Here is a 121,896-nt window from a genome sequence, read left to right on the forward strand (position 1 = left end):
CTTCAACAAATCAAACAAAACATTAAATCCATTTTCAAACACAACATCAAAAAAACCAAAAGGCTCTAAATTTGACATGCATTGGGTTATTTGGAAATTTCTCCTACTACAAGGTTTTATCACTGCCATGTCCCTCATCGATCGCCGGCAATGGTCACTCAACGACACTATTTTCCCGTTGTTGTCACTTTACGTTCATCACTCTTCTTTGGAACTGGGGCTTCTTCAGTTATGAGCTTCATTTGGCGAGGTCAAAAGCAAAAGGAGAAGAATCTGGTTTGAGATTGTTAATTGGCTTGGGTTTGGTAGATGAAAGAGAAGATGTGTCCAAGCCATTCTTACAACCAAGGGATGATGAAGTGCTGCAGTTGTCATCTCTGTCGCGTAGTTGCTTTTGATTTTTTAAATTTAAAATATCTTTTTATGAAATTACCCTCATATATTGACAAGATACCAAATGGAATACAAACAGCAGGAAAAATCTTTAAAATTATGGTTATATTTTTTATTTAAGTGTTAATACGTCAAACCTCATGGAGGTCCCTAAAAATTATCCTAAAATTAAAATCACCAACGCCAGGGAATTTCCCATTTTATAAAATTTATTTCTTCTACCCTCAACACCCATTTTAACTTTTTTTAAAAAAAAAAAAAACCGAATGACTTATTTTTTCTGACAGAGACCCTTATTTCCTTAACTCTTCGTGGCTCATATATTTTGTTCTATGAGGACGAGTGAGAGCATTGAAAAAGAATCTTTGACAGTAGTTCTGTGGGAGATTGGCAAGGATTGTGTCCCCTAGTAAAATACTTTTTCACGTGGGTGAAAATGGCTTTTTATTATAGGAAAGTATGCTTTTAATTAAAGATTAATAATCACCAATAATATAATACAACACACAGGTGTAAATATAAGATTATATCAAGTTTAAGTACAAAATATAAGGTAAGATTTAAGATTCAAGTCTAAAGTAGGACTACTTGTAACAACAAACGTAATTACAAACCACATAATTACAAATGGAAGAGAGAAAAAATTGATGGCGAAAATAATTTAAGAAAACCTTGTGTGACCACTAAATTAAATCTTCAAATATTTTAACTGATGAATGGACAAGTTGGTTTAATTAATTAGCACCTGGACGCTGAACAGCTTATTCTTCAAATTAATCTTAAATAAAGACATACCGCGGTAATCATAGTATTTTTTTTCTTTTTTTTTACTATTAATACTCTTTAATCTTTCCACTACTCTCAAAGTTAAGCAAGATTATGAGGGTCGTGGTTGAGTTTTCATAGGCTCAACCTCCCTCAATCAAGTAAAAAATTGTGTAGAGTTAATTTGTAAGTCTTTCTCCTTACGAACGAAATGCGAGTGGAGTTGGGACATTCCTTATTTGTGAGAGTTATATGTCTGGGCATATACTTCATAAAATTAATGTAATAATGTAAATTTTAATTATATATCTGATTGTAAATATCATTGTAATATATACTTTAATAGCAATTGTAAATATATGTATAGTACAGTAATCTTATTTTCAGTATTAAAAAAAAAGAGTCTTCAATCTTTCCATAGTGTCCATGACTACGAGCAAGTTTTTTAATTGTTCTAACTTCTATTTGAATAGATAAAAAAAAAATTGGTGATCACGGTTGGAAAATTGTCTTTTAATGTAGAGTCTGGTTATATTAGGACTATTTTGCGTAGACGATGATTGTACAATTATATAAATAAATATTAAATCTACATTTAATGTTATGATTTAACAATTATTATCAATACTACCGGTGAGCAACTCCACTGTAGCCATTGCTTTGTTTTATCATGTGATTTAAATAATCACGGTCTGTGAGAACTTGGCCATTTACTTGAATGTACAAAGACCTTATTAACTTTCAGGAAATTAAAATAGGGACCCTTGATGTTTCTAGAAATTAAAACGAGGAGGGATCATTGTAGTTGTCAAGACGTTTGGGCTAAAAGACAAAATTAACCCTACAGGGAAAGAAATAATATTTATAGACTATGGATTCGGATGTCTATTTATCCTCCCATTTTTTTATTTCTCACTATGTCATACTCGTACAATACTGCAAAGTACCACTTGCTCTACAGTGACCAACTCAAACGATCCAAGTCTACAAATATAAAAATACCCTCAAAAGTTGTTTTATAAAAATAATTTATAATTCTAGAAATTTATAATTCACATTGCCTGATTAGCCTGAATTTTTTCGCTATAAATCGGTTGGCCAAATTATCATTTGTAAGAGATGACATATTAAATTTTCTTGAAGAAATGTTAGCCGTAGCCACTTGAAGAAATGTTTGCTTTACACAGTTAATAATAAGTTCAAAATAAACTAAGAAATGGACAATTTACAGTGGGTATGGGGTTTAGGTGGAATTTCAATATTCGCTGAGTGTATCATTTCTCTAATTTTATATTTTCTTCCTGTTGGTAGACGAGATTGGTGCCAAATCAATTTCTTTACAAAAATCTAGCTTTAGAATCTTTCCAGTAGCCCCCCAGTTTCTTTTGTCCGCCACTCGTCGCGAGCCGCTGGAATTTTTTCGCAAAGAAGGTTAACTTGGCCCCCAAGGTGCGCTTAGAAGCAAGCCAAGGTGCCTTAAGCAATTGTCTGCCCAAGTCTCCAAGTCCACGAGCCTAAATTTGAGCCCAGGTACGCTAGCTTGTCCTGATTTCAGAAATTTCCACCACAATTAAATTATTGTCAAAACTACTACAAATTCTCTCTAATATTAAAGTTTTGATCTAGTCAGTTCATTGAACTTTATTTAATCGAGTTTTTTTTTTCACTTTATGTAATTATGTGCTTTAAAAAGAAAAAGATATGTCTAAACATTATTAACCATATTCTAAAAAATAAAGGGTAAATAAAACTTATGTTTATTTTGGTTATTATCTAAGAAACAATACGTTTATAATTAAATATACCAAACGCATTTACATTGTTTTTCAAACTCATAGCAACCTTAACAACACAGTTTATCAAATACCAAGCTGCTTCTTTAGTCAACAACTTATTACATCCACAAAGCAGAATCAGCAATCGCAATCTCAAGCTAACCATGTGTGAAAATGTATGCTTCGCATGTGTAGGATAACTATAGGATAGTCTTGATTGATATTTGATTGCATTTAGCTTGAAATGGATGTAGTACGTAGGGCGCTTTCAGCTTCAGTAAAAGATTTATTGATTCCTTTCATATAACCCATGAGAGACATTTAAAAGTTCGACATTTTAAGAGTGAGGATTTCTGATCAACATTTCCTCCATAAGCTTGGTCAATATCCTTGAAATCAATTTCATCATTTTAAATATAACAACAATTGAGATTTGATTATGAGATTATTTGTGGGGGGTTCTAAGAGCTCCACTCTAAATCTTATAAAAGTAATAATATTTAGCCATTCAAGTTATTTCCTTCTAAAATTTGTGCCTCATGTTTTTAAACATATCTTAACGAATTGTTTACAGTAAGGGCAGATAATAGTAAGGGTGGCTTAGGCCTAGACATCGGACTCTGCTTAGGCAAATTGAGGCGATTGCCCAAGCCCAAATCACCTATTTTTACAATTGATTTTTAGTAATTAAAAAAAAAATTGATGTCATTAAATAATATCATATCACTTTCGGAGATAAAACTGTGGTGCAACTGTACTACCGTGTTATAATTACACCCAATCGTTAAATTTTCACCCATTTAAATAAACCCCACTCATTTAAGTGGATCCAACGACTATACTATAGCTTGATCCCACTCTCGGTTGTGCAAAGGAAAAGAGATCAGTAAATTCAGTTCACTTTGACTTGGACGACGAATTCCAAATCATCAACACGTGATTAGTTTGACCATGATAATTAATGAGTCAAAAAATCATTGCCGTATATGGCCAGAGCTTGTATTAATTTGTGGGAGTTGGTGAATGGTGTGCGATGACCACCCGCCCGCAATTGTCAAAATAATAATAATAAAAGCCTTTTACTCTTTTTTTTTATAATTATTTTTATGACTCGGATGGTTAATTTTAACCTTCTAGATGAATTTAATCTAAATACTAAAGTCTTTTGTTAACATACGTCCGTGTCTAATGCAAAAACATTATTATGGGGAAGTTTGATGATGTTATATAGTTTTAAAAATAATTGTTGTCAATTGTATTATAAAAATAATTAATTATAATAAAAATTAATTAGATGTTTAGTAAAATTTATTTTTAAAAGTGATATAAGTTTTAAAAGTAATCGTATATATTTAGTAAATTTTATTAATAACTATTATAAGAATGCAAATAACAAAAATGAACAAAATATTTAATAAAATTTATTTACACATTTATGAACATGTATATGTAATTTTTTAATTGTGCATAAACGAGGATTGAAAACTTAAAAATAAATATTTTTATTTTATTAATTTTTCTATATTGCCATCTCAATATAATTGGTAATAATAATAGTCTAACTAAATTTAATAATTTTATTTCTTAATTGAATAAGGATGATTTTAAATTTTTATAATACATGTGAGGATGGATATATATAAAATTATATTAAATATAAAATTAATTCTCAAAAATAAATTTTGAAAAGGAGTGATGGTATTTGAATACCTAATTTCTCTCACCTGCTCCTCATAATTACTTTAATGTAAATTTCCATTTTATTCTTATATGAAATTACTAAAAAGGATAAATACACTTTAAATACCCACAATTGACAATACAAATAATTTTTTTTGCAAGAACAGAGCTATTCAATCAATTTTGTCTTGTCTTTGCATTATGATATTCTAATTTTTTCCAATTATTTAAATTTTCAAACTACCTCTGTTATCTAGTTTGTAGTAAGGAAGAAGAAGTCGAAATAGCTGGAAACTCATGAATGATGACGATGAACTGGTACCCCCACCCCCACTGCATAATTTGTTAGCCATAAAGATTGTGGGATTTACCAATAAGAAAATAACCCAACAAAAATGGTTTCAATGTAAAGAAAAATATTTATTCGTCAAATACCAGCTTTATGTATCCAATGGCTAAGAGGAGAAATCAGGAGGAGGATAATTCATTGGTGTTGGAGATCTGCCAAAGGTTTAATTTTAATTTTTTTATTTCAAAATATGATTAAAATCAACAACTAGATTTTGGAAGTTTTAAATGATGGGGAGTATAAAAAGAATTTAAAAAAATGATAACAAGGGTAAATTTAGGATTGCATGGTATGTATTTAAGGAGAAAAATTATTTTAAAATTTTATGGGATTAATTAAGAAGAGTAATGATACAGCCACAAACTCTTGTACAAACTTATTTTATACAAACTGATGTGGCATGATACGATTAGTTGAATTAAATATCACTTGGCCCACATGATTTGTTTTTATTAATTTATATTTTCATTCAACCAATGAATTAATGCCACGTCAGTTTGTACAAAATAAGTTTGTACAAGAATTTGTGGCTGTATCATTACTCAATTAAGAAATATGGGCTAATCAGAGAAATTGAGGGGGTCAAATATCACCACTTTTGAAAAAATTACTTTTCCCCCACTGTTTAAAATATGTTGAAGAAACAAGATGATTTTGCTAAAAATAATTTTTTAAAAAATTTATCAATTTTTAGAAAATTAATTTTTAACTTTTCAAAATCACATTTAAGCATCTTAAAAACCCTAAATATAATACTAAGGATAAAACGTTTTTTTACAATTACATATGCAGTGGGGGAGTACTAAAGACATAGATTTTTAATTTAATACAAATTAAAAAAAAACTAATTAATGACGAACCATTTTCTGAGGCATAAATGGGTGCTTTCCATGACCGGCCCAAATCGAAAATGTAGTCCCATCTAAATGGGCCGGACAGCATGCGAAGGATGGAAAGCTGTTTAGATGACATTTTAGTTGATGAATATTTTTCGAATTTCTCTGGACTAGTTGACTCCCAAATGAATATTCTGCTGGATTTGCTGGTTGACGTGTCGTCAACGTGTTCCTTCACTAGAAGATGTGTAGCCAGTCTAACTTGACATTCTAGAAGAAGTTTGAAGTTCTTTTAGCATGCAGTTGGACTGTTTATACTGCTTGTGCTTGATACATTTGAATTAAATTTCAAACAGAGTAGTTGAGTTTTTGAGTACTCAATTTTTCTTACTCCATTTCTTTCAAGGAGAAGCAGTTTTTGAAGCCGCAGTTGCTGACCGAATTTGCTGATAAAAAGGGTAAATTTGACTCAATCGATTTTTCACTAAAATTTGATTCACTTACTTATAACCATGAGGTGGTCAAGAAATACTGAATGATGGTTTCACTCTTTTTTTCTATTAATTTTCTGGGTTCATTGCTAAAATCAAGTTACAAGAACTTATTCATGGTGATTCATTCTTTCCCCTTCTTTATTAGTTTACCAAATTCTCATAGAAAAAAGAAAACATGTACAAATTTTATGATGCATAAAATATAAATGTAACATTAATTCAAGGCAATCCCTATCTTACATGCATGTAAGATACATCCCTCTCACATGAATAGTACATGTGTGAGACCCATACACTATTCATGTGAGAGAAATATATCTTACATGCATGTAAGATAGAAGGACCCTTAATTCAAAGATCCATCATAACAGAGAGATAAATGGAGGGGATAAAAAAAAAAAAACACAGATTAATTTGATTGTGTCAACTAAGATAGTATGCCTAGGCCCAGCCGCTCTGCTCTGCCATTGGACATTATTGTGAACTTGCTATTGTGTCGGGAGTCTCTTGGTGGGGCTTTGGAGCAGAAAAAAATATTTGGTTTAATCACCCGTCAAAGTGTCAATTATTCGCTTCACGTGTCAAGGGATCCCAGTTGGAAACGGTCAACATTTTGTTTGGATAAGATCATAAGAATGTCTATTATAGGCACGGACGTACGCAAAGCCGTCAAATCACCTGTCAATATAATTACACAATTAGTAGTTGTCACTGTGTTGAATCTAAGGAGGATTACTAGTTATGTACCTTACTTCACTATGCAAATTACTATATAAGGAAACTGAAGTCTTTTCTTCTTTTTATCAATCCCAACACCAAATCAGTACTCATTAAAAATTCCTAAAAATCCTAAACCATTCATTATTTTCGCATCTCCAGAAGTCATTGTCACTGTCTGGCGGTTGGTGCGGTGGCGGTCTCTCTCACCCTTTCTGACCCTAGAGAGAAAAATCCAGACTCTACGTAACTAAATGATAATCCTGAGCTCATGATTTCGTCATCTTCCGATCTTTATTTGTCTTTAGTAACGAGTCGCTGGCAGAAAACCGAAGAAGATGGCTTCTGGCAAATACGTGTGTTATCAACGGCGTTCCACGTCGCCACCATTTTTTCATATTATTTATTATTTATTTATGCTTTGTTTCTCCCTTATAAAAGCAGCGTTTCCACACAGATACCCCTACGTTGTTTTATTTTTCCGATTGCTTAAATGGCCGTGGGAAACAGAAACGACACCGTAACCTTTGTTCTCGTTTTATGTCTTATTTTCGCTACTCTAGCCAGCTCTTCTGGTTTTGTTCGGAACATCACACAGGTAACTAACTCATTACTCGTTTTGAAAACATAACACTTGGAGCTTTAGTTATAGATGATCGGTGATTTTTTTTTTTTTTGCTTCTTGATAGGAGTCTGGCTCGGATAATAGAAGCAGCGGCAGCGGCAATTGGACCGCCGTTTCTGGTGGAAGACCGGTCCGATCAGATCCTAACACTTTTCATCACCATAAAACTCGCACCGAGAATGGCGGCGGCAGCAGCAGCAGCAGCCGGGTCGCCGTCCCCACTCCGAGACCGGTCCGATCAGGTCCCAACCCTTACCAGCACAACCGCCACCGCACGGCATCTCAACCATGAGCTTGAATCATATATAGGGGTTGAGGCTTTGAGCACGTTGATTCCATTCATCTGCCATCTAAATTAAAAAACATTCATAAACAATAAAGATAAATAGATAATATAAATGTTTAGATGACAGAATGTTTCAAATTTGAATGTTAATTAATGAGTTGAACACTTTATAATATTTTATTTTGCTTTATTTTTTTAATGTGAGATTATTTTTTGCTTGATAACTTTACGCTGCGAACCCAAATTTGATGTGATTATTTTATTAATTTTGTTAAACAAATGGAATTCAGACATTTTGATAAACGAATCACATTTGATTCCGATAAATTTTGTATTTGATATAAATGCATGCCGTGAGTTTTGATAATATAAAATTTTGTTCAAGTCTATTGATGCGATTGTGGATCTCGTGATGGCGATGCTTCGACTTATCATTTAATAATTGCAGCGCGATTGATCAGCAGAGAATATTTTAAGTAGGGATAGCAAAAAATTCGCACTGAGACCGGTACTCTTAGAATTTTTTTTTCATTTGAAAAGAGTACGAAAATAAGAATTTTTTTTTCATTTGAAGAGAGTACGAGAATAATTTTATACATGATTTTTTATTGTGGGAAGAGACGAAATTTTTTTTTACTCATATTATGTTTATATTACATAAAAATTAAAAAATTAAAAAATTATTAATTAACATTATAGTTGATAAAATAAAAATTAAAAACATATTTATATATAATGGGGATTGAGGTGGGGGTGGGGTGGGGAGTGTAATATCAAACTCCACCCCGTTAATAATTTGGGGATTATTTTTCCCCCACTCTCCACCCCATTCCTCAAAAATTATTAAAAAAAATTTTCATTTGGGGTAGGGCTCCATGGAGCCCCAAACCCGTGGAGTATTTTGCCATCCCTATAACTGATGAATGGATGAGTTGGTTTAATAAATTAGCACCTGGAAGCCGAACAGCTTGTTCTTCAAATTAATCTTAAATAAAGACCTACAGCGGTAATCATTGTATTCTTTTTTTTTTTTCTTTCTATTTTACCATTAAGAGTCTTCAATCTTCACAGAGCGTCCATGGCTACGAGCAAGTTTTTTTAATTGTTTTAACTTCTATTTGAATAAAAAAAAAATTGGTTATCACGGTTGGAAAGTTACCTTTTAATGTCGCCGTTGCCGTCGATTGACGCAACCAGCACGTGCCAGAATGCAAATCAAATTCTCTTAAAAGCAAATGATATAGTACTCTCGGAATGCTTGTCTATCTGTTAATAAATCCCACATAAAAAATCTCATCATCTGTAAATTGAATTCTCTCAAAACCTTTTAAAAAGAAATTTTTTTTTTTTAACGGGGGGTATGGGGTTTAGGTGGAATTTCAACATTCGCTGATTGTACCATTTCTCTAATTTTATATTTTCTTCCCTCTGGTTGACGAGATTGGTGCCAAATCAATTTCTTTACAAAAATCGAGCTTTAGAATCTTTCCAGTAGCTCCCCACTTTCTTTTGTCGGCCACTCGTCGCGAGCCGCTCGAAGTTTTCCGAAAAGAAAGTTAGACTGGCGGCCCAAGGTGCGCTTAGAAGCGAGTAGAGGTGCGTTAAGTAATTGTCAGCCCAAGTCCCCTAGTCCAAGGTGTGTTAGCTTGGCCTGATTTTCAGAATTTTTCGCCACAATTAAATTACTGCCAAAACTACTACAAATTATCTCTAGTATCAAAGTTTTGATCTAATAAGTTCATTAGATTTTATTTAATTGAGTTTTTTTTTTCACTTTATGTTATTTTATGTGTTATTCTAAAAAATAAGAGGTAATTAAAACTTATGTCTATTTATTTATTATATAATAAAATAATACGTTAATAATTAAATTTACCAAACGCATGTACACTGCTTGTCAAACTCAGAGCAGCCTTAACAATATAGTTTACCAAATACCAAGCTGCTTCTTTAGTGATCAGGTTATTACATCCGTACAGTAAAATCAGCAATTGAAATCCCAAACTAACCCTATGTGTGAAAATGTCGGCTTTGCATGTGTAGGATAGCTATAGGATGGTCCCAGTTGATGTTTGACTGCATTTAGCTTGAAATGGATGCAGTGCGTAGGACGCTTTCAGCTCCAGTAAAAGATTTATTGATTCCTTTCATATAACACAAGAGAGACATTTAAAAGTTGGACATTTTAAGAGTAAGGATTTCTCATCGACATTTCCTCCATAAGCTTACTCAACATCCTTGAAATTAATTTCATCATTTTAAATATAACAACAACTGAGATTTGGTTATGAGATAATTTGTGGGGGTTGTAAGAGCTCCACTCTAAATCTTATAAAAAGTTATAATAGTTAGCCATTCAAGTTCTTTCCTTCTAAAATCTATGCCTCATGCTTTTAAACGTATCTTAACAAATTGTATACAATAAGGGCAGATAATAGCAAGGGTGGCTTAGGCCTAGACATTGGACTCTGCTTAGGCAATTGAGGCGGTTGCCCCAGCCCAAATCACCCTTATCCAAAAGTGCAAAGATTCCAATACATACATACATATATATGTGTGTGTGTGTGTGTGTGTGTAGGGGGCGGATCCATAATCCCTTCAGATTACGCCTATTTTTACAATTGATTTTTAGTGATTGAAAAAAAAAATGCATCAAGATGCCAGATGATATGGTATCATACTATGGTTTCTGCAAATGAAAAGAGATCAGAAAATTCAGTTCACTTTGACTTGGATATTAGCGAGAGCTTGTATGGTATCATACTATTTGTATTAATTCCAAATCATCACCACGTGATTAGTTTGACCGTGATAATTAATGAGTCAAAAAAACACTGCCGTATATTAGCGAGAGCCCATCAAAATTGAATTTCATTTTTCAATGCAATTGCCTTGTACTTTCTTGTTCACAGTAATTAATAATTCAACTAGTCAATTTTATCGTGTTTACATATAAAGAAGTCTTTGGCCCTTAATTTCTTGGCTTTACACGGCCGACAACAGTTGTGATATTATGCTCCAACACGCGGTAGCCGAAAAGCGAGCTTTATTCATTGAGTCATAGTTGCAGTATCTTCATACATTTGGAGAATATTCACATTAAAAAAAAAAAGAAAATTCCAAGTTTTGAAATCTTGATAAGATAACGTTCATCGTCTAGAAAGAGCTACTAAATCTACTTGCTGACCGTCATAATCAGTTCATTAAATTACCTTGTTTCTTTATCTCAAAAGTCAAAACTAACGTATGAGATGAGCCAAAGCAGTGCCCTAGCTTTTGAATCTTTTGCCGCATATTTGGGGTGTACATTTTTTTGTGGAGAGTTGGCGAATGGCGTGGCATGACGGGGGCGATGACCGCCCGCAATTGTCAACATAATAATAATAAAAGCCTTTTACTCTCTCTTTTTTTTTAATTATTTTTATTACTCGAATGAATTTTTTTTTTCAAAGTGACCTTCTTGATGAATTTAATCTAAATACTAAAGTCTTTTGTTAACACACGTTTGTGTCTAATGCAAAAACATTATTATGGGGAAATTTGATGACGTTATATAGTTTTTAAAATAATGCTGTCAATTGTATTATAAAAATAATTATTATAAAATAAATTAATTAGACGTTCGGTAAAATTTATTTTTAAAAGTGATATGAGTTTTAAAAGCAATCATATATATTGAATAAATCATATTAATAACTATTATAATAATGCAAATAACAAAAATGAACAAAATATTTAATAAATTTTTTTTACACATTTATGAACATGTATATATATATATATATATATTAATGGAAAACTTAAAATAAATATTTTTATTTTATTAATTTTTTTTATATTTCCATCTCAATATAATTGGTAATGATAATAGTCTAACTAAATATAATGACTTTATTTCTTAATTGAAGAAGGATGATTTTAAATTTTTATAATACATGTGAGGGTGAATATATATAAAATTATATTAAATATAAAATTGATTCTCAAAATTAAATTTTGAAAAGGAGTGATGGTATTTGAACACCTAATTTCTCTCACCTGCTCCTAATAATTATTTTAATGTAAATTTCCATTTTATTCTTATATGAAATTACTAAAAAGGATAAATATGAAATTACTAAAAAGAATAAATACGCTTTAAGTACCAACAATACAAATAATGTTTTACAATAACAGAGCTATTCAATCAATTTAGTCTTGTCTTTACATTAATGATATTCTAATTTTTTTCAAATTATTTAAATTCTCAAACTACCTCTGTTATCTAGTTTGTAGTAAGGAAGAAGAAGTCGAAATAGTTGGAAACTCATGAATGATGACGATGAACTGGTACCCCCACCCCCACTGCATAATTTGTTAGCCATAAAGATTGTGGGATTTACCAAAAAGAAAATAACCCAACAAAAATGGTTTCAATGTAAAGAAAAATATTTATTCGTCAAATACCAGCTTTATGTATCCAATGGCTAAGAGGAGAAATCAGGAGGAGGATAATTCATTGGTGTTGGAGATCTGCCAAAGGTTTAATTTTAATTTTTTTTAGGGAGTTATGTTTAATTTTCAAAATATGATTAAAATTAACAACTAGATTTTGGAAGTTTTAAATGATGGGGAGTATAAAAAGAATTTAAAAAAATGATAACAAGGGTAAATTTAGGATTGCATGGTATGTATTGAAGGAGAAAAATTATTTTAAAATTGGGAGATTGCCACTTCCCCCCCTATAGAAATTAACGTATACCATTTATTCCCCTGTTGTTTTTATAATGGCCAAAAACCCCCCTGACAGTATAAGTTTACAATATTACCTTTATTTTTAATTACTCTTTTATTTATATTTATTATAAATTAAATAAATTACATGAATAGAAACTAAATAAAAAATTAAGTATTAAAAAAAGAAATATATGTTTTGATATGAGCAAAAAAATTAATAATAATTTTTTTTGTAATTATTTATTTTGTAAACATTTTCTTATAATAAAAATTTTGTAATATTTTAAAATTAAATGTAAAACGTATAGGCAAAATATTTTATTATTTATCTTCTAATAAATTTTTATTTGTCATTCAAATTTTATTATAATAATTTTTTTATCATTTTATAATAACTTTCTTATATATTTATTATAAGAAAAATTTCACAAAATAAATAAGTACAAGAAAAAAAAATTTTTATTATTTTTTTCTCATATCAAAACATATATTTCTTTTTTTTAATGCTTAATTTTTTATTTAGTTTCTATTCATGTGATTTATTTAATTTATAATAAATATAAATAAAAGAGTAGTTGAAAATAAGGGTAATATTATAAACTTATATTGTCATGGGGGTTTTTGACCATTATAAAAACAGCAGGGGAGAAAATGGTATATGTTAATTACTGTAGGGTGGAAATTGGCAAATCTCCTTTAAAATTTTATGGGATTAATTAAGAATTATGGGCTAATCAGAGAAATTGAGGGGGTCAAATATCACCACTTTTGAAAAAATTACTTTTCCCCCACTGTTTAAAATCTGTTGAAGAAACAAGATGATTTTGCTAAAAATAATTTTTTAAAAAATTTATCAATTTTTAGAAAATTAATTTTTAACTTTTCAAAATCACATTTAAGCATCTTAAAAACCCTAAATATAATACTAAGGATAAAACGTTTTTTTACAATTACATATGTAGTGGGGGAGTACTAAAGACATAGATTTTTAATTTAATACAAATTAAAAAAGAAAACTAATTAATGACGAACCACTGAGGCATAAATGGGTGCTTTCCATGACCGCCCCAAATCGAAAATGCAGTCCCATCTAAATGGGCCGGACAGCATGCGAAGGATGGAAAGCTGTTTAGATGACATTTTAGTTGATGAATATTCTTCGAATGTCTCTGGACTAGTTGACTCCCAAATGAATATTCTGCTGGATTTGCTGGTTGACGTGTCGTCAACGTGTTCCTTCACTAGAAGATGTGTAGCCAGTCTAACTTGACATTCTAGAAAATTTAGAAATTTGAAGTTCCTTTAGCATGCAGTAGGACTGTTTATACTGCTTGTGCTTGATACATTTGAATTAAATTTCAAACAGAGTAGTTGAGTTTTTGAGTACTCAGTGTTTCTTACTCCATTTCTTTCAAGGAGAAGCAGTTTTTGAAGCCGCAGTTGCTGACCGAATTTGCTGATAAAAAGGTAAATTCGACTCTCGATTTTTCACTAAAATTTGATTCACTTACTTATAACCATGTGGTGGTCAAGAAATGCTGAATGATGGTTTCACTCTCTTTTTCTATTAATTTTCTGGGTTCATTGCTAAAATCAAGTTACAAGAACTTATTCACGGTGATTCATTCTTCCCCTTCTTTATTAGTTTACCAAATTCTCATAGAAAAAAAAAAACATGTACAAATTTTATGAGGTATAAAATATAAATGTACCATTAATTCAAAGATCCATCATAACAGAGAGATAAATGGAGGGGATAAAAAAAAAAACAGAGATTAATTTGATTGAGTCAACAAAGATAGTATGCCCAGGCCCAGCCACTCATGCTCTGCTCTGCCATTTGACAATTTTTTGAACGTGCTATTGTGTCGGGAGTCTTTTGGTGGGGCTTTGGAGCAGAAAAAAATATTTGCTTTAAAAGTCCCGTCAAAGTGTCAATTATTTTCTTCACGTGTCAAGGGATCCCAGTTGGATACGGTCAACATTTTGTTTGGATACGATCATGAGAATGTCTATTATAGGCAGGGACGTACGTAAAGCCGTCAAATCACCTGTCAATATAATTATACAATTAGTAGTTGTCACTGTCTTGAATTACTGTGTAAAGAAACTAAAGTTTTTTATTCCTTTTATCAATCCCAACACCAAACCAGTACTCATTAAAAATTCCTAAAAACCCTAAACCATTCTTTATTTTCGCATCTCCAGAAGAAGTCAAAAGGTTATAGTGATAGTGCCGCCGCGCACAACTTTTCCTTTCCTCCAAAGTTTTATCATATTTTTGTCACTGTCTGCAGATTGCTGCGGTGGCGGTCTCCATCACGCTTTCTGACCAGATTGAGTTGCAAATTGCTAGAGAGAAAAATCCAGACTCTACCTAACTAAATGATAATCCTATACTGAGCTCATGTTTATTTGTCTTTAGTAACGAGTCGCTGTCAGAAAACCGAAGAAGATGGCTACTGGCAAATACGTGTGTTATCAACGGCGTTCCACGTCGCCACCATTTTTTCATATTATTTATTATTTATTTATGCTTTGTTTCTCACTTATAAAATGCAGCGTTTCCCCCACGGATACCCCTACATTGTTTTATTTTTCCGGTTGCTTAAATGGCCGTCGGAAACAGAAACGACACCGTAACCATTGTTCTCGTTTTATGTCTTATTTTCGCTACTCTAGCCAGCTCTACTGGTTTTGTTAGGAACATCACACAGGTAACTAACTCATTACTCGTTTTGAAAACATAACACTTGGAGCTTTAGTTATATATGATCGGCGATTTTTTATTTATTTTTTCTTCTTGATAGGAGTCTGGCTCGGAGAATAGAAGCAGCGGCGACTGGACCGCCGTTTCTGGTGGAAGACCGGTCCGATCAGATCCTAACACTTTTCACCACCATAAAAGTCGCACCGAGAATGGCGGCGCCAGCAGCAGCAGCCGGGTCGCCGTCCCCACTCCGAGACCGGTCCGATCAGGTCCCAACCCTTACCAGCACAACCGCCACGACTATCGCACGGCATCTCAACCATGAGCTTGAATCATATATAGGGGTTGAGGCTTTGAGCACATTGATTCCGTTCATCTGCCGTCTAAATTTTAAAAAAAATCATAAACAATAAAGATAAATAGATAATATAAATGTTTAGATGACAGAATGTTTCAAATTTGAATGTTAATTAATGAGTTGAACACTGTATAATATTTTATTTTGCTTTATTTTTTTAATGTGAGATTATTTTTTGCTTGATAACTTTACGCTGCGAACCCAAATTTGATGTGATTATTTTATTAATTTTGTTAAACAAATGGAATTCAGACATTTTGATAAACGAATCACATTTGATTCCGATAAATTTAGTATTTGATATAAATGCATGCCGTGAGTTTTGATAATATAAAATTTTGTTCATGTCTATTGATGCGATTGTGGATCTCGTGATGGCGATGCTTCGACTTATCATTTAACTAGAAAATAGAACCGCGGTTCAGGCGGCTTTGAAAAAAAAATTTAATATTATTATTTTTTCTTATTTTACACTTGATGAAACTGATAAAAAAAATGAATTGATTTTTTTAAAAGATGATACAGCCTTATAAAAAATAAAAAAAACTATTAGCCAGCAATATAAATAAAGAAGCAACGCAAGATAAATAATCAAATGAGAGAATATATTATAGAGTAATTTTATTCATTCCAATTGTGTGTGTACAAAACAAAAAGATGAGCTCTCCTTTTATAGTTACATAATCACTCCATGAAATTAATGAAAAATTATGGATCATAATTTCTTGTGAGATAGTGGGAGTTATAGGGAAACTAAAGGTTGCTAATGGGGGATAGTGGGGAGACTAAGAAATATATGTTATGAACATCTACATTTATTTTAATAAATTCATAACACTCCCCCTTAGATGTTCATTACAAAGAATATGCCTCATTAAAATATTTACATAATTGTTATTCTGTAATAACAATCAAATTAATTATGAGAAGATGAAAAGTCAAATCTAAAAGAAAATTTCTCTATTTATTAGATAATAGAGAATATACAAAGATGAGAAATGGTAATGCCACATCACCTCCTCAAGTCCCAACTTTATATAGATATATAGATAATTGCAGCGCGATTGATCGGCAGAGAATATTTTAAGTTGGGATAGCAAAAATCCCTACTGAGACCGGTACTCTTGGGATTTTTTTTTTTAATTTGAAGAGAGTACGAGAATAATTTTATACCCGATTTTTTATTGTGAGAAGGGACGAAAATTTTTTTTATCCAGTTTCTTATTTGGCGAAGAGACGAGGATGAGGTGGAATCCCCATCATTTTCCCATTTCCCCCATTTTAATTTTATTTTTTAAAATTATTAGTAAATAAATAATAAAAATTGAATTATATTATAAAATTATAAATATTGATAAAAATAATAAAGATCAAAATATTTATATTATTAAACTTTAGGCCTAATTAACTAATTAAAGTATTAAATTTTTATTTAAGACATTAAAAAGGCCGAGTAGATTATATTAGCTCAAAAATTTTATTTTATTAAAAATATTAATTAAGTATCTACATTTATTTCATTTATTTTATTGTCGATATAAAAGTAAATTCTTTTTCTTTTTATAGTAGGATTATGAAGATTGACAAAGATAATTATTTTGATAATTTGTATTTTGCATGTGACTTTTGTAATTGATCAATGTTAATGTAAGATATATTTCAAACTTTACTTTTATTTGAATTTTTTATTTTAATATAATTAACTCAAAAAAAATGTATTAGTTATTCGGAGATCGATAACCTTCGGGGATCCCTTGTTATTATTCGGGAGAGAGGACGATGATTCTCTTAAAGAATTCTGATGGGAACGGGAAGATGACGGAGACATAAATAAAATATCAGGATGGAATGGGCTCCCTATTGCCATCCCTAATTCTAAGGGCAATGTGGGTCTTCAGTTATTGACGTGAAATTCATGAAATCATTTAACAATTATTCATTGGAATTGGGCCACATCCACCAACGTATTGTTATTTTTTATATTTAAGAAAGTTGGTCTATTCATTATTGTTATTATTATTTATTAATATAATTCAAAATCTACTAACATTTACAACAAAAAATCTAATCGAGTGAACAATATGCAAGCACTATTACAACTAGTAAATAACAGCTTGCTTTAACAAAAAATCTAATCTAACCCCTAATATTGTCGTCTACATTAACATTTAAGCAAACATGTTTACAAATTACAACAAGTAAATCACGCAAAATTACGCTGAATATCCCTCTGCCTCCACAAAGTGCTTACCGCATTCAATGAATTATGAAGCAGCCCATGTCGTGGCATTGACAACTGACAACTGAGAGAGCTTGCTGACTAAAAACAACAGTCTTTGAGATGCTCACGTTTTCACGCTATGCGTGACCTTTTCATGAGTTATCATTACCCCCTTTAGCATCAACAGTTCATCCTGATGTGAATTGCAGAAAAGCAAAAAACATCATCCAACTAGGGATTCAGTTAAAGCCAACATATATTTTCTGGAAGCAAGTTTTTGGAATTCTTGACCCAGGTATCTGTGTGGAGCCTTGGTTGATTGGTGGCCCGCAAGCAGCAGCTTTGCCACCTTTCCTTCAGCTTTATTCGGGTGTTCGAGGGCTAAAGCCTTACCAGAGTCCTTACAAAGAGGTGGACATAGACAGCAAGGAGAACCCTGTCCCCTGGCCTTGTCAGCTGGTTTCCAGCTTGTCAAGAGCTTATGTGCAATGCAAAAAGCATTTTCAAGAAGTCCTTAATTAGTCCTCTGCATCATCACCGCCGCTTCTTCAATTATCCAAGTAAAGAGGGTTTTTTTTTAGAGTAATGATACAGCCACAAACTCTTGTACAAATTTATTTTGTACAAACTGATGTGGCATAATAAGATTGGTTGAATTAAATATCACTTGGCCCACATGATTTGTTTTTATTAATTTATATTTTCATTCAACCAATGAATTAATGCCACGTCAGTTTGTACAAAATAAGTTTGTACAAGAGTTTGTGGCTGTATCATTACTCTTTTTTTTAATGACCATCAAGAGTAGACAGTTCAGGAAACTCGACCCCTGGCAATTCTTCTAATTCTTTCAAATTCATAGCCCAGTTATCTGATTACAGACTGAACACAAATCATCTTGACACATTTATAACCTAAAATATTTGGAAAGTGAAATTACCTAACATGTGGAAACTCGGTAAAGAATTGTTATTTGCAAAGTGCCTACGCATCAGAGCCAGGGAGTAGGATGAATTTCTCTTCATAAGCTCGAAGGCCATAAGTCCATCTACATTACATGGTAACTGTCCCTTTGAACGTGACGTTCATACTCCAATCTCTCATCAAATCCACCCTTCGTATCTGTAGTTCAATTCAAAGAATTAGTTTAAAATCTGATTTGTGGCAGGAACTGGTGATGAATAGGTCATTGATCATACCTTGGCTGCTAACGTGTGGGAAGTATTTAAATCTTCGTTGTAGCACCAATCAGTCGCCCAACATTCTTAATTGTCTAGATTACAAGTTCAGTGGCAGTTGTCCCATACTATCAACAGAGTTGATATAAGAACAGAACAAGAAAATGTCAAGAGTATGCAAAGAGCCGTTGCAATGCAACAGGATGTCCAATTGTTGCAGGATCCTCCATGTATTTACCGAAATAATAAAAGCCAATTGGTAAATGCTCTGGTCCGGCAATCTTTAAAACAATGTAGTAGTCAAATTGTCTGTACTTTAGCTGAATAGCTCCTTTTCGAGCTCATCCACATCCATTACTTCAGTTTCCGATTCTGCATTCAGAAAAGTACAGTTAGACAAAACAGAAAGAAGAAAGAGAAAAGATTTCTAAAAATAAGATCAACAAACCAGTAGAATTTGAACTGGTGATCTGTAAATTTTACCATTTTTTTATTGGAAAGGCTCCAGCCTCCACATATGATAATTTATAAAACTCCATAAACTAACATTCCCTAATAATTTTTTTTTGACAACACTGGCTGTTGGGAAAATATGCTCTTTAAAAGCATATGTGTTTATTTAATTGTAATAAACAATTTTTCTGATTAATAAAATAAATGAGGTATTTTATTCAAATATCTTAATTGCATTAATATTTGTATTAAAGTCCATTTAATCATATTATATGTATTTATGTGATCACCATGTGGATTCACAGAAAATATAAATACAAGTTATCTTATGATTAAATAAATTTAGTTCGCAGTTGATAAATAAAGTTGGGCATTTTATTTAGGTATAGACTGTAATAAATTCATTGAATGATTTGTCTTAATCATGTATGAATTTATTGATGTAGTACGACTACATTGAACAGGATCACATATGAGATTTAATTAACTTTGTAATAACTGTCAGACTTATTAAATCTCATAGGCGTTGATTTTACTGTAATCTTAATCTTGAGTTAATTATGATTTCATGATTGTGATTGTTATTTCATTTGAGTTACCAATGGGCACGACACATCCTTGTGGTCAAGATTACCCGGTATCTTGGTGGGAGCAATTATGAGTATTGGAGTTATGGATTAACAATATAGAATTTGTACAACACATCTCTGGATAGGTTTTCGGTACTTGATCATAGAATTCTCTGGCCAGAGTGTGTCAACATATTTAGTATGTTGAAAATGATCATTAGAGAAAACCAGTAAGGATCAAGGAATAAGATGTTATTAAATTGATTGGACAGTTGAGATGTCAATTTAATTAATGATGTGGTACAAAGGATTGTGCAGTAAAGAAATCAATGTGGCTTGGGACGAATTATTATTCGAGCATACAATTATGGAAGTCAGTTCCAATCTTTTAGTGGAGTAGATTTGGAATTAAATAATTGGGCTAGTTTAATTACATGCCTAATTATTGTAGCCACTATTGTATGTTCCCAAATGATCCCCGGGTTAGCTCATTTAATTGACTGCACCACTATTGGACTAATAAGTAAGATAACTAGCTATTTGGGTCAAAAGCCTAAATATATCATTTAGTGGGAGGCTCCATTTAATTAGCTTTTGTGTAAGGGACCTTATGTTATTTTACAAGGTGGGTCCCTTATTGAAAAAGCAAATAACGTGGGTTTTGTTTTTTGAGTTATTTGGAGCCTAGGGTTTTCACTAAAGGGAGATATATAAGGCTTATTTTTCTCAACAGATCAGAGGGTGAAGCCACTTTATACAGATCAGAGAATAAGATTTTTCTCTCTATTGTTGAGAGAAAAATTTTCTCGTGCTAGTTGCTTTGGTAGTGATAAAGGCGCCCACACGTCAAGTGCAGATCGAACCTGAGTCATAACCTGGAAGATCATTGGTGACAGTTCGTGATCTAACAAGCGTGGTGGTGACGGATCGTGACCTAACAGGAGTGGTGGTGGCGGATCGTGATCTAGGAGCCTAAATCACTTCAGCGGAAAAAGCCAACTCGAATTTTCAAGGTACGATTTCTGGATTACGTATTCCTATATATTATATGAGAGCGGTCCTTCAAAAGGTTTTATAAAATTTTAAAAAACCTGATTTTTCCCCAACACTGGCACCAGTAGACTCGCGCCTGATTGCTTGTGCTTCAGCCTTCAGTGTTGCTACTTCTATTGGAAGATATTTGCCCAGCTCCTGCCTCAGACAGGCGTATCCACCTTCAAAATGTCAAATTTGTCCAGCAATGGATGTCTTGGTGAATTCATGAATGTAGGCATAAGGCATGTCTTTTGAACAAATCCATGGACAGAAGCGGTGTATCCATGAGCCACTGATTTGGGTACAGATTTTAATCCACAATCTTCAAAGAAAGTTGGGAGTTAAATCATCCACTGGATGGACCACAATTGACCTGACAACAATAACAACGCCACCACCATCATTATTATTTTATTTTTTTGCATTTATAAAAAATTTAACAGTATACAATATGCTAGTCATGTAGACAGGCTATATAAACTAATATCCTCATAGTATCAAGTTAACTCTATGGTGTGTTTTATACTTCATAACTAAATGAGACCTAAATCAACCTCCAGCTTGAACTATTAATGAACATATCAAGATGATCTGAGCTAAGATCACATAATTAAATAAATTTAAGTAGATAAATTAGATATCTTATCAAGATAATCATACAATGTCTCCGCAAATTCTGTGCTTGACAGCCATGTGGTACAAATGCACACATCATACCATAAACATATTATGAGTTAAATGAAGAATAATAAAACCAAGTGGAAAAGGAGAAGTCAATAGAAAATCTTACAGAATTTGTTGGCAGCCAAGATGGCCTTTTCAAGTGTAACAGATCAACTGACTCACCTTATTTTTTCCTAATCACTAAGAAAACCAAGAGAAAGCAATTACACAATATTAAACAAGCAGCTGACACTTCAATGAGCATAGAGTAATCCTGAATATATACAATTCTACATATCCAACATACAACAAGCCAGAGGATGGAAATGAACATGGGTAACTTGAAATTGTAAATATCCAAAATACTAGAAGTGCACCACTTTGAAAATTGCAAAACAAACAGATTTAATTAGAATGAAGCACTTGGTAGCAGCAAATCGTATCCCATTTTCAGTTATGAAAAACTCTTATGTAATGAGAAAATGGAGGGACGTAAATGCAGGAGAGATCTAAATGTGGAACAATTAGAGAGAGGAGGATAAGCAAATAAGAACAACTAGGTTGTCCTTGTTTTGTAGTTACTGCAAGCAATTATTTTATTTCTTTATATGAGTTCTCACACTGCAAAACCAAGGAAAAAGGTATGTGTAAATAAAAATTATACTCTGACCACCTACCTTCTTAAGCCTCTAAAAAGCAGCAGACATTTTTCTTCAACAAAGACCCCACATATAAAGTATAAAACTCCATGCTTACCAGTAGCAAAAGTAATCTGAATTGAAAAAACTTATAGGGCTCCAGGAAAGCGATGTGTGTCATAGTAAGAAGTAACAGAAAGTATGCTCCACCTTTACATAGCACAAACAAAAATTAATATAAGAAAAATATAAAGGCTAGAAATCAAATAGGAGAAAGAGTATCAAACCATGCTGCAAAGCAGTAGCCCTAGAAGCAACATTCACTAACAAAAATGAGAAATAATTTCTGAACTAGAAGCATAGGACATATTGAGCACAATAAATAATAGTATTTCAAATAAAATGCTTGATGAGGTATGCAGCTAATATTCTACATCTTTAAGAATGAAAAAAGTTGAACTATCATGTGCATCCCATAACCAAAACTTTACATAGTCAGATCAGAAAAAATAATATATGCATGGTATCCAAATAGTCTAAGATGGATTCTAGTCTTCGTTTTTTCTCCGAATTCTTCAATTGGTTTCTTTTCCACCAATTGCTGAGTTACATTTTCTGTTTGTATACCAATGTCATTCTTGGTTCTGCTTCCAATATTTTACAGTACAAAAGAAGTCCAATTACTAAGCATAACGACTCATTTTAACGGGATCTATCCACTTGATATAGTACTCCTCACTTTTACCAGTCAAACATAATTCTCTGTAGAAATCTAGATAACAATTTTTTTTTTAAAAAAAAAAAAAGTGCTTAGAGCAGTACCAAATAATGAAGTAATGACTAGACAAGGTAAATAAGCATCTACAAGTTCACTGAAGATGCCATCGTTATCATTAGTATCTTCCCATAAAGCTATTACAAACTTTATCAATAAGAGATACAAGGAGGAGCAGGATTTGGCATAAAGAAATGATGTTTACGAAAATCTTTATCACCCTATAAATATGCAGCAGTGCCACCAGCCCTTTCCTTTTGTACATTTCATGTGTTAATTACTCAATTTATATTCAAAGACTAATACAACTTTTGATAGATGGAAACAATATATGGTGTTCTTTTGATTAGACTCGTGAATTGCAATAGAGACCCTTACATTGCATTCTGGAAGAACTAGGCTATCTGTTGGGGGTTCCTTCAGGATTTAATTAGCTGTAGCTAATACAACGCAAATGTATAACACAAGTGAACTTGTAAATACTTCATTAGTCAAATTCCAACCAAGAGTGTCAAGCTATTGCAAAGAAAGGTGCAGTTGCAGTCTACTTTCATCTTCTCCCAAGCCTACAAAGAGTGAAATAAATAAACAGAATTAAAATAAAAATGATATCTTAATGAATACCTATAATACATCCAAGTATTGATATGTGTAGAACACCATGACTGAAGGGATTTCAAAACATGAAAGAATTGAAGTCTTTGCATAATCATGGGAAATCTCACAATTCTATCTCATACATATACATAATTCTAGTATCAAATATGAGAGCTGATATAATTCAACTATGAACTCACGGACGGTAAAGTTTCATTACAATGGAACAAACCCGAATAATCCAAATAACCCTAATAGACATAACTGGGTCCGATCGGGTCAAAATGGATTCACAGTCCGTTTTCTTCACAATAATCTTAAAAAATTCCTTACTCTAAGATAATGAGTAGACCATTTACAATGACTTGATTAATCTGTAAAACAGGTTTTAAAAACTCAACACAACTAAACATTTTATACATGAAAAGAAATGCAAGATAAGAGATGTCAAAGGAACAGCTCATGAGCTTATTTTGTTCAATCCAATCGAGCTCTACCGATTCCTTTCAGTCAAACAACATGATGCGCACAGTCAACTAATTAGTACATATTAGAAGAAGGGGCGTTCAAGATGCAACCAAATCCAATCAAACAATCGATCCAATTCAAATCAAATCAATTTTTATCGGATTTACCTTTCTTTCCATTTAATTGAATTATAAAAGTAAAAAAAGCCGGGTTATTTTATAAATTCATGTGAATTAAAATTTAATATATATCAATCGGACTAATTAATTTTTATTTTATTCTTGAAAAAGGTACATATCATTTTTAATTATTAGTAATTAAAATTCTTAATAATGATTGATAATTTTTAATTATAAATTTAATATTTTAATTAGATCGATCAGATCAGATCAGATTAAATTAAAATTTAACCTTTAATTAATTTAAATTATATAAGATTTCAATAACGGACTGAATCGAACTGAATCCAAAACATAAAAATTTGATACATAATAAATTGGACTTTGAATTTAATAGAATCCAATAGATTTTCAAGGCTCAGCAAATTTGCTAACAAGGCCAGCAAATATGGAGAACGGTTCATGGGTCAAAACCGAAAGGGGTCCTTGGGCTTACCTCTCTCTGATAAAGCCCTTGTTGTGAGGCAGTGGAAGTTAAGGGCTAGGAACGTGGAGGCCTGGGAAAGGAATTTGATCCATTAGGCAGTATTTGCCAGCCCACGCTAGCTGGATCAACATTGGCCAAAATGATTTGAGCCCATTTTTTATGCTGACATGGGTCAGTACTACCGTGGTCAGCTAGTTACTTACAAACTGATATTTATTTGTTAAAATAATCTTTTCTGGTACTATTAGCACCCCTCGAAAGATCTTTTGAAACCCATATTCTAAATTTGCCCCATTAATATATTTAAAAAATTGTCTGAAGTTTATAACATCACACTTAATTCCCAAAATAGTCCTGATTCACACCCCGCCTTGTCTCCTTCGTTAACCCCAATATTGCTAGTTGTTTTTCAATTTCGTCACTAACAAAGCGAATATTTGTATTTTAATTTTTTTTTAATTTAAAATTGAGAGAGAGAAATCATTTTAAAATTTTTTATGGGGTTAATTAAGAAATGGAGGCTACTATTACTACTTTTTGATAAACTGCTCCTTTCATATTGTTCAAGATCTGTTATAAGATGGAGTAATTGTTAAAAGAATTTATTAAATATTAAAATTAAATTTTAACTTTTTGAAGATCACATTTTAATATAAATTTTAAAATAATAATTAATGAAGAAATATTTTCTAATGATAGATCGGTACCTTCCATGACCAACCCAAATCGAAAAGGTGGTCCCATCTAAATTTGCTGGACAACATGCAGAGGATGGGAAGCTATTTAGATGACATTTTAGTTGATGAATATTTTTTATACATCTGGACTTCTATCGTGAGCAAGCTTCTCTCTGACCTGCTCTATACATAGAGCTTATTGTTCATTTCTTATAGAAATGCGGCACTCATTGTTGACGTTGGTGGAGAGAATTTTCCTATCAATCATCTTATGGCAGTGCAGATGGTATCATTCATTCATGTCAAAGACTGTAAGTTCTATGAACATGTTTCATTTTTTGTTTTACAAGTCATTGTCCTCAAAACAAGTGAAGGCATGCATGACACAGTTTAATGTAAATGATTCAATTTGTTAGAGAAATATATGAAATATGAACTCATATGAGTTTCAGTTACATCAATATAAATAGAGGAAATTATTATTGATATGAGTTTTTATTTGACATATTGGCCACTAGTGGCCAGCGAGGTAACCCGTCACTCAGATATTATTATTTTGTCCTTTTTATTTTTCGGTTTTAGATTTTCCTCAATGCCATATAAATATTTCAAATTTTGTTAGGAATCGTTTTGTATAAAGATTGAAATGTGAAATACATATAAACTTTAATAACTTAAAGTATCATTAAAACTGAAAGTAAATTTTAATTTTTTAATTTATCTAAGCCCATTATTAATAGGAGTGGCAAATGGACAGATTGGGCCATGCTCGGGCCAAGCCCCATATTTTATGGAACAGGCTTAGGCCGTACTTTAAAAAAATAAGCTTTTACATACAAATTGCTGCAAAAATATAATAATCAACAAAGAATTCATTATTCTTAGAATAATAAAAAAAGACGGCGATTTAATATTGAAACACCACTACTGTACTAATTAGACCAACACTACTTTTGGTAGTTTAATTTAGTAGTGCATTGTTTGTAAAGAAATGCCAGTAAGTACTAACACAGAAAATAGTTTCCGCACGTTTCCACCACCAATCTCTCTCCTCTATTATTTATTACCCAAAATTATCCTGTGCCAAATGTTGAAAATTGATTAAAAAAAAAAAGAAGTCAAAATGATGGGTGGTTGAGCCATCATCTTTGAATTCAAAGATGGTGGGTGGCCAAGTTAGCCACCATCATTGAACAAGAAAAAATGGGTGGGTGCCCCCCATGCAAAGAAGAAAAGGAAAAAAATGAAGCCAAAGTTTGGCTATAAATAGAGAGGTTCTCCCTCTCATTTTTGTATCCCAAAGAAGCAATCCCAAAATTTGAGAAGCAAGAATATGTAAGAGAAGCATTGAGAGCTTCCAACATGGGAGAGAAATATTTTTAAGTATGTATTTATATTGAAGGAGCATTTGACTCCTCAGTATGGGTATTACGGGTTTGCTTTGTTAAGGAATATTTCTCAAAATTATGTATTTGGGGCTTGGGTGAGAGAAAATTATTTATGAGAGTGTGATTATAATAATTTTTCACATAGTGAATATTTTTTCTCTGGTTGTCTCTTGACAACGGCTGTAGTTTTTCTCCAGATTTAGAGTTTTCCACATAAATCTTGTGTTGTGTGATTGTTGTATTCTCCATTTAAATTTTTTGTTAATTTGTTGCTTGACAAATTGCTTGGAGTGATATTGGGAGAAAACTCAATTTCTTGACAGTAGTATCAAAGCCATTGATTGAAGTTTTGGTGTCGGGGTACTGTTCACGTAGACAGTACTATTTCACGTATACGATACTGTTCATGTATATGGTACTGTTAATGTGAAGCAGTGGGAGCCAATCTAAATAGTCTGTGGTGAAGAGTATAGGGTCATTTATAAAGCAAATATGTCAGTAGCTGATATTTTTCAAACTTGGTGGAGTTTGATGTTGTTGCAAAATTAATGGGAGAATGATTTTTTGTTGGCTTGTGAAGAATTCAAGTCAAAGGTGTATCCAATCTGGTATGCACAAAGATTTGAAGGTGTGGACAATTTTGGCACCTCAAGAAAATTGTCAAGAAGGTGGAGCGGGCTCGGCAAATTACTCCAGAATCAGTAAAAGAGATATTGATATTCTCGCAGATGGTGAATTTATTTTTGACAAGAGATTGGGTTAGTTCTTTTGGCATGTAGATCTCCAAGTTACCATGAAAGAGAGCATGTTATTATTAGTGGGGTCCACAAGTTTGCCCGCGGGCATTGGCTTGGTATAAATGCAAGGTGTGTGGTGGAAAAGTTATGTCATAACTGAAGAATTCTCAGTGAAACCAAGCATGAGAATTACACCATAAATTTCAGCATGATATTTTGACATGTGCCGAGAAAAATCTTAGAATAATTGATTCTAAGCGGTATACTCTTTATGGTGGAGTGTGATAATTCTTTATATTGAGAATTATAACTGTTGGTGAAGACAATGTTTTGTAGTAGTGACTATGAAATTTTTTTTTTAATCATGGTGGAGATTGTTGAAAATTGATTAAAAAAAAAAGTCAAAATGATGGGTGGTTAAGCCATCATCTTTGAATTCAAAGATGGTGGGTGGCCAAGTTAGCCACCATCATTGAACAAGAAAAAATGGGTGGGTGCCGCCCATGCAAAGAAGAAAAGGGAGAAAATGAAGCCAAAGTTTGGCTATAAATAGAGGGGTTCTCCCTCTCAATTTTGTATCCCAAAGAAGCAATCCCAAAATTTGAGAAGCAATAATATGTAAGAGAAGCATTGAGAGCTTTCAACATGGGAGAGAAATATTCTTAAGCATATATTTATATTGAAGGAGCATTTGACACCTTAATATGGATATTACAGATTTGCTTTGTTAAGGAATATTTCTCGAAATTATGTATTTGGGACTTGGGTGAGAGAAAATTATTTATGAGAGTGTGGTTGTCATAATTTTTCATATAATGAATATTTTTTCTCTGGTTGTCTCTTGACAACAGCTGTGGTTTTTCTTCAGATTTAAAGTTTTCTACGTAAATCTTGTGTTGTGTGATTGTTGTATTTTCTATTTATATTTTTTATTAATTTGTTGCTTGATAAATTACTTGGAGTGATCTTAGCAGAAAATTCAATTTCCTAACACCAAACTCAACTTCAAAGCTTAATCTCATCGCCGTAGGTCTAGCTGGTAAAGATCGGTGACGAGTCATCAACTGGGTCCTTGACTCAGCCGGCATCAAATTGTGACGAGAATGAGTTGAATCGTGTCATGCAAGAATAGGATCATTGCTGAAGCAGCCGATTCATCGAAGGCTGAGTTGTGACTCATCTCTGATGTAGCCGCTCTTTAAGTTTTGATTTTATCGATTTGTCGATTCAGAACATTTTTCTTCTGATGGGACGTGGAAAAGATAAAATTAACTACGGATGGTATGTATGTCGGCCATTTTAAAGCATGGATTTGATGAATAATTTTGTTAATTGAAAATATTAAAGGCAACATTCTCCTGGCATTGAATATTAATATTGTTTTTGCTAGGAAAAAAGAGTTTTCATCTTCCAAGAAGAAGAGGCAGCTACTTAATGTTCAGCAACGACAGCTTTTTTCCAGTCAAACATTAACATTAATAGCAATTTTAGAGGCTTTACACTTTACAAAGCTCCTTCATTGTTTTTCTAAGTCCTTCCTTTGTCGGAAAAGAACCCTGAAACCAATCAGACAGGTTAAAAGAACACCCATCACTAGACTAGAGAACATAATAACAAACCATTTCTTTCTCGAAGCTTGTTTGTGCATCGTGAATGCTTTGTAAGATGGCAACCCATTAACATTGCCACACAATCCTTTGTTCCCTTCCATATGAGCATGTTTGAATGCTGTGCTATTAGGAATTGGCCCCTGTAATTCATTATAGGATATGTCGATGCGTGACAAGTAGTGCATTCCTTCAAAGTATATATGTCAATGCGTGACAAATAGTGCAATCCTTTAAAGCATCTTGGATTGAAATTAAAGTGATTATTGTGACACAGATTCGACCTCTCCAAGCTTTTCATATTGCATATTTGGAACGGTATCTCTACGTCAAGAAAGTTATAATTCAAATCCAACTCTGAAAGAGGAATCAACTTTTCCAATTCAATTGGAATTTTCTGGATGAACTGATTATTGCTTAGATTCAAGTAGCATAGCTTCAACAAGTTGTCTATATTTTCCAGAATCAAGCTCCACAGTTTGTTTGCGGACAAATCAAGGTATTGAAGTTTAGTTAGTGAGTCAAGTTTAAGAGGCATGCCTCCGTAAAGTTGATTCATATTCAGAATTAGTTTGTTTAGAGAAAATAACTTCCCCAATTGCACTCGAATTTCACCAACAATGTGATTTGAAGAAAGGTCAAGAACTTGTAATTTGGATAAGTCTCCAATCTCAAGCGGTATACTCCTAGGAATATTATTCATGGAAACAATGAAAATGCCTAAGTTTGGAAAGTTTCTCCATTTAAATAACAATATTTATTTAAATCAAAGATTGTAAAATTCTTTCATTTTAGTCCACAACTTGAAAAACAACTTTACTCCATAAAATCATTTTCTTATTATAAAAGCACAATACATAAATTTTTGTTCAACCAAAAACATTTGTTATCATCAAAATCAACATTTATAGGCATATAGGCTAACAATATGAATATACCTAGGAGTGGGCGCGGTTCGGTTCGGTTTGGTTTTTTACTAAATTTTTCATAATCGTTCGATTACGATTATTTTAAAATAATAATCGCGATTAATCAAATTATCGAAATAATCAAATATTCGATTAATCAAAATAATTCAATTCGGTTCGGTTTGATTATTTCGATTATGGGCCTATTGGACTTATTTTGAGCTTTTTTAAATTTAAAACCTTAAATTAATAAATCTACCACAAACATAAAAAGTTAACAAACAAAAAATCAAAATATATCTCAAAGTATGTTCAAGAACAAATAACATGTTCAAATAAAGACCCGTACATAAAAGATAAAAATTTATTTAAACAATCGATTTGTTTCTTAGTTAAAAGTTTTTAATCTTTTATTGCTTTTATTATTATCCCCATTTTCGTGATTGTTGGTACATGTGTCAAATCATAGGTGGAAGCCTCCAAAAAATCAATTAAGATTATAGTTTAATTAAGGATCCATACAGAGTTGGTTGGCAGAACCAGCTGGAAAATGTTTTTGTCTGAACCTGTTGCAGAAAATTAATACTTGCTGGCGTTTTTGATTAATTAATTTAGTTATGAATATACAAACTTAAAAAGTCATGAATGAGACGTGTTTGAACTTGCTTTAGACCTTTAGTTTACATCAGTAGTAAAGACAACACCAGCAATTCACAGCACCAGCATTTAATTATGAACTTGCTTTACGTGCTCTGGAAAATATCAGTGAATCTAGCAATTTATCGCACACTATAGAGAACTGTTAAGATAATAGAATTAGTTAAGATGGTTTAGTTAGTTAAACTCAGTTGATTTGTTTAATCAAGTTTGTTATTAATGCTGACTTGGCAGCTGAGCTGGAGGAAGGTTGTTATGCTGTTAGCTAAAGCTTAAACAGCATGTAGAAGATTCGAAATGCTTGTATATATACATCTTTGTAAAACCATTCAGATTAATGAAATGATTCACATTCATTCTCTCTTGTTATTTTCTCTCTGTAACTTTCTTAGAAACCAAACAAATACTTTACAATTTAACATGGTATCAGAGCCAAACTAAAAGCAAAAATGGCGTTCTCAAGCTCAAATCCAAACACAACAATCTCTGTTTCTTCATTCACTTTCACTTCTACTATTAAGCTTGATCGATCGAACTACACAATCTGGAAATCTCAGATTCTCTCTTCAGTACGTGCAAATGGTCTTGAAGATCATTTCGATAGCTCCAAGTCATGTCCAGATCAATTTCTTCAAAGTGAATCTGAGAACTCTGAAATTGAAACTCGAACAAATCCAGAGTTCACTGCTTGGAAAAGGAAGGATCAAATGCTGCTGAGCTGGATGCTGTCTTCTATAAATCTCGAGATCCTCAGCCTTGTGGTAAACTCTGAAACTTCACTTGAACTTTGGACTAGTCTTGAGCAACAATTCGGATCTGAAACCTTTGCTAAAAAAGGTTCATCTTAAGATGATGCTTAACAATCTTAGAAAAGGTTCAATGTCTATGACTGAATTTTTTGGAAAACTGAAAACAATAACTGATGATTTAGCTATAGCTGGAAGCCCTGTTAGCTCTCTAGATTTTATTACACATCTTATCTCTGGGCTAGGTCAACCATACTACCCTGTGGTTGTGTATATCGAGGCAAATCTAGCAAAAATGACTGTTAATGAAGCTTACTCAATGCTTTTAACTCATGAAGCTAGACTAGAAGCACATCAGTCAAATGCTAGCAAGGAAGCTAAATTGACTTATGCTGCAAATGTTGCTCAAACTGGAACTAATACTAAGTTTGGAGGACAGAATAATGCTAACTGGATTAGGAATGTCAATAATAATAATGGTGGCAGAGGAGCCTTTGGTAGAGGTTTTTCTCAAGGCCGAGGTAGAGGAAATTGAAATGGAGGCTGGTGTTGTGCAAATTTTAATGTACTCGCAAGCGCACGAATCTGTTGTAGTATAGATTAATGGTGACGAGTGTCGATCCCACGAGGAGGTGGATTTTAATTGTGTAGAATTAATTTTGTGAATGGGTGATTGGATTTGTGGTGGAAATGATTGGAATATGCTAAAACTTAAATTAAAATGGAGAGAATAAATTCTAAAATTGGTATTGAAATGGTGAGAATAAATTGAAGAGAATTCTATTGAAATGACGTACTTGGGTATCTGGATCCGTATCAACATGCATCATGGGCTAAATATTCCTTATTAATGCCAATTAAATCATGAGGGGGGAATCCACACCTCATGAACCACGCTCTAATCAATATGGTGCTAAGGGCTTATCGTGCCAAATAATAATAACCTTGTACTAGAGAGCCGGTGAAACCAAGGCGGTACTAGACAAGAATATTATTATTTGTCGACGAGAAGTCAAAACATCCACAAAAACTAGAGGGGAAGAGAAAATAAATTTACCAAATTAAGCCCATGACACATGTTGAGACTTCACCTTCAACCCAAGCTTGAACGGAAATTAGCTACTCATAATTGAACTAGGGGCAAAATGGGAATTTATTAAAATACGAAGAAAATACAAGATGGAGAGGGAATTACAGAAAATGGATCCCAAAAATGGATTCAGAGATATCAAATTAGGGGGGGAGGCCCCCTTTTTATAGATACATGGAGTAAATCATGGCCATCGGATTAAAAACAGTTTGGACGCTCAGGATTGCGCCACGTCATCAGTCAACAGTCCACGGTTTGACCACGCGGATGAACAGTAACACGGTTTGACCCGACTTTGAACAGTAACGCGGTTTGACCCGGATGAACAGTAACGCGGTTTGGTTGAAAATAATCCTGTGTGATGCATGCACCGTACGCGAGATTTTTCGTCCACTGATATGCTGCCACGTCACCATCAACAGTACATAAGAATTTTAGTCCAACAGGATCGTGACACCTCATCAGTCAATGCCACATCATCGGTCAATGCCACGTCATCATCCGTCTATGTGAACAGTGTCGTGAACAGTAACGTATACAGTACCGTACACGTGAATAGTACCGTACATGTGAATAGTGCCATTTTTCCTTTTATGCTCCTCCTAATGTTTTCGACCGTCCTAAGTTCAAAAGTGATGTCCGTTTTGCCGTCTGATCTCTCCTTTATTGTGAAATGACTATAATGCCCCTAAAATACATAAAATACTTAATTAAAATAAAACACATGTAATTAAATCACAAGAAGGTTAAATATATAAAAGTAAGGGTTGTTAGTAAGACTTAAAATGTAAAATGACGGTTTTCTCCTTTATAAATATGCATTTTCTAACACTCAACACACCCCCCAACCAGCTTATTGCTAGTCCCTAGCAAATAAAGCGAAAACAAAATTCAAATTCAAAATAATTTTTTTTTTGTTTTAATAGAAACACTCGTATTTATTCCATCAGATTAATGATAGCAATCAAATAAAAGTATAAGCATTATCTCCAGTCTAAAGCAACATCACACCCACATCAACCATCCACATGAATTAGCCCAGTAGACTTTGTTTTAGCTACTCTCAAGAATGACATGTCAAACCCCAAAATCTCACTGGAAGTAGTGACACTCTCACAAATAAATTAATCCCAATAAAAATAGTCACTCCAATGAATGGTAATTGAGAGAGAAAATAATAAAGAAATGATATCACATGCTCTCACCAAGATGAAATAAATATGCCCTCAGCTTAGAAATAATATGATCTCAAGTCAAATAAAATGTTAGTTAACCCACTTTATTTATGTCTTTTTTTTTTTTTTTTTTTTTTTAAGCATCACTACATCTTTTTAGCCCATATAACTAGCTTCTACTTCAAACTATAGTTTCCTAAAATCAAGAAGGACTTTTATTAGGACGTAACGTAGGCTAGGGATATGGCTAACAAAGAAAGGAAATAAGGAAAACAAAGTATATGTTTGAGAAAAATGCAAAGAATTTTTTTTTTTTTTTTTTTTTGAAGTTGCAAGGTGTATTTCACCCATTGTTGTTATTTTTATTCTTTTGAAACAACAACTTTTTTTTTTTAGCTTTTATTTGTCATAACTTCACTGAACAACATAATTATTTACATTTTCTCAAACATAAATAGGTGATGGAACTTATAAGACATCGGGTAATACTCCAAATCGGAGTGGGTTAAGATGATAAGTTGACAAAGAAAAGGTTTTTTTTTTTTTTAAAGGTTCAAAAAGGGTAACTATGGATATTTAATAAAAGGGATGGCTAGAAAGGCTCAAACGGATCAAAGATGGCCTTTCCATCGTCTTTTAGGGCTCTAAATAATTATCCATATCTACTAGTTAGATGGGCCTCCCAATGTAGCAACACACATTTTTTTTTCTTTTTTTTTTCTTTTTTTTTTTTTACCATTTTTTTTAAAGGGTTAACTCAAAAGAAATGTAGAGATCGTGTATAAAATAATAAACTGCTAAGCTGTATAGAGAATGGGCAAAAGGGTTACTCTCCAAGAAAATGATAGGCTCAACAACTCACTTGGCACTTATTTATGACATGTTCATTCCTTCAAGCAACTCATATTTGTCTCCGACATCAACATGTAAAGTAGCAAACATAGCGTAACATCACTTAAGACCAAAGATAATACAAATAATAAAATTTGAAATTAATCATGTCATCCAATGTTAAAACAAATCACACAAAATTTTTTTTTTTTTTAACAACATTCTACCCCCCAACCTATTCTAAACATGAAAGGAAAATATGCATGCAGAAATGTGAAAATGATGCATAAAAACTAATTAGAAAAGTTACATGTAAAATGATAGAAAACGAAAATATTTTTTTTATTTTTTATTTTTAAAGAAGATGCGTTTCTAGAGGAACTACACTCCATATTCAGCCATCTTCGACTCAAAAGTTGAAAAATGTATATTGATAGAGGAGAAATTAAAAAGAAGAAAAATAAACATAAACATATAATAAAGAAAAAGAAAATGTCTGAAATTTTTTTTAGTTTTTTAATTTTTTTTTTTTTACGATGAAGATGCGTTTCTAGAGTCACTACACTCCATATTCAGCCATCTTCGACACAAAAAGTTAGCAACAGTTAGTTTCTACAACAAAAATTAGTAAAAACTTAACCAAAATTCCACAATTGTCGACTATTCCCTCCCCCCAACCAGAACGAAACATTGTCCTCAATGTTTGAAATGAAAGAAGTAGAGTTTAGAAGACATCACCTGGGTGGTGCAACACAGAAGAAAATATTTACAGGCGGAGAGTTAAATCTAATTTGTACTTCTTACTGCTGCTACTGTTACCATCATTATTTGGACGCTCCAACACAAAGGTCCAAGGGTCTGGCTCCGGTCTATAAGCTTGTAATAGATCCAGTAGCTCATTAGCAGTGTGAGCACAAATAAAGAGTTTTTTCACATTAGCGGGAATGAAATAGTTTTTTATTGCATGGTTAAGAAATGCGATAAAGCCATCATAAAAGTTATTGACATTTAACAAACCGATGGGTTTTTGGTGGATGTGCAGATGGGCCCAAGATGCTAGCGTGATAAGTGCCTCTAGTGTTGCAAGATCTCCTGGAAGGAAAATAAAAGCATCAGCATGATTAAGCATTTCAGTTATTCTTTCTTGCATACCTGAGACGACTAACTCTTCTCCAGTTGATGAATCAGACGAACTGCCCAATGGTTTTAGGACTCTTGGGATGATGCCTAACACTTGACTTCCTCTGATAAAAGCTGCTTCTGAGACCATTTTTGATAACCCTCGATTACCTCCTCCATACACCAAGTGTAATTTTCTCGCTGCTATGCTTCGACCAAGATCTATGGCTGCCTCAACGAACTCTTTATGTTTGCCATATGTAAATCCAGAAAGCACACAAATGTTCTTGAATTGTCTATTGGGAGTAGCTGACATTGTCATACTTCTCAAAAACAATTTGTGAGTGCTTGACAAAAAAGAAATCACATTTAAGAGTCTTGGTGATAGTGGGTCATGGTTGTGTATGAGGTAATATGTCAGTGTCAAATAACGCGTAAAGCACGTGGCTCGCAAGTCAAAAAGAAAACAGTAAAAAGGAAAAAGCAAACAGTAATAAAATTATTAAAGACAATAATGCAAACAATAAGACAATAGTGAAATAAAATAACAATAAAGTAAAAGGATATTTACAGGTAGTTGCGACTGTGGCTCACATCTTCCTCTGATTTTACGTCCAGAAACGGCTTGAACGCCCTCTATGGGTCGAGGATAGGCTTCCTATCCAGTTTTCTTATAAACTGGCAAACATGGTCGTTTATAGTCAGATTCCCGAGACTATATCGTGCATGCTCTTTCTGGAATAATGGCCATAACTGGAGAATCGCTCCTTGCACATATCCGCTGGGATGCGTTTCAAGAGACAAAAGGATATCATCCAATGACTCCTTATTCAAGCCATCCCTAATGAATTGAATCTTATCTTCCCTGTTATCAGACATCATTCCTAAAGAACATGGGTTTTTATTGCAACTCATTCTGGCACACTTATGACAAGCAACAGAAATTCTTCGAGCTCGTCGTTTTCTTGCATAATTTCCTCTACCACAACCAGGCATGTATGCAATAAATTTTGGAGGTAACTCACCTGCCGATCGTACTTTAGCCTCGATTAACCAACGGATGTCAGCAGGTATGTTATTCCTCATGAGTAATCGCATGCGTTCGGACCGAGCTTTATAGATCGTAAGGAGGGCATTCTGAGGAAGTGAAGGGAATCGCTTGTGAAGCTTCGCTAGAATCTCGTTTCTGTTCATACCTTCGCCTCAGAATATCAGTTATTATGGGAAACTGAAGTAACCGACTTGATTGTCACGGAGTACCGTTATCCGCCATTTCACCGGGGTAACAAACTAAAGCACACAAAATAGAAAAACAAATTAAAACACACAAAGAAAATTAAAATCGTCCTCTTATTGAATTTACCTCAAGCTCCAACTGGATGTCGTAAACACTTCTCTCAATGTCTCTGAGTTGGTGTTCTAAACCCTCAACATAGGCTACTAACTCTGGTGGTTGTAGAGCCCAAATGCGATGTGTTTTACAAAATTGAATCTGTCTTTTGAGATGAGTTTTGACACGTTGAAGTGGTTTAAGAATGTTCAGGAGGAACGGTCTAAGTATGAGACTCATGATTAAAAATGATAAGAGAAAACTTAATGGTAAAATAAACACACTTATGCAAAAACAATTTCAATTAGCAAAAGAATAATAATAAAAAGAAAGAAAGAAAAATCAAATCAACGAAAAGAAAAAAAAATCAATTCAAATTTGGTGGGTCACTCAAATTTATTTCGGTGTCTTCTTCATGTGGTTGGTACTCTAGATATGGCTTTAATCTTTGACCATTAACTTTAAACGTGACACCGTTCTTTGGGTCTTTAATTTCAATTGCCCCATGTGGAAAAACAGTATGAACAATAAATGGGCCAGACCAACGAGAGCGTAACTTACCTGGGAATAGGTGCAAGCGAGAATTGAATAAAAGCACTTTCTGACCTGGAGTGAACGATTTTCTCATAATTTGCTTATCATGGAAGACTTTCATTCGTTGCTTGTAAATCTTGGCATTTTCGTACGCGTCATTGCGAATTTCTTCAAGTTCTGCCAGCTGTAATCTTCTTTCTGAGCTGGCTTGCTGCATGTCAAAATTGAATTTCTTGATGGCCCAATATGCACGATGCTCGAGTTCCACAGGTAGGTGGCAAGCTTTTCCATACACTAGCCTGTAGGGTGACATCCCAATCGGGGTCTTGAAAGCCGTTCTATATGCCCATAAGGCATCATCAAGTCTTAATGACCAATCTTTTCTGTCCGGCCTCACCGTTTTTTCTAATATGTGCTTTATTTCTCGATTGGAGATCTCAACTTGGCCACTGGTTTGCGGATGATACGGGGTCGCCACTTTGTGTGTGATTGAATACTTTGTCAAAAGTGCTTTGAATGCTTTGTTACAAAAGTGGGCACCACCATCACTGATTATTGCTCGAGGGAATCCAAAGCGTGAAACAATGTTGCTTTTCAAAAATGCTATCACCACCTTGTGATCATTGGTCCTACATGGAATTGCTTCTACCCATTTTGAGACGTAGTCAACACCAACCAATATGTATTGATGGCCAAAAGAAGGGGGAAAGGGTCCCATGAAGTCGATACCCCATACGTCAAAAATCTCAACCACTAAAATTGGATTTAGTGGCATCATGTTCCTTCGTGTAATGCTCCCCATTCGTTGACACCTATCACATGAAGAACAAAAAGTGTAAGCGTCTCGAAATAGTGTTGGCCAATAGAAACCACATTGTAAAACTTTAGTCGCTGTTTTCTTAGCGCTGAAATGGCCTCCACAAGCTTGTTCATGGCAGAATGAAAGGATATTCTGAATTTCATTTTCTGGGACACATCGTCTAACAATTTGGTCTGCACAATACTTGAACAAATACGGGTCATCCCAAAAGAAATTCTTTATCTCTGCAAAGAATTTAGCCTTGTCTTGCTTGGTCCAATGCTCTGGAAGTTTACCTGTAACAAGATAATTAACTATATCAGCATACCAAGGTAATACTTCCACACTCATTAATTGTTCATCTGGAAATGACTCATTCAATATTAATGGCTCTGTAATTGTGTCAAGATGGAGACGAGAGAGGTGGTCCGCCACAACATTTTCTGTCCCTTTTTTATCTTTGAATTCCAAGTCAAATTCCTGCAAAAGTAACACCCAACGAATTAGTCTGGCTTTTGCATCTTTCTTTGTGAGAAGATATTTAAGAGCAGCATGATCTGTGAATATAATTATTTTACAACCAATGAGATATGATCGAAATTTTTCTAATGCAAACACTACTGCTAGCATTTCTTTTTCAGTAGTTGAATAGTTCAACTGTGCATCATTTAATGTCATACTAGCATAGTAAATAACATGGGGAATTCGATCAACTCTTTGTCCTAATACTGCTCCTACTGCATAATCAGATGCATCACACATGAGCTCAAATGGTAATTTCCAGTTCGGGGCCTGAATGATGGGTGATGATGTCAACAACTGTTTTAATTTTTCAAACGCCATAAGACATGAATCATTAAAGATAAAAGGTACATCCTTAGTAAGTAAATTGCATAAGGGTCTAGAAACTTTGCTAAAATCTTTAATGAAACGTCTATAGAAACCAGCATGCCCAAGGAAAGATCTTATTTCTCTGACTGTTTTGGGTGGAGGAAGATTAGAAATGAGATCCACCTTGGCTTTGTCAACCTCAATACCTTTGCTCGAAATGATGTGACCGAGAACAATACCTTGTTTTACCATAAAATGGCATTTCTCCCAATTTAAGACCAAGTTCTTCTCGATACATCTCTGCAGAACTAGTGTTAGATGATGTAAACATTGATCAAACGAATCACCAAAGACAGAAAAGTCATCCATAAAGACTTCAAGGAATCGTTCAACCATATCAGAAAAAATGCTCAACATGCATCGTTGAAATGTAGCAGGTGCATTACATAATCCAAATGGCATTCTCCTATATGCAAATGTGCCAAAAGGGCAAGTGAAAGTAGTTTTCTCTTGATCTTTTGGTGCTATGGGAATCTGATTATATCCTGAGTAACCATCTAGAAAGCAATAAAATTCATGGCCTGCTAATCTATCAAGCATTTGATCGATAAATGGTAAAGGAAAATGGTCTTTACGTGTGACAGAATTCAACTTTCTATAATCAATGCATACACGCCATCCTGTAGTTACCCTAGTTGGTATCAATTCATTATCAGCATTGGTAACTACTGTGACTCCTGACTTTTTGGGGACGACTTGTACAGGACTGACCCATGAACTATCAGAAATGGGGTAAATGATACCTGCGTCTAATAGCTTAAGGACTTCTGTTCTAACAACTTCTTTCATGTTAGGATTTAACCGACGTTGCATCTCCCTAGTAGTTTTAGCATTTTCATCAAGGTGAATGTAATGCATGCAGTCTACTGGGTTTATACCTTTGATGTCTGCTATGGTCCATCCTAATGCCCCTTTATGCTCTTTCAAAACATCCAACAACTTACCTTTTTGTTCGTCATTAAGGGATGATGAGATGATTACCGGCAGAGAACTTTCTTCTCCCAAAAACGCATATTCTAATGTGTTGGGCAATGGTTTGAGCTCGAGTTTCGGTGGTGATTCTGATGATGTGATGAGTTTCTTCTCTGATGGTGCTAGTTGTTCAACTCTTGACTTCCATTTATTAGTGTCCATAGATGGTGCTGAGTCAAGTAGGGCATTGACCTCTTCGACCGATCTGTCAATATCAAAATCAAAACCAAAGTGAGTTAAGCATGTCTGTAAAGGATCATCACTAAGGTTTGAAACAAAAGTGTCATCAACTAATGCTTCTATTAAATCCACATCAACAATTCCATCATCTGCATTGTGAGGTTGTTTGGCAATGTTGAAGATGTTCAACTCCATAGTCATGTTGCCGAAGGACAATTGCATATTTCCGGTCCTACATTGAATGTGAGCATCCGCAGTTGCCAAGAAAGGTCGGCCTAGAATAATGGGGATGTGCTTCCTTGAATCCTGTATTGGTTGAGTGTCAATTACAATGAAATCAACAGGAAAATAAAACTTGTCTACCTGGATAAGCACGTCCTCCACAATACCACGAGGTATTTTCGTGGACCGATCTGCAAGTTGTAACACCACTGGAGTTGGGTGTAATTCTCCCAGTCCAAGTTTCACAAATACAGAATAAGGCAACAAATTTACACTAGCTCCTAAATCCAACAAAGCATTCTCAATTGTGTGGTTCCCTATGCTACATGAGATAGTGGGGGAGCCTGGGTCTTTGCATTTTAGAGGAATTTTATGTTGGAGGATAGAACTAACGTTTTCTGTTAAAAATGCCTTCTTTTGAACATGCATGTTTCTCTTTTTAGTACAAAGGTCTTTAAGAAACTTGGCATAAGATGGAACTTGTTTAATAGCATCAAGTAAAGGGATGTTAACACTTACCTGTTTGAAGATTTCGAGAATCTCACCTGTGGATTTTCCCTTCTTGCCTTTAGCTAACCTCTGGGGAAATGGAGCTTTCGGAACATATTCTCGTGGGTTAGTTTCTTCTTTCTCCTCCGGTGATGAGTCCTCAACATTCACAGGTACAATTTGATTTTCTTTTGTCACCGGCATCTCCACTTTGTTGTCGACTTCCTTTCCTTTTCGCAAGGTCATTACTGCTTTGACTTCTCTATGCTGCTGTGGTGAACTGGTACTTGCTTCATGCACTCCTTTAGGGTTAGGCACTGGTTGACTTGGAAACTTACCTTTCTCAACGGTCATTGCCAAGGTCTGAACTGAAGAAGCAAGTTGTCCCACCATCTTCTCGAGGCTTGAAACCGATTGAGCTTGTGAGTTGAAGCCTGCTCTCAACTCATTTCGTAGTCCATCAATGGTGCGGTTTTGTTGCTCAATCGTGGAGTGAGTAAGATTCTTAAGATTCTGGAATGAATCCTCCCATGGTCTGGGCTGAGAGAAATTCTGGTTCTGATTGTATGGTCTAAATGGTGGCTGAGAGGCTTGAGGATTTTGTGGAATTGGTGGAGCTGGAGCTGCTGGTCCATTCTGTTGGAATCCTTGAGACCATGAAAAATTGGGGTGGTCTCTCCATCTAGGGTTATATGTGTTGGAGTATGGGTTGTAATTTGATGGCTTTCTCATTACACCTATGGCATTGGCTTGATCTGAGTATGAGTCATGGTCATGTGGTTCTGTTGATTTAGCAGTCGATAACGATGCTATTTGTCGAGCAAGACCTTCAACCATCTCCTTGACTTCTTTGATTCCCGAAGTTGACTCGCCAATTTGAACCTCATTTACTCCTTTAATTCTTCTAGTATTCCTGAGTGATCGACTCCGTTGTTGGGAATTATCCGCTTGTCGCTGGAAGAATTCCCAAATCTCTGATGCACTTTTTGACATTAGCTCTCCTCCACTTGTTGCCATTAGCCATTCTTGCACATTTGGTAGTAATCCCTCCAAAAAGTATTGGCATTGGTGCCATTTCTCATACCCATGATGTGGACACTTCAAGAGTAGCCCATTGAATCGCTCCCACGTTTCGAAAAATTGCTCGTCCTCTCTCTGGGTAAACTCCGAGATTTCCCTGCGAATAGCATTGGTTTTATGCACTGGGAAATATTTATTCAAAAATTTTGTAACCATTTATTCCCATGATGAAATGCTATTGGCAGGCAATGTATTTAACCATGAACGAGCTCTATCCTTTAAAGAAAATGGGAATAATCTAAGTTTAACATCATCGTCTGAAAAATTCTCATATTTAAATGTTTGACAAATAGCGTGAAAATCATTCAGATGATTATATGGATCCTCATTTTCTAGGCCATAAAATGTAGGGAGACAATTTAACACACTAGGTTTTAATTCAAAACTCCTAGCAGCTACATTTGGGTATCTTATGCATGACGTGCTCAAATTAGCTAAGGGACTAAAATAGTCCTTAAATGGCCTCTCCTGTGGTGCTTGTAAATCCATTTTATTTTTAACGTGTTTGTGTGTGCGAAGTGTTTTTTTTAATTCAAGGTCTATAGGTTCAAGATTAGGTAATAATGACCTACGACCATGCATGCAAAATAAATAAAATAAAAATAAAGATGCAAACAAAACAAATAAAAATAAAGAAGAGGGAGAAATTACGATACTAACCTGATTGCGCTATTACAACCTTTCTATAAAAATACACAAAAATAAATACGTGAAATAAATTAACTAAAAATTAAATTAATAAAATAAAGAAAAATTACAAAGAAAAAAAATAAATTGAAAATTAAATTACAGAATTTTAAAGAAGAGAAAAAGAAAAGAAATACTAACCTTTAAATGTAGATTCACTTTTTTTTTCTTTTTTTTTTTAATTTAATAAAAAAAAATACAAGAAAACAAATAAAAGAAATTATTCAAAAAAAATTAATTCTATGAATTAAAATTACTTACCTCCCCGGCAACGGCGCCAAAAACTTGTTGTGCAAATTTTAATGTACTCGCAAGCGCACGAATCTGTTGTAGTATAGATTAATGGTGACGAGTGTCGATCCCACGAGGAGGTGGATTTTAATTGTGTAGAATTAATTTTGTGAATGGGTGATTGGATTTGTGGTGGAAATGATTGGAATATGCTAAAACTTAAATTAAAATGGAGAGAATAAATTCTAAAATTGGTATTGAAATGGTGAGAATAAATTGAAGAGAATTCTATTGAAATGACGTACTTGGGTATCTGGATCCGTATCAACATGCATCATGGGCTAAATATTCCTTATTAATGCCAATTAAATCATGAGGGGGGAATCCACACCTCATGAACCACGCTCTAATCAATATGGTGCTAAGGGCTTATCGTGCCAAATAATAATAACCTTGTACTAGAGAGCCGGTGAAACCAAGGCGGTACTAGACAAGAATATTATTATTTGTCGACGAGAAGTCAAAACATCCACAAAAACTAGAGGGGAAGAGAAAATAAATTTACCAAATTAAGCCCATGACACATGTTGAGACTTCACCTTCAACCCAAGCTTGAACGGAAATTAGCTACTCATAATTGAACTAGGGGCAAAATGGGAATTTATTAAAATACGAAGAAAATACAAGATGGAGAGGGAATTACAGAAAATGGATCCCAAAAATGGATTCAGAGATATCAAATTAGGGGGGGAGGCCCCCTTTTTATAGATACATGGAGTAAATCATGGCCATCGGATTAAAAACAGTTTGGACGCTCAGGATTGCGCCACGTCATCAGTCAACAGTCCACGGTTTGACCACGCGGATGAACAGTAACACGGTTTGACCCGACTTTGAACAGTAACGCGGTTTGACCCGGATGAACAGTAACGCGGTTTGGTTGAAAATAATCCTGTGTGATGCATGCACCGTACGCGAGATTTTTCGTCCACTGATATGCTGCCACGTCACCATCAACAGTACATAAGAATTTTAGTCCAACAGGATCGTGACACCTCATCAGTCAATGCCACATCATCGGTCAATGCCACGTCATCATCCGTCTATGTGAACAGTGTCGTGAACAGTAACGTATACAGTACCGTACACGTGAATAGTACCGTACATGTGAATAGTGCCATTTTTCCTTTTATGCTCCTCCTAATGTTTTCGACCGTCCTGAGTTCAAAAGTGATGTCCGTTTTGCCGTCTGATCTCTCCTTTATTGTGAAATGACTATAATGCCCCTAAAATACATAAAATACTTAATTAAAATAAAACACATGTAATTAAATCACAAGAAGGTTAAATATATAAAAGTAAGGGTTGTTAGTAAGACTTAAAATGTAAAATGACGGTTTTCTCCTTTATAAATATGCATTTTCTAACACTCAACAGCTGGAATAATAATGCTCAGTCTGGAAATTATCAAGGCAGAGGAGGATTTGGTGTTAATAATGCCAATAATTTTGGTGGAAACTTTGGTGGCTTCATTAATGGAAAAGGTGCTTCAGATCCAAATGGAGCTGCTGTAATCTGTCAAATATGCTTTAAGCCAAAGCATACTGCAGCTGAATGCAGGAACAGGTTCAATAAAGAATTTGTGCCTTATTACAATCCATATTCAGGCTATAATTCATATCAGAATCCTGGACCAAGAGCTTTCTATCCAAATTCAGCACCAAGAGCTGCTTTCCTGGCAACCTCAGAAGGTGACATGGCTGATCAAGGTTGGTATGTTGACAGTGGGGCAACACATCATCTCATCAACAACCTGCAGAACTTGAACCTTGGAAGAGAATATTCAGGTAATCAGCTACTACATGTTGGTAATGGCCAAGGTCTGAAAATTACACACATTGGATATACTTGTCTCCCCACTTCCTGTGATTCTTTTCTGCATTTACAAGATATCTTGTGTGTACCTCATCTTACTAAAAATCTCATAAGCATTTCCAAATTGCTTGAAAATACCAATTTAACCATTGAGTTTGTTGCCAATATGTGTTTTATTAAGGATAAGAGGAAGGGAGTGCATCTGGCTCGAGGGATTGCTAGAGGCTGTATAAGTTGCTGTCTAAGGATGACTTTCTCTCCAGTTCATGTGTCACCAGTCATAATCCTAGTTCTATGCTTTCTGTTTTTAACCAATCAGCTTGTAACTTTTCTGGTTTGTCTTTGAATAAAGTTTGTACTCAAACAAGTAATTCTCAGAGTCATTTGAGCACTGTTAACCCAGCTATGTTTGCTAATGTGTTACACCAAAGATTTGGTCATCCTAATAAACATGCATTGAAAAACATATTATCCTCTCTTGCACTTCCTGCATCTATTCCTGATTTTTGTGATGCTTGTCAATATGGTAAGATGCATCAACTTTCCTTCTACTCTACAGGCATAAAAACAAAAACTCCTTTAGAACTTGTATATACCGATCTTTGGGGTCCAGCATCTATACCATCTCTACATGGATATAGATATTACATTAGTTTTGTGGATGATTACAGCAGATACTGCTGGATTTTTCCATTAACCCTTAAGTCAGAAGCTTTAGATACATTCAAGTATTTCAAAACCTTAGTTGAAAAACAACTTGGTTTCTCTCTAAAGTCTTTACAATCTGATTGGGGAGGGGAGTACAGAAGCTTTGAAAAATTTCTTGAGGCAGAAGGGATACATTTTAGGCATAGTTGTCCTCACACACATCATCAAAATGGTGTAGTTGAGAGAAAGCATAGGCATGTTGTAGAAACTGGGTTAACACTTCTTGCACAAGCTAAAATGCCTTTATCTTTTTGGTGGGAGTCATTTCATACAGCTTCCTTTCTTATTAACAGAATGCCAACCCCAGTGTTGAATAATGTTTCTCCTTTTGCCAAACTTCATGGTAGACCACCAGATTACAAGTTCCTTAGAACTTTTGGTTGCTCTTGCTTTCCTCTTCTCAGACCCTACAATAACCATAAACTCAATTTTCATACACAAAAATGCCTAATGATTGGCTATAGTCCTATACACAAGGGATATAAATGCCTGGATTCCACTGGTAAAACATACATTGCTAGACATGTTCAGTTTAATGAATCAGAATTTCCTTATTTTGAACTCTTTCCTACAAAGTCTGATTCACAACTCTCATCCATCCAACCAAGTCAAGTCTCTTTTTCAAATATTCCAATTACAGAAGTCATTCAAGACAGCAACAATGCACAATCCTATGCTATTCCCTCAAATCCAGATGCAGGACCTGATTCAAGTCACTCCCATACATCTTCAGCACATTCATCTCCAAGCCATTCATCTCAAAATTTATCACCACACATCCAAGTTCATCAGCCAGTACAGACATCTTCAGTTCAGAACATTCATTCCATGACTACCAGATCAAAAGCTGGTGTGTTTAAGCCCAAGACATACTTAACAGTAGCTCAAGAGCTTGAACCTTCATCTGTTAAAGCAGCTCTAGCAGACTCCAAATGGCAACAAGCTATGCACGAAGAATTTGATGCACTACAAAAGAATCAAACCTGGGTTCTTATTCCTCCAGAAACAGCTGGGAAGATTGTTGGAAACAAATGGGTATTCAGAATTAAATATAACCCTGATGGCAGCATATCAAAGTACAAAGCCAGATTGGTTGCCAAGGGGTTTCATCAGACACAAGGGGTGGATTTTTTTGAAACTTTCAGTCCAGTTGTAAAGCCCTGCACCATCAGAATAATTCTGAGTCTTGTTGTCATGAATCATTGGACAATTAGGCAGCTAGATGTTAATAATGCCTTCCTTAATGGCATTCTTATAGAGGATGTTTTTATGCATCAACCTGAGGGTTTTGTTCATCCTCAATTTCCAGCTCATATCTGCAAACTCACTAAGGCACTTTATGGACTCAAACAGGCTCCAAGAGCCTGGTATGACAGGTTGAAAGCTTCTTTAATTCAGTGGGGTTTTGTGACATCCAAATCAGATACTTCCTTGTTTGTTCATCATGTGGCAGGAGAAATTATTGTGGCACTAATCTATGTAGATGATATTTTGATCACAGGCTCAAATTCTCTTTTGGTAGAAAAGGTGATACATCAGTTGGGTGCCGAGTTTGCCTTGAAAGATCTTGGGGAGTTTAATTACTTTCTCGGTCTTGATGTAACTCCAAATGTGGATGGTTTGCACTTATCACAAACTAAGTACATTGGTGATTTGCTCAAGAAAGCTCAAATGGTGAACTGCAAGGGCTGTTCAACACCAATGAGCTCAACAGAGAAATTAGTCAAAGACAAGGGTGAAGTGTTTGAGAATCCTTCTCTATACAGAAGTTTGGTTGGCTCATTGCAATATGTTACACTAACAAGGCCTGAAATTGCTTTTACAGTGAATAAACTCAGCCAATATCTTTCTAATCCATCAGTACTTCATTGGCAAGCTTGCAAAAGGGTGCTGAGGTATCTGCAGTATACAGCAGATCATGGTTTACAATTTTACTCATCTGGATCACTTAGTCTTACAGCTTTTTCAGATGCTGATTGGGGATCTGATCTGGATGATAGGAAGTCAGTGGGGGGATATTGTGTTTACTTAGGCAACAACTTGGTTTTATGGTCCTCTAAGAAACAGCATATAGTATCTAGAAGTACAGCTGAATCAGAATACAGAGCTTTGGCTTTGACAACAGCTGAGGTATTGTGGATCACATATCTTTTCAAAGAACTAAAAGTGTCTTTGCTGCGGTCTCCAGTTCTCTACTGTGACAACAAAAGTGCAGAAGCCCTTGCTAGCAATCCTAAGTATCATTCTAAAACTAAACACATTGAACTTGATCTACACTTCATTAGAGAGCATGTATCTAGAAAGGAGCTGCAAATTAATCATGTTCCAAGTTGTGATCAGGTAGCAGATATTTTAACTAAACCATTAGCATTTGATCAATTTCATTATCTACGGTCCAAGCTCAATGTTCTTCCCAGACCTTGAGCTTGAGAGGGGCTGTTAAGATAATAGAATTAGTTAAGATGGTTTAGTTAGTTAAGCTCAGTTGATTTGTTTAATCAAGTTTGTTATTAATGCTGACTTGGCAGCTGAGCTGGAGGAAGGTTGTTATGCTGTTAGCTAAAGCTTAAACAGCATGTAGAAGATTCGAAATGCTTGTATATATACATCTTTGTAAAACCATTCAGATTAATGAAATGATTCACATTCATTCTCTCTTGTTATTTTCTCTCTGTAACTTTCTTAGAAACCAAACAAATACTTTACAATTTAACAAGAACATTTTCAAACACAGCTCTAAGATATAAAAATCATGATCAATCTCAACAGTATCCAGTTTGCGATTTGGGAAAAGAAACTGAAAAAACTGAAAAAACTGAAAAAAAAAACCAATCATTCAATCATCTTTCAATCAAAGAAACAAACCATATCTCACCCAAATGGGGGAAAAGAGAAAATAAAAGAATGAATCAGAAATCAAAAATCAATTTTGGTATACAAATTAGTAGTCTTGGGCATAACTAAATACAACATCTCAAGTAAACGAACCTCAACAAATTACGAAACGAAACACGAAGCAATCAGCAGCAGCTCAAGTTATTGGTTTTTATTCTCTACAAAAACAGAACAAACCAGACAAAAACGGCAGTGATATTTACATAACTCAAGCACATTAACAAAAACATGGGAACGAGGAAAAAGAAATGAACTTTAAACCAAATTCATAAAACCGAAACAAAAAATGGAACCTTTTTCGTTCGATTTTTTGTTCTGCTGAGAGATTTTGTTGACAAAAACAAAAGAATCTTTGCGGTGAGCCCACTGTATTCAGACAAATAATGGCAGCAGGGGAGCACCGTGACAGCAGCAATGAGCAGCGGTGACGACTGACGAGCAGTGGCGACGACGAGATTGCAGCGGCGGCGACGAGCAGCGGGGACCAGATTCCAGCGGCTGAAGGTGCTGCGGGTGAAGGTCAGGAGTTCAGCCTTGTTCAGTTTAGACTTCAGATTTTAGGGATTGTTACTTGACATTCGGTTTATTTGATATTCGGTTCGGTTTTTCGGTTTTTTTTTTAAATCGAAAACCAAACTGGCTGGTTTTATTTTTTTTTATTATATTACTCATTCGGTTTGTTGAATGCAAAAAAACCACACAAAAACCGAACTGAACCGCTCGGTTCGGTTCGATTTTTAATTAATCAGTTTTTTTTTTGCCCACTCCTAAATGTACCATTTTCAGGAAATAAAATCATCAATTCTGAGTACCCTCAAAGATTTCTATTTATAACAGAGACACAAAGAGGATATAGGAGACAAGTAATCAGGACAAGGACGAAGATGATATAAGGTCGTAAGCAAAGTGTTGGGAATGGGGTATGGGGATGTGAGTCCCCTCCTCTCTCCTCACTATTGCCATCCCTATCGGTGTATCATGTTATGGAAAGGTTATTCCGGCATCATAGTCCTGGCGAACACAAAAGAAAGTCAGAAGTGGTTTGTTGGAAAGATGCTAAACATCCATTTCTCCATAAAGACTTGCATACATGCTAAGGTTGTGCATCCAATCAGTAAAGACTTGCCATATAGTGGGTAATGAGACTCATTCACAAACAAAAATCAATTTGTAATAGGAAAATGCTAAGTATCAAGAAAAACGAAAGAAAGACGAGAGAATGAAGCATGTGGTGAGAGGAGAGAGAGAAAAAAAGCTGACATCAGAGAGAGAGAAGAGGCAATTCTGTCGTCCTTCTCTCGTTGTTCTTGATATTTAGCAGCACTCTAATATCAAGTTGGGTGGGTCTTATTGTGGAACCCAATTGACTTGTTTAAATGGCAGGTTTCGACTGCTGAGGTGATGCGCCTGAAGTATACAAGTTTTTCTACGATTTCCCATCTTCGATTTTTTTTTCTAAAAGAAAGAGATTTGGCATCCATTTTTCTAGTAAACAATAATGTTTTAATAAATTGTAATTAGTGATGGAGCCAGAAATTTAATTCAATGAGGCCAACTTTTTAGCCTATGTATTATTTAAAATAAAAAAATAGAGAAAAAATTAGACACTTCAATTCTAATATAGATTATTAGATACTTCAATTTTAATATAGATTATTATTATTATTTCGGAATATAAATATTATAAAATATTTTATACCTAACTTATTATGTTTGAGTTGGTCTGGGAAATTGGAAGTTTGAAACCACCATTTAATATAGTCATCTCCCATTTACTATCCTACGAGCAAAACATAGTAGGATATTTATCAATTAGACAAAAAGTGGTGGAACGAATATTTATATCTAGAGCATCATGAAACAAATTATCCATACTACTATTGCACCAACCATGTTGTTTGCAGAATTGTTTGGGAAAGTTTTTAGGTGGCAGAAGGGTAGAGAAATTCTGATCCTCGCAGGAGACATAGAGCTGTCTGAACACGGAAGGATAATGGAAAAGTTTGAGGAACCCAGTGGGCCTTCAAGGACACTTATTGCATCAATACAGCCGCGCTGAATGCATTAGTTTGACAGCTGCTTCGCGGGTGGTTCAGAGTAGAACCCTTCTAAGACAAAGCAAGCCATTGCGCGTGCTTATGGGCCCGGTCAGCAAAAGATGGTTCATGTGTATCAGCTTTTGGCATCAGGCACACTCGAAGAAGACAATTATCGGAGGACAACTTGGAAGGAATGGGCGTCTCTTATTAAATTTAGGATTGCCTCTAAAGGAACATCAGTATTAACCTTCACCCAACTAACCTTAGTAGACGTAAGAAATTCTCTCTAAATTCAAATTCATATTTATTTCAACTTTAAAATATTTACATTCATCACAAGTTTCAAAGCTATCATATGAAGAGTAATAAATAATCAGAAAAATAGACTGGAAAAAAAAATTGACTTGGCTGATTTATTTGCATAATAAGTTACAAACTTCTTTCATGGTTGGTCTAGCTTCTGGATTCTCAACTAAGCATAAAATGGCAACCTCCATAATTGACCTCAGTTTGTCCGTAACATCACGAGACGGAGTTGGAAGCCGATGGTCCAAAATTTGATTAACCTCTATGATCATGTTGGAAATTGAAGAAAAAATTGTGGAAACAAAATCTCCTGGATGATAACCCTTGATCACTTCCAATGCTAAAACTCCAAAACTATACACATCATATTTTTCAGTAGCCCTCATTGTGTAAGCAAGCTCTGCAAGTTGATAGACACGTATCATAAAGTATACAAGTAGTATCAATAAATAATAAATGGTTTATCTCAAATAAGAAATAATATATGCTTGGGCAGATTCACACAACGGAAAGATGGGTGGATGTCCAACTCGACTTTGTTCGTTTTTTATATTTCTTTTTGCAAATGTTGTATTAGATGTTTAAATATAAATAAAATTGTAGTTTACAAAATACATTAATATATTAATCTTTATTTTTAAAAAAGGAAAAGGATAGCGATATTCTCCCTCATTTGATAAAATCGTTATAGAGATCTTTTAATTTTTATAAATGGTCACACAAACCCTTTTTTAAGATATATAGCCTCATTTTCTTTTTAAAACTAGTCAAGCAAACCTTCTTTTACGGTATTTAGGTCTCAAAAGAAGTATGTGTGACAATTTTAAAAGTAATGGGTTCTCCCTGACCATTCTATCAAAGCATGAGATGTCTTTTATTTTTTTTTCCCCAAAGAAAAATATATGAAGGCGGAAAATGCATACCTGGAGCAGCATATCCTACTGTGCCTGCAAATTCAGTCCAATTAGACGAGTGTGGCTCGAGAAATTTAGCAAATCCAAAATCTGAAACATGAGCTTCATATTCAGAATCAAGCAAAACATTCTTGCTTGATATGTCTCGATGTACAATTGGTGGGATACAATCATGGTGCAAGTAGGACAAAGCATTAGCTACACCTTTGATCACATTCATTCTCTGATTCCAACTGAATTCTTTTGCTGCTGCATCATCTCTAAGGATTGTGGTCAAGCTACCCCTAGCAAGATATTCACAAACTATAAATGAGTGTTGAGCATTAGAACAAAACCCGTGAAATTTAATAATATTTCGATGTCGTATCTCCGTCAATGCCAAAACTTCATTCAAGAATTCACTCGGATTCGCCGTCTCATCGGAAAACAGCTCTGCTTTGAATTTCTTAACCGCAAAGATATTCCCAGAAGGCAGCTCTGCTTTGTACACACTTCTTTGTCCACCTTTTCCAATGCAATACTTCTCGCCAAAATTACCTGTTGCTTTAGTGATTTCTTCATACAAAACCTTCCCATTAAAATTTAAAACCGAAAAAAATCCGAAAGGGTTGGCAGAGCTACTTCGTTTTTCCTGTGGGTCCCTCTTTCTTCGTCGAAAAAGGAAAAAGAATCCAATCAAACCAATCAACAGCACAACCATTCCTAGGATAGGTAGTGCAATTACAACCCATTTCTTTCTGAAAGTTTGTTTGTGAGACGTGAAAGCATCACAAGATGGTAATGCCTTAAAATTGCCACACAATCCTTTGTTCCCTTCCATTAGACCGTTTTTGAACGCTGTGCTATTAGGAATTGGTCCCTGTAGCTCATTATAGGATATGTCAATCCATGACAAGCTACGCATTTCTTCAAAGCATCTTGGAATGAAATCAGAGAGGTTATTGTGGGAGAGATTCAGCTTCTCCAGGCTTTCCATTTTACAGATTTGAGGTGGTATCTCTTCCTGGAGAATGTTATGACTCAAATCTAACTCTGAAAGATGAATCAACTTCTCAAATTCAGTTGGAATTTTATGGCTAAATTGATTGTTGCTTAGATTCAAGTAGTGCAGCTTCAACAAGTTTCCTATACTCATCGGAATCGAACTACTCAATTTGTTTGCGGACAAATCGAGGTATTGAAGTTCGGTTAATGTGCCAAACTCTAGAGGCACGCCTCCAAAGAGTTGATTCAAACTCAAAATTAGTTTGTTTAGAGAAAATAACTTTACCAATTGCACTGGAATTTTACCAAAAATGTGATTTGAAGAAAGGTCAAGAACTTGTAATTTGGATGAGTCTCCAATCTCAGGCGGTATGCTCCCATAAATATTATTCATTGAAGCATTGAAAGTGCCTAATTTTGAAAAGTTTCTCCAATTAAATGAGATTTCACAATAAAAATTATTTTGGCTGAGATCCAGGAAAGTGAGATTTGGATGATCACCAAAAGCTTCATACACCTTTCCATAGAGATTGTTTTGGTTAAAACGTACTCTTTCTAGGCTTGTTAAATTTCTCAAACTTTTAGGGATTGGACCAAAAAGATGGTTTTCACACATGTTTAATAAAACCAACCCAGTGAGATTACCAACTGAATGAGGAATAACCCCACTAAGATGATTTGCGCAAAACTCTAATTTAGAAAGAGACTTCAAGTATCCTATTTCCTTAGGAACAAAACCGTAAAGTCTATTGTTGAAAAGGGATAAATTTCTTAGAGAGCTAAGATTACCAATTGAAGGAGGAATGACACCATTGAGTTGATTTATGTGCAACCCTAGTGTCGAAAGAGACTTCAAGTTTCCTAAAATGGGAGGGATGGAACCAGAAAGTGAATTATTAAAAAGAGACATCACAGTCAAGCTGCTTAAATTACTCAAAGAAAGAGGGATTAAACCACTAAGCCGATTTTCACTCAAGTCTAGTTGGAGAAGAGACTTCAAATTTCCTATAACCGAAGGAATAGGACCTGAAAGTGAATTTTTGTAAAGAAACAAGGTGTCCAAGTTACTTAAGTTGTCTAAAGAACATGGAATTGAACCATTAAGTTGATTTTGGCTCAAATCTAGAGTTGAAAGAGACTTCAAGTTTCCCATAACAATAGGAATAGAGCCAAAAAGGGAGTTATCATTAAGATACAAAAGAGCCAAGTTGCTTAAGTTACCCAAAGATGAAGGGATCCTACCAGAAACATTGTTATGACAAAAGACAAGCTCATTAATAAGACTTAACTGACCTATTACTGGTGGAATTGTGCCATGCAACTGATTCACGTCAAGGTAAAGTCTCCTTAATTGATTTAGCTTGCCAATTTCTGGTGGTATTACCCCAGATAATTGATTATTGCCAAGATCAAGATACTGAAGCTTGGAGAGGTTACCGATTTGAGGGGGGATGTTTCCGAAGAGTAAATTGAAGCCTAGGTTAAGCTTCACAAGATGAGGAAATGATGAGAATGAAAAATCCTGAAACGTACCATTTAAACCCAAAGTGCTCAGGTTTATACGAATGACTCTGCTTCTTGCATGGTTACAAGAAATTCCAAACCAAGAACATGGGCTTATTTTGGTTGCATTAGCAGGATAAAGTGTCCATGATGACAACAAAGAGGAGTTAAGGTTTTGATTTTGAAGGCTTGTTTTCCAATTGAGAAGAGCATACGCTTCTTCACTAGAATCAGAAGTAACACTATGTGAAAATTTTAACAAAAGAAATAGGATCAGAATATTGAAGATTGGCAATCCCATGTTGTTTATGTTATTGTGTTTTGCAAGCATGTCATGAACGAGAACTTGACGTGTATATATATACACACACATCCAAGCAATCAAGACTTCAAAACCCTTAATTCTTTAGTATGAGATTAACGTAGAAACATTTTTCCACATTTTTGACGTAAATAAGGTGGAAAAAAGAATTTATTTGATTAGAGAAAAACTGTCTGTAGAATCTTTTCAACAGTCTAAGAAAATTTCCAACAACTTGGGACTAATGCACTAAATTTATCAAACTATTAATTTTAGCATTTTGGTCCCAAGTTAAATTTATAAGGTAACATCTATTGCATTTAAATTTATAAGATAATTCTTTCTTTATATTCTCAATTCTCATGCATTTTTTCTGTCATTTCTAAAATTTTTGCTCTCTTTTGCTTTAGTGCTTTTCATATGTTGATGGATAAAGCTCATTACGTCTCTCCTAAATAGGTATATCTTTATTTTTAATTAATAAACTCCCCTCATACGTCGATGTTCATGAAAACAAAATTATAAGATAATATGCTATGGCAAAATCTTTGTTGTTTTACATAGGCACCACTTACTCAGTGACAAATATTTTTTGAAATATATTCAACTAGCTAGGCTCTCAATCTCAGAAGTATGATTAACAAAATCATAAGCTGCAAAAATACAGGCAGGTCAAAGGCATTAACTTACGTGTTGGCTGTAGCATTGAATAAAAATATTTTCTCTGGCAAGTTTTAGTCTACCTTAATTTCTAAGTCCACAACGTTATTAATACGACTACAGCTGTGATATATTCGATCAGAAATTTTAGTTCTAAATTTATTTATTTATTGAATAAGAAGAACTCATCAGAATACACTCCATGATCAATCCCCAGCATCACTAATCCATCAAATTGCACGTCCACTTTCTTATCAAGCCTTATCAGAAGAATTGAGGAAAAAATTAATTTACCTTGAGTTATAATCTTAATCTGGATTAAATGAACAAATTTTTAAAAAAGATTTGTAAATATATAACCAATAATTAATTTTTTATGATAAATGTTCATTTGCTTTTTATAAATTTCTGTTAACATATTTATGGACTTTCCAGTCAATTTATTTTCCATTTGGATTGAGACACTTAGGTCCCCTTTGCTTTTGGCTCTGAAATTCAGCTTTCTTGTGAATGATTATTATTTTCCATGTATTTTTACATTTACCACTTAGATCCCTATTATTTTTTTATATTTATGTCCCAAAGTGTTATTTCTCCGTTGTCCATTTCATGAAATAAAAGCTCATTGCAGTCGATCTAAGTCCAAAATACTTAAACAATAAATTAAGTTCTCAATTGTTTGTTCCGCAGGAATTTGATCTAAAATACCTCAAGAATTAGGTATTTTAGATTCAATTTTATATGCAAGGTGTATTCAAAATTATCTAGATATGCCTGCGCATGACATCGAGGGAATATCTATATAAAATAATTGAATATAGGGTATAGCCACATAATAGTTAAACTATCGAGGAACTTGTAATTAAAATTCCCTCCGAATGACTAGACTTGCCAAGAGGTCTTGGTCATTAGGGAAAATAAATGTTTGATTGAGCATTTCTGTCAATAATTCATGAAGGAAAATTCAAAGCCTGGTTCTTTGAAATGGGCCAAGAAATTGAATTAAGAATTAAGATAAAAATTACATGAGAATCAAACACCAGGTCGCAGTTCTAATACAAATATTTGTGTGTTATAAGAAAATAAATAATATTTTATAGTTTATGTATTGATTTTTTAAAATTTTGTGATTAGTAGTTATCAAATAAAAATATTTGAGTAATTAAATTTTAATTATATATTATTATAAATATATGTATGACAGAAGATTATAAAAAAGTAATTTAAAAAATAAATTAAAATATTATATTACTGATTAAGAAGAGGAAATGACGTGATCGTGCAGCAAATAATATGACATGAGCTGAAGAGCGCAAGCATCCTTCCTCATCAGAAAATTGGAAAGGAATCTTTGATCAGCAATAGTTTCCATGTTACCAAACTCTTAAAATTTAAAATTTAAAATTTTCAACGGAGAAAATTTGCCACTAGTCATAGGTGACTTTAAGTATGGGTGAATAAGACGGTTGTCTAAGGCTTTGAATTTTAAAAAGACTTCATTTTTTGAATATTAGTAATAACTCCTCAAATTTTAAAAAGTCTCATTTTTTAAATATTAGTAATAATTTTTTAGTTAATAAAGATTTTTTTAAAAAAAATTATGTGTGGTAGAAAAGCCTATTAGACATCTCTTTAATTAATAATTATCCTATAATTAATAATAATTATTATTTATATAAAAACCTATAATTGGTTATCTTGTTGTTAAAGAGATATAATTAATAATATTGTCTAACTATTAATTTATTCATTATTAGTTTTTCTAATAAAAATAAGTAAATTTTTTACTTTTCAACTTCTTAAAAAAGATCAATTAGTCAACATTAGAATATTTGACTTTGAATATTCATTTTAATTTCTATTAAAAATCTTATAATCTCGAAAATCATAGATGAAAAATTTCTTGTTCTCTTCTCTACAATGAAGATTATTACATGCATTAGTTCATTCAAAAAAGAAAAAAAAATTAGTTACTTAAAATACAAAGTCCATATCCATTATCTAACCATCAATTCATGATCTCAACTTTTTATGTGCTACCATTCTAAATATTCTATTTGAAAATAGTATTGTTCTCATTTATTCGTTTGTTTATTTTGTATAATTTCTAATGGTAAATTTTAGATTTTGTTTTTGAAAATTTTTAGAATCTTCTTGATTATTTGTTGAAATTCAAGAACTAAAATTGAAATGGATTTTCAGCTCTTTTTTGTTTTATTGAGTATTGAAGTTGCTAAATAAAAAGAGGCCTAATTAAAAAATAAAATAAAATTCGCCTAAGGCCCGTGATACTCTAAAACCGACTCTGCCACTAGTAATGGAGAAAGCGCCATACTCTACGATCCGAAGTCACAAAAAAGGTTGCTTTAAGGTAATGACAAAGTGGGATCCAATTTAGAATAATTAAAGTTGTTATCATTTCTATTCCCATTTTATATTTTTAACCTTGCGTTAGTATAGGATCAAGATTCTTTTTTATTCTATGTAAATACATTTCATGTGATTGGTAATTAATAATTGAAAACATAGCTAGGAAGTAAATTTGATCATGCATGAATAAAAATGCAGTTGTGTTAAAATATCTTTCAAAACTCAAATAAATTCAAATTACGAGAAAATTCATGTCCTTAATTATAACCATTGAAACAATCACTAGTTGGATCTATTACTTAGGGTTGGCAAACCTGGGTCTCGGTCCAGGTATGGCAATGTCGGACCCTATCTGGATATGTTTTTTGGCCACTTGAGCCAGGCTTAAAAAGCCCGGCACTTGGCCGGGTTTTTTAATCTGAGTTTTTAAGCCCATAATTTATATTTTATAATATTATGTATGTATATATTTTTAATTTATTTTATAATTTTATGTATGATGGGTGTCGAAGCCAACAAAAATAAATTCATACTCTAAATAAATTGTGTATAGTGATTGAGCAGAGTCGTGTGCACAGAGATCGGTAATTATTTAAATCCTTTTGAAACGTAAAACGTAAAATGGGGGAATTGTTGACAATAATAAAAATCAAATTAAAGTAACAAGAATGCAAATTAAAGTTGTAATTCAAATTGGAGAAATCTCTGGTTGAAGGAATTAACTCAGCTTGATTCGACTACTGATCATTGATTCAAATATAGATTATTATTACTTATGAATAGACCGGTTATAACTATTGAGACCCTCTAATAGCCAATCTCTCCTTAACTAGTCGATAACCAAGGTACGACCGTTGGATATTTCCCTAATCAATAGACAACCCTAGATACGATCATAGGATTTAATCAATTGACAGCCTGAAAAACTAGAGAGACCCAAATCCTAATCAACACATATGATGATTCATTTAAATTAGATTGTTTATTCTCACAACACAACTCTCTGCTATGTTATTTGTCACAAACATTAAATTCTTCATACGATGAATCCTTTAATTGACAATATATTAAGTTGATAATTAAATAGTGGTCAATTACCTAATTAACAAACATAATCATGAAACTAATTTAGAGAATAAACAAACACCCAAAAAGTAATAAAACAATTAAAGCATAAGAAAGATCTCACAGTAGTGATGAATCAAAGCTTCATTATCCTTCAACCAGAAAAATAGGTTTAGTTCTTCATAGAGAGAAGAGAAAAATTAGATATAGGGTTTCTTTCTTTTTCTCCCCTCCAAAATCCCCCTTTTTCACAATAGATTCCTCCCTTAAATACTCTCTCTCTCTTCTCCTCTAGAATTCTATTTAAAATAAAATACTAATATCTGAAATATTAAATTCGTAATTACAAAAATAACCAAAAATACAAAACATGTTAAACTAAAAACTGCAGGTTCGTAGTTGACAGCACGCGCCCACGCCTTATCAATAAAGTTCTTCTGACGCTCTAAATTTCTCCAAGAGAACAATCATCTTTAAACATCATCTTATACCTCAATTTTATCACAAATCAATAGAATTGCACCTACAAAAGTAAAACACAAGTAAATCATTATTATTAAGTGCAAAATATCGATATTAAGAGAAGTAAACAATGCAAAACTAGTGCATAAATTGCACTCTAACAATGTATGTTTCACTTTTTAATAAAAGTAAAATTAAAATTTTATGATTTTATAAATAACTTGAAATTGAATCTTTTAATATATTTTATTAGCGTAAGTTTTTTAAATTCATTTAATTTTTAGTTTTAAAAAAAATACTCTAATCGTTTTATGTTTGTAATTTATTGAATGAATAGATAATACCATGATTTTAATAAATAAAAGTATAAATATCATGATTTTATAAAATATTCACTATTAAGTTAACCTTTAAGAAAAATTTATTATTACTCTTGTTGTTATTGTTGTTGTTGTTATTAAGTATTAAAAAAGAGTTCTAGTACCGTAGGGTCGAACTTAATAGTTAGTATTACATTATTTTACTATTATTAGTTTATTATTATCAAATATGGACTTGAGCTTAAACTTTTAATTCTACTGAATTTAAGTAGAGGTACATGAACCCCAAAAAAAGTACATAAACTAAAAAAAAACATATGTGCCAATAGCTTGACAATTGACATGCTCTTTTAAAAAAATTAGAAAAAAAAACTTGTCGTGCTTTTGTCGTAGACACGGCACACGACACAACACGCGTGGCCACACGATACGTGTGTCGGGTTATCCTAAGTAACAAAAATTAGATACGGTAAGGCACGACAAGAAGCTAAGCACAGCACGACACGAGGCCACATAAACCTTCCTATAGCCCGGCCCATTGGCCATCTCTAAAGGAAATTAGGTAAGCTCTTTTGATGTCATCTTGATACGTGAGAATCAAATGTGATTTAAGATACAAGAATGGGACCATTTTGTGGCTCAAAGGTCTTTTATTTGTCTTTGTTTGCTTTTCCGTTATTGAATTTTCTTTTAGAGTAATAATGTTTGATCCTTTCAATTTATCTCATTAGTCCTATTTTTAAATTAATTATATTTTTTTCTAAATTATTCTTATGAAAAAATAAAAACTAATTAGAAATAAATATTATTTTTTCTTTTATTTTTTTCCTCTTTCAACTTCACATTCTCTCCCGGGATCACCATTCTGAGTTGCTCAGTTCTTATCAAATTGAGCTGCAGGGTTCTATTTGGCTACGAGTTTCTATAATCGTCAACTTCTGAATTATTCAATTTTGTTAGTTGCTGGCATTGGAGGAGTTTGCATCTGATGGATAATTATCAACTACAGGTTCTTTTATTTGTTTTAGAACTTATTTTATTCAAGACTAAAAAACATATTAGCAATGAAAGAAGATCACATCAGGACACGTAGATTTGATCAATAAAAAGCTATGGGTTTTATTTTGAAATTTGAAAGGAAGCCATGGGCATTACATGCTGAAAATAGTTGGTGGTGAACAGTAATAATGCCCAGAGAGAGTTCAAATGAGAGAGAGAAAAATAGTATTTTTATAATTTTTACAAGGGTAAATTTTTAAAGTAATGGTTCAATAGAACAGTATGGGGTGAAGAGATAAATTATGAGGACCAAATATCATCATTCTTCTTTTAATAGCTAAGAGAGTGGGTAAAACCCAAATTCAACTTTTAAGTTGTAGCTGTTGTGGAAAAAAAACTATAATTATGAAATAAACATTAATAGTGTGTAGTAAACATAACTTTTAAATAATAATTTTGACAAAGATAATAAAAATATTATAAGTTTTTCATCATAAAAGTAGATGATGAAATCAACTTAATTTCAAAATTACAGTAGTTAGTGTTTACCAAATACTTTAATGTTATATTTTTTAAGTTACAACTGCCCAATCTTAATATCAAATAAGGCCTAATTTTTGAGTTCCTAACTCCTCTAAAATTAATTCGAAATGGACTAAATAAAAATCACTTGATGGTAAGAGCAAAACAGCATGTATTTTCAGTAGTACTAGTTTCTTAAGAAAATGTTTTTCAGATCGATTAAATACTTTATAAAGCACTTCATGAGAACTATTTTCCTTGATTCTTTCCCTCAACAATATGGTTGAAATATCTACTTGTAGCTTCTTGATTATCTCTGGTTTATCTTTTCTATATATGTATTGTTCATCTTTACATAAAGGTAATTTATGTATAGTTATCCTATTACTATCATGCTGTGCACATAAAGTAGCAAGCAACTTAAAATAGTGATTTATTTTAACCATTTTAAGGTCAAGTATAAGTTATTGAAAAATGTATGGAATAAGTTGTGAAAAATGAATGATATACGGATTTAAATGTCATTATTCTTTAATTAAATCAAATAGTGGGATGAACTTAAAATAGTCTCCTGGCCCTATCACATAGCAGCATGTAGTCCAATTGAAAAACCAGAGTGGACACTGGACAGGCCCGATACTGTGCCATTACCGCCCGTATTGAAGAAAATTTCAAGATAAGATATAGCTGCCTTGTCGACGAAGAAAACGTAGCTCGACCCTTAGGTCATGTTTGGTTTGAAGAAAAAGGTGGAGAGGAAAAGAGTGGTATGGAGAGGAAATGAGAAGAAAGGAGTGTAGAAGAGTAGTGAAATTAGATTTTGTTGTTTGGTTTGATATAAAATTTGATAAGGAAATAAATTATAATTTCTTTTAAGACAAATTTATCATTTACCTTAAATATTAACCTATTTATATTAGCAGTAATATATATATATATAATAAAATGGCGGTCCGATGGCCGGCGGCGGAGGTCCGGTGACTTTCCGGCGAAGCCCGACAGTTGTCCGGCGGTGGTCTGACGAGGTCCGCGCGGTGATCCGAAAAGGTCCGGCGGTGGTCCGACGATGTCCGGCGACTTTTCGGTGGAGCTCGATTTATAAAATTAAATCAATAAAATAAAATAATAAATATTAATTATTAATGACATTAAATAAGTTAAAAAGTTGAAGGGTAATTTTGGAAACTTTAGTTTTTAATATAGGAGGAATTTAAATTCTTCACTACTTAGTATGGAATTCAAATTCTACATTATGATGGAAATTAAATTCTAATAGAAATTAAATTCTTATACATTTTGTCAAACTAAACAATGAAAATAAAAAGAGAATTTAAATTATTTCCCTCTCTTACATTCTCTCATCCCAACCAAACACCACCTTAATGCTTAATTTCAAAGGATCACGTTTTTTTCTTTTTTGACTGCACCCCTTACTTTCTTATGTATTTACAGTTTATTAAAATAATTTCTTTTTCCTCTTTCTTTCACCCTCACCTTTACAATCTTCCATATTTTTTTCATTTTCAATTAAACCTATAATCAACCAATTACAATAAATAAGAAAGATGTTGACAAGCTATTTCTTTGTCGCCTTAAAATTCATTTGCTCTATAATACATAAACAATAATGTTTTGTTTATGCACACTCTGTTTATCATCTACAATGAAATTAAGATGTAAGTAAATTGAATTTTTTTAATCTTTTATTATGTGTATTCTTCTCCTTTTCTCTTTTATGTGTCTCTCCATTTTCTCTTTAAATAATCTAACCTAAGGCTTTTGAATAATTAGTTTATTGTTATTATTTTTATAAGTAAATTTTTTGCTTATTATGTCAATAGGTTTATTTTTCAAGGAAAAAAAATATTTTCACAAATGACCAAAAGTGAGAGCATTAACAAGAATTCAAAATTCATCTTAGTTTTTATTGTCTTTGTTGATGTATTTGGCATATTTGGTCTCTTAATTATAACTTGTGAGAGTAAGTATTGTAACACAATGATGATAAATTGATGATTAGTGATTTTTATTAAGAGTATTTGGAGAGCAAGAAGTTGGTGCAAAATTTTATAAACTTTGACTTTTCAAAATTTTCAACAAACAATAGGGACTAGATTATTAATAACCAAATAAACACATTCATGCCCTTGAAATTACTTTTGTGTTAGATCCAATGGTGATAGCACAAAAAGACAAAAAGAGAGGTACAGTGCACTCGTTGTACCGTAGTTGGATTCAATTTCAAAAGCTAATTATAAGTACTTTAAATTCCACTTCTAAAAAATTTAATACCATCTACTTTATTTTACAATTAGAGTTTACCACACCGAAATTTTTCTCTCTTTAAAATTTATTACTCTTTCAGGTCCAACCGTCCAAGTACCTTGCAACTACCACAACTTTGTCCTTTTCTAATGGGGCAAATAAATCTTATGGAAAAGTTATTAAATGGGTAGAGATGTGTTTAATCGGTTATTAACATTGCAATCTTAGTTGGCTATTGTAAAATTATAAAAATCAAAAGTTTTAAAATATTTACACATATAAGTTCATATTATTTTATATTTTTAAACTTTGATCCATTAACTTAATTTAATCATAAACATGAGTAATATTACAAGGACAATTATGTAATCTCTCACGAAATTTTTTTAAAAACATGAAAAAGTGATACGTGTAAACACTATTTTTTAATATAATATACATATAATATAGAATAATAAATTGAATATGTACTAAAATATAAAATTTTAATAAATAAAAAAAATTTAGAATAAAAAAGGGTAAAATGTGAAAAAGTATTGGCTGTAATACTCTATTATTTTATCATCACAAAACTATACTTTTTACCATATTTCCATTTTCAGTATTAATTGAAATATTAGTCCATTGTACATAAACATGTTAGTGTACTTATAAAATACTAACATTGCCCTTTAAATTTAAGGGAGCCATCTTAAATTTTTAAATGTATCTCAATAAAATCATATGGAAATATTGAAGAAAAGAATAATTTAAAAGGAAGTTAGTTTAAATTTTTTAAAAAAAAATTTCAAAAGCTCTTGAGCTTTATGATTCTTGGGAATTATCCATATTTTTTGGACTTGTGAACATTTGTTTTTATAATAATTTATAATTTATTCTTGATAAAAAATGATCGAATAATAAATGTAGTAGTTTCTAAGTAATTTTTTAAATCTACGGTAGTTGCTTAATTTCTTTTGCACTGCCCTAAATATTTTTTGAAATGACTAATTAAGGAAAAGACCCTACGATAATGGTTGTTAGGATGCAATGTCCAACATCGCTAAATCAAGGCTTGGCATGTAGGCTTATAAGCACTACCCAATGTATTTGTAAAAAGTTTCTATTACTTGGAAGAAGACGAGACCCATGAAATTACCCAGCTGGGAATGATGGGCCGCCGTGGATGTTGGTTGCAGATCGTGGTCAATGTTAGGATCCAATACCCCAAATCCTTAAATTAAGGCTTGTAAGTTGTAAGCACTTAAGACTCTCTCCTTACGAGTTCTAACATTCCATATCGCTAAATTAAGGCTTGGCATGTGGACTTGTAAATTCCCTCTACTTACAAGCCAACTTTTAAGGATGAGTTCCACCCAATGTGTATGTAATAATTAGTATTAGAGTAGGCACTAGGTCAAGTATGGGATCGGTATGGTGTAGCTTCGTGACCATTAATGCAGATGGGGCGACCTCGAGAGGGTTGTTACCTAGAAGAAGACGAGATCAGCGAAGTCACCCAGCTGAGACTGATGGGCCACCATGGCTGTCGATTGCGGAGCAGTAGAATGTGAGGATCCAATATTCCACATCTTTAAATTAAGGCTTGGCATGTGAACTTATAAGCATTTGGGCAAGCTAACTATTGAAGATGAGTTCTACCCAATGTGTTTGTAATAGTGATCTTTCAAGTTGACAATCTTGCAACAACACCGTCCCAAAAGGCCATATTTCTTGTAATGTAACTAGATGCGTAATCACTCATTGTTACTTCCTCGACATCCCTCTCGGCCATTATCGTCCAAGAGTCAAGAGCATTTGTTAAGCCAACAATTAAAATATTCTTTGCAAATTTCATTTTATCCAAAATAGAACTTATTAGTTCCGGTTCTGTTTTTAGTTCACTTTTGCAATTTTGATTCTTACTTGTTTTTCTTTGTTTTTTTTTATTGTCGTACTGTAAAAAAAAATTCTATTCTTATTATATAGTTTATTGTATTTAGATTTTATTTTTGAATTAATAATTGAATAATTTTCTTTGGTACTTAATTTTTATTGTTTTTAATCTACTACAAGAAAGATCATGGAAAGAAGATGATGAAATTGAAATCAGCAAAGAATAGGATTTTTTGAAACATTTTTTTTAATTTTTTAATAATGTTTAGAACTAAAAATCTGAACTGGAAGTGATCCGAAATTTTTGCTTCGGTGCTTTTTTTTTTTTTTGGGTTCATTTAAAGTTCATACCGATCTAAACCGGAATTTTCGGTTCATATTGAATATCGGTCCCCACTAAACCGACACCCACCCTTAGTGTGGATACACGGTGGATAATGTTTTGTTGCCCAATTGAAAAAATTGCTAAGGTAGAGATTGTTAGGAAATATATCTCATTTTTCAACAAAGATTTCGTACAATATTTTCTTCTTTAGAAAGATTCCTATTTAATGAGTAAGTAATTTTTCTATTGGGACTTAACTTATTTAAGGTATAAGGAAAGGAATATTTATTCTACAAGAAATAATCAATATATATAGAGAGGTTGAGTTTACTCGTTTGTATAACACAACAATCAGTTTCGTTGCAAGTAGACAGTTTCTAATGTGAGAAAAATGATAGGTCCATTGAGAGATTGATGTTATTGGGGTTTTAGGTGTAAGGAAAATACTAGAATAATTGTAACAATTTTTCACCTAGTAGATTTTTCTCTTGTCTGCCTTAGCAGCCGTAGTTTTTCTCTTGTTAGGAGTTTTCTATGTATATTCTTTTGTTGTGTAATTGATTTTATTTTTCTATATATATATATATATATATATATATATTATTTATTATTTGTTTGATATTTTTATTTGCAAGATCTTAGTTGGGATTAAAATTCCTAATAGAAATATTTTCATAATTTAAAAATGCAAACGTAGCACTTTTATAAAAATAAAAAATAAAATCTTTTTCAAAATCTTATTAATCTTCTAAATGTCACCTAGTCCCATTCCTAAGGTAAGATGACAATACAACCACAACCAAGAATCCTCAGTTGAAGGAAGATAACTTTTCTCGTGATATATATATATAAAAGGCAACGATTTTGAAGTCTTGTTTTTTTTTTTTTTTTTATGTATTGATATATTACAATCAAAACTTTTACAAATATTTACAATCAGAGACATATTGATGCTCTTCTTAATTATTCTAATATGGCACAGTTTAAAGGTTGACCCTCATTTTAATAATAGAGGGAGATTGATTCTACCCCAAATGGGGGGAGACGGATAGACCCTGATTAAAAGGAGAGCATGAGCTGCCAATGGGTTACGATATATTACAATTAAAGATTTTACTGATATTTACAGTTAGAGACAGATCAAAACTCTCCTTAATCATTCTAGTATCACACAATCTGATGACACAGTCCGAAAATAGACCCTCACTTAATACTAGAGAAAAATCGATTCTACCTCAAACGCAAGGAGATGCATATACTCTTACTAACAAGAGAGTGTGAGTCCCAACAATGACTGGGACTCGAACCCAAAGACCTCAGATTCTTGAGCGCATGGCAATGGGCTACGAGCCCATTGGCTATTTTGAAGTCATGTTTAAACCTGAAAAGAGCAGAACATAGAATTATGACTTGCGCCATAAAACACAAATTAAAATGAAATAATGAAACTCAACGCTATTGTTTCCACGTTGCTGACAAAAGTGTCACTTTTGTTAGGTGAATGGACTTACTATTTGTTATGCAGGAATTCAAAATCCTTGCGTAACATGCAACTGTTTGCTATGGTGCAACTTTTATACCGTATAACAGTAACATGTTTTCCCTTGATGGTAGTGATTTTTAGGTTGTTAATCACTACATCAGGGTTATGTGTAACAACTTTTCGTCATAAAATATATGGAAAAAAATTTATAAACTATGCATTCAACGGAAAAATTGTTACATATAAAACAGCTATTATCAATAACACAAAAATGATATATTATTATTGATGTAGGACGTTCTAAGAAGATTTTAGAATTTTAATTATTTGTGAACTTTTTATATTTTTATATTTTAATTAGTGTATAATAAAGAATGTGTTTCCTACCAAAAAAAAATGTTTAATTTTTGTATTTTTTATTTAATTATGATTTATTTTTTCGTTTAAATTAACTTAAAAAAATAAAATTTTTTGAGACTTATTTACCACAGTTAGATATCTAGTGTTTATTTCTTACCATCTGATTCCTAATTTGAATGGAAATTTTTACTAAATTGCAATTCATGTAACGTACAATTCTATGTAAAAGCCAAATGAATCCATTCATTTTTACACATTTTGAGAGTATTATAAATTACATAAATTGTAACTTAACAAAGTCCTCTCAATGGAATCCAATGTTGAAGTTGTAACACTCGTTTGGAATTTTAGCGGTGCCGTGTTACTCGTGTCTGCTGTAACCGTATACATTCATTGTTTTTATTTTTCCAGGAGACTGAGAAGGATTGGTTGTCGCACTCATAGGACCCATAAATTAATAATATAAAAAGTTGTCGGTTTCATATCAGACAGTTCATGTGACTTTGATGCGTGTGTATGGATGGCAATGGGGAGGGGAGGGGAGGGGAGGGGAGGGGACCGATTTTTTTGTACCCATCTCTGATATTTTGCGTATATCTCCGTTCTCTCCTTGTCTCCGTCAGAATTATTTGAGAGAATCCATATCCCTTTCCTGAATAATAACAGGGGATTCCCGGGGGTTCTCGATCCCCGAATAACTAATACATTTTTTTTTATTTTGAGTTAATCATATTAAAATAAAAAAATTCAAATAAAAGTAAAGTTCGAAATATATCTTACATTAATATCTATTACAAAAGTCACATTCATTAAATTAGTAAGCAACGCAATATGCAAGGGATACAAACTTTTTTTACAAACTATCATGAATAAATTAATAGTTTAATACAAAATTGTTACAAATAAAATAGAATTTAGATTCAAAATTAACTTTTTCAATGGTGGCGTGGGCACTTTATAAATGTGGACTATTCCCTTTACAACACAATAGTTAAATCGGAGCAAATCAAAAGCAAATATTAGATTAGATTAGATTAGATATTAAAATTGTGATACGTTGTGGGCAATTATAACATCTAAAAATAAATAAAAATAGATTTAAGTTTAAAATATTTAAAGAATATTAAAATTAAAAAAATGTTTGGCTATTAGAATCTACTCGGTCTTTTTAATGTCCTAAATAAAAATTTAGGACTTTAATTAGTTAATTAGGCCTAAAAGTTTAATAATATAAATATTCTGATTTTTTTATTTTTATCAATATTTATAATTTTATAATTTAAATTTTATAATTTATTTACTAGTAATTTTAAAAAATAAAAATGGGGAAATGGGTAGGGGATGGGGATTCCACCTCATCCCCGTCCCCTCCCTGAATAAGAAATTGGATAAAAAAATTTCCCCTTCCCCTCCTCGAATAAGAATTTGGGTATGAAATTATTCTCATACCCTCCCCGAATGGGAAAAATCCCCGAGGGTACCCGTCCCCATAGGAATTTTTGCCATCCCTAATCTTACTGTAGGAAAATAAAAAATTATGGGCCCGTCATGAAACCTATAAGATCTACACAGTCATATAATGTTAACATGTAACATAGTTTGTGCTCTTTTATACATGAACATGGTTTATTAATATCTTTCTCTCTGAATTCAACAATTGTCTATAATTTTTTTTTATCTCCCTCTCTTTTGATTTCCTTCTACGGGTTTGAGCTAAGATTTTTTAGATATTTAGCTCAAAAAGTTAATCTATTAAATGGAGAGACTTATCTTATAAATTCAAATAATTTTTTTTATTAGTGACACAATTCAACAATCTACCATTCAGACGAAATTGTCTACGAACACTAATCCTTTCGTACAACACATCTTAGTTATTCTATCATCATATTTTGGCTATTAAAGTCTGGCTCTGCTACCACTTATTAAAAGCCTAGACGTAAGATTTCTAAGTATTTAATTTAAAAGATTAATTTATAGGATAGAGAGACATATGTTACAAGCCGCTCAAATTTTCTAACAAAGGAGGCTATTGGAGACCCGAGGTGTGCTAAGAGGTGAGCCAAGGTGCACTTAGTAACGGTGCCCCCAAATTTTCAAATCCAAAAGCCCAAATTAAAGCCAAGGTGTGCTAGCTTGGCCCGATTTTAAACTTTTCCAATACACTTTAGCACATTTTATCAACTTGTATATATATAGAACATTTTACACTTGTGTATACTTAGAAACATTTAGATATTTTGGCAAGTCGAGCAAGTTGGAAAGCACTAGAATGAGCAAACCTCTTCTATAAATAGAACCTGACACTTACCATTTTACATACACCACACACTACACACCACACACAAGCAACTTAACATACTTTTTTAAATAATAAAATTTCCTTTAACTACCTTACTCTTTCTTCTCTCTGACTTTTCCGCAATCATCTTTACTACTTAGTTTGAGAAGTCAATAAATTTATTTAATAATTTTTATATTAAAAATTGTCTAATAAAATCCCGTGACATCTATCATACTTGTCAGCTAGTAACTCCTTTCTTTATTGTTGACTACAAAAGTCATGCCAACTTTCATGTTTCAAATTTATTTTTATTTGATGGTGGCTGGGCCACTATCTTTTGTCTAATCACTAAGCAGAAAATTATTACCACATTTGGCTCCGGCTCCACATTCTTTAACTTTTTCTTTTGTCTCCCACTTCATTATTCATGAAGAAAATACAGACTCCAAGGAATCAATGGCGTGCTCCACGTTCTTTGGACTTTTTTTTTCCGTGGTTTAATGGTGCGTTTATTAAGGGAAGGAAATAAATGATATGTTTATTTTTAAATGAAGTGACAGGTCTCACTTTAAATTAATAAAAAATTATTAAAATTTTTAATTCAATAAAAGGATGGAAATAAGAATTTCATTTTTTTAAGTGATCATATTATTCTTACTCAAATTTAAATTTTTTATAATAATAATTACTATTATAATAATATAAATAATGACAATAATCAACTAGAGTCAGTTTAGTAATTTGTAATAATATATTTTAATTATAAGACAAAGTAAACACGTATATGGTAATACATTTTATTCCAACTCCAATTTCAATTTCTATAGTTAAAATAAATAATTTATTTTAATTATCATTTTCCATTCCCAATCTACCCAAATTCGATTATAGTCCATTTCGATTGTAGCCCATTTGAATTACTAATGAGTATACACACCATTAATATTTTATAATTCACTTTTCCTTTTCTCAAGTTATTATTTGAATTAAGGTAAGCAATTTATTATAATAATAATAATAATAATAATAATAATAATAATAATTATTATTATTATTATTATTATTATTATTATTATTTATAAGGATTCCTTTATTTTATTAACTTAATAGATCCCTTATTATATAATAACTCATTCATAAATATTTCAAATTTTGTTAGGATTTGTTTTGGATAAAGATTGAAATGTAAAATATATATAAATTTTAAAAAATTAAAATACCATTAGAACTGAAAATAAATTTTAATTGTTTAATTTATTCAAGCTCAGTATTAATAGGAGTGGCAAATGGACGGATTGGCCTAGTCCTACAACAAGAAAAATCAGTTTTAAAATACAAAATGCTGCAAAATATAATAATTAACAACGATTTCATTATTCTTATAACAAATAAAACAGCGATTTAATATTGAAACGCCATAACTCTACTAATTGAAAAGAAAGACTGACATACACTACTTTGGCAAGTTTAATTTAGCAATAATGAAACACTGTTAACACATAAAATAGTTTCCGCTTGTTTCCACAATCAGTCTCGCGCCTTTATTATTTATTACCCAAAATTATGTCAAAATGTAACACCAGTTTCACAATATTCCTTTCCTAATTACTTTTACCTAATCTCTTAAATTTCTAATTACATAAACATTGGAAAATTTTCCCTAATCTTAGACCAATACCTCCATCAAAGCCCTTAATTTGCTTCAATGAGTAAGGGTGAATTTGGTATTGTTTTTGAGAGAATTTTATACTTAATACAATCCTCTACATATTCTTATATATATTATAAAAATAAAAAAAGTATCCTTATTAATTAGAAAATAAAATTATTAATGTTAAAAAATTATTGTTATTACAAATTATATTAAGATAACAAAATAAAAAATAAAATAATAATATAAATATTTATTTTAGTTATCGATTTTATATATACACAATAAAAAAATTATATATATATATGTGTGTGTGTTCATAAATGTATTAATAAATTTTATTAAACATTATGTTTAATTTAGTTATTTATATTTTTATAATAATTTAATAATAGAATTTAAATACATACAACTTCTTTAAAAACTCACAAAACTTTTTGAAACAAATTTTACTAAATGTTTAAGATTTAACTAATTCTGTGTATTAATAGTTATTTCAATGTAGACAACAACAATTATTCTAAAAGTAGGCCAGTCTTAAGTCAAGGGAATCAATTGCCTATGATGTGTATCGACGACGGCGATGACGTATCCTGTACCAAATTCAAGTAGAAAACTTCATCCCACCGCCATAGGTCTAGGTAATAAAGATCAGCGACGAGTCACTGGCGAGGTCCTTGACTGAGCCGGCATCGAATTGTGATAACAATGAGTTGAATCATGTGATGCAAGACGAGGATCGTTGCCGATGTAGTTGATTCATCGAAGGTTGAGTTGTGACTCATCTCCGATTGAGAAGGCCTGGAAGTTAATAGCTTAAATCACCCTAGCTCTTTGAGTTTTGATTTTATCAAGTTGTCGATTCAGAACATTTTTCTTTTGATCGGATGTGGAAAAAATAGAATTAACTACTGATGTTATATAGACCATTAAAGCCTTGGTTTGATGAATAATTTCTATTCCAATAGTGTTTGCTGATTTTGCAGTGAGACTGAATGATACATAAAAAGTAAGGAAATGGTGATTCGTCTCAACGTTGACAATCTACTGGTCAAAATTTATAGTTGATTAACTTAATAATATCTGTGCTTTGATTCAATATCATTGTTTCCGCCAGGAAAAAAGGAGTTTTCATCATTGTTAGGTAAAATTTTTCGGTTCTTAATCAATAATCGTAGCAGTTTTAATATCCAATATTATAAAGAAAATTCGACTCTAAAAAAAATTATAACAAACAATATTATTTTTCTCTTCGAACAAGGCATGATTGGAAAACAGAGCAACAAGGAAATCTAAGAAGAATACAACTTCTTAATGCTGAGTAACTACAACTTCTTTCCAGTCAAACGTTAACATTGAAAGCAATTTTAGAGGGTTTCCACTTTACAAAGCTCCTCTATTGTTTTGTTGAGTCATTCCTTCGTTGGAAAAGAACCTTGAAACCAATCAGACAAATTAAAAGAATAATCATCACTAGACTAGAGAACATAACAACAACCCATTTCTTTCTTGAAGCTTGTTTGCACGACGTGAATGCTTTGCAAGATGGCAACCCTTTAATGTTGCCACACAATCCTTTGTTCCCTTCCATCCGAGCATCTTTGAATGTTGTGCTATTAGGAATTGGTCCTTGTAACTCATTATAGGATATGTCAATATGTGATAAGTTGTGCATTCCTTCAAAACATCTTGGAATGAAACCAGAGAGATTATTATGACACAGATTTAACTTCTCCAAGCTTTTCATATTGCATATTTGGAACGGCATCTCTTTGCCAAGAAAGTTGTAACTCAAATCTAACTTTGAAAGATGAATCAACTTTTCCACTTCAATTGGAATTTTCTGAATAAATTGATTATTGCTCAGATTCAAGTAGCGCAACTTCAACAAGTTGCCTATACTCTTTGGAATCCAACTCCTCAGTTTATTTGCAGACAAGTCGAGGTATTGAAGTTCAGTTAGTGAGCCAAGTTCAAAAGGCATGCCTCCAGAAAGTTGATTCAAACTCAGAATTAGTTTGTTTAGAGAAAATAATTTTGCCAATTGCACTGGAATTTCACCAACAATGTGATTTGAAGAAATGTCAAGGACCTGTAATTTGAATGATTCTCCAATCTCAAGTGGTATGCTCCCAGAAATATTATTCATGGAAACAATGAAAGTGCCCAGTTTTGGAAAGTTTCTCCAATTAAATGAGATTTCACCGTAAAAATTATTTTGGCTGAGATCTAAGAAAGTTAGGTTTGGATGATAACCAAAAGCTTCATACACTTTTCCAGAAAGATTGTTTTGGTTAAAACGAACTCTTTCTAAGCTTGTCAAATTTCTCAAACTTTTAGGGATTGGACCAGAAAGATGGTTTTCGCACATGTTTACCAAAACCAACTCAGTGAGATTGCCAATTGAATGAGGAATACCCCCTCTAAGACGATTTGTGCAAAGCTCTAATTCAAAAATAGACTTCAAATATCCTATTTCCTCAGGAACAAAACCATAGAACCCATTGTTGTAAAGATATAAAAGTCTTAGATTGCTAAGATTACCAATTGAAGAAGGAATCACACCATTGAGTTGATTTATGTGCAAGCCTAGTGCCGAAAGAGACTTCAAGTTTCCTAGAATGGGAGGGATGAAACTAGAAAGTGAATTACTAAAAAGAGACATCACAGTCAAGCTGCTTAAATTACCTAAAGAAATAGGGATTGAACCACTAAGCTGATTTTCGCTCAAGTCTAGTTGGAGAAGAGACTCCAAATTTCCTATAACCGAAGGAATAGGACCAGAAAGTGAATTCGAATAAAGATACAATATACCCAAGTTGCTTAAGTTGCCTAAAGAAAATGGGATTGAGCCACTGAGCTGATTTTTGCTCAAGTCCAAAGTGGAAATAGATTTTAAATTTCCCAAAACTAAAGGAATGGAGTCAAAAAGTAAATTGTTATTAAGATAAAAATTAGCCAAGTTGCTTAAGTTACCCAAAGAAGGAGGAATAGGACCATATAAATTGTTATGACACAAGGCAAGCTCATTAATAAGACTTAACTGACCTATTTCTTGTGGAATTGGGCCATGCAACTGATTCACATCAAAGTAAAGACTCCTCAACTGATTTAGATGACCAATTTCTGGTGGTATTACCCCAGTTAATTGATTATTGCCTAGATCAAGATGCTGAAGCTTGGAGAGGTTACCGACTTGAGGGGGGATGGTACCAAAGACTATATTAAAGCTAAGGTTAAGATGCACAAGATGAGGAAAGGATGAGAATGCAAATTCTTGAAGCGTACCATTTAAACCCATAGAGCTGAGGTTAATGCTGATGATTCTTTCAGCTTGGTTGCAAGAAATTCCAACCCAAGCACAAGGGTTAATTTTGGTTTTTGAGTAGGAAGAAACATTGGTTGCATTAGCAGGATAAAGTGTCCATGACGTCAACAAAGAGCTGTTTTGGTTTTGAAGACTTTTTTTCCATTTGAGAAGAGCTAATGCTTCTTTAGTAGAATAAGAAGCAATGCTATGGGAAAGATTTAACAGAAGAGAAAGGATTAGTATGTTCAAGATTGATATTCCCATTGTTTTTGTGGAAATGTGTTTTGCATACCATAGGCCAGAAGTTCACACATACATATAGACAAGACTTTCTCGTAGAGTGAAAGTCTCCTAGCTAGTCAAGTGTGTGTTTTGTGTGCACTCAGAGTTCACGAGGGGCACATAAAAAGCAGTAGGTCCCACCCAAAATGATTGAGATATCTTTGGGCCCACTCTCCAATTGTCAAACATATCAATAATAACCCATACTGCACATGACCTCCATCATCCTCAATGGAACGCATTCGATCAAATTAGATTTCAACAATTTTCCCCTGTGTGATGCCACGTGTTAGTTTGGAGTCTGCAGTTGTGTATACTGAACTGAACTTTCCAATGGGGATACACGACTGCAATAGGATGATTATAGTTTTTCACCTTCTCGTTTCAACACTACTGCTGCTAATTATTTTGGATGAAATATCAAATGAAGTATTAGAAAAACCATAGCACCGCCAGCAGCAGCCATCTCCGTTGTCAATCTGTCGCAACGCGTCACCGCCAGGAATCATCGCATCCGCCGGCTGGCACACTTTTTTTAATTAAAACGCATTGCTTGGTATAGATTGAAGTTTGCTCATCTCATGCATCTTAACCTAGGCTTCAATTCATTTAATAATTTTGAAACCTTTAATTTTTATTTAATATATTCATCAATTACATTAATTGTGTTTATATATTTTTTCCCTCAGTTTGCAAATCAAATATATTTAAAACCCAAATTAAAGATTTAAATAAAATAAATGTTGTACAACAATTTTTCTATTCATTTAACAAGGATTGGTTGAGAATTTTGAGATGAGTGGACCAATATGCCGATGGAGACGAGTGTAGGAAGAACTAAAAATAATGGTATCGGGCTATCGGCAATTCTTTTTAAATAATGGAATACAATATTTTCAAATACTGATTTAGTTGTGCATTCTGATCTTAATATAAAAATTTAAGAGATATTTTGTTTCAATATTGGGGGAGATGGGGAGGGATATAGCTATAAATATTCTCAAACCATTCTGCAAACAACATGATTGGTGCAATAGCAGTAGGTACTCTCTTTTTTTTCTTTCTTTTTTTGGTCTTTATTTTTATAGTGATGGATTATTTGAATAGATCGGCTTTTGAATTTTCCAATTCTAAAACCAAAAGCTTTAAAAGTATAAATAAACATCAGATAAGAAAACAAACCTAAAACTCCCACAAATCAAAATCTTAGGATCTTCATTGAACAAAACTTATGAGCCAAGTTTGAGAATACATTTCATGCTTTGATGGAATGTAAGGCAGCCCCAAAAACCTGGAGACTCACTACATTTGCTAAGGGATTTAGAGGATTGGCAGGTCCAGACATGTTTACTGTTTTTTCAAGATTTAGCAGAGAAGATGAGCAGAACAGAATTTGAATTGATGGCGATAATTTGCTGGATTATTTTGAAAGCAAGGAACAAGTGCTTGTTTGAAGCTAAGCCGCTGGATCCGCAGATGTCCGTGGTAAAGGCAGAATCATTGATGGAGGCTTATCAGAGAATTAAAGTTACAGGATTGATTCTTAGAGACCCTAAGGAGAAGAAGAAACCCAAAGTGTCGCAATCCCCACCACAAAACTGGTTCAAAGTGAATGTTGATGCTGCCATAAATAGTGAAAAACAAATGTCAGGCCTGCGAGTATTGATCAGGGGTTCAACTGAAAATGTCATGGCTGCTGCTATCAAGACCTCAAAGTTTATGGGGATGTAGCATAAGCAGAAGCAGAAGCTGCAAGCTGGGGATTACAGGTGGCCAAAATGCAGGTCTAGCTTCATTAATTATTGAAACTGGTTTTCAAATGGTGGCTGATTTAATTTACAACAGGAAGGGCAGCAAGAATGAGGTTTATTGGGTTATTTCAGGGACTCAAGATAAGATTAAGGATCTCTACAATATTAAAGTTTAATATATCCTAAAATCTTGTAATGCAATCGCCCATTCTTTAGATCATTTTGAAATTATTGTTGATGCAATATCAATGTTTTCGCTAGGGAAAAGGAGTTTTCATCTTCCACTTGCTGATGCAAAATTATCGGTAGCCTGTTATCGATGTTTCACAAGCTTTAATTATTTAATGTTTGGAGTTTATGCCATGATGCTTCACTCATTACTAAGCCTGTACTTTTTTTTTTGACCGGTTCTAGTCAGTTGTGATTACATATGGAACTCTGAGCCCAATTGACCGCTATCCCTGTCTTCTTAATTTCCATCCAGCTGTAAGTTGGAGTTTTAATATGTCCGTGACAAGATATTGCATATGTCCAACGGTTCTCACTTGTGGAAGATATAAGATTAAACTTAAATGTGCCTCCGTATATTACAGCACAAAAAATGTGATCTGTGCATGAGATATTTGTTTTGTGATCTGATTTTGGTTTGTTATATATTTAATTCATTCTGGCTTGTTATTCAGTGACCAACTTCCAGTGAGTACCAAAATTGAAATGAGAAGTGATACTGGTGTAGCAAGTAAATTATGGAAAGCTCTTCGTGGAGATGGTCTCTGTTGTCCCTGATGGGATTTCGTATGTTTTTCTGTCAGTTACTCGTGCACGGACGAAATAATTGCCACTTGGATTTAAAAAAATGTAAAGTTCGTTTACTACATTTTCTTTGGTTTTCTAAACGCGATAACAAAATGGACATTTTCATAGGTTTATATGGCATGCTTGAAAAGTTTGTCTTCTGTCAATTTGTTTTCTTTGCTTACTCAGACTACACCATCAAAATCAAAAGGAAACTCTTTTTCCATTCATTTTTTGTAAGTGATCATGCTTACATGATGTGAGAATGAACTTAAATCTGTGCATTGCAGGGGAAAAGTAGATAAGTTACAGATTTTGATCAATGTTATGGCAGATTAGTCATCATGATAGGCGTTCAAGCTCATGCCTAATGTGTACACCTTTTAGATAAAGATGCTATTTGAAATATAACTATTCTGTAGTTGTGCTTCTTTTATTTATGAATCCGCATAATATGGTCTCATTACGATCTTTTACAGCATGCTTCATTGCAACGTTTTCAAAAATGCTGCAAAAATCTTTTTACAGCGTTTTTCCAATGCCACAAAAAGGCAATCTTCCTGTGGTGCGGCCTCTATAAGCTTGTCCAATTTTGGACGGGATGGACCGGGCAGGCCTGGGCTTTCAAAATGTTTTTTAAATAAAGTTTTAATAATTTAACATTTAACATATGAAAAAAAAAACAGAGCAGCAATGTGCCTAATATTTGATTCTGTAAAATTGAATAATTTTGTAGAGTAGTGGTTACTTAATTATCAGATAGATCATCTTTTAATATGGTATATTAATTAGTGAATTAACAAATATTTTAAAGAGAGTAGGCCATAATACTGCCTTGGGAATATTATTATTGTTCCGTTCGTTATCTAAAGCCTCCGGCTATTTTCAATTTCATCAGATACGGGATGGTAATTGTGAATATAATTGTTCGTTTTCTCAATCAATAATCGTAGCAGTTCTAATATCCAATATTATAGAGAGAATTCGACTCATGCCTTTAATTAAAAAAGATTTAACAAACATAATTATTTTTCTCTTCGAACAAACATAATTATTGTGACATAGGTTCAACTTCTCCAAGATTTTCATATTGCAAATTTGGAACGGCATCTCTTCGCCAAGAAAGTTATAACTCATATCTGACTCTAAAAGATGAATCAGCTTTTCCAATTTAATTAGAATTTTATGGCTGAATTGATTATTGCTCAAATTCAAGTAGCATAGCTTCAACAAGTTGCCTATGCTTTTTGGAATCGAGCTCTTGAGTTTGTTTGCGGACAAATCGAGGTATTTCAGCTAGTGAGCCAAGTTCAAGAGGCATGCCTCCGGATAGTTGATTAAAATTTAGAATTAGTTTGTTTAGAGAAAATAACTTCCCCAATTGCACTGGAATTTCACCAACAATATGATTCAAAGAAAGGTCAAGAATTTATAATTTGGATGAGTCTCCAATCTCAAGAGGTATGTTCCAAAAATATTATTCATGGAAACAAGGAAAGTGCCTAAGTTTGGAAAGTTTCTCCAATTAAACAAGATTTCTCCATAAAAATTGTTTTGGCTGAGATCTAGGAAAGTTAGGTTTGGATGATGATCGAAAGCTTTATACACTTTTCTAAAGAGATTGTTTTGGTTAAAACGTACTCAATCTAGGCTTGTCAAATTTCTCAAACTTTTAGGGATTTGACCAAAAAAATGATTTTCACACATGTTTACCAAAACCAACTCAGTTAGATTACCAATTGATGAGGAATAAGCCCATTAAGGTGATTTGTGCATAGCTCTAACTTAGAAAGAGACTTCAAGTATCCGATTTACTCAAGAACAAAACTATAAAGCGCATTGCTGTAAAGGTATAAAGTTCTTAAAGAACTAAGATCACCAATTGAATGAGGAATAAAACCATTGAGTTGATTTATGTGCAGCCCTAGTATTGAAAGAGACTTTAAATTTCCTACAATGGGAGGGGTAGAACCAGAAAGTGAATTATTAAATAAAGACATCACTATCAAGCTGCTTAAGTTACCAAGAGTAAGGGGGATTGGCCAGTAAGTTGATTTTCACTCAAGTCTAGTTGGAGAAAAGACTTTAAGTTTCATATAATCAAAATAATAGAACCAAAAAATGAATTCGAATAAAGATACAATATATCCAAGTTGCTTAAGTTACCTAAAACAAATAGGTTTAAGCTGCTGAGTTGATTTTAGCTCAAGTCCAGAGTGGAAAGAGATTTTAAATTTCCCAAAACTAAAGGAATGGAGTCAAAAAGGGAATTATTATAAGATAAAAATTAGCCAAATTGTTTAGGTTGTCCAGAGAAGAAGGAATAGAACCATACAAATTATTATGACACAAGACAAGCATATTAATAAGACTTAACTGACCTATTTCTTGTGGAATTAAGCCATGCAACTAATTCACATCAATGTAAAGTGTCCTCAACTGATTTAGACGACCAATTTTTGGTGGTATTACCCCAGATAATTGATTACTGCCTAGATTAAGATTTTGAAGCTTGGAGAGATTGCCGATTTAAGGAGGGATGATACCAAAGAATAAATTGAAGCTAAAGTTAAGATGGACAAGTTGAGGAAAAGATGAGAATGCAAATTCTTGAAGATTTAAACCCATAGAGCTGAGGCCAATGTTGATGACTCGTCCAGCTTGGTTGCAAGAAATTCCAACCCAACCACAATGGCTAATTTCAGTTTTTTAGTGTGAAGGAACATTGCTTGCATTATCAGGATGAAGTGTCCATGATGACAACAAAGAGATATTTTTGTTTTGAAGACTTCTTTTCCATTTTAGAAGAGCAAATGTTTCTTTAGAAGAATCAGAGGCCATGCTATGGGTGAAAATTAACAGAATAGAAAGAATGATCATTGTATTCTGGATACCTATATACAGCCGAGGAATAAGTCTTTTATGGTCAACCGCTGGAACAAACATGGTGAAGTGAAATGGGCCTGGATCAGGGCTATTTAGAATCCAAAACAGAACAATATCAATTCACACACCAACACATTTTGAGGAGTCCAATTTTTAGGAGCAATGAACTAAAATTTTTTTCTTCAAAAGAGAGAGTGGTTACAGTCTACCTATAAATTAATGTATCTTTGTAATACAGTTCGGATCTGGAGCCCCATCCTTACAGACTTCTAGGGTATAAATCCAATGTAATCCAGTGATGTCAGATGATATCTGAAACCATCAAGATTTGGTTCTCTAAATTGCCATATAATAATTTTTGGTTCGGAATCTTAAAATGCAGGAGAAGTTCAGGAAAATTTTAAAACCATGGAGTTTTAGAAGTTTAAAATTTAAATCGTTTAAACTACACGGTTTATGCGTTTTCTCAGACGTTCTCGCACTTTAAAATTTCGAATTGGAACATTTATATATATATACATATACATATACATATATGTATATGGGGATTTTTCGTTGCTATGCGAATTCTTAAGGCCTTCTACTGCTCGTGGCGAGGATAGTCCATTTTTGAAGATTACGCGGCGGGACCGACACAACAAAGCGATTCAGTCTTTTCTGGTAATTTCCTACTTATTTTATCTCTATTTTCCTTACAGTTTTTCTTCAAAGCAAACAATTTGTTTTATGGATCAATGAACCTAAAAGAAAGAATTGTTTGCCTTGAAGAAAAACTGTAAGGAAAATAGAGATAAAATAAGTAGCAAATTAGAAATGTAAGTTATAATCAAGTAAAATTTATTCACTGATCTATTTAATCTTATTATTTTGTTATTTATATTCATTACGAAAAGTCTGATTGTAAGTTGTAATAAATGTGAGTTACAAAAACCCTGGTCAAATGTACTATTATTGTTTCTATATATATTTATAGTAAGCTATACTCTACAGTCTACAGTACATTCTGGAAGGTTTTAATCGTTATGCCGAACAGCTGAAATTTAAAAATAATAAATGCGTCACTTGTCACTTAATAATTTCATATTAAGAATTTTTTATTTTTAAAACAAATTGCTTTGATTCTTTTGGTGGGTGCATACTAGACCAGTGCAAAGTGGTCAAAACATTTTCGCCGTAATTAAATTTATTTTCACTTTGTTTTTCTGTCTAGTGGCTGGCTAAGCATGCTTATATGGAGTCAATAATTTTATCTCAGATAATATTCATTCTTTCTTGTTATAGAAGCAATTTTACAAAAGCATGTCAAAAAGAGCTGCGCCGCACGGACAATCGACTAGTTATCATTCATGTGAGAGAACTCAAAAGAATATATATGGCTATAAATGAGGTTGTATTGTACAAATTCGTAATGGAATAGGTGAATAATAATAAAAATAAATTATAAAGATATGATGTGTTTTTTCATGCAACCAGTATTGTCGTCATTTATCAGGTTATTACATGTAAAAAAAAAGAAAAAGATATGGCTCTTATTATTATTGAAACTACTATTGCTATAATATCATTTGACGAAATTATTAATAAAGACATATATCAATATTTGATAAATTTATTTTATATATTTAGACAAATGCTACGTTGGAGCAACTCCAACATAAAACAAATTCTAAAATTATTAAATGTTTGTAGTTGAATCTGAAATAATTGTAACAACATACATCTAATAATTTTAAAAATTACGCTATCTTAAATCTACTCTAAGATAGCCGAACCATATATTTAATGGAGATGGCTACCTCATAAATTATGTAAATTAGGTCCCTTAATGAAAGTGGAGTGTGGCGACTTGGGCCCACCTCCATTTCATTTGCTTTCGGTCGGCGTACCTTGCATAATTTACAAGTGGCATTTTCCCCTATATTTTAGATATCGCTAGATTGAACTTTTTTGGGCGGTTGTCAAGTGGCATTTTCTTCTCTTTATTTGACAGAAAAATTTACAATGGTCTCGACGGCTTCAGAGTTGAGAGGATGGTCGGTGTAGGGGCCCAGCGCCAGCCCAGTGGGGCCCATGTAGCAACTGCGTCAGCTGCAAGGAGTGCGAGCATTTCAAGGTTTGAGGAATTCTATTAGGGACGGTAAAATTCTTCACGGGTTTGGGGTCTTATGGAGCTTCATTGTAAATAAAAAAAATTTTAAATAATTTTTGAAGAATGGGGTGGGGAGTGAGAGGAAAATAGTTTTCAAATTCTTAATGGGGTGGGGTTGAGTTTTGCACTCCCCACCTCAATCCTCATTATATATAAATATATTTTTAATTATTATTTAATAATTTTAATTTTATCAATTATAATGTCAATTAATAATTTTTTTAATTTTTATGCAATACAAACATGATATAAATGAAAGAAAACCCTACAATATTTTTCAACTCTGAAACATTATTATATTTTCTTTTCTCTTTTAAGATGCTACGCTCTTTTAATATCATTTTAAGATATTATTTCAAACTTTTAGATTTTTTTAAAAGAATTTAAATACTTTATAATATGGTGATGATTTTATTTTAAGTCTCTAATTTTTAATTTACTGAAATCATGTGTTTATACCTAATATAAAATAGATAAATGAGGAATGGGGTGAGGATGGGAAAATCATTCCCCACATGAGGATTCCCCATCTCCACCCCACTAAATTTATTGGGGAACGAGGTGGGGAATGAAGGTAAAAATTTCTAACCGGGTGGGGAATGTGGTAGGCCTCCCCACCCTCACCCCACCCCACCCCACCCCACCCTATTGCCATCCCTAAATTCTATTCAATCATTTTTGTGTAAAAAACAATATATTAAGAAATAAGCAGTTTATATATATTTTTCTAATCACTATCTATGATCTTAAATTTTAAGCCTTTAAAAAAATAGAAAAAAGAGATTTGAGGATAAAACTTCACTCACATAGTCGCATGTGGTGGAAATGTTTTAATTGTGTTCTCAAATAGATTAATGAGTTGAATTTTTGATAATTCGAATTCAATCTATTAATTAATCGAATCGAAATATCACAATTTAGATTTGAGCAATTTAATAAATGAATATTTGATCTGGTTCATTTGGATTGTTATAAATAAAATTAATAAATGAATCAAATTGAATTTAGAGCCAAGTTGATTCGTTAAGTTCGGATTTGAAGAAAACTTGTGTTAGAGTAACTAGTTTCATACTTAGATTTAAGTGACCTATTTCTGGTGGAATTGAGGCACGTAACTGATTCACATCAAAGTAAAGTATTCTTAACTGATTTAGATGGCCAATTTCTGGTGGTATTATCGTAGATGATTGATTGCCACCTGGATCAAGATACAAAAGTTTGGGGAGGTTATCGATTTGAGGGGTAATGATACCAAATAGCATATTGAAGCTTAGGTTAAGATGTGTAAGATTAGGGAAGGATGAGAATGAAAAAATTATTAGAAAATTATTCACTGACCACTTAATTTTTCACATTTTATAAAAAATACACAAATCTTCTTCTTTTTTTTTTTTGCAGCAATTTACATGAAGTTTACAAAGTTATCATTGTTCCACTTCCGTCATGACCTCGTTAGAATATTGCTGACATCAGAAGGCTAAATTTGTCATTTGAACCAAACACACTAAAACGATGACGTATTCCTCTTGCAAGAACGAACACCAATTTTTGGTGCGTTGGTGGTACCCTTAATACACAGATTGAACCCAAAAAAGAAAAACATACTCAAATCAAAATTTCAAGAACTCAAATCATTTCGAGGATAATATTTGAAGGATTATTTCCATTGGGCATCATAGTAACAATGTTAGTGTTAGAGTGCAATTTATGCACTAGTTTTGCATTGTTTACTTCTCTTAATATCGATGTTTTGTACTTAATAATAATGTTTTACTTGTGTTTTACTTTTGTAGGTGCAATTCTATTGATTGATGATAAAATTGAGCTAAAAGATGATGTTTAAGGAGGATTGTTCTCTTGGAGAAATTTCTGAGCGTCAGAAGAACTTTGTTGATAAGGCGTGGGCGCGTGCTGTCAACTGCGGACCTGCAGTTTTTAGTTTAACGTGTTTTGTATTTTTGGTTATTTTTGTAATTACGAATTTAATATTTCAGATATTAGTATTTTATTTTAAATAGAATTCTAAAAGAGAAGAGAGAGAGAGTATTTAAGAGAGGAATCTATTGTGAAAAAGGGGGGATTGAGGGATTGGAGAAAAAGAAACCCTAGATCTAATTTTTCTCTTCTCTCTATGAGGAACTAAACCCATTTTTCTGGTTGAAGGTTAATGAAGCTTTGATTCATCACTACTGTGAGATATTTCTTGTGCTTTAATTGTTTTATTACTTTTTGGGTATTTGTTTATTCTCTGTATTATTTTCATGATTATGTTTGTTAATTAGGTAATTGGCCACTATTTTATTATCAACTTAATCTATTGTCAATTAAAGGATTCATCGTATGAAGAATTTAATGTTTGTGACAAATAACATAGCAGAGAGTTGTGTTGTGAGAATAAACAATCTAATTTAAATGAATCATCATATGTGTTGATTAGGATTTGGGTCTCTCTGATTTTTCAGGCTGTCAATTGATTAAATTCTATGATCGTATCTAGGGTTGTCTATTGATTAGGGAAATAACCAACGGTCGTACCTTGGTTATCGACTAGTTAAGGAGAGATTGGCTATTAGAGGGTCTCAGTAGCTATAACCGGTCTATTCATGAGTAATAATAATCTATATTTGAATCAATGATCAGTAGTCGAATCAAACTGAGTTAATTCCTTCAACCAGAGCTTTCTCCAATTTGAATTACAACTTTAATTTGCATTCTTGTTATTTTAATTTGATTTTTATTATTGTCAACAATTCCCTTATTTTACGTTTTACGTTTCAAAAGGATTTAATTAATTACCGATCTCTGTGGACACGACCCTGCTCAATCACTATACACAATTTATTTAGAGTAGGAATTTATTTTTGTTGGCTTCGACAACCATCAAATTTTGGCGCCGTTGCCGGGGATTGGTGTCATTTATTTAATCCTTTTTACGTTTTACTTGGTGTATGGTTCGTTCTTCTCGTACAGGTACACTTTCGTTTGATCCTGAAATTGAGAAGACAGCTCGCCAGCTGAGACAGCAGACTAAGCGAGCTAAGCAACGATCCTCGTCGCCTTTGCTTTTTGAAACAGATACGGTGCCTAATTTAGTTGAATTATCTAGCGATTCGGAAGAACAAGTGATGGATAGACCTGCACCCGTAGAAAGAACTCTTAGAGAGTTAGCTGAACCAGACTTGAATCAGCAACCACTCTGCATTCAATATGTAGATTTGGAGGTAAATTTTGAATTAAAGTCTGGTCTTATTCATTTATTACCCAAGTTTCATGGTTTTGCAGGTGAAGATCCTCATAAACATCTTAAGGAGTTTCATGTTGTGTGCTCAAGTATGAGACCACAAGGCGTGACTGAAGAGCAGATTAAGCTGCGTGCTTTTCCGTTCTCTGTAGATGGGCTAGCTAAAGATTGGTTGTATTACTTGCCTCCTGGATCGATTACAACGTGGAATGATTTGAAGAAGCAGTTCCTCGAGAAGTACTTTCCTGCTTCAAGAGCTGCTAACATCAGAAAAGACATTTGTGGGATCAGACAACTTCCTGGGGAGACTTTGTATGAGTATTGGGAGCGATTCAAACAATTGTGTGCCAGTTGTCCTCAGCATCAGATTTCTGATCAACTTCTTATTCAATATTTTTACGAAGGACTGTCATTGATGGATAGGAGTATGATAGATGCTGCTAGTGGAGGCGTGTTGGTGAACAAGACCCCTACTCAAGCAAGGGAGTTGATATCAAATATGGCTGCCAACGCACAACAATTTGGCAGCAGGCAAGATCCCATTTTAAGGAAGGTGAATGAGGGAAATATTTCTTCTGTTAAGCAACGTTTAGATAAACTTACTTCTCTTGTGGAAAAGTATGTTGTAGGTAATGTGCAACATGTGAAGACTTGTGGTATTTGTTACAATATGGGTCATTCAACTGATATGTGTCCTACACTTCAAGAAGAACCCATTGAACAAGCTAATGCAGTTGGAGGATTTCCAGGCATGCCTCAGAGGAGGTATGATCCTTATGCACAAACATACAATCCGAGATGGAAGGATCATCCCAACTTCAGCTATGGAGTTAGGCCGTCAGGATTCCCACAACAGTATCCACCAAGACAACCAACACCTCCACAATCAAACTCTAAGTCAGGTATATCTCTTGAAGAAATTGTTAAATCACTTGCAACTAACACTCAACAATTTCAGCAGGCAACTACAATAAGCATTCAGAACTTGGAGAACCAAATGAGTCAATTGGCGACTACAGTGAGCCGTCTGGAGTCTCAAGTATTAGGGAGATTGCCTTCACAATCTGAGGTGAATCCAAAGCAAAACGTTAGTGCTGTCATCGTTAGAAGTGGGACGGAGTTGCAAGAGCCTAGTAAGAAAGTGACAAAGCATGTAGAGGATGAGCTTGAGAAGAATGAATTGATGCCTAAATCTCAAGATGCGCAACCCACCAGAGCGAAACCCCTACCTATTGTGATACCTCCTCCTTTTCCAAGCCGGTTTGCAAAATCCAAGAAGGAGGAACAAGAGAAAGACATCCTTGAGACATTTCGCAAGGTTGAGGTAAATATTCCTTTATTAGATGCTATAAAACAAATACCTCGATATGCTAAAGTCCTTAAGGAACTATGCACCTCTAAGAGAAAATTAAGAGGAGATGAAAAAGTTCATAGGGGGGAGAATGTTTCAGCAGTTTTCCAAAAGAAACTACCTCCTAAGTGCAAGGATCCAGGTATGTTTACTATCCCTTGTAAAATTGGTAGTGTTAGAGTTGAAAAGGCTATGTTAGATCTAGGAGCTTCTATTAATGTCATGCCTCGTTCCATTTATTCATCTTTGAATGTTGGTCCATTAAAAGAAACTGGCGTGATAATTCAACTAGCTGATAGGTCTAATGCATATCCTGATGGGGTATTAGAAGATGTCTTAGTACAAGTTAATGAGTTGGTTTTTCCTACTGATTTTTATGTACTTGATATGGAAGATGATAACTCCTCTAATTCTGTCCCAATTTTGCTAGGAAGACATTTTCTTAAGACTGCTAGGACTAAAATGGATATACATAAAGGGACTCTCACTATGGAGTTTGATGGAGAGGTTATAGAATTCAATATGAATGATGCCATGAAATATCCTAGTGAGGAACATTCGGTATTTTCTGTGGATGTTATTAACCCTATAGTGCAGGAAGTTTGTTACAAGGAAAAAACGAAGACATTTCATGATAGAATGATTTTGAGAAAGGAGTTCTCTGTTGGTCAAAAAGTTCTTCTTTTTCATTTTAAGCTTAAACTTTTTCCGGGTAAATTACGATCTTGCTGGGTTGGACCTTTTATTGTTACTAATGTTTTTCCTCATGGTGCAGTTGAGATTCGGAGTCCGACCTCTGACAAAGTTTTTAAGGTTAATGGTCATCGCTTAAAACCTTTTTATGAAGGTTTTTCGGTGAATATTGTGGAGGATGTGGCTCTCGAGAGTCTCAATTATGGAGATTGATGCATAAATGTGTCTAGCCAAAGACATAAAACAAAGGCGCTTTTTTGGGAGGCAACCCAAATGATTTGTTTATTTTGGTTTTTGTTATATCTTCTTTTAATTTTGATTCAAAAAAAAAAATTTTGCTTATTTTGGTCAGAAGAAAATTTTTGATAAGGCATGCCCACGTCTTAGCTAATAAGTACTTCTGTAATTTTTAAAGTAACATAGTTTTAAGGCGTGCGCACGTACTTAATAGAAAAGTACTTCTGAAATTTAATGTGTTTGCTTATTTTGGTCAGAAGAAAATTTTTTATAAGGCGTGCCCACGTACTTATTAGAAAAGTACTTCTGAAATTTTTAGTGTCTCAAAGTGATTCATCACTAAAAAAAAAAAAAAAAAAAAAAAACCAAAAATAAAAAATCACTGTTCACAAAATCCATAATTTTCCAGAACTTGTTTTCTTCTCCAGCCGCTTGCAGCACACTAGCAGCAAACCAGCCCGCCGGAAAACGCACCATCCCGTGAGCGCAGAACCAGCATCCCGTGTCTCGCAGCCCAGCAGCGCGCAACGAAGTCCCACCAGCGAAAGCAGCCGCGCAACCAGCAGCAGCAGACGAGTACGCCCAGAACCAGCAGCAAGCTCCAGCATCCCCAGCAGCGCAGCGCGCAACGTAAGCCCCAGCCCGCGCGCGCAGCGCGAATCAGCCCCAGTCGCCGCGCACAGCATCGCGCACCGCAACCAGCAGCAGTGCGAATCAGCCTCAGCGCAGCACATCAGTCCCGCGCGCGCAGCGCAACAGATCCGCAACGCTGACCCGCAACGCGAACTGGCTCTAGCGCGCAACAGCCCCACGCGCGCAACACAGCAACGAACCAGCACCCGCAAAGCAAGCCTCAGCAGCGCGCACAACCAGCCCCAACTCGCGCAATAAGCTCCAGCCGAGCAGCAAGCGCAACACAACCAGCCTACGCCCTGTATTCCAGCCGGGTAAATCGAAATCCGTGAGTGCAATTATTGTAACAATGCTGAAGAGGAAAGCATCTACTTCCAAGTCGTCGAAAAAGACACCCGTCGCAAAGAAATCTAAGATTGCCGCTCCCACTACGGTTCCATGGAACATAATTTCATATTCACGCCAAGCCGTGAGACAAAGATCGAAGCATGGAAAAGGCATGAGTGTTTTGCCACTTGCGGAATCCAATCTCGGAGGGTGCCTCGCATTCGCGACTCAACAAGAGAAAGAGAGGTACAAAGATATTTCCACGCGCAAAATACTTCCAGCTAAGTATATTCATTACCCGACTCTTGAAAAATTAAATGTTAAAGATAATTTTGATTCTTTGATAGATAAGATTGGGTTGCGTAAGTTTGTTGATGTTGATTGCTTGGGTTATATTGAGTTGATTAGGGAGTTTTATGCTACTTTTCAATTCACTATGCCGAATGATTTTACTTTGCATACCCCGGATGTCATTAAGTTTAGGTTAATGGGACGAAATTTTTCACACTCTATCACGGATTTTAACCTAGCTTTAGGATTCATTGATGATGATTATTCTACTAGTGATGAATATTTAGGAACTTGTGACTTTAGCGAAAATTTTGAGCCTTATGGTCTTTGGCTTAATTTATCTGTTGATCACAATGCCTATGACCCGAGTAAATCAAAGAGTTCTTTCTTACGTGATCGTGTTTTGAAATGTGTGCATCGATTCTTAGCATATAATTTTTTAGGCAAGAAAGATCACTCAGGAATTTTCTCTAAAACTGAATTTTATTTTATCTGGTGCATGTTAAATGATGTGAGGCCTAATTTATGTTTTTGGTTAGCGGATCAATTTCAAAGTGTGCTTAAACGGTATAGGACTTTATTTCTTGGTCCATACATTACTCTGTTAGCTATAAACCTATGTGTGCTTGATCCTGACAATAATGATTTGCATCCTGCTTGCAAAAAGGAATTTTTGGATATGTCTGTGTTTGAAAGAACAGGTGTGGTCGAATTCAAGGAGGGGAGATTTCAGTTTACTGAACCAGGACCCACTCAACTTCCGAAGAAGCTTTATGCTAGGAGTGATGCTACCTCTGATGACGAGTTTGACGATGACACTGTTGCCCCGCCAACTATTCCTTCTACATCCGCACCACCTTTGAGCATTCAGTTAGAGAAAATGGAGCACAAGTTGAACAAAATGGAGCAGAATTTGGCCGCATACTTCGAGAGTGTGGGATTTACCCCACCATTTCCGCCAAGCCCATAGACGTTATGTGGATCAAAGCTCACAATTCAGGGAAGTTTCTTTTTGCCCTTAAACTTTTATCCTTACGCTTTAATTTTTATGTGAGCTTTGATTATCTTACATTGGGGACAATGTAAGTTCTTGGTGTGGGGGAGGGATTTTTGCATTATTGATGTCTGGAAGTAGTATTTTCACTCTACTCATTTATTTTCACTCTACTCATCCTTAAATGATTTTGGAGTTAGTATGCTTTATATATTATTATTTTATCTTTTCTTTTCTTTCTCACTACTTTTTTTTCCCATCTATCTCAAATTATTTACATCTATTTTTTTTCCTATCATACTCTTTCATCACTCACATTTTATCTTTCATTTTTTTTTACTACATACATCTTTCTCGCTTATTATCATTTTTACCTTTCCTTTTATATCTCATTCATACCTTCATCTCATTCTACACCACTATTGATGATTGATTCATTTGAAGAGTGTACATGATTTGATGGCAAATTTACCAACTTTGTGAGGATTTGAGCCTATGAGCAACCACTTTGCTCTAATTATTTTTGTTATGTGAATATCAATCCTAGTTTGTTTATTCTAGAACTTGCTTTATTATGCATGTTGAAGCCACATTACGGGATTTTATGCATTAAAATGATAAGGGCAAATCATTTACCATTTTTCTATTCTCGCATTTTCCTTTTTCTTTACTCGAAGACCTTTATTTGCTACCTTTGTTTGAGCCTTAACCATTACCCATCTAATTCTCTCCGTCTACTTAACCATTTTTCTTCTTTTTGAGCCTCAATTTAAGGAGATTTTTGGACTCATTGTATGGATATATTTTGTTGCTTTTTCTACCTTGTATTAAAGTTTCTCAATTAGATCAACAAGCATTATGCTTGAATTCAATTCGAAAAAAAAAAACAAACAAAAAAAATGAAAAAAAAAATCGAAAAAGAAAAGAAAAAAAATCGAAAAAAAATCGAAAAAACAAAAAAATGTTTACATTCTTGGTGACTTGAGTAGAAATAAGCATTTTGATATCATAAGTTCATGCAATGAGTTCATTCTTCTCATTTTGATCTCTTTTTCTTTCGTAAACCTTTCTTTTTCATTTAACTCATTTAACCCCATTACAACCCTTTTAAGACCCTTAGATTTTTGCATTTTATTCATGTTTTGTGGATTGAGATGTGATTTATGAGCAAGCTTATGGTAATAGCATTCTTTGATTTGATTTGAGTGGATAAATGACACCTTAAACACTTTGAGTGCATGGAGTGAAGTTATTGAGAGGGCTATTACATCTTGTTGCACTTGAATTTTGAATGGATCTTCTTGGTGGTTGAATGTTCTTATTCTATCTTATGAGATTCTATGCTTTAAAATCCTTGTCTCTCGAATGTTGATCGACTTAATTTCTTGAGGTATGCTTACTTAAAATTATTTTTGGATGAGTTGAGATGAGAATTGAGTGGAGATTTGGGATTAATCTTGAGTTATATGCTTGAGGACAAGCATCATCTTGGTGTGGGGGAATTTGTTAGAGTGCAATTTATGCACTAGTTTTGCATTGTTTACTTCCCTTAATATCGATGTTTTGCACTTAATAATAATGTTTTACTTGTGTTTTACTTTTGTAGGTGCAATTCTATTGATTGATGATAAAATTGAGCTAAAAGATGATGTTTAAGGAGGATTGTTCTCTTGGAGAAATTTCTGAGCGTCAGAAGAACTTTGTTGATAAGGCGTGGGCGCGTGCTGTCAACTACGGACCTGCAGTTTTTAGTTTAACGTGTTTTGTATTTTTGGTTATTTTTGTAATTACGAATTTAATATTTCAGATATTAGTATTTTATTTTAAATAGAATTCTAAAAGAGAAGAGAGAGAGAGTATTTAAGAGAGGAATCTATTGTGAAAAAGGGGGGATTGAGGGATTGGAGAAAAAGAAACCCTAGATCTAATTTTTCTCTTCTCTCTATGAGGAACTAAACCCATTTTTCTGGTTGAAGGTTAATGAAGCTTTGATTCATCACTATTGTGAGATCTTTCTTGTGCTTTAATTGTTTTATTACTTTTTGGGTATTTGTTTATTCTCTGAATTATTTTCATGATTATGTTTGTTAATTAGGTAATTGGCCACTATTTTATTATCAACTTAATCTATTGTCAATTAAAGGATTCATCGTATGAAGAATTTAATGTTTGTGACAAATAACATAGCAGAGAGTTGTGTTGTGAGAATAAACAATCTAATTTAAATGAATCATCATATGTGTTGATTAGGATTTGGGTCTCTCTGGTTTTTCAGGCTGTCAATTGATTAAATTCTATGATCGTATCTAGAGTTGTCTATTGATTAGGGAAATAACCAACGGTCGTACCTTGGTTATCGACTAGTTAAGGAGAGATTGGCTATTAGAGGGTCTCAGTAGCTATAACCGGTCTATTCATGAGTAATAATAATCTATATTTGAATCAATGATCAGTAGTTGAATCAAGCTGAGTTAATTCCTTCAACCAGAGTTTTCTCCAATTTGAATTACAAATTTAATTTGCATTCTTGTTATTTTAATTTGATTTTTATTATTGTCAACAATTCCTCTATTTTACGTTTTACGTTTCAAAAGGATTTAATTAATTACCGATCTCTGTGGATACGACCCTGCTCAATCACTATACACAATTTATTTAGAGTAGGAATTTATTTTTGTTGGCTTCGACAACCATCAGTTAGCAATTGCAAGAAATGCGCAGTATCACATCCACAAAGCCGCTCACGGACGCTTGAAGCACATTGCTAATGATATGTGGGACATGGCGATGGAGAGAAGGGATAAGAAGCTTATCGAACAGCTCTTCAACACTTCCTCGAATTAGATGTTGACTCGCCTTTCTAGAAGCTTTGCCAGTGATATTCTAGCTTTGCTTATGAAGACTCAAGCAAATGCAATATGTTCATTTTCTTATCTTTTGTACGTAAATCTACTTAAGCTTTTAACTTGTTTTCTGAAAAAAAAAATGTTTTGTCCAATCATGAATTTAGGAAATTGATTAAGGCTAATAAGTTTAGTGGAGAGCCCGCAACAGCAGCTGCAAACGATTTAGGTGGGAAAGAAGGAGGTATTTTAGGATGCTTCTTAACATTTGTTATCTAATTTATTTATTTATTATTTATTTATAAGATTTTTTGTTTGATAATTATTTATTTTTATATGCAACTTCTATTATCTAATTATTTAATATTATTTTAAAGATTTTTATTTGATAATTATTTATTATTTTAACATTTTTTTATAACTAAAAATCTTATTTTTAACTTGGATAAAATAATCATTTTAAATTTTATGAGTAAAATAATCATTTGATAAATATTCCGTTAAATATCCTAACTATCCTAATGGTGTTTAATGAGAGTGGAGTAGTGATTCACCTAGTAAACTTCTGGATTGTTGTAAAAAAAAAGAAAAAGAAGATTTATGTCGGTGGATAACTTCCTTTTTTGATTTTTGAGTTAGATGAACCGTTGGTCGTTGCAATTGTCCATGACGAGTTCGTTAACCGTTGTTTTCGGTATTGAAGATATTAAAAATTAAGAAAAAGGCGTTTTGCAGAAAGCGAGGCATAATTTTGTCATTTAGCTCGTGTGAATTCATCTATTATCATTTTCCTGACTTTTAAATTGTCGGTATACGGCAGATCAGCCTTGGTGCACAAGTTCTGCATTATTTATTTTCTGGCACCAGCAACTTGTTAGAGGCTCTTCCGACATGTAGTATCCCAGTTAGAGGATCGCCGCTTTTAAAAAGGTAATTATTACCTTATCCGCACCAACATATGAAGCGTACGTGTGACGTGGGCCAGGAGCTGGCGGACCCCAGGTAAACCATATTATGACCAGGTTTGGACCGTACGATCCAAAGATGAGAAGCATCAGCTGTTGACCTAACCGTACAAACCATGGTCTCCACTTGTAGTATCTCCAACACGGCTGGAGTAGATTATTACTAGAGTGGTTGAATGCACAGCAAACATCGTTTCTCCTTTTTGTCTTTTTATCCCTCTCCTCGTATTTCATTTTTGGCTTTTTATCCATCGCCGACGAATTACTACAAATCTTACTGTCTAGGAAACCAGAATTAGAAAAATACCTTGCTTTCAATCAAGACTTTGAGAGCACTAATTATCCAAAGTAATCTTGCTTTGATTAAAGTTCAAGCCTCAATTAGCGGTGCTTTGCTTTGCCTGTTCTTTTTTAGGTCTTGGAGAAATATTCTCTTTAAAAATACTTCTGTTTTAAACATGCTTCTGGATTGTAAGGTAAGGAGTTCTTCTTTCTTATCCGATTTAACAGATACGCTGTCATCACTTTTTCATTATATTTATTATTATTCCTCCTTTATAAGCTGCAGAGCAGGGATTGGCCCAGAGACAGACCTGCTGTTACCCCACAAGACGCACTGGCATTGTTTTCTTTTTCCTATTTTACTGAAATGGCCTCGGCAAACAAAAACGCTGGCGTAACCTTTGCGCTTGTTTTATGTCTTATTTTCGCTGCTCTAACCAACTCTTCTGGTTTTGTTGGGAACATCGCAGAGGTAACTAACTAATTCACTCGTTCCTCGCTTTGAACTTGCAGCTTTTGTTATATATGATTGGCGACTTCTTTTTTTAATTTTTTTTCTTCTTTAAATTTTTAGTTATATTTTTCTCTTTGTTTATTTTATTTATTTATCTGTGCTTTTGGGAATTGATAGGAGAACAGCGGCAGCGGCAACTGGACCGCCGCTTCTGGTGGAAGACCGGTCCAGTCAGATCCTGACACTTTTCTCCACCACAAAAGTCGCACTGAGAGCAGCAGCCGGGCCGCTGTCCCCGCTCCAAGACCGGTCCGATCAGGTTCCAACCCTTACCACCATAACGGCAATCGCACAGCATCTCAACCATGACTTTAAATCACATATTGGCGTGGGGGGTTGTTGTTGAGGCTTTGAGCTCATTGGTTCCATTTATCTGCCATCTAAATTCTAATCTTTCGAAAATTATAAATAAAATAAAAATTTATAATCAATATACGGTGGTTTGATCCTGTAATTTAGTGGCTGATCCTGTAAGTTAGTGGCTTATAGTTTAGCGAAAATGGCTTTAGCTACTACGGAATCTCGGGTGTGAATTGAGGAGGTTCCAAAAGAGATGTGTTAGTGTAATTGTTTGGCTTTTTTTTGGCAATGAAATCATTTCCCATAAAAAAAAAAAATAAATAAATAAATGCGTGGCATGAATTTTGATTTGTTCATGTGTATTGATTGTGATTGTGGATTTCGTGATGGGAGAGCTTTAAAGTATTTAATAATTGCAAAACGATTTTCAGAAAACGAAATTCGATAACGATGGCAGAAAATATTTTAAGGACAGTAAGGGCCTTCAATTATTGATTTGAAAACCATAAAAATCATTTAACAATCATTCCTTGGACCTGGGTCACATTCATCACGCATTCTTATCTGAGTAGTGATGTTTGACCCCGCAGTACATCTCAATCGTCATTAGCCTTGACTTTTGTATTAATTCCATTAATTCCTAACATTAACTCCATCATCACTGACCCTTCTTCAATTATCCAAGTAAAGAGGGTTTTGTTTTAATAACCATCGCGAGTAGACAGTTCAGGAAACTCGACTCCTGGCAATTCTTCTAATTATTTCAAATTCCTAGCCCAGTTATCTGATTACAAATTACAATGGGAGAAAACATGCTAGTGTTAGCTTTTGAACAACCCACACTGAAATCATCTTAACACATTTATAATTTAAAATTATTTAGAAAAAGTAAAATTACCTAAAAAGTGGAAACTCAGGTAAAGAACTGCTATTTGCAAAGTGCTTGCACATCAGAGCCATGGAATAGGATGAATTTCTCTTCAAAAGCTCGAAGGCCATAAGTCCATCTACATCACATGGTAAGTGTCCCTTTGACCATGAAGTTCATACTCCAATCTCTCATCAAATCCGTCCTTCATATCTGTAGTTCAATTCAAAGAATTAGTTTAAAATCTGATTTGTGGCAGGAACTAGTGATGAATAGCTCGTTGATCATACCTTGGCTGCTAACATGTGGAAAGGACTTAAATCTTTGTTGTAGCACCACTCGCCCAACATTCTTAACTGTCTAGATTGCAAGTTCAGTGACAGTTGTCCCATAATATCAACAGAGTAGAACAAGAAAATGTCAAGAGTATGCAAAGAGCTTTTGCAATGCAGCAGGATGTCCAATTGTTACAGGATCATCCATGTATTCACCGAAATAATAAAAGCCAATTGGTAAATGCTCTGGTCCCGCAATCTTTAACACAGTGGTGTAGTAGTCAAATTGTCTGTACTTTAGCTGAATAACTCCTTTTCGAGCTCATCCACATCCATTACTTCAGTTTCCGATTCTGCATTCAGAAATGTACAGTTTGACAAAACAGAAGGAAGAAAGAGTATTTAAGGATTTCTACCAATAAAATCAACAAACAACTAGACTTTGAGTTGGTGATCCGTAAATTTTACCATTTTTTATTGGAAAGGCTTCAGCCTCCACAGATGATGATCTTATCAAACTCCATTAACTCACATTCCCTAACAATTTTTTTTGACAACACTGGCACTAGTAGAGTCGTGCCCGATTGCTTGTGCTTCAGCCCTCAGTGTTGCTACTTCTATTGGAAGATATTTGCTGAGCTCCTGCCGCAAACTGGTGCATGGACCTTTAAAATGTCAAATTTGTCCAGCAATGGAAGGCTTGGTGAATTCATGAATGTAGGCATAAGGCATGTCTTTTGAACAAATTCATAGACAGAAGCGGTGTATCGATGAGCCACTGATTTGGGTACAGATTTTAATCCACAATCTTCAAAGTAAGTTGGGAGTTAAATCATCCACTGGATGGACCCCAATTGACCTGACAACAATAACAACACCATCATCATCATCATCATTTTTTTTGTGCATTTATAAAAAGTTTAATAGTATACAACATGCTAGTCATATTATATGTAGACATGCTATATAAACTAATATCCTCATATTATCAAGTTAACTCTATAGTGTTCAGTTTTATACTTCGTAACTAAATGAGACCTAAATCAACCTCAAGTTTGAACTATTAATGAACATATCGAGATGATCTGAGCTAAGCTCATATAATTAAATAAATTTAAGTAGATAAATTAGATATCTTATCAAGATCATCATACAATGTCTTTGCAAATTCTGTACTAGAAGCTCACCACATTGAATATTGCAAAACAAACAGATTTAATTAGAATGAAACATTTGGTAGTAGCAAATCATATCATATTGTCAGTTATGAAAAACTGTAAGTCAACGTAAAAAAAGGGGGACATAAATACAGGACGTAATTCTAAATGTGGAACAATTAGAGAGAGGAGGATAAGCAAATAAGAACAACTAGGTTGTCCTCGTTTTGTAGTTACTGCAAGCAGTTGTATTATTTCTTTATATGAGTTCTCACACTGCAAAACCAACGAAAAATGTATGTGTAAATAAAAATTATACCCTGACCACCTACCTTCTTAAGCCTCTAAAAAGAAGCAGACATTCTTTTTCCACAGAGACCCCACATATAAAGTATAAAACTCCACGCTTACCAGCAGCAAAAGTAATCTGAATTAAAAAAAACTTATTGTAACCAGGGCTCCAAGAAAGCGATGGGTGTCGTATTAAGAAGTAACAGAAAGTATGCTCCACCTTTACACAGGACAAACAAAAATTAATATAAGAAAAATTAGAAATCACATAGGAGAAAGTGTATCAAACCATGATGCAAAGCAGTAGTCCTACAAGCAACATTCACTAACAAAAATGAGAAATAATTTCTGAATTAGAAGCATAAGACATATTTAGCACAATGAATCACAGTAAAGAAAAGAGAACAAACATTCACCATCGAACAATAGTATTTCAAATAAAATGCTTGATGAAGTATGCAACTAATTTTCTACATCTCTAAGAATGAAAAGAGTTGAACTATCATGTGCATCACATAACCAAAACTTTACATAGTCAGATCAGAAAAAATAATATATGCATGGAATCTAAACAGCCTAAGCTGGATTCTAGTCTTTGTTTTTTTCCCAAAATTCTTCGATTGGTTTCTTTTCCACCAGTTGCTGAGTTACATTTTCTGTTTGTATACCAGTGTCATTCTTGGTTCTGCTTCCAATGGTTTACAGTACAAAAGAAGTCCAATTACTAAGCATAACGACTCATTTTAACGAGATCCATCCAGATAATATAGTACTCCTCACTTTTACCAGTCAAACATAATGCCCTGTAGAAACCTAGATAACAAAAAATCAAAAAGAAAAAAAGTGCTTAGAGCAGTACCAAATGATGAAGTAACGACTAGACAAGGTAAAGAAGTATCTACAAGTTCACCAAAGATGCCATCATTATCATTAGTATGTTCCCATCAAGATATTACAAACTTTGTCAATAAGAGATACAAGGAGGAGCAGGATTTGGCATAAAGAAATGATGTTTACAAAAATCTTTATTATAAATATGCAGCAATGCCACCTGCCCTTTCCTTTCATACATTTCATGCATTACTCAGTTTACTTGATTTATATTCAAAGACTAATACACCTTTTGACAGCTGGAAACAAAAATGGTGTTCTTTTGATTAGACTCATGAATTGCAATAGAGACCCTTACATTGCATTCTGGAACAATATATTGGTTAACTTTCTTCCTTTTGTTTTTTTTAAGTTGCCCTCAAATTAAATGTATTCCCAGTGAACTTGAACCCTTGACCTTTTGCTTTTAATGCTTGAGGCCAAACAATCAGGCTATCTGTTGGGGGTTCCTTCAGGATTTAATTATCTCTGGCTAATACAAATTCAAATGTATAACACAAGTGAACTTGTAAATAATCCAAACCTCATCTTGACTAGTCAAATTCCATCTAAGAGTGTCAAGTTGTTGCAAAGAAAGGTGCAGTAGTAGTCTACTTTCATCCTCTCTCAAGCCCACAAAGAGTGAAATAAATAAACAGAATTAGAATAGAAATGATACCTTAATGAATACCTATGATACATCCAAGTATTGATACGCGTAGAACACCATGACTGACGGTATTTCAAAACATGAGAGAATTGAAGTCTTTGCATAATCATGGGAAATCTCATATTCTATCTCTCTCTCTCTCTCTCTCTCTCACACACAAATAATTCTATTATCAAATATCAGAGCTGATATAATTCAACTGTGAGGTCATGGACGGCAAAGTTTCATTACAATGGAACAAACCCAAATAATCCAAGTAATCCTAATGGACATAATTGGGTCTGATCGGGTCAAATGCATTCATATCCTAGCTGTTCGGATTCGGACACCTAAACCTTGCTTTCCCCTCACAATCCATTTTCTTCACGATAATCTTAAAAATTCATTATTCTAGCAATCAATTTTAATGCTAAGATCCTTCAAAGATAATGAGTAGACTATTTACAATGGCTTGACTAATCTGTAAAACAGGTTTAAAAAATTCAACACAACTAAACATTTTATATATGAAAAGAAATGCAAAATAAGATTTGTCAAAGAAGAAAGAAACACCTCAGGAAACGCGGTAGTCGCATCAGCCATCATGCGTGTATTTTGTTCAATCCAATCAAGCTCCTCTTCTTCTACTGATTTCTTTCAATCGAACAACATGATGCATACGGTCAACTAATCAGTACAGATTAAAGAACGGGTGTTCAAGTTCCAATCAAACAATCGATCCAGTTCAAATCAATTCAAATTTTATCGGATTTACCTTTCTGATAAAAAATCTGGATTAGTTTATAAATTCATGTGAATTATAATTTTTTATGTATATCAATCCAACTAATTAGTTTTTATTTTCTTTATTTATTTTTTAAAAAAACTACATATCATTTTTAATTATTAATAATTAGAAGGTGTTTTTTTTTTAATTTAATCACATAAAAATAACTTAAATTAATTTAAAGTATTTATTTTTATAACTTAATTAGATTTTTTAAATAATTTTTACTTAATTAAATAAGTTAATTTTTTAGTTTTTTTCTGAATATAAAAATCTAAACCAACTCAGTTTTTTTTTTTTTGAAAAGAACAACTTTCATTAAATCAAATGGTGATTACAGACATAATTTGAGGGGGAAAGTGGTCCCGCCAAATACAAGTGTCATCACTAGCTACTGCTATTTTGGCTAGAGCATGAGCAATTACATTGCTATCTCTTGGAATATGCTGTACGTATTTTGAGCAAATTTCCTTCTCTTTGCATTTCGCTTTGGATTTCTTCTATGATCCAGCAAATTTCAGTATTGCTGCTTTTCTTTTGCAACACAAGGTCAACCACATCTTTACAATCCGTTTCAATGGTTAAAGGGGTCGAACCTGCATCAATGGCCACTTGAATACCCCATTTTACTGCTGCAGCTTCCACCAGTGCCACATCTCCAGTAAAACAAAGTCTGCTTGATTGCTGCTGCCACAATATTTTTGTTTCCATCTCTAATCATCACTCCCAACCCTCCTTTGTGTGCATCTCTGTTAATAGCTGCATCTACATTCACCTTAAAATATCTTTGGGTCAAATTTTGCACTCTTGAAAATTCCTCTAAGGATGCTTTTACTGCTGTTTTCATTTTTGACATTTTGACTCTCTCATAAGCCGCCACTGTAGCTTCAGCTTTTGCAACCAAAAAATTGGGGTCTTGAACTTTGCTCTAAAAAACAAACTGATTTCTTTCATGCCATGCTGTCCAACATTGTGCAATTATCATCTTCAACTCCTCTTTGCTTCTCCTTCTTGCTATCTCATGCATCATGTCTAGTAAATCTTGATTACCAAGAAACTGCAAATTTTCTTTAAAAGGGGTCAACTTCCACATCTCTTAAGCTACTTTGCAGTCCATTACAGCATGCCTAACATTTTCAGCCTTCATTTTACATCTTGGGCAAAATGGATCTTGTAAGACTTTCCTCTTCTATAAATTTTCTGCTGTTGGATGCAAATTCCTTGCGGCTCTCCACATAAAAATTTTAGTTTTTTTCCGGTAGCTCCAGACACCAAATCACATTCCATTGACAACTGTTTGCTCTAGAACAGCTTGGATTATCGGGGTGTTTAATCTTCTGAGCTAATTGGAATCGACTTTTTACTGAATACTGCCCTTTTTTATCATAATGCCAGATAATTTAATCTGGTTTTGGGCTGCTTGGAAGTGGTATACGCAGAATTTGCTCAGCATCTTCTGGCTTAAAATGCTGGTGAATCAAATACTCTTTCCACTACTAACTATCATCAATGAGGTCTGCCACCATGCTCTCCACATCTAAATTTGCAACTGTGATAGGTTTGAATGCTTGCAGTCTAGGAATCTAGTTGCTTTTGAGCACTTTAATTTTTTTTCCCAAGCCAATTCTCCATCTCATCCCTTTTTCCATAATTTGCCTGCCCTAGATTATGCTTCTCCAGATAAAAGACCGATTAGAAACTACTTTTGCTTCCAAAAAATCTGTGGTTTTGAAGTATCTTTCTTTTAGTATCCTTGCCATTAAAGATTCTGGTTCTTGGATTATTTTCCAGCTTTTTTTTCCAATCAAAGCTTTGTTGAAGCTAGTAAGGTTCCTGAATCCCAAGCCTCCTCTTCCTTTCACCTGACAGAGTATTTCCCACGTTGCCCAGTGCATACTCTTTTGCTCCTTTTTTGAACCCCACCAAAACCGTGCTATGGCTCTCTAAATATCATCACATATGGTTGTGGGAATTCTAAATACACTCACCGCATAAGCTGGTACTGCCTGTGCCACAGCCTTGATCAAAATCTCCTTGCCCCCGCTAGAAAACATCTTACTATGCCAGCTGAATATCTTATTGAAAATTCTCAGCTTAATGTCCTTGAAAAAACAGACTTTCTTTCTCCCAATCATTGAAGGCAAAGCCCATATATTTTTCATGCTTTGATACAACATCGAGTTGAAAAATATCTTTAATTTTATTTATCTGCTCAGCTGAGATCCTTCCACTAAATAACATAGATGATTTTCCATAATAAAAAATTTGCCACGATGCACTTGCGTAGCAATAAAAAATTTTCTTTAAACCAACTCAATTCTAACATAAAAAAATATCCCTATTTTATAAATTATTTGTCATGCCTATTTTAAAACCCATCTATACATGTTTTTCTACCAATACTCTCATCTTATACTATGTATTATGTACCGTGCAATTGTAGCAAGGTAGGTGGACCCTTATTATTGAGAATTTGTGATAAAATTTAAAACTTATGGTATTTTATACATAATAATTTCAAAATCATTATGTATCAATTGAATGTGGAGAGGAAACTAAAGGTCGTACCACTTACTTTTGTCTTACTTTTAGTTAATCACACTGCACCATCTTATATTTTATGAAAAATAAAATACACACTAGAATTTATAAATTTTTATATATAAGTCATTTTTTGGGATTAAATGGTATTTGAAAATTTATATATATAGAAGTTACAAATTTTCATTCATATATATATATATATATATATATATATATATATTATTTGAAATTCAAAATTTAATAAAGATACAAATGTAAAAGTATATGTTTTTAGTTTTTTTTAGTTGAAAAAACAAATAATAAAATATTTATTTTTAAAAATTAAAAAATAAACATATTAGTCAGATTTACATATTTATATTAATTCATGTTTATTTAAATTTGAGAAAAAAAAACAGTACCTAAATAATGATCGATAATTTTTATTTGTAAATGTATATTTTAATTAAATAGTTCAGATCAAATTGATTTATATTTTAACGGATTGGATCGAATTGAATCCAACATATAAAATTTAACATTTAATAAATTGGACTTTGATTTTAATAAAATCCAATAGATTTTCAAGGCTGTGCAAATCTGCTGACAAGGAGGGCTATACAGTTGCGATCCAGCAAATATGGATTACTGTTAATGGGTCAAAACAGAAAGGGGTCCTTGCGCTCAGCTTTCTGATAAAGCCCTTACTGTGGAGAAGTGGAAGTTACGGGCCAGAAACGTGGAGGCCTGGGAAAGGAATTTGATCCATTAGCGAGTATTTGGCAGCCCACACTAGCTCGATCAACATCGGCTAAAACGATTTCAGCCTTTTTTTTATGCTGATATGGGTCAGTACTACCGTGGTCAGCTCGTTATATACAAACTGATATTTATGCAAAAAAAAAAAAAAAAAAAATCCCGAGTGGAGCTATTAGCACCCGTCTAAAGATCTTTTAAAACCCATATTCTAAATTTACCTTATTAACATATTTAAAAAATTGTCTGGAGTTCATAATATCCTAGTTAATTCTCAAAATAGCCCTGATTCACACCCCACCATGTCTCCTTCATTAACCCCAACACTGCTAGTTGTTTTTCAATTTCGTCGTTAACAAAGCGAATGTTTGTATTTTAATTTATTTCTAAAATTTAAAATTGAGAGAGAGAAACCATTTTAAATTTTTTTATGGGGTTAATTAAGAAATGGTTGCTAATTTTCGGTTTTAGATTTTCTTCAATGCCATATAAATATTTCAAATTGCTAGAAATAGTTTTGGATAAAGATCGAAATGTAAAATGCATATAAATTTTAATAAATTAACATTTCATTAAAGCTGAAAACAATCTTTAATTGTTTATATTTATCTAGGCCCACTACTAACAGGAGTGGCAAATGTGCAGACTGGGCCAAATTTCAGCCAAGCCCATATTTTATGGAACAAGCCTAGGCCCCACTTCAAGAAAAATCAATTTCTAAACACAAAATGCTGCAAAAATATAATAATTAACAAATATTTCATTGGAAAGACCAACACTAAATTTGGTAATTTTCATTTATTAGTGCATCGTCAATAAAAATAAAAAAGGTATTAAGTGTTGACATAAATGCTTTTATAACATTAATTTTAATGATGACAAACCATTGTGTCATTTAAGAATATTGAAGCTTTTAAAATTAGTTAAGTTCTTAACGGGCAAGAGTAAGTTTCTAGAAACAAATGGATAACCATTAATATTAAAATAGCAAACCAAATATATAAGGTTTAACTGAAACTTTGATTTTGGATGAAAGTGGTGAACCGTCTATCACAAATGGTTAACCGACAATTCCGAAAAGGAATTAGTTTGCAAATGATGAACTGTCTAGCACAAACGGCTAGTGGATAAATTCTTGCAGGGTCTCTAGAAATACACAGCAAACGGACATCCTCTAATGGTTATTCGACAAAAATATCTGCATAATAGTAACTTACACAAAGCCAAAATAATAATCCAATAGTAGTTAACAACGATCTGATTATACCCAAAAAATCAACAACAACTAGTTTTATTCTCTAAGTGTAAAAAAGCTTAATTATATTCAAATTAAAGAGGATTCTACAATTATCATTGAGCCTACTATTGTGTATTCAACATTTCTTGTACTTATAGCTTGTTATTCCTTCATCAAACTAAATTTTGGGCTTTTATTTGTAAATACATACATTGTGTGAGGAAAAGTTTGTGTAATTTGCATTTCAATATCAAAATTGAGAGGTTGCTGCTACCTGCATTAAAAAAATGACAATTAAGTTACAAGAAACTCAAGTAAATGCATAACAAATAGATAGTACGGTGTCCTACACATTCCACAAGTTTCATACCGTCAACAAAAAGGCCTAACTGGACAAGAATCAAAACTATACTTTGTAAATGGATCGTGAATTTTTAACTCCTCCAGTACACCCTTCCATAACTCAAAGATAGCATTCCATCATCGCCATTATCACATTCTTCTGCCAGTTCATACTTAAACATGCACGCCAAAATAGAGAAAATATAACACCAGCTGATAGGGAGCTAAACCCCTTAACTCTGAATACAAGGTGAAAAAAACAAATATGTTTCCTAATGCTTATATAATATCCCGATTTTAGCTTTAGAAATAGAAACTCATCCACAATCAACTAAGTGGATTATCCCCATAAAAGTTCAGTTTAGCTTCCATTCTAAATAGCTTACAAATATATTCTATATGTAGATCCTACAATGGGAACAAAATCCTAATACCAACCACGTAAAAGAAGAAGCCAGATTTAATAAACACTTTATTTTCCCCTTACATACAGTCTTGAATCGATAACATTACTTTATCCCTTTCCAACAATCTTTCAGCAAACACTTGGCATTCACCCACCAATGCTAGCCCCATAAAACATTTATACAATTAGTGAGTGCTATATAAAAGGCAAAGCAATAAAAAACAAAGTATCAAGTACAAACATCCACTAACAATAATTATCTAGCACTAGAAAAAAAAAAAAGGCAAGAATGGATAGGAACTATAAAATTTCAGTAAATATATGAAGAGAAAACTTTGAACGAGCAAGCCAGAACTTACTTGATAAGCTAACTTAACAATACATAGCATATAATGTAAAATCTGTATCAAACTCTTAAACCAAAAAAAAATGTTGTTTACTAATTAACAATTTTTCTCAAATCAGTCCAAAACATTGAACTCAAGCTAGAAATTATAGATATTTAAAAAAAAAAATTACTCCATAAAAGCTGAATTGATAGAAGTAGGTGGCTTTCCAATTCAATGAACGGTAGCTCCACTGCAGAAAAATAGCCTCGTGTCTCCAGAAAATTCAATTAAACTGAACCAAAATGTTCATCAAATATCTTTCATTTTATTCAACTCAAAAGCAATTGAATTTCATAAGAAAAAAAAAAAATTGTAATTTAAGCATACATGAGCAACATCTAATCAACAGCCAAACAATGAACAAAAACGAAAAGACAATGTGGCTTACAAAAGAGCGTCCATTAAAACGCCAGTTATATATCAAATTGTACCAAACACAAGTAAGGAAATAAGTTATCCTATTAGATTAGAAATAAATTGAATCTACATATAATCCATAAGACTATCATGGAAAATCATCTACGTGCATTGAAGGATTTAGGATTTAGAGAATTACTGAACATTGAAACAATTAAAATTTGTAGAAAGCAAGGACTTCGGTCCAGCGGAGAATTGAAAATTCTTCTTAAATTAGAAAAAAGTTTATTAAAACTAAACTAAATTAATTTTATTAAATCTACTAGTAATTGCTATTAAAAAGAGTTGGATATTATTTTGAGGAGTCTAGTGTATATAATTTTCTTATGAATTTACTAAACTATCACTTAGATATTATATATAAACCTAAAATGGAAGAAAATTTGCATAAATCTTGAGATAAGATGGAAATAAAATTGAGAATGGGAAAATATCATTCTCGAAAACTTGAAGGTATAAAATCTTTCTTTTAGGAATCCAAAATATTTTGTCAAAAAAAAAATCACATGTATCGTTTTGCACTACTTGGAATATATTAGGAAATTGGGAATCAAAATTAGGTAGCTGACTTTACCTTTTTACCATATCAAAAAGCTTTTCCTTATATTCTTGGCGGAAAACAGAAACTTTGGTACGCAGCGGAGGATAACAGCTTCAATGCACGGCAGATAAGAGAGATTGCAGTGCGCGGTGGAGAAGAAAGGCTGCAGCGAATGGCGCAGACAGAGCCCACAGTGAGCGGCAGTTTGTGTTCTTCAACAACATTCGACTTAGAGTTTACTAAGAGTGTGGGTTCTGATTGATGGTTGGTTGGGAGTGTGGTTTCGATTTACTTTCAGTTTCTTCAGTCAATATTTCCTTGGCTCTTGTTTTGTTTTGTTATGTTAATTTTAGTTTTAGGGTTTCGGTAGAAATAAAGGAGGGAATTGAATTTGAAAAGAGAAAGAAATGAGAACTCAAAACATTTCCACTTGTTTAATTTATAGTGATAACATTTTAATCATAAGAATGACACCGTTTAGATTTAATGAAATTGAAAGAAAATAAAAGTAAAATTAAAATTATTTCTCTAATTTTTCAGTCAATCAAGCTCATATTATTGATAACAAATCGAGACCCTTCAAAAGTCCGTCCAATTTTGGATAGGCCGGGCCTAGATGAGCTTGAGCCGAGCTTGTGCCGGAACTAAGCTTTTCTATTAAATATGAGATAATTTTTTAATAAAATAAAAACTTAAATTAAAGTTAATTATTTAATACATAATAGAATAATAGTCTAATATACAAAATATTAGTAACATAATGTAATCACAAATACTAATATAAAAATATTAATTCAATATTTTGAGTTTTTTATTTAAATTGTATTTATTTTTATTTATAAATTAAAAAGTTTACTAGACCTTTATCTAAACCTAATTAGTGTGGGATTTGAAACTTTCGGCCCATATTTAAGCCCAACTCATGTGGCCCAGACTTCAAACCCACAGGCCAGCCTGTACTTTTTGGCTTATCCTATCAATATTTGATTAATTATAATATCAATAATTACTAGCAATTATACGTAAAAGGTGCCAAAAACCGCTTAAGTTATCAAATATTGTTATGGTTTTATTTAGTATAAAAAACTTAGTATAGCGTTTTTTATTTTTCTATAAGTGATTGATGGTCCTTTTAACAGTAGTTTTGGAGATTCTACTTGTGGGGCTATCTTTAGGGATGCTCATGGCTTTTATCTTGGATGATATGGGCAACCTTTGGTCATTATACTGTTTATTATGCTGAGATGCTGCGATCTTAGCCATTCAAGTAGCGGCCGATCAAGGCCAGAATAAGTTATGGCTTGAAACTTACTCTATGTTGGTGCTTCATGTTTTTTAGCAATCCAAAGCTGGATCCTCCTCCGGTTCTAAGAAATCGTTATATTATTTGTCATTCTTTGATTGATTCGTTTATTTCGGATTCCTCTTACTCTACATCATATTGCTAGTCTCTTGTCCAAATCTGTCTATGGCTTCTTGCTACCGTTTTGTATAATGCATGCTTATGTCAACTTGGTAGGCAGGTTATACGTAAAGGACTTTTGATCTTCTCCTATTTTCATTTCTTCTAATCTTTTGAGGATCTTACAGTATGAGACAATAAGTAAATTGAAAGGTTTAAGTTTTTTTTCTTTTTTATTTTTATAGTGACAGATTATTTGAATAGATCTGCCTTTTGGTTTTCCAATTGTAGAACCCAAAAGCTTAAAAATTAGAAATAAACATCATAGAAGATTAATAATTAAAAGATTTGAGTGATGATCTTTTTGATATTTTAAAGAGTGTGTGAAGTAAAATTAAATTTTTTAAAAAAAATTTAAGATGAGGACTCATGAAATTTCTATCTCCTTCCCATTTTCCCTAATACTGCTGGTTGTCCTACTAAGTGAAATTCCACGCATCTTATGATTTTGTCGGCATTGCAGTATAAGATACTTTGGCTTGATTAAAGTAACTTGATGGACAAAATTTTGGCCAAAAGTGTCATCCACGAAGAGTCAAGTCCACCATTTTACACTTGTTGCCATTATCATCATGCTTTTTATCATTGTCACCATCTGACCTATCTAGTTAAGAAGTGGTTAGGTGAGGCTCAGGCTGATATGCTTGCAATCGATCAGTCAATTCATTCGTAATGTTGGCATGGACAAAGATTGTGCGTAACGAGGAAGAAAGAAAACCATGCCATACCGCATCAACAAGAAATGTCTTCAAATGACCATAGAAATTATTTATCTTTTTATGGATGCATTTAAATTTTATGCTTTACTATAGGATAATTTTATAGACTATGACTTGACTTAATTTGATAGACATATTTTTTATTGGCTTTAATTTATTTTAATATGTTTGGGTTGGTAAAATAATTTTATACTTCAATTATAATGTGAATATATCATGTTCGAGAAATAAAATCATTAGTTAGTCAAAAATTGAGTACCCTCGGGGATTTCTATTTATCATAGAGATGGGGAGGATATGGGATACAAGTAATTATGACGGGGCGAAGAGAGTATAAAGACGTAAGCAAAGTGCTGAGAATGAGGTATGGGGATGTGAATCTCCTCTTCTCTCCTACCCCCTGCCGTTCTTACTGGTGTATTATGTCATGGAGCAATTATTCATGCATCATAGTCCTAGCGGACACAAAAGAAAGTCAGAAGTGGCGTGTTGGAAAGATGCTAAACATCCATTTTTTGAGAAAGACTTATATTGGTGCTAAAATAGTGCACCCACCCAACGGAGACATGTCATATTGTAGGCAATGAGATTCATTTATGAATAAAAAATAATTTATAATATCAAATTAGGTGGGTCCTATTGTGGGACTCAATTGACTTGTTTAAATGGCACGTTTCCAATACCGAGCTGGTGTGCGTGAAGTATGCAATTTTTCCTCCCATTTCTAGTCTTCCATTTTTTTTCCCAAAAGAAAGTGATTTGGCACCCATTTTTCTAGTAAAAATAATTTTTTAATAAACAGTAATCAGTGATGGAGCCAGAAATTTAATTCAATGAGGCCAACTTTTTAGCCTATTAAAGACAAAAAATAAAGAAAAAAATTAGGTACTTCAATACTAATATAGATTATTAATATTTCAGAATATAGATATTATAAAATATTTTAGACCTAATTTATTGTGTTTGTGTTGGTCTGGGAAATTGAAAGTTTGAAACCACCATTTAATGTAGTTATCTCTCATTTAGAGTAAAACATAATAGTATATTTATCACTTACACAAAAAATGGTAGGAACGAATATCCATATTTAGAGCATCATGGAACAAAATATCCCCATACTACTATTGCACCAATCATGTTGTTTGCAGAATTGTTTGAGAAAGTTTTTAAGGTGGCAGAAGGGTAGAGAAATTCTGATCCTCACAGGGGACATAGAGATGTCTGAACGCGGAAGAATAATGCAGAAGTTTGAGGACTCCAGTGGGCCTTCAAGGATATTTGCTGCATCAATGACCGCATGCGCTGACGGCGTTAGTTTGAAAGCTCGCGGGTGATTCAGAGTGGAACCCTTCCAAGAAAAAGCAAGACTTTGGGCGTGCTTATGGGCCCGGTCAGCAAAAGATGGTTCATGTGTATCAGCTCTTGGCGTCAGGCACACTCGAAGAAGACAACGTCAGTGGACGTAATAAATTCTCTCTAAATTTAAATCCATATTTATTTCAACTGTAAAATATTTACGTTCATCACAAGTTTCAAAGCGGTAATATGAACAGTAATAAATAATCAGAAAAAAAGGCTGGAAAAAAAAAAGGGTAAAAGCTTGTTTAGTCCCTATATTATGAGGTTAGTGTCCATTTAGTCCCTGTATTTTTAAAAACACCTCAAAACATCCCTGCTACTAAATATTGACACTTATGCCATTATTATTATTTTTTTAACTTACTTTTACAATATTACATTTTTACAATAATGTTTCTTTTTTGGATATTAATAAAAAATTAAATTATCAAATTAAACTCAAAAATAAAATAAAAACAAAAAAGGTATATATTAATTTTTGTGGAAGCTCACGTATGTCTAAAAAATTAATATCGTAAAAAATTACATTATCAATTTTTTTAGAAAAATTAATATTTTAACTCAAGAGTGTGTTCCACAAAAATTAATATAAATTTTTTAATTTTATTTTATTTTTTGGTGTTAAACTAGTAATTTATTTTTTTCTTTTTAATAATGTCTAAAAAAATTATTATAATATGGTTATTTTTTTCTTTTTAATAATGTCTAAAAAATTATTATAATAGGGCAATATTATAAAAATAAGTTAAAAGGAACAAAAGATAATGGCAAAAGTGTCAATAATTTAATGGTAGGGATGATTTGAGGTATTTTTAAAAATATAGGGACTAAACGGGCACTAACTTTAAAATATAGGGACTAAACGAGTTTTTACCCAAAAAAAAATGACTTGGCTGATTTATTTGCATAATAAGTTACAAACTTTTTTCATGGTTGGTCTAGCTTCTGGACTCTCAACTAAGCATAAAATGGCAACCTCCATAATTGACATCAGTTTGTCCATAACATCACGAGACGGAGTTGGAAGCCGATGGTCCAAATTTTGATTAATCTCTGTGATCATATTCGAAAATGAAGAAAAATTTGTGGAAACATAATCTCTTGGATGATTCCCCTTGATCACTTCCAAAGCTAAAACTCCAAAACTATGCACATCGTACTTTTCAGTAGCCCTCATCATGTGAGCAATCTCTGCAAGTTGATAGAAAAATATCATAGACTATACAGGTAGCATCAATAACTAATAAATGGTTCATCTCAAATAAGCAATAGTATATGCTTGGGTAGAGCCACACGATGGAAAGCTGGGTATATGTCCAGTATATATATATATATATATATATATATCATTCTTAGATGCAAATGTCGGCATTTTTTTTTAATGCGGACACACTTTTAAACAATGCGGTTTAAAAGAATTAGTATTTAAATGTACAATAAAACCGTGCGGTTTAAAAGAGTTAAAATTTAATTCTTTTAAATTTCGCGGTTTTAAAGTGTCTGCATGAAAAAAAAAAAAAGAACGCCTGCACTACAGAAGGACTATATATATATATATATAAGATGTTTAAATATAAATAAAACTGTAATTCACAAAATACATTAACATATAAATCTTTAATTAAAAAAGGGAAAGGGGTAGTGATATCCTCCATTATTTGACAAAATGATTAAAGAGACCTTTTTATTTTTATAAATGTCACATAGACCCCTTTTTAGAATATATTATAGCTCTATTTTGTGTTCAAAACTAGTGAAGCAAACCTTCTTTAATAGTTTGTTAGGTCTCATAAGAGGTATGCGCGACCAATTTTAAAAATAATTGGTTCGCTATTATCATTTTGCCTAACCATGAGATGTCCATTCTTTTTTCCCAAAGAAGTATATATAAGGGCTGAAAAATACATATATACCTGGAGCAGCATATCCAAATGTGCCTGCAAATGCAGTCCAGTTAGATGAGTGTGGGTTTAGAAACTTTGCGATCCCAAAATCTGAAACATGAGCTTCGTGTTCTGAATCAAGCAAAACATTCTTGCTTGATATGTCTCCATGTACAATTGGTGGCAAACAATCATGGTGCAAGTACGACAAAGCATTAGCTACACCTTTGATCACATTCATTCTCTGATTCCAGCCGAATTCTTTTGCTGCTGCATCATCTTTAAGGATTGTGGTCAAGCTACCCCTATCAAGATATTCAGAAACTATAAATGAGTGTTGGGCATTAGAACAAAATCCGTGAAATTTTATAATATTTCGATGTCGTATCTCAGTCAATGCTAAAACTTCATTCAAGAATTCATCCTGGTCCGCCATCTCATCGAAAAGTAGCTGCGAGTTGAATTTCTTAACTGCAAAGATAATCCCAGAAGGCAACTCCGCTTTATACACACTTCCTTGTCTGCCTTTTCCAATGCAATACTTCTCGCCAAAATCATCTATTGCTTTAATGATTTCTTCATATAAAAATTTCCCATTGAAATTTAGGACCGAAGAAAATCCGAAAGGGTCGCCAAAATCATCTGTTGCTTTAGGACCGAAAAACGTTCTCCGTTTTTCCTGTGAATCCCTCTTTCTTTGCCCAAAAAATAAGAAAAATCCAAACAGACCTATCAAAAGCACAACCATTCCTAGAATAGGGAACACAATTACAACCCATTTCTTTCTCGAAGTTTGTTCGTGAGACATGAAAGCATCACAAGATGGTAATGCCTTAAAATTGCCACACAATCCTTTATTCCCTTCCATTAGACCGTCTTTGAACGCGGTGCTGTTAGGAATTGGTCCCTGTAACTCATTATAGGCTATGTCAATGCGTGACAAGCTGCGCATTTCTTCAAAGCATCCTGGAATTAAATCAAAGAGGTTATTGTGGGACAAATTCAGCTCCTCCAAGCTTTCCATATTACAGATTTGAGGTGGTATCTCTCCCTGGAGAAAGTTATGACTCAAATCTAACTCTGAAAGATGAATCAACTTCTCAAATTCAGTTGGGATTTTATGGTTAAATTGATTGTTGCTCAGATTTAAGTAGTGCAGCTTCGACAAGTTGCCCATACTTTTTGGAATCGAGCTACTCAATTTGTTTGCAGACAGGTCGAGATATTGAAGTTCAGTTAATGAGCCAAATTCTAGAGGCACGCCTCCAGAGAGTTGATTCAAATTCAAAATTAGCTTGTTTAGAGAAAATAACTTTTCAAATTGCACTGGAATTTTACCAACAATGTGATTTGAAGAAAGGTCAAGAACTTGTAATTTGGATGAATCTCCAATCTCAGGTGGTATGCTCCCATAAATATTATTCATAGAAGCATTGAAAGTGCCTAATTTTGGAAAGTTTCTCCAATTAAATGAGATTTCACCATAAAGATTGTTTTGGCTGAGATCTAGGAAAGTTAGGTTTGGATGATCACCAAAAGCTTCATACACCTTTCCAAAGAGATTGTTTTGGTTAAAACGTAACCTTTCTAGACTTGTCAAATTTCTAAAACTTTTAGGGATTAGACCAAAAAGATGGTTTTCACACATGTTTACCAAAACCAACTTAGTGAGATTACCAATTGAATGAGGAATAACCCCACTAAGATGATTTCTGCAGAGCTCTAATTTAGAAAGAGACTTCAAGTATCCTATTTCGTTAGGAACAAGACCATAAAACCCATTGTCATAAAGATATAAAGTTCTTAGAGAGCTAAGATTGCCAATTGAAGGAGGAATAACACCATCGAGTTGATTTATGTACAACCCTAGTTCTGAAAGAGCCTCCAAGTTTCCTTGAGTAGGAGGGATGGAACCAGAAAGTGAATTATTAAAAAGAGACATTAAAGTCAAGCTACTCAAATTACTAAAAGAAAGGGGGATTGAACCAAAAAGCTGATTTTCACTCAAGTCTAACTCGAAAAGAGACTTCAAGTTTCCAATAACCGAAGGAATAAAACCAAAAAGTGAATTTTTATAAAGATACAATATGCCCAAGTTGCTTAAGTTAGCTAAAGAAAATGGAATTGAACCACGAAGTTGATTTTGGCTCAAATCTAGAATTGAAAGAGAATTCAAATTTCCCATAACATTTGGAATAGAGCCAAAAAGGGAGTTATTGTTAAGATACAAATAAGCCAGGTTGCTTAAGTTGCCAAGAGAAGGAGGTATCCTACCAGAAAAATTGTTGTGACACAAGGTGAGCACATTAATAAGACTCAACTTACCTATTTCTAGTGGAATTGAGCCATGCAAATGATTCACATCAAAATAAAGCATCCTCAAGCAAGTTAGATGGCCAATTTCTTGTGGTATTACCCCAGATAATTGATTATTGCCTAAATCAAGAGCTCGAAGCTTGGAGAGGTTACTGATTTGAGGGGGAATGTTACCGTACAACACATTGCAGCTTAGGTTAAGATACATAAGATGAGGAAACGATGAGAATGAAAAATCCTGAAACGTACCATTTAAACCCAAGGAGCTTAGGCTAATACTGATGACTCTTCCTACAAGGTTGCAGAAAATTCCGAACCAAGTACATGGGCTTATTTTGGTTGCATTAGCAGGATAAAGTGTCCATGATGACAACAAAGAGGAGTTAGGGTTTTGATTCTGAAGGCTTGTTTTCCAATTGAGAAGAGCATACGATTCTTTGGTAGAATCAGAAGAAACGTTATATGAAAAAGTTAACAAAAGAAATAGGATCAAAATGTTCAAGATTGGCAATCCCATGTTGTTTATGCTATTGTGTTTTGCGTGCATGTCATGAACGAGAACTTGACGTGTGTGTATATATACACACACACACAACAGCAATCAAGAGTCAAAAAGACCCTTAATCCTTTGACATGAGTTTAACGTGGAAATATTTTTCCAAATTGTTGACGTAAATATGGTGGAAAAAAGAATTTATTTGATTAGAGACCTTTAGAATCTTTCCAACACTCTCAGAAAATTTCCAACGACTCGGGACTAATGCGCTAAAATTATCAAATTATTAATTTTAGCGTTTTGGTCCCATGTTAAAATTTGTAAGGTAATATCTAATGCATTTAAATTTGTAAGACAATTCTTTCTTTATATTCTCAGTTCTCATGCATTTTTTCTGTCATTTATAAGATTTTTACTCTCTTTTACTTTATCGCTTTGAATATGTTGATGGATAAAGCTCATTTCGTCTCTCCTAAGTCTGTCTTATTTTTAATTAATAACTCCCCTCGTTCGTCGATGTTCGTGAAATGCAAAATTATAAGATAAGATGTTATGGCAAAATCCTTGTTGTTTTACATAGGCACCAGTTACCGTGTGACAAATATTTCTGGAACTGTATTCAGCTTGGCTCTCAATCCTAGGTGGCTAGGAGGATGATTAAGAAAATCATGAGCTGCAAACATACAGGCAGATCCAAAAACCATTAACGTTTTGGCTGTGGAATTGTATAATTATCATTTTTCCAGCAAGTCTTACTCCAGCTTAATTTCAAAGTCCACAACGTTATTAATACGACTACAGCTGTGATATATCCGATCGGAAATTTTGGTTCTAAATTTATTTAACCATTTATTGAATAAGGGGAACTCATCAGAATACACTTCATGATCAATCTCCGCAGCATCACTAATCCATCAAATTGCACGTCCACTTTCTTATCAAGCCTTATCAGAAGGATTGAGGAAGAAATTAATTTACCATGCGTTATAATCTTAACCCCGATTAAATGAACAAATTAAAAAAAAGATTTGTAAATATATAATCAACAATTAATTTTTTATGATAAATTTTTATTTACTTTTTATAAATTGCTCTTAACATATTCATGGAGTCATGGACTTTCTAGTCAATTTATTTCTGCATCTGGATTAAGACACTTAGGTCCCCATTGCTTTTGGCTCTTGACATTCAGCTTTGCTTTTGGCCTAGACATTCAGCTTTCTAGTGAATGATTATTATTTTCCATGTACTTTTATTTCTCCTTTTCCCATTTCATGAGATAAAAGCTCATTACAATCGGTCTAAGTCCAAAGTACTTGAACAATAAATCAATTTCCATGTACTTTCTAGTGAATGATTATTATTTTCCATGTACTTTTATTTCTCCTTTTCCCATTTCATGAGATAAAAGCTCATTACAATCGGTCTAAGTCCAAAATACTTGAACAATAAATTAAGTTCTTAATTGTTTGTTCAGCAGGAATTTGCGCTAAAATACCTCAAGAATTAGGTACTTTAGATTTATCTATATATGCAAGCGCTATTCAAAATGCCTGAGCATGAAATCGAGGGAATATCCATGTAAAATAATTGAATAGAGGGTATAGACATAAAATAGCAAACCTCTTGACGAACTTGTAATTAAAATTCTCTCCAACGGACTAGACATTTCTGTTTGTAATTCATTAGAGAAAATAAATGTTTGATTGAGCATTTCTCTTATTAATTCATGAAGGAAAATTCGAAGCCAGGTTGATGGACCAAGAAATTGAATTAAGAATTAAGATAAAAATTACATGAGAATCAAACACCAGGTCGTAGTTCTAATACAAATATGTGTGTTATTGGTAAATAAATAATATATTTTAGTGTATGTACTGATTTTTTAGAATCTTGTGACTGGTAGTTATCGAATAAGAATATTTGAGTAATTAAATTTTAATTATACATTATTATAAATATACACATGATAGAAAATTATGAAGAGATAATTAAAAAAAAATCAGAATATGATACTATTGACTAACAAGATGAGATGACATGATCATGCAGTAAATAAGATGACGAGATCTGAAGGGCGCAAGCATCCTTCGTTATCAGAGAATTGGAAAGGAATCTTTGACCTGCAGTAGTTTTCTGTGGAACACTGATAAAGAATTGTGTTCCCATGTTACTAAACTCCTCAAATTTTGAATTTGCCACTATTAATGGAGCAAGCGCCATATTCTCCAATTCCAAGTCACAAATAAAAGTCGAAGCTGAACAACTTTTTCTTTAACGTAACTGCTAAGTTGGATTCAACTTAGGTGGCGTTTGGGATTATTTTTGAAATAGTTAAAAGTGAGTTTAAAAATTTAAAAGTTAATTTTAATATTTGATAAAAAAATTAAAATCACTTTTTTCAAAATCAGTACGTCTTATAGCTCTTCTAACCGATTTTGAAAAGTAAGGAATGAGTAGTTTTTAAATTTTAATTTTGAAAATCAATTTTATTCTTTAATATAGTTCCATAAATATTCCTAAAATTATTACATGAATCCAAAATTATCTTTATTCAAATTGGAAATAAAATCAATAATTTAATAAATTTTTATTACAATTCGTTCAATATAAATTTATTAATATCAATTTATTGGTCGAATTATTATTAAATTTGTTTCACTATATTATAAATTTAATTATCAATTGTTTTGAGATAAAAATAAAAAAATAAAATCAATATATTATAAATTTATTTTAGTAAAAATTATTATAATACACAGTTAAAAATATTATAGTACATATTTTTATATGTATAAATAAATTTTATCATACATTATGTATATTTTAGTCATTTGCTTTCTCTCAGTAGTTGAGCAATAAAATTTACTAAATGTCTATAATTGCTTTCAAAACTCACAATAATTCTAAAAATAAAATTTACTAAACACTTACATGATTCTCTTCATAGTTGATTGTTTTACAACACAACTAACAACAATTATTTTAAAAATTATAGCATTCCCAAACTGGTCCTTAGAATAATTAAAGTTGTTATCATTTGTCTTCGTATTTTATATTTTTAATCTTCTATATTTAATTATTGGATTAGAATTCTTTTTTGTTCTGTGTAAATACAATATGCAATTGGCAATTAATAATTGAAAATTTAATTAAGAAGTAAATCTAATCATATATGAATAAAAACACAGTTGTTTTAAAAATCTTTTAAAACTCAGATAAATTCAAATCACGAGAAAATCCATGTCCTTTACTATAACTGCTGAAACAATCACTAGTAGGATCTAGTACTAGCTAAAATACTTGCTTTATATTAAAGATGCTCCCCGTAGCTGGACCTTTAAATTAACCCTAAACAAACTCCTACTGCTAACCATAGTAATTCTTTATTTTTAAGGAGTCTTTAACCTAGCTGGCTTCTATAGCTGCTTCCATAGGCTACCAAATGAACAAGAGCAATTAAGCTATATTTGCCTTTGATGTGATGTTGAGAATGAATAAGTCAGAGATGTTAAATATATTGCTGAATTGCTCTGTTCTTTGTTATTATTGTTTTTCGCTTTCTTGTCACTTTGATGATTCAATTCATTGTTATTGGAAGAAATATATTGCTGCCTCATAACATTGAGCTGTAGGATTCTATTTGGCTACAAATTTCTGTGATTTTCAAATTCTGAATTATTCAATTTTGTTGGTTGCTGCGGAGTTTGCGTCTGACGGGTAATTATCAACTACGAGTTTTTAATTTGTTTTAGAACTTATTTTATTCAACACTAAAAAACATATTAGCAACGAAAGAAGATCACATCAGGAGACACAGATGTGATCGATATAAAACGATGGGTTTTATTTTGAGAGGAAGCCATGGGCATTACATGCTGAAAATAGTTGGTGGTGAACGGTAGTAATGCGTAGAGAGAGTACAGATGAGAGAGGAAAAAAATAGTATTTTTATAATTTTTACAAAGTAATTTTGGAAATTAAAGATTTAATAGAAAAGTGTGGGATGAAGAGATAATTGGGGGATCAAATATCACCACTCTTGTTTGAAAAGGTAAGAGCGTGGGTAAAAGACAAACTAAGGTCATGTTTAGTATTGAGGTACTGTAACTTTTAAGCTGTAAATGCTGTAGAAAAAATTTATAATTATAAAATAAAAATTAATAATGTGTAGTAAACATAGCTCTTAAATAATAATTTGATAAAAATATTAAAGATATTATAAGTTTTTATCATAAAAGTGGATGATTAAATGAACTTAGCTTCCAAACTACCGCAGTTAGTATTTATCAAACACTTTAGTATTGTACCTTTTAAGGTAGAGTTGCCTAACCTTAATACCAAATAGAGCCTAATTTTTGGGTTCCTAACTCCTCTAAAATTAAATGGAAATGGACTAAATAAAAATCACTTGATGATGAGATCAAAACAGCATGTGTTTTGAGTAGCACTAGTTTCTTAAGAAAGTTTTTTTCAGATCGATTAAATACTCTATAAAGCACTTCATTAGAACTATTTTCCTTGTTTCTTCCCCTTGACAATATGATTGAAATATCTAGCTGCTTGATTGTCTCTTGTTCATCTTTTCTATGTCTGACTCTCAATGTATTGTTCGTCTTTACAGGATGATGATTTACGTATAGTCCTATTACTCTCATGCTGTGCACTTAAAGTAGCAAGCAACTTAAAATAGTGATTTATCGGAACCATTTTAAACTCAAGTATATAATAAGGTATTAAAAATATATGGAATAAGTTGTGATCTTTAATTAAATCAAATAGTGAGATGACTGCTGATTTTACAGGAAATAGTCTCATGGCCCTGTCCCATAGCAGCCCGAAGTCCAACTCAAAAACCAAAGTGGAGAGGCCCGATATTGTGCCATTGCTGTTGCAAACAAATAAGCTACTGCTCTTTGTTTTTGCTGCTGTTAATACTCTCTGTTTTAGCTTTTCTTTGGCTTATGATTTTTGTTTCTTTATGGCTTCTTGGCTGCTTGACTTCTTTATAACTTCTTGCTTTACTTCTTTATGGCTTCTTGTTTGACGACTTCTTTTTTTCCCCCCTGTTCTCTTCATCCTTAGCCTTTTATAGTGATTCTAAATGGAGGTGTCAACCTTCTCAAAAAAAAAAAAAAAAAAAATGGAGGTGTCAACCAATAGTCCAATACAGGTGTCAAGCAACAATAGCTATATATATTACACCTGTCCAGCAACTAGTTTTAATTGATATTATCCATTTCACTACTAGCCTCACTTATTTTATTCAGCAACAGCCATTACCACTTGTACTGAAGAAAATTTTGAGATAAGTTAGGGCTGACTTGTTGACGATGAAAACGTAGCTTGATCCTTGATGTTTAATCTTAAAAGCTAATTATAAGTACTTCAAATTCCACCTCTAAAAAATTTAATACCATCTACTTTATTTTACAATCACAATTTCCCACACCAAAATCTTAATAATTTAATATATTAATTTCAATGGTCAAGACGAAGGCTGACTTAGATTTTTTAATTGAAAAAAAATAAATAGAGAACCTATCCATTATTTTAATTATTCTATTCGCTCTCTCTAAAATTCGTTACTCCTTCAGATCCAACGAACCTGCAACTACCGCAACTTTGTCCTTTTCTAGTGGAATAAATAAATCTCATGGAAAAGTTGTTCAATGGCTAGTGTTGTGTTTATCGTAGTCGTAACTCTTCGTTGCAAAATCATAACAGTCAAAAGTTTTAAAATATTTACATATATAAGTTTATATTATTTTATAGTTTCGACCTTTGATCCATTAACCTAATTCAATTATAAACATGAGTGATAGTAAAAGGATAATTATGTAATCTTACATAAAATTTTATAAAAATATGAAAAAATGATGTGTAAACACTACTTTTTTGTATAATATACATATAATATAGAATAATAAATTGAATATGTACTAAAAATATAGGTCATTAAAATTTTAATAAATCAGAAAAGTTTTAGAGTAAAAAAAGGGTAAAATGTCAAATAAAAAATGGGAAAAAGTATTAGCTGAAATAATCAATTATTTTATCAGCACAAAACTTTATTTTTTACTTTATATTTCTATTTCTAGTATTAGATGACATATTAGTTCATCTGTACATAAATATGTTAGTTTACCTATAAAATATCAACATTACCCTTTAAATTTAAGGGAGCCATCCTAAATTTTTAAATGTAGCCCAACAAAATCATATAGAAATATTTAAAAAAGGAATAATATAAATGGAATTTGGTTTAATTTTTTAAAAATCAAAAGCTTTTGAGCTTTATGTTTCTTGGGAATTATCTATGTTTTCGGCCTTGTGAATCCTAGATTTTATAATAATTTATAATTTATTCTTGATTAAAAATGATTGAATAGTAAATTTATTAGTTTCTAAATAATTTTTTAGATCTATGGTGGCTGCTTAATTTCTTTTGCTTTGCCCTAAATTTTTTGAAACGGCTCATATGTAAAAATTTAAACATGAAATGTAAGAGGAACTATTATTGTCCTTGTGGCCGTGGTTTTTCTCCAATATAGGAGCTTTCTACGTAAATATTCTTACAATACAAAGTAAATATGTTAGCAATGCAGTTTTTAAACATGTGAAGGTAGAAATGGAAAATTTTGATGGAAGAATCAATTTTAGCCTGTAGCAAATTCAAGTCAAGAATATATTGATTTAATTTAGTTACACAAGTTAAGCAAAGGCAACATCAACCTGGTTCCACTAGTGAAAACTTTTAAAGGTGTATAAACAATCAAGACCCTGTAAAGAAGATTGTTAGAGTGGAACATGTGCGGCAAGTAGCTCAAAATCAGAAGATGGAGATACTGATAATGTCAGCTAGTGATTTGTCTCGTTTTTCCAT

The 121,896-nt window shown here is 33.1% G+C and overlaps 6 protein-coding genes, 2 long non-coding RNA genes and 1 other non-coding gene across 13 annotated transcripts; 3 read left to right on the plus strand and 6 right to left on the minus strand.

Annotated features, from left to right (window-relative positions):
- Positions 1–7,440: 7,440 nt before the first annotated feature.
- LOC127900378 (uncharacterized) lies at positions 7,441–8,110 on the plus strand. Its single transcript, XM_052435262.1, has 2 exons — positions 7,441–7,607; positions 7,699–8,110. Exons 1-2 carry the CDS (start codon positions 7,503–7,505, stop codon positions 7,924–7,926), a joined length of 333 nt encoding a protein of 110 aa, XP_052291222.1. The 5' UTR covers positions 7,441–7,502; the 3' UTR covers positions 7,927–8,110.
- Positions 8,111–14,934: 6,824 nt separating this feature from the next.
- LOC127900412 (uncharacterized) lies at positions 14,935–15,856 on the plus strand. Its single transcript, XM_052435417.1, has 2 exons — positions 14,935–15,353; positions 15,447–15,856. The coding sequence occupies exons 1-2, from the start codon at positions 15,249–15,251 to the stop codon at positions 15,669–15,671; spliced, it is 330 nt and encodes a 109-aa protein (XP_052291377.1). The 5' UTR covers positions 14,935–15,248; the 3' UTR covers positions 15,672–15,856.
- A 35,331-nt stretch (positions 15,857–51,187) lies between these two features.
- On the minus strand, positions 51,188–54,782 carry LOC102627053 (MDIS1-interacting receptor like kinase 2-like). Its single transcript, XM_052434426.1, has 2 exons — positions 52,004–54,782; positions 51,188–51,480 (listed from the first exon to the last, which is right to left on the minus strand). The coding sequence occupies exons 1-2, from the start codon at positions 54,780–54,782 to the stop codon at positions 51,188–51,190; spliced, it is 3,072 nt and encodes a 1,023-aa protein (XP_052290386.1).
- An 18,037-nt stretch (positions 54,783–72,819) lies between these two features.
- Positions 72,820–74,997, minus strand: LOC107174684 (probable leucine-rich repeat receptor-like protein kinase At1g35710). The gene has a single exon (XM_015525771.1). It carries the CDS (start codon positions 74,995–74,997, stop codon positions 72,820–72,822), a length of 2,178 nt encoding a protein of 725 aa, XP_015381257.1.
- An 11,102-nt stretch (positions 74,998–86,099) lies between these two features.
- On the minus strand, positions 86,100–86,206 carry LOC112496669 (small nucleolar RNA R71). Its single transcript, XR_003063193.2, has one exon. It is a non-coding gene; the product is annotated as a small nucleolar RNA R71 (small nucleolar RNA).
- Positions 86,207–94,203: 7,997 nt separating this feature from the next.
- LOC112496324 (uncharacterized) lies at positions 94,204–95,631 on the plus strand. The gene is made up of 3 exons (XM_025093651.2): positions 94,204–94,647; positions 94,740–94,925; positions 95,085–95,631. The coding sequence occupies exons 1-3, from the start codon at positions 94,630–94,632 to the stop codon at positions 95,274–95,276; spliced, it is 396 nt and encodes a 131-aa protein (XP_024949419.1). The 5' UTR covers positions 94,204–94,629; the 3' UTR covers positions 95,277–95,631.
- A 97-nt stretch (positions 95,632–95,728) lies between these two features.
- Positions 95,729–100,290, minus strand: LOC102619083 (uncharacterized). 5 transcript variants are annotated; one of them, XR_372503.4, is made up of 7 exons: positions 99,951–100,281; positions 98,645–98,671; positions 97,900–98,078; positions 96,879–97,269; positions 96,426–96,763; positions 96,166–96,348; positions 95,729–96,051 (listed from the first exon to the last, which is right to left on the minus strand). It is a non-coding gene; the product is annotated as an uncharacterized LOC102619083 (long non-coding RNA). The 5 variants fall into 5 exon arrangements; XR_372504.4 differs by having other exon boundaries at positions 98,639–98,671; XR_003062858.2 differs by having other exon boundaries at positions 97,900–98,671; positions 99,951–100,290.
- A 4,328-nt stretch (positions 100,291–104,618) lies between these two features.
- LOC112496317 (uncharacterized) lies at positions 104,619–107,160 on the minus strand. Its single transcript, XR_008052446.1, has 2 exons — positions 106,809–107,160; positions 104,619–104,954 (listed from the first exon to the last, which is right to left on the minus strand). It is a non-coding gene; the product is annotated as an uncharacterized LOC112496317 (long non-coding RNA).
- A 4,053-nt stretch (positions 107,161–111,213) lies between these two features.
- On the minus strand, positions 111,214–115,031 carry LOC102627631 (MDIS1-interacting receptor like kinase 2-like). Its single transcript, XM_006493607.1, has 3 exons — positions 113,537–115,031; positions 112,229–113,449; positions 111,214–111,506 (listed from the first exon to the last, which is right to left on the minus strand). The coding sequence occupies exons 1-3, from the start codon at positions 115,029–115,031 to the stop codon at positions 111,214–111,216; spliced, it is 3,009 nt and encodes a 1,002-aa protein (XP_006493670.1).
- Between the last annotated feature and the right edge of the window lie 6,865 nt (positions 115,032–121,896).

This window comes from Citrus sinensis, chromosome 2, assembly GCF_022201045.2.
Source record: "Citrus sinensis cultivar Valencia sweet orange chromosome 2, DVS_A1.0, whole genome shotgun sequence".
Lineage (NCBI taxonomy): Eukaryota > Viridiplantae > Streptophyta > Magnoliopsida > Sapindales > Rutaceae > Citrus > Citrus sinensis.

Bases quoted from the DNA above. Each gene is read 5' to 3' on its own strand.
- LOC127900378 (XM_052435262.1), top strand. From the start codon at position 7,503: ATGGCCGTGGGAAACAGAAACGACACCGTAACCTTTGTTCTCGTTTTA. The intron at 7,608-7,698 runs GTAACTAACTCA...GCTTCTTGATAG, and splicing joins TTGTTCGGAACATCACACAG to GAGTCTGGCTCGGATAATAG.
- LOC127900412 (XM_052435417.1), top strand. From the start codon at position 15,249: ATGGCCGTCGGAAACAGAAACGACACCGTAACCATTGTTCTCGTTTTA. The intron at 15,354-15,446 runs GTAACTAACTCA...TCTTCTTGATAG, and splicing joins TTGTTAGGAACATCACACAG to GAGTCTGGCTCGGAGAATAG.
- LOC102627053 (XM_052434426.1), bottom strand. From the start codon at position 54,782: ATGGGATTGCCAATCTTCAATATTCTGATCCTATTTCTTTTGTTAAAA. The intron at 51,481-52,003 runs GTATGCATTTTC...ATCAACTTGCAG, and splicing joins AGTAGGATATGCTGCTCCAG to AGCTTGCTTACACAATGAGG.
- LOC107174684 (XM_015525771.1), bottom strand. From the start codon at position 74,997: ATGGGAATATCAATCTTGAACATACTAATCCTTTCTCTTCTGTTAAAT.
- LOC112496324 (XM_025093651.2), top strand. The intron at 94,926-95,084 runs GTAACTAACTAA...GGGAATTGATAG, and splicing joins TTGTTGGGAACATCGCAGAG to GAGAACAGCGGCAGCGGCAA.
- LOC102627631 (XM_006493607.1), bottom strand. From the start codon at position 115,031: ATGGGATTGCCAATCTTGAACATTTTGATCCTATTTCTTTTGTTAACT. The intron at 113,450-113,536 runs GTAAAATTCCAG...GCGTGCCTCTAG, and splicing joins TTCTTCAAATCACATTGTTG to AATTTGGCTCATTAACTGAA. The intron at 111,507-112,228 runs GTATATATGTAT...ATCAACTTGCAG, and splicing joins ATTTGGATATGCTGCTCCAG to AGATTGCTCACATGATGAGG.